This window comes from Jaculus jaculus, chromosome 2 (genome assembly GCF_020740685.1).
Source record: "Jaculus jaculus isolate mJacJac1 chromosome 2, mJacJac1.mat.Y.cur, whole genome shotgun sequence".
NCBI lineage: Eukaryota > Metazoa > Chordata > Mammalia > Rodentia > Dipodidae > Jaculus > Jaculus jaculus.
In genome coordinates, this window is record NC_059103.1 from 104,802,249 (window position 1) to 104,946,427 (window position 144,179).

Below are 144,179 nucleotides of genomic sequence, written 5' to 3' on the forward strand. Positions count from 1 at the left end.
ATCTGGCTAACGTGGGACCTGGGGAACTGAGCCTCGAACCAGGGTTCTTAGGTTTCGCAGGCAAGCGCTTAACCACTAAGCCATCTCTCCAACCCTGGAGTTGATTTTTATAAAGGGGTAGAGGTAAGGGTCTAGATTCATTCTTATGTCCAGTTTTTACAATCATTTGTTAAAAATGCTGTCTTTCCAATGGAATACTCAGGAGCCACAGATTGCTACTAGAAAATTTTCAGTGCCAGGGATGGGATACCTTCCAGTGAGTTGTTGGCCAGGAAGGTCCCTGATGCCCGCAAAATATTATAGGCCATTGCCGAGGCCCTTGGTTTCCCACCAGGAATAGATGGTAAGACCCTATTGCAGAAGACTCCACATACTTGGGCAGTAAGCCCACTGAAAAATCCTGCTGGAACTGAGCTGATAACCTCCTCCATGTAGACCAGCTGACAGAAAGCTGGAAGAATCCATTCTGCATGCAGTTCAATGGGACAGAGAAAAATCACCAGTGAACATACTCAACAGTGGACACTCAAGCCTTATATTTGGTCAGTGAGGCCAAATGAGCCAACAGGTGCAATAGTGGCAGGTTTGTCATGGTTGAAACCAACTGCCCTCTAATTGGACTGGAGGCCTGCTCCATGGGAGGGAATACCCCTGATATTGAAAACTTAAAACAGGGGTAGTCATGAGCCCTAGGGGTGTAATGTCTGCTGATGTCTGGCTAAATCTATATACTATGCTCATCAAACTGCCCAGTATGCCTCGAACTCAGAGAGCCTCCTACCTCTCCCTCCCAAGTGCTGGGATTACAGCATGCACCACCACATCTAGGTTTTAATTCTTTGTATTGTTCTTTTAATCTCTATTTCATTAATTTCTGTAGAGACATTTACTATTTCTTGCTACCTGCTTTTGGCTTGGTTTGTCTTGTTTCCTAAGAAGTTGAAAGCACAACATTAGGTCACTTACTTGAAATGTTCTGATTTTTCTATGTAAGAAATTATAGCTATACATATAGCTTAGAATTGCCTTTACTATATCCAGCAGGATCTGGTAAATTGTGGCTTTGTTTCTATTAATTCTAGGAATTTCTTCACTGGTCATTCAAGAGTATATTGTTCAGTCTTTAAGAATTTGTGTCATCTCTTTAGCTTTTCTTGCTATGTTAATTTCTAGTTTTATTCTAGTATGATTTGATAAGATACAAGAAATTATTTAGAGCCTTTTATATGTATGAAGATTTGTTTTGTGGCCTAGAATATAGTCTACTTTAGAGGAAGCTTCATGGGCTACTGATAAGTATGTGTATTAAATATCTCTAACCAAGAAAGTGAAAGACCTAAGCAACGAAACCATAAAAACTATTGAAGAAATAGAGGAAGATATGAGAAAATGGAGTGACCTCCCATGCTCATGCATTGGAAGAATTAATGGCCACCCCTCCAAAGGCAATCTACAGATTTAATGAAATTCCAATAAAAATTCCAGCATTCTTCTCAGTCATAAATAATAATCTCAAAATGCATATGGAAGCACAAAAGACCTCAGATAGCCAAAAATATCACCAAAAAAAGGAATAGCTCTGGTGGTATCACCATACCTGATTTCAAGATTTAGTATAAAGCCATGGTAATAAAAGCAGCACAGTACTGGCACAAAAGCAGATACATAGACCAATGGAGTAGAATATATGATCCCAGTAAAAGTCCTAATAACTACCACTACCTGATCTTTGATGAAAGGGCCAAAGATGCAAGCTGGAGTAAAGACATCTTCAACAAATGGTGCTGAGAAACTAGATAGCCACATGTAGAAAAGTAAAGTTGGACCCTTTTTTTTTTACCCTATACAACAATCAACTCCATACTAAGCTACATTACACAAGCTCAGAAAGACTAACATATGTTTTCCCTTATGCAGTTCTAACTTGGAACAGCTTATGTTGCTTATAAGTGGTAAGCATCAGGAATATTAACATGAAAGTAGAATGAAGGTGGGAGAAAGTGGAAATAGAAAGGGAAGAGATGAGGGGATATTGATAGGCAAGTAGAGGGACAGAACACAAGGGATAGAAGGGTCTTGGGGAGCTAGGGAGAAAGAAAAGTGTGGAGGAATACATAAAACTAATGACAGCATGAACAAGTACCGTAGAAACCTTCCTTCTGGTTAGCAAAATAAAATATATAACCCTTAATAAAAGAGAGGTTGAGATCACCTGGGCAGGAGGGCCCTGAAGAGGGTAGAGAAAGCTTAATCCTAAAATCATGGGCATTGGCTGGTAGTGCCAGAAGGTTACACCCCACAGTGAGCTGTTGGTCAGAGAGACCTATATGGTCTTTTCAGGACATTGCTAAAGCACTTGGTTACCTTCCAGAGCTAAATGGTAAGTGCTATTCTCAACTGCTAGCCTGCCAACCAGCTCCAGGGAGATGGCAATAGACACTGAAGACACTCAAAACTCATTAAAGCATAAATCCAAAGACTGTAGAGAGTTTAACACTAAAGGAGACTTATGATATTCCTTCCAAGGCTCAGGGATCATTGTGGAGAAGGGCAGAAAGAAGCCACAGGGTGAGAAAGAATATTTTGAGGCATTGTTACCTCCCACCACAGAGACTGACTGATGCATTCATGACCCCATGGTGAATACCAGTAACCCCTTTGAGAAGGGACCTCAGTGGAAGGGGGTGGGGGAGAGGAAATATGAGTATAACCCAGTAGGAATATGACAAGCACAATTTGTTCATACAGTAAAGTTCATAATTTTAGAAATGAATACATATTCCATTTCTGTTGAATGAAAAAATATATATGTATATACATATATATATGTGTGTATGCATATACATATATATACATACATATATGTATATATATTCTGTTAGGTACATTTGATCTATGGTGTAGTTTAAAGTCTTTTGATGACTTTCAGTTTGGATGACCTATCTAAAGATAAAAGTTGGATATTAAAATCACCCACTATTATTACATCATGGATTATCTGACTTGTTATAGCTGTGTTTGTTTTATTAAATTGGAGCACCAACATTTTGGTGTACATATATGTACAATTGTTATGTCTTCTTAATTGTTCCCTTTCTCAATGTAGAGTGGCTTTCTGCATGTCTCCTGACTAGTTTTGGTTGTCTGCTTTGTGAGGTATCAGAATAGCTATGACACTTTGCCCTGACTTCCACTTTCTTGACACATCAACTTCTATCCTTTGATTCTCCATCTGTGGATTTCTTTGGCAGTGAGGTATGTTACATGTGACAACAGATACTGGGATCTTGTTTTCTTTATTTCTTTTTTTCTTTTTGGTTTTTCAAAGTAGGGTTTCACTCTAGTCCAGGCTGATCTGGAATTAACTCTGTCATCTCAGGGTGGCCTTGAACTCATGGCGATTCTCCTACCTCTGCCTCCCAAGTTCTGGGATTAAAGGCTTGTGCCACCACGCCCGGCTCTTTTTCTTTTGTTTTAATCCCATCACCAACTTTTCATCTTCTAAATGGTGAATTAAGGCCATTTTCATTTTAGGTTATTACTTAAAGTAATTAAAGGGCACATATCTTTTGGGAATGATGGAAATGTTCTAAAATTGATTATAATTATGGTTATACAACATTGTGAATATGCTAAATAATGAATTCCATGGAAGAGAGTCAATTATAGTTCTTTAAGAGCCTTTGTTGAAAATTTAATTTCTTTTTAAATATTTATTTATTTTAACTTTATTAACAATTTTCATACATGTAACAATATATTTTGAACATAATCTTGTCTCATCTTCTTTGTAACTCCTCCAGTCCCTTTTCACCTAACTCTTCTTTCTAACTAGTCTCTCTTCTATAAAAAGCACATTTGTTATTGTAAATTCAAACTTGCCCAAAGCATTCTTTAAAGAGGAAGAGAAAAATAAATAGGCCTAGTCAGATGGCTTAGCAGTGAAGGTGCTTGCTTGCAAAGCCTAAGGACCCAGGTTCAATTCTCTAGTACCTATGTAAGCCAGATGCAGAAGGTGTCACATGTGTCTGGGGTTCATTTACAGTGGCTAGTGGCCCTGATGTGCCCATTTTCTCTCTGTCTGTTTGTCTCTCTCTCTTAAATAAATAAATAAGAAAATAAATATTTCTTAGAACAAATAGAGCAGGAAAGGGCTTCTGATAAAGTGACAGAGAGAGACTTGGGAGTGACAGAGAGAGGGAAATGACACTCAGAGCTTAGTGATATAAAGCATTGCAGCTGCTGTCCCGTTTGTGTTTTCATAACCCAAGACCTGCATTCTTTTAGCAGCCTGTTTTGGAAGCTGAAAGGGTCTAGCAAATATAGATGGAGGTGACAGAGAACAGCTTAGGGAGAGATTATTTATATTTGAAACCTAGTTCTATCATTTTCTAGATAAGATTTATTTTTCTGCAGGGCAAGTTTAAAGTGCCCTCTGTATTTCAGCTTCTCCATTCATAATTTATCTGTTCAGTACAATAGGCCACTAGAGCACTTGATATGTGTCAGTCTAAATGGAGAAGTGCTGTATGTTTAAAGGACATGCTATATTTTAAAGAACCAGCCTTTCCTTCAAAGCAGAATATTCCATCAATAACTTTATATTAACTTACATATTTACATGAAAATACTTCTGATACACTGGGTTAAATTAAATACACTATTAAAATTAATTTCACTTGCTTTTGTTTACTTTTTAATGCAGCTATTATAAATTTAAAATTGTTTATTTGGCTCACATGTTTTTCTTGAACAATGCTGACCCATAATGTGGGAATAAAGCTACTTGCCACATGTGTTGTTGTGAGGGTTTGATGACCTAATATGTACAAAATTCTTGATATATACTTGACACCTAAGAAGTATTAAACCAGTGTGGGTCTTAACACTTATTTGAAGTGGTCAGGTTCAGAGAAATGGGGAGCAACTTGTCATGGACAGCTCTGCAACATAAGACAACATATCATGGAAAAGGGAAAACCAGATTCAATTCTGAAGCCTTGCAGGCAACAGCTGGCTCGCCAGAATATGGAGACCAACCTCAGAGGACTGAGATTTCCAAACATCTGCACAAAACATAAGGACTCTCTTAAGTTTTCAGCAGTGTGACGGCTTCTAACGGTTGTCACCTTGACAGGACCTGGAATCACCTAGTAAAGTGGCCTCTGGGCATACCTATGAGGGTTTAGGTTAACCTAGATTAGCCAACTTGTTTGTAAGGGACTATCTTGATGTGGACAACTGAAGTAAGAAGAGCCACCTTAGCTGTGGGTAACGCCATTCCATAGGCTGGAGTCCTGAGCAGTATGAAATGGAAAGAACTGGCTGAGCACCAGCATGAATCACTCTCTGCTTCCTCACATAGCCGAATGTGGCCAGGGCTCATGTTCCCCATGCCTTTCCTGCTGTGACAGACGCTATCCCCCTGAGTGGTAAGCTAAAACAAATCCTTCCTTAAGCTGCTTCTTGTCAAATATTTTGTCCTAGCAATGAGAAAGTAACCGATACAAACAATGAAGTGACCAGAGCTCAAGAACTGCAGGTGCGAATGAAAAGTTATTTTTCTGGCTCTAACATCTCATTTCCAACTGCCAAATACAGTTCATCTTTCTTCAATTGCTACCTTGTTTATCTAAAAAGAAATTATTATTTGCCCTAGGCTCCTAGGGTTTTTTCTTTGACACATGTTATACTTAGAGTGCTGCCTGTTCTCTGATGGGTGGGCTGACCCTATGAACAAGGCCCTCATGGTCAGGGTACCACACTCATCCTGCTAGGGAAGACGTTCCTTGGCTGAGATTGCTCAGCTACCACACCTTCAGCTTCCCTCATCAACTTGTGTTCCCTGCAGCATCAGTATGTTCACAGAATAGCTCCCTCTGAGTTCCATGGTGTTCCATGCCCTTCGATGCTCTCACCCACCCTCAGCCTTTGACTAATTTCTCCCTTTTCAATCTCATATCTACAGTGCTGTCCAAAACAGGTTCAATGCTGTTTTCAAGCTCTTTGGTCCTGGAGAAGTTGGATGAGTTGAGATTTTTCCAAGAGAGTTCTGAATGCCCGTTTACAGACCTGGCCATTGTATTTCACTGCAAAGACAGCTGGATGTGTCTCAGGCTCAAGAAAAAGGCAGGATCAGAGAAACAGTCATGAATGATAAAAAGGAACTCAGTAAATTGTCACTTTTGTTTCAAGCCCATATTTTTTTTTTCACTTTGAGCTAAATATTCATTTCATGTGTGTGCTTAGTGAATAAATGAGCACCTGACATTTTGGGAGTTTATCACAATAAACACATTTATTTTATTAATAAATATTTTAAAATGTTTGACACGGCCTTCAGTTCATACAAGTAATCTATTTTATTTCATAGTTTTGAAATTCAAATCCATCAGTTTTTTGAAGCAATATTCTCTCAGTCATTATGGCTATTGTACAAATTGTAGTCAGACAAACTAAAGCTTCTGCCCCCAAACAAGTGAGGGAGCGACAAAGTGTTGACTACATCAGGATGTCTTTCACAAAGAAGAGTGTACTGCACTACAGTTTCAAAGAGACACAGCTTAAGAAAAATCAAATAGACTTCCTGAAATTTACTTTCTTTACTCCTATGTACTAATTTTGAATTATTTTTAGGACTGGAGGTACAGGTTGGAATGCTTTCCAAGCAGTCTCATTACTGGGCAAGCAGAAAGATAAAACAGCATGTTTTAATTCTATGCACCTCCTCCCTTAGTACGTAATAAAACTAGCAATAACAAAACATAAATATTACTTCTTGAGGTTAACTCACAAAAATCTTTTAAAAGTCTTATCTCTGCTCTTTCCCTGAACCTTCCCCATATACCAAAATCAAAACAAAATGGGGAGGGGGAGGAAGACAAGAAATAAGGAGGAAAAGGAAAAAGTAGCTTCTTTGTCATCCTGCATCCCCTGATTAGGGGACACAGTGTAGAGAAAGCAAGCTGCAGGTTCCACCAAGGGCTTCATATGCACTGACTGGAAATTGTTGCACCAGAATTGGATTTGCTTGAGCACCTATAGTTTTATGTTTTTGTCTTTGTTTTTAACAGACACTCATTTCTTTTCAGGGAAGAACTAGTCTCCTTGTTCTGGGGGGGGGGGGGGGATTTTGTGAACTATAAGAGAAAGTAAGAATGGTGTTACAAGTGTCACGTGATTATTCACTATGACACTGCTGGCCGTGTTCCTGAATAGGCTCAACTTTAATTGATGGAAACTTTTCATCACTTTTTACAAAAATCTTAAATACAGGTAAATATGTAAACACTGTGCTCTCAGAGAGAAAGTACTTAGGCATGTCAAATTCTATCCCTCTTGGGAAATGAATCCAAATGAACTGTTTTTCTGGTCAGTTTCAAAACCATCCACCTGAATTAGTCTCCGATGGAGGGGCGAAGACCACATTGCACATCTCCGAGTTCTCTTGATGGAGCGGGAGTTCACATCCTGCTATTAGGCTTTCTTTTCTTTTCTGAGAGACATAGCCTTTGCCTGTAGACAGCCTCTCGTACTTTGTCTCAAATTGCCTGCAGAACAGCAGCAACAAAATTACACATACCATGTCACCCACACCTGTCCCAGCCACATTTCTTGAGTGCACTAGCTTTGTCCTACAGCAATTTGAGACTGGGATTGAGTGTCAGCAACTCTCTGGCAGCTCTGTGCCCATGATTTTCTCCTTCTCATTTCTTTTTATACCAGTAGACACACTCCAAACGCCTAGAATGTGGGATTACTGCCACATATTTTTCTGGAATGAAAAACTGAATTCTTCTCATTTCTTTGGGGATGCTGTTAAGCCTTACTATGTGTCTCTTACCCTTCATTCCAAGAGCCCCACCTTAGGGGCACTCCCTTTTAGAGCACCAAGTCCAGTTGGATTTAAGCTGAGAATGTTGACAGGGAAATATTTCCAAGGCTCTGGCTCAAGTGAATTGGACCAAACTAGTTAATGATGTGGCTGAGTTGATGGTCATTTTGACCATAAGAAGGACAGTTTTGAAAAATACTCCCATTGGAGATTATCCTAAACATAAATTCATGCTAGTAATGACTTAATATTCTAAGTATAAGCCAACATAATTTATTCCATGAAAATAGAACTTAACTCATATTTGTATTTAAGTCATTGATTCACTCATATGGATCATGAAATATCAGTAAAATAAGGTATGGTTACCATCTCAGCAGGTGATGTAAGTTGTGACCTGCTATTTTGGGCATACAAACTACCTTGTAGGTATATCATATGTGGAAGAGACCTTTATAACTATTGTGGAAGAATTGGTGTCCTAGCCTCAAAGCATTCTAGTTCCCTGGGATAGAACTGCAATAGGGAATGTCTACTAGACTCACAGATACAGTATTAATGAGAGTTAGGATCTAGAATGGAACAATGTTGTGAAGCACATGAATAACTGTATATTAGTAGGCTTTTGCATGTGTGTGTACATGTATGAGCAAGTATGCATGCGTGTGTTGTGAGGCCAGAGAGCAATCATAGGTGTTAACTTCAGGACATGAATCCACCTCTTTGAGAGATAGGTTTGCCCCCAAGTTTGGATTTTACCAACTAGGTTATACTAGCTTACCAGTAAACTCCAGGGATCCTCTTATCCCAGCTCCCCAGTACTGGGACTACAGGCATACACTGCTGTGCCTAGCATTTTTATGTGGATACTGGGCATCAGATACAGGTCCTCATGCTTATGAAGTAAATATTTTGCTAACTGAGCCATCTTGACAGCCACAATACCTCAGCTTTAATGGAAGAAGAATGTACATTTGGTATTTTTGTTGAAACTATGTGGCAATGCCTACAATAAATCAAATCCCTTGTTTCCTTAAAAAGTTATTTCTGGATTAAATGTGATTTGAACTCATGTCAAATAAACTGGTCCTTAGAGTTGTTTTGTATCCTAGGAACTAGATTTTCCTCATTTTATCAATTATCATTGCATTTCTTTAAAGAAAAATCTTTTTTTTAAACTTTGGTTTCTACTGTTTTCTTATAATTTTGAAATTGAATGTTAAAAACCTGAATGCAAGATTTTGGTGAACTTGGGATGGCTCTGGAACATTCCACAAATACTCATCTTACCTGAAAGGAGCTTCAGCCCTGTCCATCTGCATGCAGACTAAGAATGGATACTGAGAAAACTGCACTGTAGAGATGAACTCCAGGCCTGCTTCTGATTCTGCTCTGGTTTCCAGACCAGCTTTCACAAAAGAGGAGTCCACTGTAATGTCACTGGTTATCACCACAGCCACCCTAAAATTGAGAAAAATGCCTCTTACTATTACATTTACCCAAATCAGACTAGCAGAATTGTACCAAGTCAGAACTCATGGCAGTTATGACTGGGAAGAAATTACCCTAAATGTGCTCAAAGCCTTATTCGAATCAGGGTCTGTTGTTGTTAGAGATTGGTTATGGAAGACTCACTCTCACCCTGATCCTCTCTTGCCTCAAATTCTAGACATGACAGCTAAGTGTATATTACATATGACACTATTTGGTATAGGCATACCATGCATCAGTACAAAATAAGCTTGGAACCCAGTCCTCACCTAGTTCCAGAAATACCTGAGTTATCTTAAAATTTATAAATACACCAAAATTACAGTTGGCATTTATAAAAATTTTAACTGTTTCTGTTGGCTCCAAGTTAGCTATTTCAGTTCCATTTTATTATTTCCCCTAAAGGATCTCTAGAAGCATGTCTGTTGTTGCCAAGTTAACTGAAAGAATGCTACTGAACCATATCTACAGTAGGGCTAATATGGTGGGTGCCCCAGAAGGGACAATAGGATGGATCCAACATGGTCAGCTAGAGAACCAGACAGATTGGAAGGCCTGCAGGATGTGGACTGTATAACAATGAAGACAATAAAAAAAATAATCTCAGTAAGTTTGGGTTTCTCTAGGCAGTTGTAGACTTTAAACCAAGTGGTAGAAAATTACTTCCATAATTAAATCAGATTCATATGTCCATATTTTAATAAAAGAGATATTAATTATTGTTACAGAATTAAAAGTCCTGCTACTGCTGTTGTTTTCAACATAACATAGGCCAGAGGGTGGCTTTAAGCCTAGAATTTACTACTGTTTTATATCTAACCACAGGTTTAAATTTTTAAATTTTAAAGAAAAATCCTAAGTACTTAATAGGTTGGTATTGTATATATGTAAGTACAATGATTGAGATGCGGAGGTAATATGATGAAGAATAGAATTTCAAAGGGGAAAGTGCAGGGGCGGGGAGGTATTACCATGGGATATTTTTTAGAATTATGGAAAATGTTAATAAAAATTGTGAAAATTAAAAATAAATAAATAAATAAAAAGTAAACAGAAAACAAACCAAATGAACACCAGGAAAAAAAAAAAAGAAAAATCCTAATTTCATGGAAGGGGGAAGTGAACATGGTGAATATATATGAGTACTTCAAAGACACTGTCTTTATAAAATCCAACACTATGCACAATGCCTACACAAAAATAGAAGAAAAAACTAAAAACAAAAGTAAAAGTGCAGATTTTTGCTGCTGCTGTTAATTTGTCTCAGCAAAGAAATCAACTCAGTTTAATTTGGAGAAATTTCTGTGTAGAAAATACTTTGAAATGAGAAGAGAGACATCTGTTTCAGTGGAAAGCATCAAATTATCTTGCTGGACTCTGGTGGGCAATTCTACTTCTCATTTAGTCACTATGTGTTACTTTTTATACTACATATGCCATCCTTGATTATTTTCAGCTGCTTCTTCCATAGTTCAAAATGAATAAAAAATTTTGGGGCTAGAGAGATGGCTTGGTGGTTAAGGGCTTGCCTGTCAAGTCTAAGGACCCCAGTTCAAGGCTCAATTCCCCAGGACCCACGTTAGCCAGATGCACAAGGGCACACATGTCTGGAGTTCCTTTGCAGTGGCTAGAGGTCCTGGCATGCCCATTCTCTTCTATCTATCTGCCTCTTTCTCTCTCTGTCTGTCGCTCTCAAATAAATAAGTAAAAAACAAAAAATTTTTAAAAAATTGTTACACTTATCTTACTTCTGTGCCACTGTATTTTTACTTTATTTATTTATTTATTTATTTATTTATTTATTTATTTATTTATTTATGACACAGAGAGACAGGGGGAAGGGGTGTGCCAGGGCTTCTAGTCACTGTAAACAAACTCCAGATGCATGTGCTACCTTGTGCATCTGGCTTACATGGGTACTGGGGAATTGAACCTGGGTCCTTAGGCCTCACAGGTAAGCTCATTAACTGCTAAGCCATTTCTCCAGCAACCCCTCCCCCCGCCAGCTGTATTTTTACATATCCCAAATAGTAAAAGTAAATTCCATTTCTATTTCCTTTTCCTCACTTTGGTGGCTGACAGAAGAATAATTATTTTGGTTATCACTGACGTAGAAACATTATTTCATTTTCAAAGTAGATTAGGAAAACTAAAGAAGCTGAGAAAATGGAACATTGGAGAACAATGACTATTGAAGACTTGATTCTGCACAGAAGAGGTCCCAGTTTCATGACCCACCAAAGACAGCAAAGGAGGACAGTTTTTAAATCCCAACATAAGGGATAAACTTAAAACATTTGCCCAACATAAAATTTCCTGATATTATTGTTAGAAGAGGAGGCCCCATTGTCTACTACGGCATGCTAGAAGATTCCCAGTTGAGTTTTACTGGCCTTCTTGTAAAGCAGCTTTGCCCAGAATGACTTCCCACAATCACATCCAATTCTATGATTGGATGGTTTCAAATAGAAAGCATCAACTTGAAAGTCCTGAAGACTAAACGATTCTGGCATTTCCTTGTACAGAGTATTAAGCATATTAAGCTTACCGGTTTTTCACTCGAGTTTTAGACTCACGATACCACAGACTAAACTCCATTGCACCTGAAATATCAATAGCTAGCCCACCCTGAACCTTCATGTTGGCCTTTAGTCCAGATTGCAACTGAAGCTCCTAGAAACAAAGAAATGCAGTTGTAAGTACACTTCAGTTAACCCTTTTAACTCAGGCACATTTCACTTCCTCTGCAGGGGAACCCAGTTAGCCTGTGCTGCTAACATCAATGCTCTTTTGTTTGTTTATTTCAGTGCTGGAGATCAAGTCCAGAGACTCTCCCCAAACTAAGCAAAGCCTCTCCCACAGAGCTCCACCCCTAGTGGTGGAATGTTTCTGTAGGCTTGGAAACATGCTATGCTAATCCTGATCACCAAAAGGAGACTCTGCTGATTTGGCAAAGTAATTAGTCAATTAAAATACTAGGGTAGTGAAGTGCCAATAGAGAAGGATGTTTTCCTCTTATCACTGCCTCACTTTGGGAAGGGTAAACCATTCTCAATGTATTGGCCATCCATGCCACCTGGGAATGGGTTTAAAATGCAGATTATCAGCCACTGAACACCAACTGAACTAAACACCAAAACTGGGACCCAGAAATTTATTTCAATAAGCCTTTGTACAATTCTGACACAACAAATGTGAGGACCACTGTATTAAGTCACTTCTATCAGAAACTAAGCTGTGGCTATTTGAAAACATGGATTTTGGACAATATGAACTCTTTGGGTCCCTAGTTTAGCAATTCGTGTTGAGCTAAACACAGGAAATTGCATCTTTTTTGACAAATAAAAATCAGGACAAAAATTCCCTGTGTGAGGATAATGAGAGATAATGCTGGAACTTAGAAGGAAGTTAGCTCCCTGCTGGCTAACTCTCATAGTGCTGAAAAGTGCTATGCAAGCTCCTGGCCACAAATAGCATGAACAAGCAGGGGACCCTGCAAACTACAAAATCAACCAGCTGGGGCAAGATGTATAAACCTGTGCAATGGTGGCATATAGGGTAATCAACTTCTCTTTGATAAGATATGAGGCCCACTCAGTGGGAGAGAACTTAAACCTAGCACTGAGAACCATGTCAGAGTCCTATATAGGAAGTCCATATACTCTAGAGATAAGTTCCTACTATTCTTTGGCTAAGATGACAGGGTATGCCCACCAAAAAGTCTTTGAAAGTACTGTATTTATCCCTATTTTTTGATCCATGTTACTTTCACTTTTGTTTGTAGAATCAGCTTTTTACAGATGACAGTGCATACTGGGTAGAACCAAAATCCATCAGCATGACAAGAAAAGATAGCTGCCTAGCATGACATGAGTCATTTCTATCATTATCAGCCAGGTCCCAGGAGACACTACAGAGGAAGGGGTGATTTAAACATGAGTGCTGCTCTCACTGCTAGCCTGACAACCTTGTCCAGGGAGATGGTATTAGACACTGAAAAGATGTAAAATTCACCAAATCAGGAATTCATAGGAGAAAGCTCAACACTAAAGGAGACTTATAATATACCCATCAAGGCTCAGGGAAAATTAAGGAAGAGTAGACAGAACGATTGTAAGAGCTACCAGGTGGGAAGGTATATCCCAAGGCATTGTTCCTCCCCGGCACTGACACTGACTAGTGTATTCATGACCCCACAGGGAATACCAATGACCCCACTGAGAAGGACCCTCAGTGGAATGGGAGCAGGGGAGAGGAGATAGGAGTATAGCCAATGGGAATATGACCAGTATGCAGTATGTTCATACGGTGAAGTTCATAATATGAAAAATAATTTTCAAAAAATTCCTAGTGTAGTATTAAAGTTCTAGGAACTATCTAGGTCAAGCTAGGAAATAAAGGGAAGGTAATTTAACTAAGCCTTAATACCCTGGTGCTTGACATTTGGAATAATATTTCAGTGATGGTCAAATCCAATATGAACTCAATAAGCATTTTTCAAAGACGCAGTAACCATTTGCAAACAGTCTATCCTGAAAATTATATGTTAGCTAAAATCCACTGTTTTGTGTTGCATTTGCTGTAGCTAGACTTTAAGTTGCACATTTTCCTTTCATGTTATGTGGGATGATTTTAGCTGAAAATGTTTTCTGCTGGATTGAAATCAGATGGACTGAAGTCAGTGTTGAAAGTGGTAATAATTCTGGGAATGGTGCTCAGTCTCTTTAACATTGATATTCCTCCAAAGATGGTGAGCATTCCTGGCAATCAGCAGCATGGCCAACTTCTTTGTGGAATTGCCCTACTCAGTCCAGAAAGGCCAATCACAAAGGCTGCAATTTCAGTGCAGCCCAGAATCTAAAGTGCTGGGTTACAACTTAGTATATTGAACAAAGGATGGAGATGCTTTGAGTTTGAAGGACACGCCTTGCTCAGGACACGTTAGGAGACATCCTTAAGGATACTTCAAGCTACATTTAGTCTCGAATAAAAATGTGGTTGTCATAGGATACAGAGACCATGGCATGCATCACAGCTAACATGAAAGAACACAATCTCTCCTGAGAAAATTCACCACAGTCATGTCCAAGCCTTTATCTAGGCCTAGGAGTTACAGGTTAGACATCAGAGGTCTTAGTGTGCACTGTAAGTAGAACTGTGCCAAGCAGCCCTACTGTATGCCTTGCTTCACTGGCACTCCTTTTTTTGCATCTTCTCCTCTCTTCCCAATCTGAAAACTGTATTCTTCTTAATCCATGCAGCCCAGCAGGGCCCTATGCTGTGGACCTTGAACTTCCCTCTGATCATACATGTGGCAGATATGAAAATGCATTCAGGCTGTGGAAAGGGGCATGTCACAGCTATCAGAAAAAATGCCTCGAGTGAGAAGAAAGCATTTTCACTGCAAGGTGGTTTTGAGAGAAACATCTTAGATTTGTAGAAAGACTTCTTTTCTCCCATGCAAAGGAAACATGTAATTACAAAGAACTATGTTGGACCTCCTTATGAGGAATGACATTTGATCTCCCAGAAAGACAAGCCACTCTTTCCTCTATGAAAGAGGCTCAACCACATAATGCAGTGATTCTAACACTGGAAAAAGTAGAACTACAAGATTTTTGAGCAACTACTGTGTGTTCAAAGCTTTGCATGTGATAACGTGTAACCCTCAGTCTAATCTTCCATGGAGGCATTATGTTTCCAGATTGATAGGAAAAATCTGTCTCAGAGCCAGAGTAACTAACTGGACTTTCTAGATGGGACGCTTTTCTACTACTATACGTTGTTGACACATTCTCATAACTCTTCTCCTAGTGTATATGAAAGGGTCTTCTAAGAATTTTTTTTTTAATTATAGAGAAGAATTCTAAGTCCTTAACTTGCCCAGAGCAAACATTTATTTAATTCTTTGCCTATGAACTATAAGAAGAATGTACTATTAGTTTGTGTTTTTACTTTGATCCCAAAGATGTTCCTTTTAAAATTATTTTATTATTTATTTGAGAGAGAGAATGGGCACAACGAGGCGTCTAGCCACTGCAAATGAACTCAACACATTTGCCACCTTGTACATCTGTCTGGCTTACATGAATACTGGGGAATCAAACATGAGTCTTTTGGCTTCATAGGCAAGTGCCTTAACTGCTAAGCCATCTCTGCAGCTCCTCCAAGGTGTTTCTTACAGATCACTGACATTTTGACAATCCAACCCATGGCTTCCACTTAAGAAAATAGGTTCTTCCTTCACTAAAGAGAACCCCTTATTAAATAGACTTTATCAGATATCCCTCTCTGAATAGTAATGGGGGGGGGGCGGGACAAGTATTCTGAGTAACTCTGTTTGCCCTGGTGGCTGCAACTGACCTCCCACTGCCAATATTTTCTTCAATGTCAGCACTTGATCTAACATGCCATGTGCTTCTGCAACTAGGATGGCTTCACTGGAGTGCTTTACAGAGCCAGGAGCCTCAGACAGCTGATTTTATAATAACCTCGGAGCTGCCAAATACCTCTGCCTGACATACACAGACATTGCTTTTGTTTAATAGTTAGAGGATAATCTTTCTCATAGACTACACCTGGTTGAAGTGCCCCAGCTTAATGAATAGAAAAACTATATAATTTAAATCAGAGTTTGATGAACTATGGTTGGCAGGCAAGTTACCCTACTGGCTGGTTTTGTAAATAAAATTGCACTGGAACACAGTCAGTCTTGCTCATTTGTTCACACATCACTGATGGCTATCTTCACTCCACAATGACAGGTGCCCAAATACTGTTTGGTCCTCAAAGCCTATAGCATTCACTTTCGGCCCTTTAGAGAACAAGTTTGCACACAGTGTCTCTTCTGTGTGGTTTGAAGATTAAAACACATGAGACGTACTGCCAGCTTTCTTCCTTATTTTCATTCATATGAAATGAAACACAGTTTGACCCAAAGTGTGCCCACACTCACTGCCAAACAATAATCCCTGCTTTCTTTGCTGCTAGAGGCAGCTGTGTGACAGAGTTTTGGTCAATTCTAGCTGGGTGTCCAAAGAAGTTCTTCTTGGGGAGCTAGACTCTTCACCTTCCCTCTCTGCCTTCCTGCAAGGAGGGGGTAGTGCTGAAATGGAGTTGCCATTTGGTAATTACAGGTGACAAGTGTGAGACTAAAAGCCACAAGTAAGGATGACTGTGTTTAAGCGAAAGAGCTGGGATTCTGATGCCTGTGGTTTCCTTGTCAACCATGGGAAAACCTACTCTCAAGTATCTATTACATGATAAAAGCTGAACATACAAATTGTTTTGGTTATGCATGGCTATCCTGGATTTATGTAAGGGATTATTTATAAAGATAGAAAATTGGTAATGTTTAATTCCATCTAGTGATGATTTGGAGTTTTAGTAAAACTTTCTAGCTCTTAAAATCTATAATATCATAACCAAAATCTTAAAAGTTAGAATCTTCACATTATCCTGCAAAGAACAGCAAAGCTGATAAAAACCTTTAGATCATCTTTTCCAAATGCCATACTTTGTTAAATACTGACTCCTCATAAGATCTTTATTTAGAAGATATTTCATTTTAATGCTTACTAAGACAGAAAATAGGTCAAAACATTGAAGAAGAATTTGAACATCAAACATGAAACCTCAAGGGCTATTCAGATTAGCCCTCCTTGTTTCTCAGAAAATACAACTCGGCAGACAATGTCCTTCCCATATTATCTTGGTGTGGTAGTTTGAATGGATGCCCCAAATAAATTCAGGAGTATTATTCAAGCCTAACTTGGCTGGAGGAGGTGTCACTGTGGACAGATCCTAGAGTCCAGCCCTAAGTGTTTGGGGACAGATCTGAGCTCCAGCCTAAGGTATGTAGAGAGCAGTCTGAGTGCTGCCTGGGTTCCCTGCTGTTTGGCTGTCAGGTTTTGCTCTTAGTTTTGGTGGTAGGTTTTCTCTCTTTTTTTCTTTTTTTGCCATTATGGAACTTTTCCCCTGGTTCTGTAAGTCTAAAATAAATTCTGTTCCTCCTATAAACTGTGTCTGGTTTGGAGGTCCATCCCAACAATGTGATGCTGACTACAACACTTGGTCACTTGAATCTTTTCTGCATAAAAATAGTATTGTCACATGTTGCTATAAGACTTGGGATCAAGGAAAACTATTAAAAAACTATAAAAATCTTGATGAATGAAGTCCAGGTGAATAAACATACTTGCATTCTCCATGGAAGAGCAAGCCTCTGTAAGATTTTATGAACCTGAGAACTTTGGATGATCTCCATGAAACATGTGGCTGATGTCAGTGGATGTTTAGGAGTCTTGTGGCATCGAATGATGCACTATATGGATTTTATAGTCATCTATATTATATGTGTCATTAGTAACTTATGAAGCTGTGTCATTTAGCTCCTGCACTCAGGATAAATATCACCCAAGCCCTTGTGTCTGGGGAAACCAAGTAGGTCATATCATCTTTTTTCTGTTTAATTCTAGGCATCCTCCATGATATCTGTTTCTGTTCATTGGCATCCATATTTGTATTTGTCTCAAAGTAAGGCAAGTCCCCAAAGCAGCTGATTACTCAAACAGTACTGCTTGTGCATAGCAAAGAAGAAATAGGACCTTGGAGGTGAACTCCCAGAAGGGCAGAACTTTACCTTGTAGACCCTAGTCACAGAGTGCATCATAAACATTTCTGACAATGTGAGGGATTTAATAAATATTCACAGACTGAGTATGTTACCTGAGAATGGTCTATTAGTAGAATAAGTCCTTTCACCACACTGATAGGATCTCCAGATGCTGACAACATTTTGGACATCAAATCACTGTATCCACTGAAAAAGGTTACAGGTCTGAGCTGAACATCAAAGAGGATGGCAGACATGCCAGCGTAGGAGTCAAGGTTTTCCTCCCCCTCATCAGGAGTGGCTGCAATTAAACCCTCCAGCCCTTGGGCTTCAAGGACCACCTAGAGAAAAATGGGTACAAAATTCATGATGCAAGCTCCAATCTGCTCTGTAAGTAACAAGGAGGGCTCTGAGATCTAGGGGCCCAGACCTCAAATGTACACAACAACTAGGTTAAATAAAGCAAACCTAAAATCAAGCAGAACCTCTATGCCTAAAGATAAGGGAAATTAGTTTTTTCCATGTGATCTTCATAACCATCCTTTACTCATCTGGTTAAGGAGGTGAAAAAAAAAACACTCAAGTTTACTCAGCTAGTATATGGCAGGATTTGAACCCCTGCTGCCCACAAGCTTTCATTTCAAGATGTCATCCTAGACTCTGTCTCCCCAAGGCTGTCACATATGGGTCAGCCGTTGTCTAGGACCTCTGAAAGGAGGTGGGGAGGCACTGGCATAGTTGCCCAAAGGGTGCTGTGATGAGAGGACATGAACTCTCCAGGACAGACTCAAAACCTCTTCCTGTCAAACATGTATCCCTCACCATGAAACTGTAGATGACACTATGAGAAAGCTCACACCCAGATTTCTAACACATACAGGAATTTTCTATATTTTCCATCCTGCATTCCCAGCCCTGTAAGCACCATGTGTTTGGCATCACAGAACAGATGGTGATGCCTTGGGACTGAGAGCACTGAATTCTGACCTAGCCACTATCAAGGGGTGTGGTACTTTCCCACTGGGGTAGGCTCAAGTTTCTGTAGGTTCTCTAGGTTATCTTTGAAGTATCAACAACTCAACTAGAAGATTACGATCTGACATTTATAAAAACTAAAATGATGGTATGGTTCCTAATTAGGAAGACTTTATAGATCACCTGATTTCAGATGAAACTAAGAGACTACAAATCAGCCAGCTGCTGTCCAATGCCTACATTTGATTCCTGTCTCTTCCAGTATTGAAGAAATGTAGAGTAAATCTTTTGAGAACTGTTTTCTATTACAGTTTCTCTTAGGAGGGATCAGTCTCTGGAGAGACATTCGAAATGGCAAATGTAGAATAGACTTAAATACTTAGGGGAGGTCTTCAGGAATATATTTATGACCGAAAATAGAATATTTTTTAAAGTTTAAGTAAGAATATTGTCACAATATCAATTTTGTAAGAATATGTGTTTGAAAAGACGAATAGGTATTTGACAAGTTAAGCAGATCAAATTGCTTGGGCTCCAATTTCATATTTGAGGTTTTATGATATAAGTTTCCATTAACTTACAAACATATTCTACAATGCTGCTCTCAGTATATTTTATTTTACCCCAAACCAATTTCTTCCATACACTTCTCACGGGAAATGAGGTACCTGGCTGCCATGAAGCTCTGCTTTCCCAATGTGCTGGAAGATGTTCAGGTTACTTCTCCTCAGAATGCCAGAACCAGAGTAAAGGATGTCAAGACTATATGTAGACGCGGCTCGGGGACTACCTAAAGACAAAAGCAACCACACAACTTAATAATGGTTCCAGAAATGCCAAGTGGGGAGAGGTGGGGAGGAAACCCCCTCAGGGGTTACATACGTTCTATGTAGCCAGTATAGGCAGAAGAGGACCCACTCTTGGCGAACCGGTCATAATTATGAGCAACCATTTCCTTGAGAACACGTCGGACCATTTTGCTGCAACATATAAAAAAGAAGGCTGCACATTCATTGTAACAGACATTTTTCAAATCAATCCAGGAACGACACCAAATCCTCAGTGACAAAAACAGAGGGCCAAATTTTCCTCATGCCACCCCAAGGCTGACAGAAATGCCAGCTGGACATCTGGGTCAAAATTAGGGTTTCCCCATTCATTCCTCAGGTTTTTCATATTTACATCAAAAGGACAGCCAGGCAAGAATGACCAACTATGAGATGGCTTCAGCTGACTGAAGGACACACTTTGAGAGCAGAATGCACACGTTCTTTGCATCATCACAGTTCTGGTTTTTTGTTTGTTTGCTTGTTTTTCTTTTTCTTTTCTTTTCTTTTTTTTGTTAATTTAAGAGAAAGAAAGAGGCAGAGAGAAAGAGAATGGTCATGTCTAGCCACTGCAAATGAACTCCAGATACATGTGCTATCTTGTGCATCTGCCTTTACATGAGTACTGGAGAATCAAATCTGGGTCCTTAGAAAGGCAAGCACCTTAACTACTGAGCCATCTCTCCAGCCCCACAATTCTATTTTTAAGGAAAGCACCAAATTTCTTCTTTTATGTACCATTTTATATCATCATTTGATAATACATAGCAATTAACTTTCAGGATTTCTTCTGTGCTCATGTAATTTTTAATAACGGAAGCATTTCAATAAAACCGACAAAGGAAGCATTGTCTCCTATAAAGTTTCAAACCTTACCTTATGTCTCTGCTGACAATGTAATTAATGTTATGACCTTTCCATTTCTTTTTTGTTTGTTTGTTTGCTTGCTCGCTTGTTTTGTTTTTTGAGGTAGGGTTTCACTCTAGCTCAGGCTGTCCTGGAATTCACTATGTAGCCTCAGGGTGACCTTGAACTCATGGTGATCCTCCTACCTCTGCCTACCAAGTGCTGGGATTAAAGGCATGTGCCCCATGCCCTGCTTCCATTTCTTATTATTCAATACCAATCATATCAGTAAAAGTAAAATTATAACAACATACCAAAACCTCAAAAGAATAAACCTAAGGAATCTGGACTTGGGTCTGAGGTAGAAAATTTTTGAAAGAAAGGGATGGCAACTTCATCAATAGGTTAGGTGGTTTCAGTCTCTAAGAAAAAAGATAAAAAGAAGGTCATGACAAATGTTCAAAGGGTATTCATGTGGGTGGACATGGGATGTGCTTTCCTCTGCTCCTGAGATAAAGCCAGGGCCAATGTGGCTATATCAGTGTGATGAATACCTGATGATGAGGTCTCTGAATGGAATAAATTTGGTAAGAGGTGGCAAGCTTCCTGCCACCAGAGTCTTGCTAGGAAATAAGGCTCCTACACTGGAAAGAGATAGCAAGCAAGATGGGTTTAATGCTCCTTCCAGATCTGAGGATTTTGGCTCTGAGAATCTGACCTACACTGTTTGCAATAGCTTCCTTCCATTTCCTAGGCTGCTTTCTGCCCACTTTCTTCTCTTTCTATTCCTCACATTTCTAGGCTCGCAAGACAGAGGCAGAAAATATACCTGTTGCTTCTTCCAAAGAGTCTTGCATAAGTAACAAACAACTAGAAGGAGAATCAAATCCCTTCTCCTATACAAGGCTGGGGATAGCCTGGCTTCCTTCCTGCCTTTCTATCCTCTCACCTGCTTCCTCCTGACTTTGTCCTGCTCTTCCTTCAGTTCTTACTATTTCTCATTCCGTCCAGCTTCTTGGTTCTTATTTCTTCCTTTTTTCAAGGTAAGGTCTCACTCTAGCCTAAGCTGGCCTAAAATTTACTATGTAGTTTCAGGATGGCCTTGAACTCATGGTGATCCTTCCACCTCTGCCCCTGAGTGCTAGGGTTAAAGGTGTGCATTACCATGCCTGACCTTAGCTCTTATTTCTTCCATCTTTTACTTTTCTGTCTTTTGTTGTTTTCTTTTTCATATCCATCTGCCCCCATTCCTGTTTTCTTTTGCTGCGAGGAATGCTCCCACCGATCTTTCCTGGTGGTACTGTTCGGCACGTACCTTCAGGAAGATGACAATTCCTTCTCTGGTCTCTTATTCTAGTAAGGGGACACTTTAAGGGAGACACCCTGAGGAGTATCATGGTGCATTTGGAAGGAGAGATTTAGGAAATGGAACAAAAGAGTCTGACAGGATTAACTGAAAGCAACCAAGCCTGCTGATAACGTTCTTCAGACCATGGGCTATCTTAAAATGTGAGCTATGCCTAAGGTTTTCCATCTAAATGAAAAATTCAGTGGAGCTATGAAAAATAAGCCTTCAAAGATTCCTAACATTTGAAAACTTATGACCATTGGTGAGAACTTAAATCATTTCATTGTGCAATATATTTATAAAAAACAACCCTGTTGAAAATACAATTCGATTTTAACATTTGGCAATATATATTTACCAAACTAAACAGATATCTAGAGGACTTAAAATACTGAGTTCCAATTTTATCTGACTCACTAAAGAGCTCTATATGAGGAAATCTAACACCCTTTAGGTAAACATTACCCTGCATAATTACCAGGTAATTATTATTAGACAAATGTATACTATATCATTATACACATATGACTAAGTAAGCAGGAAGACATATGCAGTTCATCATACCTGGCAGGCATCTCAAAACGCAGGATATCTTGGATAATGGTTAGCATATATTTGTTCATTTCTTTGGGAAGTTCCCCAATAGAGAGCAGGATATTTTTCACATCCATGTAGGATGGATTGTTCTTTAAAAGGACGGCAGCTGCCGTAGTGCGCACAGTCTTTTCATGAACTTTCCGATTCTGGTGGTATATCCTGTTCAAGGTCTTTTTCACCTGGTCAGAAGATATTTAAACTTACTGTACATAACTAGATTTTTTTAAAAAAACCAATATTGTAGTAAGAGTAGTGGTTCTTAAGATATGTGTGTGTTACTACATTTTCTAGATTCTTTTGCGATTTGATTGGAGCCATATGGCTAGTTCCAGTAAATAAGCCATGAGCAGAACCAGTGTGAATGACTGGCTCTTAAATGGGGCAGGTAAGAACTAGCATATTTTCTATATCTCCCTTCCATGACTACAGTGAACTTATGGCCACATAGTTTCTACCCTACTCAAATGTAGCATGAGAAGTAAACTGATAAATAGCTAAGATGTTGAGGATTTCTTGTTATGGAAGCATAGCTTAATGCTATATATTTAAAGACACTACTGTGCCAGTGAGGATCTAGCAAAAGATGGCTCTATGAACTGACATTTCCTCCCAAAGCAGTACTTCAGATTTTTTTCTTTTTAAGAAAAGTTAATGTACCTTAGTTCTTACAGCAGTTTTAGGTTCATAACAAAGTTGAGCAAAAAGAAAATGCCATTTCTAAATATCCCCAACCCCTCTACTAGCAAGTCTCCCCTATCTCAACATCCTGACCTGTTTCTATGGTTTAGATATGATTTGAGCATATCTCCCAAAGGTTTATGTGTGGGAAGCTTGGTCCCCAGTAAAGGTGACAGAACCCTTAAGAAGTATGGCCTAGGGAGAGGTAATTAGGTCAGGGAAGCATTGCTCTTAGAAGGAATTAGTGCAGGTTCCACAGGACTACATGAGTTCCTACCAGAACTGGATGCTGTATGGGAGCATGGCACCTCCCTTGATTCTTTATTTCATATACACCACTGGCCATATCCTTCCTCCTTGACTTTTCTTATCAACCTCAAGCTTTGTCTTGCTATCATATATGTAAGGGTTAAATAATCCACCCAAGACAAAATACCTAGGAAAGGACAGGCCATAATTTATAGCTTTGTTTTTCCTGAAATCCTACACCTGAATACCATGCCTTACAACCAAGGACCTTTGATACAAAGTTGATAGGAGAGCTCTTAGCTACAGACTGAAAATACCACTGTGTGTTAAACACCCTTCCTAGAAAGTCTACATTCAAATGTTCTCTGCCTAACAAAGTGTTAATTTATATGGCTTCCTGAAAATGTCATAGGAACAAGTGAGGTCATACTTAAACCAGGACATATCTGTTGAAAAATTTAACATTTATTTTTTAAAACAAGAGAATCAGCTTCAATACTTATGTTCCAGGGTTTAGGACCTTACTCAAAATAGGAGGCTAACTTTTAAATTCAATTTAAGAGTTATTTCTAAGCAAAAGAGAGAGCCCATTTTGAGAAAAAGCCAGACTGACTTGAGAAGGACTAGCATTTGATGTGCGTCAAATTCTGTTGATATCAAAGATAGTTTTCATATTTTACCTCATCTGTTATGAATGAGACGTCATATCTCTGGAGAGTGGTGATGGCCAGGTGGCTGACAGGCCCCTCTCCTGCCTCGGCATACTTCAGAAGCAGTGGGATGCCTTCTGGAAGCAGGGCATTCTTCAGAGCCAGCAGGTACATTGTAATGTCCTCTTTCTTCTCAGGTTTCTCAAGTCCTCCAAGGATTAGCTTCTTGGCTTCAACCACTGCCTAAAACATCATGCACCTCAGAAACATGCCTGGCCACTCATAAAACAAAACTTAGGCAAGAAAGGAACTAAACTTTCAAGAAGGTTTCCTTTGGCTGCCTGACTGAGACACACAGTGAGAGCAAACAAGTAAAACCTAATAAAGGCGTTGCGCCTTTGAAAAATATATGTTCTGGGGGCTGGATAGATGGGTCTGCAGATAGGAGCACTTGCTACACAAGCAGGTGGAAGTATAAAACAGCACACGTTAGATGAAAAACATTTGCCCAAAGACAATAAAATTCCATTTTGACCTGGCAGCACTAGCCCTGAAATGACATGTCCAACAATAAGAAGAAAGGATCCGGGCTGGAGAGATGGCTTAGCGATTAAGCGCTTGCCTGTGAAGCCTAAGGACCCCGGTTCGAGGCTCGGTTCCCCAGGTCCCACGTTAGCCAGATGCACAAGAGGGTGCACGCGTCTGGAGTTTGTTTGCAGAGGCTGGAAACCCTGGTGCACCCATTCTCTCTCTCTCCCTCTATCTGTCTTTCTCTCTGTGTCTGTCGCTCTCAAATAAATAAATTTAAAAAAAAAAAGACCAAAAAAAAAAAAAAAGAGCTTGTTATTTAAAAAAAAAAAAAGAGAGAGAGAAGAAAGGATCCTAAGATTATTAATTCTACCCTTATCTGTAATGGCAAAATAGTGAAGGCCATCAACATGACCACACATAGGAAATACTGGACACACTGTAGTCCACTGACACAGTGCACTAGTAGGCAGTTGTAAAAAGAACATGGAAAATCTGTCTACCAGTAGAAGATGATTTTTATGGTATGGTTATGTAGATAGTAATGTAAAAGTGAGGTAATGCAAAGATGTCAATATGTGAAGAATTCACAGGCTGTCAGGGTGAAGCGTGGACAGATGTTTGAGGCATTTTACAAGTCTTACAACTTTGCATAGGTTTGCATTTTTTTCAAATATGAATTAGGAGAAGAAAGAAATTAGGATTCAAGAAGGTCAAAATATAAGCAAAACACAGATAAAGGCTACATGGGACTTGATCCTAGCTGTGGATTTGTGGGCCATCCATATGTCACAGGACAGGAGTTCAGTATGGTATGACAACTATATGCATAGCATTTATACTATAATAAAAATCATGGGGCTGGGAAGATTATTTAGCAGTTAAGGGCACTGACTTGCAAAGTTACTGCAAAATATTTCCAGTTAGATCTCACTAACTACTCTGGCCAGTTCTCAGTCTGGCCATGACCTCTTGCTTCTTTCTCAATAAAAGAATCTGAGCACACCTCTCCCCTGCCTGAAAATCTCACAGCCCTCTTCCCTGCCATAGAAAAAAGGCCAGACGCCTCTTCTTTCTCCTGTGTTTTCACCCCCAGCTGCGAATGTACAAACTTGGTGTTCCAGCCCTACATAAGTTCTCACTGGTCCGAAGCACAGCAGGCCCCCTTAGGGTCTTTCATGCAATGTTATTTATATTCCTCCCCGAATGTTCTTCATTCCATGTTCTGATCTCTTCCCCTAGCTCTTCCAGAGTATGCTCAACTGTTACTGCTCCTCAGAGCCCTCAAATAAAAAGGCTGCTGGGGTGCTGAGGTGTTGGCTCAGGGGTTAACATACTTTCCCACAAAGCCTAATGACTAGGGATCAATTGCCCAGTATCCATGTAAAACCAGATGCACAAAGTGGCACGTGCATCTGGAGTTTGTTTGCAGTGGCTGGAGATCCTGGAGCACCCATTCTTGCTCACTGCCTGTCTCTCTTCTCTGATTTTCTCTGCTTGCAAATAAATAAATGAAGTAAAAAAAAAAAAAAAAAATATATATATATATATATATATATATATATATATACACACACACACACACACATACATACATACATACATACATATACACACACACACACACACACAAACACATATATATATGTGTATATATGTAGCGGGGGCAGGGGGAGGCTGCTGGGGTTTCCGTCTGCTTGGACTACTTTGTTAGGTTGCAGTCTGACAGTGCCCCTGGGGACTGGCTCCAGAACCCAACTCCTGCTGACACAAAACTTCACTGGTGCTTGAGGTCCTCATGGAAAATGATACAGTGTTTGCATATAGCCTATATGCAACCTCTTGTATACTTAAATCATGTCTAAATCACTTGTACTTTTTAAGTTTTAATGTGTGTGTGTGTGTGTGTGTGTGTGCGCACACGCATGTGCTCACATGCACACATGCATGCATGCAGGCTAGGGTCTCTTGTCACTACAAATGAATGCCAGATGCTTGTGCCACTTTGTGCAACATCCAGCTTATGTGGGTGACACATACATACATAAGCAAATGTTTTATATATATCAGAGCCATAGTCATTAAAAACAGCATGATTTGGCTTAAACACAGAAACATCAAGAAGTGGAATAGGACCAAGAGTCCACAAATAAACCCACATACCTATGGTCAATTAATTTTCCATGAAGATTTAATGGGGAGACAGTCTTATCAACAATGATATGTTTTGGAAACTATACATTCACATGTGGAAGAATACAAATGGACTCTTTACTCTCTTCTTATGCAAGAACTAGTTGAAAATAGATTAAGGGCTTAAATATAAAATCTGAAACTGCAAAATATCTGGAAGAAACCATAGGGAGGGGCCAAGAATGTAGCATTTGGGAGGCAAAGCTGGAAGACTGTGAGTTGGAGACCAGATTAGGCTACATAGAGAATTCAAGGTCAGCCTAGGCTACATAGTGAAACCGTGTTTCAAAACACTAGAGGCTACTGATGATACTTAATGCCATTTCCAACTATGTACAAGGCCATGGGCTTGATCTCTGGCACCACAAACACATAATAATTAATAATAATAATAAAAACAATAAATAATGATGATGTGGGAAAAACTCCATGGCATTAATGTGAAAAGATTCTTCAGCTGTGCTCAACAAAAGCAGTCAACAAAAGCAAAAGGACTAATGAAATTCCATCAAACCAAAAGGACATAATTATTATAATAAATAGGTATCCAAGAGACTAAAAGGAATTATTTGCAAACCATACATCAGATAAAGGGCTAAGGCCTAAAATATACAAGGTACCAAATTACTCAATAACAAGAAAGTAAAGAAACATATTAGTAATGGGAAAGAGAGGTTGGGGAAATAGCTCAATGGTTAATGGTATTTGTTTGATTCAATTTCCCAGTCCTCACTTAAAGCCAGATGCACAAAGTGGCACATGCATCTAGAATTCATTTGCACCAGAAAGAGGACCTGGCACTCCCCTTTTCCCTCTGTCAAATAAATAAATAGAACTATTTATTTTTAATGGGAAAAGAAACTACCTGAATAGACATTTCTCCAAAGAAGACACACAACACCCACATATAAGTAAAATGTATTCAATCATCAGAAAGACATGAATTAAAATACACAATGAGGTATTGCCACACAATCATTAGATTGGGTATTATAAAAAATTTATGGGTGATGCAGAGATAGCTCATTCAGTCAAGTGACTGCCACACAAGTTCAAGGACCTAACTTCAAATCTCTGCACCCAAGAGGCAATATTATGCAGCTTTTATTTTATTTTATTTTATTTATTTGTTTATTTGATAAAGTTTTAGACAGAGAGAAAGCACTGGAAACAGAGATAGAATTGGTTAGCCAGGACCTCATGCAATTGCAAACCAACTCTAGACACATGTTCTACTTTGTGCCTCTGGCATTATGTGGGTGCTGGGGCATCACACCCAGGTTATCAGATTTTTGTAAGCAAGTACATTTAGCCCTTAAACCATTTCTCCAGCCCCTTTACAACCTTTAACAAAAGGAGATTCTATCATTTGTTAAATGGATATATCTGGAAGCTATTATGCTAAGTGAAATAAGGCAGACACAGAGCCATAACCACTACATAATCTCACTTGGGCTTCGGAGGTAAAAATCCAAACATAGTCATATATAGAAAGTAGAACAACAAGCTTGGAGGAGGTTGGCAGAAGATTATGGACCAGGAAAGGAGAGATATAGTCAAATGGCACAGATGCTTTCCATTAGACACAAGGCACAAGTGCTGATGACCACACAGCAGGGTGGTTATAGTTCATAATATATATTTCAAATTCCAGAAGAATAACTAGTAAGCACAATGAATAATTGGACTGTAAAGTATGAGATGCCAATAATTGCTTTGCAAAAACCAAAGCAGAGTAGGAGGTGAGGAGTGCGGTGTAAAGGGGGTAATCTGGAATGGCAGCTGACAGATGGGATCACACTCACTTTGAGTTTGCAGCCGTCAGTCTGACACAGCTTCTTGACAAGAGCTCCCATGATGATCATGACACTTTCTCGGATGTCATTGCTCCCAAAGGAACCTTTGAACTTACTCTGTTAGCCAAAGAAGGATAAAAATCAGTAACCAAGACATTTCAACATTTTCAAGGGACACTTACAATGAGGGAATAGATAACAAGTAGTCAACACCTGGATAAAATGGATTTGAGTTCCTGAATGGCAAACCTGCAGCTTTATTTTGAAACTCTTAGACATTCACTGTCTCCTTTTGACCAATCAGTTAATAGAATGCCCTTATTTCAGGTATTCTCATTCACAGTCCATGAACTCCTTAAGTACCTGTAGATTGGATTATTTGGGTTAGTCAATGAACCCCCAAAAAAGTGCTTAAAATGTTACACATGAATGAGGAGGGGCATCATTGCTTACATTTCCTAAACAAGACCTTCACAATAGGAGAACAAGATGATGACATCAAGATATAAGAGAGACTAATTGAAAGGAGGAGGGGATTTGATGGAGGGTGGATATGAGAGGGGGAGGATGTGGGTAGGGGAGGGAATTATCATGGATTATTGTCTATAATTATGGAAGCTGTCAGTCAAAAGTTTTTTTTTAAAAATCCCTTGGACTCACGAGAAACCTAGCTTTTGTTTATTATATAATTGAGTATCAGGAAGAATGTATCTCTTAAGTGATATGTATAAATACCATGAAGAATCTGAAATCAAAGAAGTTTTTATTGCTTATTGAAGCATGACTTGGGCTTCTGTCTGTCATTTTGTCCTTTGACACATGACAGAACAGGTAAACTTATTTTTAAATTTTCATAAAGAATATGTTGTACTCATTACAGAGATTGTAACAACACTAAATGAAAAAGTTTAAAGTTAATGATTAATGGATAGAAAAATAAACCAATGAAATTTGAATGTGAAAACTCAGAAGACTCTGTATGGTAGCCTTCATTCTGATCTGAACCACTTATAGTTATTGCTTATATTTTTACGAGGTTATAGCTTTGCTTTTAGCATCTGAGGTCTTTCTTTTCCCAGTGTCCACATGACTTACAATGAGGGTTCTTAGGAGTTCTTCATCAGGGTGGGAGGCGAACCCACAAGCATAGAGAAACCTCTCCTGGAGGAGAACGCTGCTGTCACTTTTGAAATCCAAGAAGTCCAAAATAGCATCTAATGAGTCCGGGGTCTGAGCAGAGGTGACTGCATCCACCAGCTGTGGGCTGTGAAACAGACATTGTCATGGACATCCAAGTTTAGAGTGCCTAGAAAACCATTACATTTCTGTCCTTCACAGACTTTTCATTGGCTTGAATGTCCTAAAGGAGTGAATTTTTTATTTGAATAGAAAATTATGTATGAGATGTTCTCAAAAGACACCTCCATTGTATTTAAGCCTCTCCTTTATCTCCCTCTCTTTCCTCAGAATACATAAACTGATTGGATTAATACCCTAAACCAAATATAAATTGAAAACTTTTAAGTTAAAGTTGCATAAATAAAATTATAAATTAGGCTCAAATTATTTCCTATATGAGAAATACATAACCCAAAGGTACTTTTCCTCTAAGTAACCTTGAAAATATATATTTCTCAAATGCCTAATTTAATTAAAGCACAATTATTTATGGTAAGTATAAAATTCTTTTAACTTCATAAATGAGAAGTTTTCACTCTACTTTGTAAATAAGACATATCATGGAATGTGGTTTTATGTTTAATAAAAGTAATATTAGTGACCATATTCCCACAGGAAAATTCTAGTTAAATACTCTAGACATTAAAAGAAAACACTTTGGTTGGCTGAATCTGGGGATAAGAATATTTCTGAAACTAGTTTCACATTATTTATATATATATATATATATATATATATATATATATATATATATATATTCATACACATACACACACAAATACTGCATATATATTGAGCAAGGCATGGTGGCTCGTGTCACGATCCCAGTACTCAGGAGAATAGATAAGAAGAGTTACAGGCTAACCTGAGCTGTAGTGTGAGATGTGTCTTTAATTCTGTTAACTGATACTGTGATACCATAGGCAGTAAGGAAAGCTAGTAATGCTTTCTCTAGTTTCATGTTGGCTTATTTTAATAGGTTGGTAGAACATTTGTTGTAAGATGTAACCTATTTGTTGTCTGAAGTGTTTAACTATATAAGCTGAATTCCACAGGAGACCAAATCTTTTGTTACTCAAATGCCCTGAAATATATACTTTGATATTGAAAGGAGAACAAAAAACCACAACAAAAATACTACATACTACCTCCATATAAACGTATCAGATATGTGCTTCATACTTGAGACTTGTAAAAATTTCACATGTGCACTATGTCATTTTGATCCTAACAGAAACCTTGTAAATAAATCAGATATTAAGAAGCAAAATACTTATGGCATATCTATTATTAAAACATTACCTTAAGACTAGAGAGATGGATTAGAGGTTACAGTGCTTACCTAAATACTATCTTAGAAATTAATGGTATGCAAGTTATTTTTAACTTCTTCATCTTTAAAATGGTACTTAAATAGTATTAAATTAATTAATTTAATTAATAGCATTAAATAGTATTGTTGGAAGGATTAAATCACAGAACCAATACAAAAACACTTACATGATTTCTTGGAGACTAATAAAATATTAATAAATATTGTTAATAACGTTAGGACCTCATTTAATTCAAAAGATTTGGGGGGAAATTAGTAATTATTGCCCTCTTACATGCAAGGAAACAAACTCAGAACTTGCAGATCACTTGTTCAAGGTCACATGACTAGTAAATGGTATAGCTGGTATTGCAAACCAAGGTTTCCTGACTAGGTGTTTACCAGAGTGTTTTCCATGAAATGCTAGGGATCTTTAAACTCGTGTGAGTTTAAAAGATGTTCAAACCAACATAAGGAATTAGCAGATTAAAGACACTGAAAATGTCTGCAACAGCGAGAACTTTGTCACCAGTGCTTTCCTCCCCCAGCTGCTCACAGGATCTCCTCTTCTTGGCGTTCCTGTTAGCACCTACATTTCTGCACCTGCCTGCCACTATCCTATAATGAACGAGGTCATTATTGTCCGTACTTTATATATACTGTCAGTGAGATTCCGAGATGCTAAAAGTGAATGAATTCCTCACAGGTACAGCTACTGGAGACTAGAATTTAAAATTAGGTCCTTCTAATTTCAGGTCATCCTCATCTTCTCTGTATTACACCATGCTACATGTATGTAACATACTATATGGCACAACAATGATCAAATAATGTGATGTAGAAAATATACCATGCAGCTGTCCAACTTATTGTCACCTTAAGATTTTTAGGATACAGGGATAATAAGGTGCAGTGTAATCCCTATTCTACATTAATACCTCATTGCTACACTTTCCTTCTCAGAATTTTTTGATATTAAGGCATGTTTCTCTACCAAGATATTTTAAATATATTAGAAACAGAGCTTGAGAATTTATGATTCTAACTTATTTTTCAACTTTTGATTTAAATATTTTTGAAAACTCTATTTGTGTTTAGTCATGGAATTTCTATCCCTTTTAATATATCTTTTACAGGATAAATAACAGAGACAATAAAAAAAAATCACAGCTAAATTCTATTCTCTCTCTCTCTCTCTCTCTCTGTGTGTGTGTGTGTGTGTATGCAACTTGTTCAATTCTTTTGATTATATTAATGGCTAGCTAGTTTCACTGCCTAAAAAATTAAACAATCATTTTTCTATATCCTTAACTAGGATATATTGCATTATGTAGCTGAGTATGTATTGACAGATAAATTCTGTATTACATGCCAAAAAAACAATGAACTTACAAAAATGAATTTGAGAATTGAGCCAATGCTCTTCACTACATATTAAAATGAACCAAATATTAAATATATGGATTTCTTTTCTGTAGACTATTTTTGACTCAGTTATCAAATTGACTCTATCTAACATCAATTTCTACTTAAAACATGACTTCAATTTTATCTTTAATGAAATCACATCTTCTACTGACAAACATCTTCTTGTTTAAGTCAGCTCTGAAATTTTTTCAATAAAAATGAATAGCTTCCTGGACATGGTGGCTCAGCACTTTGTGAGTGAGGAAGGCAGAACACTATGGATTTGAAGGCAGCCTAGGCTATACAACAAATTAAACACCAGCACGGGCCACAAAAGGAGACCTTCTGTCAAAAAAAATTAGTAGCTGAGAACACAATTGTCAAATAGAATCAGCCAATGTGCCAGGGAGTGATGAAGAAGTCTTGGCCTTACTTCTCTGTATCCAAATATAGCACTAATTTAAACCCATAAATGCAAAAAAAAAAGAAAAAAAAAGATGCTATTGCAAATGACTGTGGAAAACTTGCTTATGCATGTCTGGCTAGTGATCATTAAGTTAGATCAAGGTGCCGAATGAAGGAATCATTGGTTTGGAGTTGGCTTAAGAATGATCTCTCAAGATTAATAAAATAAATAAATAAATAAATAACACAGAAATGTTTTCCTGACAGACAACATGCAAAGTTTGGAGAACTTACAGAACTTCTTTTTTCTCTGTCTTCAGGATCTGAAGGATGTCTTCTCTCTTTGCTGTTCTGAGGTGCTGAATGAAGGCCAGGAAGCTCCTCGCCGCCTCTGTGTTCGACAGGTTGTCAGGCTGCATGTGCTTCCTGATGGACTGCCAGTGCTCTGCCAACTGCAAGACACATCACGGGCACAGGCCCCTTGCTTCTGAGCACTCACAACTATCAAGACTGGTGCTCACCCCAGAGAGGAAACTGCCCTTGTATTTCTGTGCTTTTATATTTTACCTCATAGCACTTGCTCATATCTTACCCTGTGTGAAGCTAGTCAGATAGAAAGGCTTATCTTTTCCTGTGGGCTATTCCTCTGTAGGAGGATCGTTCTTGTGTAAGTGTTGAACTTGCAGGACCTTGGCCAATAATCAACTGTTATCTAGGCATATAGGTTATCCAGTGGCTATGTCAGAGTAATTACATCTGAGGCTAGGTTTTGACTAGTTTTGGCTTAATCTAGTGAAAATGTATAGAAACTTAAGATTTTTAAAGGGAAACAATATGGCTATTACCAGAATTGCATTGTTTCCAATTTACGTGAACTGCACTGAAAATTAGTTTTTATAATAGCTTGATCTCCCTATTTTCTTTGCATTGTGTTATTTGCCTGTAATTCAGTGCTTTCCTACTGTTGGTCCTGAAATGTTCCTAGCTTATATTTCTGTTTAATATAGTAGTATTGAGGAAAAGATCATTGTCTCACACATTACAAATATTACACTATGATTTTACAAATAGCAAATAAGTCTAATTAATGGAATGAATCTTACAGCTTTGAAACAAACTAAAGAACTTATTTTTCATACTTCACTACTTTTTACTTCACTATATAAAATGCTAAATGCTACCAGTGACCTTCAACTCTTGAGCTCTGCAAGTAGTCCCCAGGCCACCATCTTTTAAATGATTAATTACTTCTATTAAGCAATGGACACTTATTTTTCTCTTTTGCAATCGCTTTTAGCTTCCTTTTAAATCTTTATTTATTTATTTGAGAGAGAAGGAGGCAGGTGGGGGGAGGGAGAGAATGGGAGTGCCAGGGCCTCAAGCTGCTACAAACTCCAGATGCATGTGCCACCTTGTGCATGTGGCTTTACGTGGGTCATGGAGAATTAAACCTGCGTTCTCTGGCTTTGCAAGCAAGCACCTTAACAGCTAAGTCATCTCTCCATCCCTCTTTGATATTTCTAATCTTAAAAGGATTTTCAATCCACTGGTGTTTAGTTAAATATTTGCTTGGTTATTTCTGAGGGCAGAGAGCAAATCAATGGGAATTCAGATACTTATTTCTTTAAAAAGTTGCAGTAGTGACACAGTAAAGTTAGAACGACAAATTCCTCAATGACATGAACTCTTCTTGTGATACTTAAATAATTGTCAAAAAAATCCAAGTTGTCTCATAATGTTTAATAACTCATTATAATGGAGGAAGATATAGTTCATAGCACAAGAAAAAATGACTAGTCTCATTAGTCACTTTCCTAAATAACTTTAATACCATAAGACAAAAAAATTACATTGGATCATTAAATGATATGTACAGAAAAATAAAAAAGAAACAAAATTTAAAAATAAAAATTTGTATCTAAAACTATTCTGATTTTCTTTTAGTTCAATTTGGCAAATTTTAGAAAATAATAAGGAATTAGTATCATCTGCTTTAAGTACATTTTATCATCAGTTTCTGATGATCTACTTTTCTGAACACCAGTAATGCCTAAGGGAAGAGTACCTTCCAGCATTTCCAGAGCCTGGTACCCAGGGTTTGCTTTCCTGATGTCCTGATGTGTGGGTTAGTATTAGGAGATAGTGGACTCTAAGTTATTTTGTGATCATGCACTGCAGCTGTTTCATGCAGTCAAATGTATTTCTTTTCTGTGGCACTGTGCATATTGCAAGATGATCTACACTTCGACTTGGGGATGGGGTATCTTATTTCTGGCCATAGGTACAGAAATATTGATGTATGGAAAGAAAGTGTTCCCTAATTTAGGCAGAGAATGTGCAGTCCACTTTCAGACCTCGACTATAATAATTCAGAATACTAAGGCCAACCAAGTACCTTACCCATAGTGACATCTCTACTAGGTGGCAGAAGTTCCTTGTCCACTATTGACACTGTATATATTTCCTCCAATTTCATTAGGCCCTTTATCCCCTCTAAAACACAGGTGTCTTTTATAGAAAGCTGCTCTTAAGTCATCAGCTATCTTTGAGTTGAAAGTATTTCTTTACTATTGCTGGACTATATATCTTCTTGGATGCATATTGTTAAACTACTATTATCTTAACTCTATGGTGTCTTGCAGTTCTGTAGAAAATAGAATCAGCTGATGTTTTCACTGGGGATAAAAAAGAAAACAATTGTAATACAGTGTTAGTCTCACATTTGTTCACACTTACAGAAGGGCATCCTTTACACACACTCTGGAAGACCTGCCCCACAATGGGAATGGCTGTGTACTTTGAGTCCATTGCTTTAACCACAGTTGCAACCTGCTTTCCAGGTATCATCCTTGGGCCTGCTTCAGTCGTCTTCAACTCCAATTTCTGCCTACACAACACCAAAGACAAATATCACATTATAAAAGTTCTTTTGAGTGAACAAGATTCCTTTTGTTTAGTGAACACAATACAAAATAAGTTATTCCATTTGTCTACATCCACACTTCAGCATCTTGCTGGACGTGGTGGCGCACACCTTTAATCCCAGCACTTGAGAGGCAGAGGTAGGAGGATCACCATGAGTTGGAGGCCACTCTGAGACTACATAGTTAATTCTAGGTCAGCTTGGACCAGAGTAAGACCCAACCTCAAAAAACAAAAAACAAACAAAAAAAAAAAAAAAAAACTTCAGCATCTCTAGTGGTACATGAAACCTTTAGAAAGTTAAAAATCTTTTGGATACAACAATTTTTTCAAAAATTATTTGCTTTCTGAACATGATATTCAATATGAGCACATGTCATATATTAATCAAGACAATTAAGAAAGTTTAGTTTTCAAAAATGGTCTCAACACTATTTTTCTCTGATATACTTCTCCAGAATTCTGTTTGGCATAAAAAGATAGGAGCCATATTCCTTGCCTTAAAAGTAGAGTCTGTGTATGACTGCCCCAACTAATGAAAGAGGAAGTGACACTGTGTGACTCCCAAGGCTACATTAAAGGAAATTCAGCTTTCATCTGGCTCACTCTCAGTAAATATGCCTTGAAGTCCTGAGCTGCTATGTTTGAAGTTTGCTTATCTGAAGCCACCAGAATAAGAGCCACATGGAGACAGAGATGTATGAAGGATAGGGATATTTGATTCTTCCTAGCCCAGGTACCAGACACATGAGAGAATAACCTCTAATTGTTTACAGCTCTAGCCATCTGCAGCTTCTTAGCATATGGTATGCAAGGCATGCCAAGACAAGCCCTAAATTACGACAGAATAACACAGTGATTGTTGTTGTTTATTTGGCTGAGTTTTAAGTGGATTACTGTTCAAAAAAAAATAAATTAAAAAATTGTTGACTTATTTGCAAGCAAAGAGAGAGAGAGAGAGAAGAGAGACAGACAGAATGGGCATACCAGGGCCTCTAGCCACTGCATGAGAACTTCAGATACATGGAGCCACTTTGTGCATATGGCTTCATGTGGGTACTAGGGAATTAAACCCAGGTCAATAAGCATTGTAGTCAAGTGTCTTAGCCACTGACCAATCTCCCCAGCCTCCAAAAAAGAAATTTGATAGATATAATGAGTAATTAATCATATTTACTTTATATGAGAATTTATTAAAAGAATATTATAGTAAGAAGTAGAATGCAAATTTCTACTTTAGAAGAGGCTTCTATACCATTTGAAGACTATCATCTACGGCACTTTTCCCATGACTTTGTATCCACTGGGGCAACTTCAAAGGAAGTTTTTGAGACATAATTACATAATCTATAACTAGTTTAATGCTGAAATTGTCCTTTTTGAATTAAAATCTGAAAATAAAATGTTCTCTTAGGTTTGAAATTCCTATTGTTAATGTTATCAGAATTACTCTGATCAGGGAAATATTTGAGATTGATGCAACAGGCTTACACACTAAATTTTTACAACTCTGATCAAGAATTCTGTCAGGCAACTGGGGTGATAGTCCAGTAGTTAAAGACACTTGTTTGCAAAGCCTATAGACCTGGGTTCAATTCCCCAGTACCCATGTAAATCCCCATGAGTAGTTTTGGTAGCAAGAGATCCTGGAGAGCATCTTATTTTTTCTAATTTAATTTGTTCATAACTGATTTTTTAAGAAAGCTCTCTGAAAACTAATATTTTCTATATTTTACAGTGGAAGATGTGGAGTGGAAACAGATGAACAATGTTTTCAAGGAATTCCCCATTGAACAGAAACACGACACATGCATGCACACACATACACATATGTATTCAAATGCACACACATCTAAATATTTACAAGCAAGTACGTAGCAAACAAAAGTTTAAAAATTGTATAATCTTACTTGGATACTATTTTTCCTGAAATAGATTGTAAGAAATTTAGCACAAAAGCCCGTGTCTCTTCTGCTAGCACAGCTGTGACAAAGCTGTCTTCTATCTTGTAGTTTGTGACAGATGTGGCTTTCACAGTGACTCCCAGCACCTAAATAAGTAAATAAATAAATAAGTAGTTATCTTTGTAACAAGGAATACTTCCTTGAATTTTTGAATTGAGTCACTAGCAAACTTAATCACCATGAGAGTGCCTCCTTCCTACCACCCATCATCTACCCCTACAGCACATTTAGACACATCTCATGTGATGTGTGCGAAACTATAGCTTAAACTAAATGTGATGCTACTCGAATATATTGCTACCTTTCTTTTCTGTTATTATAATCTCTACAAAATGTAATTATTTGAATGCCTTAAAGAAAGCAAAGATCATACCTGACTTGCAGTTGTAAATCCAGGCCTTTCTATTTTGCACATATCCAAGGCCTTAATTTTGACCACTTTGTCTTGTTGAGCCTGGTAGGTCACTTTACAATCCCCAGAGATGTCTACCTAAAACAGAGACGAAGAACACAATATTTGGGATTCTTGGACCATTCAAATTCTAATAGGAAGAGGCTTAAAATTTGAGCTCCTAACATGGCATTGGGAGCTGCTTCATTTCCCCCAAGATGATAAAAACAAAAAGACGGAACTCCAGGTCTCCTTTAGGATGATTCTTTCTCATCTTTTGGTTGAATCTTCATGCATATTCTCAGTTGTCCCTGGTATAGAATGGGCCATCCTACCTCTCTCTGACTCCAAGAAGAATTAGACAAAGTGGTTTGGCCATAACTAAAACCTCTGGTAACTGGGTAATTATTTGGCAAGGAAAGGCAATTTTAAAAAATTTTTTGTTTATTTTTATTTATTGTGACAGTGACAGAGAGAAAGAGGCAGAGAGAGAAAGAATGGGCACACCAGGGCCTCCAGCCACTGAAAACAAACTCCAGACACGTGCCCCCCCACTTGTGCATCTGGCTAACGTGGGTCCTGGGGAATTGAGCCTCGAACTGGGGTCCTTAGGCTTCACAGGCAAGTGCTTAACCACTAAGCCATCTCTCCAGCCCTGGAAAGGCAATGTTTTAAGGTTTCTAAGGCTATGTCATGATTGTGTGTGGCGGAGGGGTGGGTGTGTTTATATGTTCAGTAATTCTTGAAATCCTATGGAATTAACTCAACTCATTGTTAGTCAAAGCAAAAATTTGAGTGTAGGCAGAGTCACCTCAATATAAACCTTGTTTAGTTCCTTTAAGTTTCCCCCAGAGTCCTGCCAGCACCATACCTGCCTCTGCTCTAGAGAGCTACTCACATTCCCTTGGCCCAGCCCTGCAATCACATTTTCTCATTCACTCATGATCTGACTGAATTAAGACTAGGAAAACAGGGCTCCAGCCCTGACTCGAAGAATGAATGTATAGGATCTACTTAACTTCTCTAATAAACTTCAGTTTCTTCACAAAATTAGGGGCATTGGAATAGACTAGTGATTCCCTCATATTGATGATGCATCTCATATATTTGAAATTATTAAAATATAGATTTCAAAATTTCTGGGGTAAATCCAGGAAAAGTATATTTTTTAACAAGCTCTTCATAAAAGAGTAGAGCAGAAAGATGCCTGTGAACCACTGTATGATGCCCCCAAATTTCAGCATATCTATTACTCTGAGTCCCCTTAATATAACTTATTCTACTTCCCTTTACTCTGTGCTTGAGTAATAAACTGTTTCATACATAAATAAAATTTTACCACTTAACTCCCCTTCTCTGAAAATGATTTTGATAATCCCATTAATGAGTAAGATTTTATTTATTTATTTTGCTGTATTGGGGGTTCAACCAAAGGTCCTGTAGAGACAAGGCAAGAATTTGACCACTGATCTTTATCCCCAGCCTTGTGTTTTATTTATTTATTTTTATTTTGAGAAAATTACTAAATTACCCAGGCTGGCTCTGAACTCACTATATAAACCAGACGGTATTAAACTTGTCCATGGGCAACATGGTCCTTGGGCTTAAACTTGCAATTCAGCCTTAGCCTCCTAGGTAGTTGACATTATAGGTCTACACATGCCCTCCCTAAGATGCTTAATGTTAACATTGTTAGTTTGTACCTCATTGGTGGTTCCAGAGCTTAACTGCATCTGAAACAGGCTAGCCAAGCCTCTCTTGAGATTTTCTATAGCCACTGGTTCATTTTCATATGAGTAGAACTCCTTGACCTAAGGGGAAAAAGGAAGAAATAAAAAATGAAGCAAAAGTATGTTGTTTATCAAATTTGGTTATGTTAGTGGCTAGAAAGGTCAGATTCTCACACCTACTAATTCTGGGAGACAGTGATCTGTTAGTACAAAGCTATGGCATATTTCTCATGGAAAGAAGCTATTTAAAGTCTTAAAGGAACTGGAATATCAGGATGTGAAATTTAGGGACCTGAAAAATGAAGATATTGAATAAGATAATCATTATATACAGGAGTACTGATATAGACAGGAATTTCTATGAAAACAGGAATTGTCCAAAGAGGAAAAATTAGAAGCATTGTATTTAAAAATGCTACCATGTTCTTTTACCCATACCTTTGCTTGAAACAAAAACTGACCAGGTCTTAAAAGAACAACAAATAACATTCTTAGAAGGTAATGACAGTTACCACAAATGAGAATCCTGAAATGACACATTTTGTAGCCTATGACAAAGGCCCAACAAGAGCCCAAGGACCATATTGTCCATGGACAAAATCCGCAGGTGCAACATTTTTCCAGAACATTCATGGTGGTCTCCGGTAAAAGAAGATGCAGAAGGTTGGAAGAGCAGAGGTTGACATTTCTACTACCACACCACACCCCATGCAGTATCTTAAATTTGGCAGCAATAGGAACTGATTTGTCTTTCTTTCATTATTGAAATTTATAGACACAGTGTCTCCTTTTAATAAGTTAGTTCATGTATAAAAATAGGAGAAAAATACAAAGAGAATTGTCTATAAATACAATAAGGCAGACTGTTGTTTTTACCTTGTATTGACTCCAAATACATCTCACAGTTTGGACATAAAGCATAGATATACCTTCCCTACAGAAATTCCCAAGGTAATTCTAAGTGTGCATTTCTATTAAAAATATCCTAAATATCTCCCTACATCTCTTTGAAAACAACCATGGCTTCTCAAAGTTCAGTAATAATGAATTTAATTAATGCCAATCTAAATAATTCAACCTACATAAATTTCTCATGCCTTAGACGAGAATATTTTGTCTGAACTCACCACACAAGTTGACTCAAGTCTCTATTTTTACTTCCTAGATATACTCTGCCCAGTGACAGATTAACTAGATACTTTATCTGGAAATCAATTTTAGTTATTGCACTGGACAATCCTATAAATGTTGGAATACTGTTGTTTGCCCTGGTTAAAAAAGAACTGATAATGACCTCAGTGTCTGAAAATCCATGGTGTCATATTCTCAAACAAATCACTGTTCATTTCTCAGACCCAAGCTGAGTTTCTGATGTTTATATTATAATCTAGGTGTTCATTCCTTTAATAGTAAGAGTATAATTTCTCCAGATATTATTAGGTTAATAACTGGATTTCTTGAGCCTAGCAAAGACAGAGTGCTCAGGTGGTGACAGAGTGTGTGTTGGGGTGGGGGGTGACTTTGTAGTCAGTCTTAAATACTTTAGGAAGTCCCTAAGTGGGGAAAATTACTGTACTCTCTATATCTGCTTCAATTTCCTCCCAACCTATAAGTGTGCAATGATTCATGAAGTTCTACCTAAAATTTCAGGAAGCCCAATTCTTGGATTCAGTCTTTGTATTATGCAGCTGGCCAGGTGCTTTTTATTATTAATGTACTTCTGGAAATCAAAGTTTGATCCTGATACCTAGATACTTATGAAAATGATATTACAGTTTTATTGTTTTCCTGACAGACTGAAAAACAAGGTAAGAGACATACTCAAAAAGGTTTTAAATGCTTTCTATTCATTTCTGGGGTGGGGGTTAATGTGGTGTGTGTGTCTGTGTGTATATGTGTGGTTTATGCATGTGTTTGTGCATTGGGGCTCCTTGTGATCAAGAGATGCCAGCTTGCAGTTCCTGAGGAGAAAATAGTGTGTCCCACTCCACTGCTCTTCCCTTTCTTACTTAAGCCACAGTGTCTTACTGATCTGAGACCCCTGGTACTTCTCCAGTCTCTGCTCCCCTATGGGACTGGGTTACAGACATGTGGCCTCCCAGCTGTTTATGTGGGTCCTGACAATCATAAGTCTCTCCCACCTGGGCCTCCTCAGCTCCTCTTGCTTTCACAGGAAGAGCTCTTAACAACTGAGCCTTCTCTCCAGCCCTTTCTATTAGTTCTTATTGTTTCCTTCCAACTAGAAAAATGGACATCTTCTCCCTCCCCCATACCTTTTGTTTGACTGCTACTTAGGTCCTACATTTATTTTGTTTTGTTTTTATCTTGTTTGTTTGTTTTTTAGAGCAGACCAGTAGGATACAAAATGAAGACAGTGTTCATATCCATATAAGTGTCAAAATTATTTAACAATAACGCTAATCAATCAGAGCTGTGAAGTTCAATCCATGTGGCTGTCACAGCAATAATCTCTAATTCATTATTTCACAACAGGAACTGAGTGAATTTTATGGTATTCAAGCCATAAAGCTGATTACTTCATTTAGTTCTGAAATGAGTTCTGAACATCAGAGCACAAAGCTCTTATCTAAATTCACAGTCCCTGGAGTTTGCAGAGAGCAACAGCTAAGCTTTTAACCCATGGAAACCGAAGCTGGAGAGACTGGGCCCCCCGCCAGGAAGCAAATGCAGTTCCTCTTCTGGTCAAATCTGGGGGAGGGGTCCTTGGAATTGGTAGGCATCACTCAGTTTTTCTTAAGAAGGAGAAGGCTCTATATACATTCTCTTAATACATGGATACTTTAAGAATAACAGAAAGCAAATTTACATTCATGTCTAGACATCAAACTACTTTGAAATGATCTCAGCAAGCAGGGAATAGTCATTTTCTCCTTGATACTTATCTAAGACAGAGTATGGTGAAGAGAACAGCGCATAAGGAAAGAAATGTGAAGAAATAGTGAAGAACAGTGAAGGTGATTATAATGAACTCAGTTCCTTTGGAGAGCTAATGCTGCGCAGTCAGATTCAGACAGAAAATCAATGCCTAGAAATGATGCAAAATAAGAGGCAGGGGCTGGGGAGATGGCTCAGTTGTTAAAGGTGCTTACATGCAAAGCCTGCCAGTCTTGGGTTTGATTCCCTAGCACCCACATAAAGCCAGGTGCACAAAGTGGCATATGCATCTGGAGTTTCTTTTCAGCAGCAAGTGGCCCTGACATGCCCATTCTCGCCCTGTCTCTCGCTGTCTTTGTCTTTGTGCTTGCAAATAAATAAAATAAACCAATTGTGTGTGTGTGTGTGTGTGTGTGTGTGTGTGTGTGTGTGTGTGTGTGTGTATTTGTTTTTTTTTTGTTTGGTTGGTTTTTTTTGAGTAGGCTTTCACTCTAGCTCAGGCTGACCTGGAATTCATTAAGTAGTCTCAGTGTCTCCTACCTCTGCCTCCTGAGTGCTGGGATTAAAGACATGTGCCACCACACCCAGCTAAAAACTATTTTTTTATTTATTTACTTATTTACTTGAGAGAGAGAGAGACAGAATGGGTGCTCCAGAGCCTACAGACACTGCAAACACTTATGTGCCACCTTATGCATCTGATTTATGTATGTCCTGGGGAACTGATCCTGAGTCTTTGGCTTTGCAGGCAACTGCCTTAACCTCTAAGCCATCTCTCCAGCCCCAAAACACATTTAAAAAAAAATTAAAAAAACAAAAGCAAACTAAGCTGGGCATGATGGTGCATGCCTTTAATCCCAGCACTCAGGAGGCAGAGATAAGAGGATCACCATGAGTTCAAAGCCACCCTGAGACTCCAAAGAGAATTCCAGGTCAGCCTGGACTAGACTGAAACCCTCCCTTGAAAAAACAAAACAAAACAAACAAACAACAACAACAAAAAAAAAAAGTAAACTCAGCAGCCACATGGCTAATTTAATGAATACTAACAACCAATGCCACAAATGGAAATCTGGACATTATCTAGTTGAGTGGATTAGCATTTCAGGCCAACAAAGAATGTTATGCTATAACTAGAGGCACCTTTTGCTTGTCAGTGTAAATGACCTTAACCAGACAACTGTCACTTTTCAACTTGGTTTATGAGTTGTAGACAAAACTAGTCATGCCCAAGCATGCATATATAGAAGACGAGTGGACTCAGGGAGAAACTGTGGAATGAATGTGCATCTAAGTACTTTGACAGATTGTTTTATAATAGAAGCTTATATGGAGAGAGGAGAGAGACCTTTACAATTACAAAGAATTTCTCAGGACTTTTGAGTAGAATTTAATTTCAGCTGAGGATATAAAATAAAAGGGACTCCACAAAAATTGCCCAGTAGCAATTTAGCCTGCATTTGCAAAGTCTGTCTCATAATAAGCTGAGCTGACAATGAGTATTCTGACAGTGATGGGGTCTAATGTCTATTGGTTTCTTTGTCACTAGGGTCAAGTTTTTCCAAGCACTTTATTGTGCAGGTGAAAGATATGATGTTGTACTTTAACCTGTGACTGCAGTAAATCATTATGAATCAACTTGAGGAGTCAAGCTGGCACAGTGGTGTCACTGAAATAATGATGTGGCAGCCCCATCCTAGCCTTTGAACAGTGAGGACACCAAGTTCTTGTGTGTGTAACACAAGACTTTGTACTCAACTGCTAGTGAAGGAGCTTTAAAATGATTGATTGTTGCTAAGATTATAAATACCATTAATATTTTATAAACATGACTGGCTTGCCACATTGGAGACCCAGAGAAGAAAATAATAGTATTCTATGTTAAGAAAGTTGAGCCATACACAGATCAAGTAAGTAAATACATATGGTGAAGAACGAAATAAGGTATGCTGTAAGTCAGCCAAGGAGGCTGACATTTTTCTGCTTTCCAAGAAAAAGACAGCAGAACATGGAAGTTTGGGCACAGACTCTGCTTCAAATTGCAGCTCTGTGGCTGCCAGTGGGGTGGCCATTTGCAAGTTTCTTAACTTCTCTGAACTTCAGTTCTACATCTGTCACAAGAGGGTGATAATGCAGCAGCAGCTTCATAGGATTGTCCCCAGCATGAGACAATGTGCGTCATGTCTCCAGTCATAGCCTGCAGTATTCATTTACCTGCACCTTTCATGTATCATTAAGTAAATAACAAGCAAGATCTTTTTCAAACTCTGAGTTTGTTTCACTTCACATAGTCTTATTTGCTCATACCTTGATTTTTTAAAAAATATTTTATTTATTTGAGAGAGAAAGAGAGAGGGGCAGAGAGAGAATTGGTGCATCAGGGCCTCTAGCCACTGCAAGTGAACTCCAGACACATGCACCACCTGTGCATCTGGCTTTATGTGGGTACTGGGAAACTGAACCTGGGTCCTTTGGTTTTGCAGGCAAGTGTCTTAACTCCAAAGCCATCTCTCCAGCCCATCCCTTGATTTTATAAACAGTGATTGAGAACCCATTATAAGCAAGGTGCTAGACATACTGAGGTAAAGATATAATTGCTCTAGGTGTGGACAACAGGCAGATAATGTATTTAAAATTTTTTATTTGTATGCACATGTGAGTAGGTAGGGTATGTGCTGACAAAGGCTCTTGCTGCTGCAAACAAATGCCCTTCCAGCTTTAAGTGGGTGGCTGAAAATTGAACCTGGCTGTCAGGCTTTGCAAGCAAGTGCCTTTAACTATTGAGCTATCTCCCCGGCCCCACATCAGGGATCATATCCAATAAATGCTTCCATAGAACCAAGTTCAAAAGGGGGGGGGAGGCACAAGGAATGGAGAGGGAGGAGGAAAAGAAGAGGGGAGGAAAACAAAAAAATTTGTTTGAAATACAATATAATAAAACCCAATTCTTCATATGTTAACAAAAATAAATATTTTTGACAAAATAAGCTCAAGAGTCTATGGGCTTGAAAGGATGTGAGGAGAACTTTGTAAATACATCATTGAGGGCAAGGCATGGGTATTTTGGAAAGGGAGGAGCAGAAAGATTTGAAGAGGAGGAGGAAGGCTGGAATATTAAAAGGAATGAGGCTTTTCTCTGCTGAAGCCACAATCTAGCAATGAACATAAATGGCCAAAAGAAAAGTGGGAAGGTCCATGATTGGGCTCCAGAATGCCAAGAGAGCTAGAGTAGAATGATTATTTCCAGCTGACTGAAAGGGTGTGAACTTAACAAAAGAAAGGAAGGCCTGTCAGGGAAGTCTGACACATGTTAAAGATTTTGATTGGAGGAAAGAAAGAGAAAGTAGTCCGGAAGACAGGATTTGTGTTTGGATGTAGGAGAGGTGGTCTTAAAATACACCTTCTTTTGAGTCCCTTTTAGTACAAACAAAAGTCTGCAGGCTGATTTGTAATATAGGTGCCAGAATTTCCTTTAAGTACTTGTTTGCGTCACTATTTTGAGTCTAGAAAGGTTAATTAAAAAGATCTGCAAAGTTATAACTGTCACATCTCCTTTTTGCTTTTCTATTTTGTGACTTGAGTTCTTATCTTCACTGACACTTTTTAAATGTTAATAAAATATTTATTTGTAGATTTCATAAATCCACATGTGTAATGTCTTAAGAATTTGCTTCTCAATTCAAAATATATTAAGACCATTTTAAATAGGCTAGATTTAAACTATAAATAACGCACATTTACAGAATTTCATTAGTGGATTTCTTTCTTTCTTTTGTGGTTTTTTTTTTTTTTTTTTTTTTGAGGTAGGGTCTCACTCTAGCTCAGGCTGACCTGGAATTCACTAAGTAGTCTCAGGGTGGCCTTGAACCAATGGCAAAACTCCTACCTCTGCCTCCCAAGTGCTGGGAATAAAGGCGTGTGCCACCATGCCCAGATCATTAGTGGATTTCTTGATGGATAACATAGTGCTCATTCATTATTTTGAAATAGTAAAAAGCTTTTCTGAGTCACAGTTTATAATCAATGTCTAACATTTTAAAGCAGCTGTACCTTAGACAAAATCTCCAACTTTGTGTTTCACCTAGATGTTAGTACCCTCATCAATAGATATGACCTTTATCACGAGATAAATTAATATCATTTATCTAAGTTATATGCTTTCATTATAATTCTTGTATTTTCCTAAATTTATCCAATTATGTGAAAATCTGCTATATTATACTATCTTTGAAAACCTAATTTAATAAAGACCATACCTTTGAAATCATATCTTTCTTCAATAACTAAAACTTGATTCTACTATAAAGATTTTTCTTCACAAAAAATGGGAAACAAATTGGCTAGAATATACAATTCAGGGCATTACTTTACTCTGGAAACATTTAATTTACAACTTCTGTTTATTAGTTCTTGAAACAATTCCATGTAAAATGAAAGTAGTGACAACATGATTATGTCAAAACAATATCCACTGAAGGAAAGAAAGCTAGGAAGTTGAAAAAACAATGTGGTTTCCCCCAGATTCCTTTACCTTCCCACGGATGAGATGGAGGAGCATAGGCCTCTGCATAGCTTCCAAGTTTTCTTTGCCTATGATTTTAGGTGTATTTTTTCCTTTGAAGATGCTCTTCTCTCCTCTTTGTTGATTTACATTTTCAACATTTACATCTGTTATCTAGAGTCATGTAGAGAAATTTATTAGGGAAATTTCCATGCCTGGCTCCATCATAGTCTCTCTTATAAAATAAAATGATGAAGGAATGGAATGATTAAGGTTGCCGTTTTTCAAACCATAATTCACAGGACCTTGTCACTTTAAAAGAATAGAGAAGGTATTTAAAATTAGATATTTCAAATTAGTAAAAAAAAAAAAAAAACAGTCTTTAAAGATCTCTCTCTAATTTAATAGTTACTGTGGCTCTTTTAGGTTATAGTCCCTACCTTTGCTTGATTCAAAAAGTTGTTGTCTGCTTGATCACGTCACTGTCTTCAATATTTGTCTACAAGGACCACTGCCCCACTCTACCATCTTTGAACTTACAAGGCAAAAGGTAAACACCATCATTATAGAACACAGATGCTTGTGATGGGATCTGAAGAAAAGCTGGCTGACCTGCTGACAAATGGCTCAGGGGAGTTGATGGTGATGTTTTGATCCAACTTGGAAAATACAACAACCACTAGACAGTGATCACTTGGTAAATGTGTTGCAATGAACTTCAAAGGGTATTGAAACTGCTTTTTCTAAGCTCTCAGTCCTCTGTACCTAGCTAATACTGGATGCAAAAGAATAACTAACTTTAAAAGGAATCTATTGCCTTTGGGTTTTTGAAAAGCAAATATGGAATCACCAAATATTAAAACTAGAAAAGGTCCTATAAGCCACCTACCTTCACCTCCATTCTAAGTATGTAACTTTAAACTATCATAATTGGCCAAGTATTGTCAAATGGGGAAGTACTTGATTCCTTCCTCAGGAAAAATGAAGACAAAGTTATTTCCCTAATTTGGTAATTCCATTTATTAAATCAGTGAACCCAGGAACCTCCTAATTTATCTCTTTCAGTTAGAGTGGTCTCATTTTTTTTTCTCATGACACTGGTTGCGTATCCCTGGACATTCTGAATGGATGCTATTGTAATGACCCTATTAATATGATATTTAGAACTAGGTACATAGTGAATTCCAGGTCAGCCTGAGCTACCGTAAGAACCCTACCTCCAAAAATCAAAAAAAAAAAAAAAAAAAAAGAAAAAGAAATAAAAAATAATTAGGTGCCAGAGTACAGTTACTACCAGATGCATTTCTAATTGCCTGCTTCAACATTTTGGACAATACAGATCATTTTTTGGCCATCAAAACATCAAAACTATAGATCCAATACTTATTTTAGTGAAAGATAGCAAACAAAATGATTACATAACCAAAAGTGCAAAGTAAATGGTGTTACATGGTATGTTTCTCAAAGGCATTGCTGCCATTGAATCTTGGTGTGTTTTTCTTTTTGTTTGTTCCAGTTACTATAAAATGCTCACTGTGATTTGGATCAGCTGGTCATCGTCTCCATCAGGATTCCTCCATAGTAGGACAACATCTACATTGGATGAAATTCGGTAGCCCACACTGTCCTGCAGCTGGCCCTTGCCTCTATCAAGAAAGACTTCAGTGGAATATGTGAGCTTATAGAGCCGGTCATTGTTTAATGAGAGACCAGTAGTGTGACCTGCAGAAAAGAAGGAACACAGATCAAGTTTTAATAATAGAGCACATGTTAGTCCTGAGAGTATATTGTCTTATTCCTGGTAGATTCTTCTAGCTCACTGGGAGTGCAGTAAACACCTGCTGAATCAAAAATTGTCTGCTTCTCCTGCTTAAACTAGTGGCTTGAAAAGCAAAACCAAATAAACTGACTAACAAAAAGTTTCTATTTCAGAAAACCTTAGTTTGTAGCTCTAATTAATTATCAGGACATGTAAGTCCTCCCTAGTTGAATAGTAGGACTGTTTTAAAGCAATACCACTCACTGTATTGCTTTTGTTTATATGAATGTAACTTCAACTAGAGGTCTTGAAAGGATTGTTTTATAAATTCAATAACACTTATTTGAAATCAACATATTGTTAATGCCAAGAATGGAATGCTAAAGTAGCTCGAGTGGTCAGAAGGACAGTTCTAGCATTTGCGCACTTGTTATATTTAAAGATGATCTTTTCTATGTACTTTTATGTGCTAATTCAATTAGCAAACTTTTATTTCAAAGGTTAATTTCTATGATCGGTATGTTGGTACATGCCTGTAATCCTAGGACTTGGAAGGCTGAGGCAAGAGGATTGTTAAAAAAAAAAAAAAAAAAAAAAAAACCTGGAGACATTCACACAGTTACTAGTGAAATTCAACCTATCCTCAAGAAGTATAAAGAAATAGAATCAAGTTCTTCTGAGAGATGAATGGAAATTTATATCTGTTTTCTAAGTGTAGCTCACAAGAGAAAATCAAGAAAGATTCAGTATGTATGTTTTCACTTGGGGCTAGTAGGGTTGCATTGCCTAGTTAAGTTTGATAATCATAACTTTTTTCTCCAAAACTATGCACACAAAGAGTGTGGTGCAAAAGCTCAGGAAGATGTAATGCAAGACTAGCAAAGAAGCCAAAGCCACTGGAAGTAAGGTAAAAATTACCTTAAAAAACCCAAAATTTAAAAACCTTCTGAAAAGGCTTTACCATCTGCATAGTAGGAAATTTCCCCAGTATCTCCACCACCTGCTACAACACCTAGTTGCCCACCTACCCCGTGTATCCCATGTGTGATTGCTAGGAGTAATGGTCACAATATGTGGCCCCTAGATTCTGTGCATGGACACTCACAGAAATATGAGGTTAGCATTGTTTTGTTGTTTTCTGTTTGTTTTGAGACAGTCTTGCTATATAGCCCAGGCTGGCCTGAAACTATTCTTCTGCCTCAGGTTCTTAACTGTCTGGTTTATAGTCATGCACCACTACCCAGGCTTGAGGTAGGCACTGTTATTATTCATTTTATATGGACACAGAGATTACACAATTTATCCAGGGTCACACAGGTAATTAATGGTGGGGATCTGATACAAACCACAGCTCTAGGGGCCACACTCTTACATACTGTGTACCTCAAAAACTTTAGGTTGAATTCTTTCATTCCTAGAGAATGAACCACAGGTTCATTCATTCAATAAGGTGTTCTGAGTACCTCCTAGGAGATGGACAAGTTTTTTAGTCTGAGGAGGTTGTATTAATAGTCTGAAACAAAATTTCAGCCCTCATGTAGTTAACATTTAAGTGAGGGGACATAGACAATAAACAATAAGTGTTTAAGTAAATATCATAGCATGGTAGAAACTCTAACTCAGAAAACTGAAACAGGACAGGAAATGGGGACAGACACTAAGGAAAAACCTCTGTAAGGCCTGAAGGCTGGTCCCATGGGTCTCTCTGGGAGAAAGCATCACCACACTCCACTCCTCCACTCCTTAGTCTCCTCAAGACAGAGTGGAAATTGAAAAAGCCCTGGGATTCATGAAGAAGTAATACAGAACCAGCAGGGAATCCAAGGCCACCGGAATTAAAGAAAGATGATGAGGTCAAGTAGGTGCCTATGGGTGTCAGGGAGACTTAGGAGACTTTTGCATAGACTTGGAGTTTGACTCAAGTGATATGGGGAAATGCTAGGGAGTTTTACATAATGACCTAGTTTTAGGTTACCTGATCCAACAAAGGGTCAACAAAAGATGACAGGGATTTCAGTGGGAACCAAGAAGAAGCAAGTATAGGAAGTATGGGAGCATATCTGAGCATGTATATACCAAAGCAGCGTTTAACCACCAAGTCAGTGTGGGATGCAGAAGCCAGGTGGAGTACGGATGAACCTTAAAGGAGATGAAGCCTGTCCCTCCGTCAGCCTCTCCTGTCTCTACCTCTTTCATTCTTACTGGGTCTTCTGCAGCAGGTTGAAACATGACTTATGGCCATGAAAGACAGTTTTACCCAGGAAGCCTTTTTTATGACATCTATCAAATACCACACAGGGCCCAGAAGTAATACATGCTGTCTTATCTAATCCTCACAGCAGTTCTGAAAGGTAAGCAGTATATGAGAGCTGACAGAAGCCGACTCTAAGTTCAACCCAAAAAAGCAGCTATGCCGCAGACTTTGATAGTCATATTTTCTGAAATCTAAGTTTATAAACTACACGAAGGTGTTTTTTTGATTAAAATAGCTGTGAAAACTTTATAAGGAGGTAGTTTTTCATAAAGTTTCAAGCCTTCAAAACTGTGGCGTTCATAACTTTTTTTTTCTTGCTTTTACTTTACTGGTCAAAAGAATATGAAAAGGAAAATAGACTAGACTAGAACAGGTCCTACTTATGATAAAACCCAGAGAACAATGAAGAGCCTTGTTTTCTGAATGATTTTTCTTAACTCCCTCCATGGGCCTATTCTTAATCTCTTGCTAAATGCTTAAAAAGCCTAAAATGGTTCAAACACATAGACTATGCTAGAGAGCTGTCCCTGCTATCCCTCCCTCTTTGGTATTTCTCTGTTTCCAATTGGATATTTGGCCACACTGGGCATCCAGAGCTTCTGCCATTCGTGTTGTTGACCTAAAGCTCTGCTCTAGGGTACTGCTCTTCACAGTATGCGTGGCAGAATCTTTGGTTTAGAGCTGGTGTTTGATGAAACCAAAATTTTAGTCAAAACAGAGTTACTACTGCTCCAATTTCCCCTTTCAAGTGTGTTCAGAATGTGCAAGTGACTGAAAAGCAACAGGATTCTTAGTTTTGAATGCTTTAAGAAACGCACAAGCACTGTGTTCTTTTACAAAACTTTAGGCGACTACAATAGGACTGCTTCCTGGCTTCAGCAAGAAGACCAAGCAGAGGTGCAGAGGTCATCTAATGTGAGCCTGGAAAGAGGTGCAGTGGAGGTTAGGGTGGAGGAAATAGAGTCTAAGTACCTGACAGTAAACTATAAGCTAGAGATAAGAGAGGGTGCAGAGAAAGGAAGGAAGATAATTAAGGCAAATAGGAAATCCAGAGAGTAAGTCTGGAAATGAAGGAACTTTGCAGGTTTCGAGGTGTCAAAACACAGAGAAAGTAAAAACACTTCATGAAGAAAAATAAAATTTGGCACTGAGAACAAATCTATCTCCAGGTGTAACCAATGCTAAAATGGGGAAATGTGAGACTACAAAAGTTCACACTCAGCAAATCATATAGAATCTCCCCATTCTCACCTTGATCCTAATCCAAAATTTAGAATAGCCTGATTTTAAGGTAGTCACTTCACATGCTGTTGGTTGGTTGAAAGTCAATCATTACGAGGGAAAAGAATCTATAAGAAGTCATGGAAGTGAAATAGTAGTGGCCACTCCATCTGGATAGAGAGCACTAGATCATGTTCTGTTTACTTTTGAAACTTGGCATAAGCAACCAATAATATGAAGTTAAAGAAGCTTGAGCCTTAGGCCCCCTCATTTGCCCAGGCTCCTTGTAAGATTTTAGGAGATGAACCTAGCAGTGTGTACACATATGTTATCTTTTCCCAGGAACCTTTGTAAATGTAAGATCTTTTTGTAATGTTTTCTAAAAGCCAGCCTTTAAATTGCACAAGCTTCAGGGTCTACAAATCTGGATTTGCCACTGAGCTCGTACACACCAAACTGTCATGTTCCAAATATTGTTTTCCCTATGTGTAGTTTTCATTTGGCATGTGTGTGCATGGCATGTATGGATATACTTAAGTCCTCTACAACTGCATTTGCCAATTTATAGTGTACAGCACGGGGAGAAAAGAGAATCCTATGGTGGCTATCATTTCTTGAGTATATTCCTCAAAGCAATCATGGTATTCAATATTACTCCTTTTATGTCACTCATGTTTCAAATACTCAACAGTTTATTACACAAATAATGAAATGATATGCTGTCTATATAAGAATTATGAATCAGATATGATTTCTGTTTCTTTTGTTCATTTTTTTTTTTACAACCAAGTAAAGACTGCATCTTGAAATACTAACAACCTTAGAAACCGTTAAAAAATATTACTATCACCTTTAGGTTAAGCCTAACATATGATTTCCTCAGGTGAAGTAATTTAAATTTAGCCCTCTAATACTTAAGTACCAAAGTTTGTTCTTTTTGACTTATATGGAAATTTTCCACACAAAAGTTTTGAGACAGTCCATTTTGTGATCAAGAGTTACATGTATCCCAAATTTTTAAAGTTTATATGTGAATAGTTTCATTACAACTATTTAGAGTACATAGTTTTAGAAATTGAACCCTATCATGACACTTTGAAAATAATAACTTCACATAGGTCAATAATCAAAATCCCAGTGAGTTAATAATCTAACTGATTTGAAATAATATTTTATTAATATATTTTATACATTACGAGGAATGAAGTCATTCCTCATAAAATATTGCTGTCTCCCTTTTGTGAGGTTATCAACTCATATATTTTTAAAAATAAGTTTATCTTAAAATAGAAAGCATGGGGGCTGGAGAGATGGCTTAGCAGTTAAGCTACTTGCCTGTGAAGCCTGAGGACCCAGGTTCGATTTTCCAGATACAGTGTAAGCCATATGAACATGATGGCACATGCATCTGGAGTTTGCAGTGGCTAAAGGCCCTGGCTTGCCCATTCTCTCTCTCTCTCTTTCTCTCTCCCCCTCTCTCTGTCTCTAATAAATAAATAAAAATAAAATATTTTAAAAGTAGAAAGCATAACTAGCAACACTTTTTAAAAAGATGTCTTATTTCTTAAATCCATATCATGTAGTTTTATTTTCTTTAATTCACTATGACTATTCTACTATTTTTGAATGCTACTAGAATTAAATATGTGCTTTACCTTTCATTCATTATTCCTTGGCAAATCAAATGCCTTTTCCATTGGACCTAATTCTTCTTAAGGTCACATTGCTAAGCAACTAGAAGGAAATTTAAGAACTGGGTTTCTGTTAAATCCTCTTTTACAATTCAAATGAAGGAGTTGCATTCTGTGTGACCAAGAGCAGAAGGTAACAATAGCTGACATCTTTCTCCCCTTTTAAAAAAAAAATAGGCCACGAATAAGAAATTGAAGCTAGAGACAAACTGGTCTGAGGGGCTGAAATGAAAAGTGATGTCTAATTTTGTAAAATAGTGGTAGAAATTTAAATTTAGTCTTCATTTCCACTTAGTCATGCTTTTACAAACTTACATGGTTTCCAAAGATGGTATAGTTAGGAAGTTATTACACATGCGCGCGCGCACACACACACACACACACACACACACACACACACATACACAGTAACACAGAGACAGACTTCTCCTGAAAAGATTGAAATTAATGTTTAGGAGCTGACAACATAAACTTACCTTTAACTGAAGCGGAATATGAAGAAAAGAAGCAGAGGAAAAACACAGCAAGAAGAATCATGCTGACTGGCTACCCTCTACTGCATCCAGTCTGGCTAGGAGTCACTGAGCAGTGGACCCTTCTGGTGGCAGCCAGCAAGGAAGTGACCCTCCTCAGAATCTGCGACAACAGTGTTTATCTATAGGGGAAAGGTCAGACTCCAAACTCCAAAATCAGGACCTAAGTTCACTGAAGGGCTCATTATTAATGATTAAACGTAGTTTTCAGTCTCTCACTTTAAAAAAGTTTATTTCATTCAAGGAGGAAGATTGAGAAGGTTTTCAGTTTTGAGAGATGTACCTCATCCTATAAATGCTGAAGTCCTGAGAAACTTTCCAAGAGACCTGCTGGTACTTTCCTGCTCAGAACACAATCATCACGGTTGCCTATCATATTACCTTCCTGTCAGAATAGTGCACTTTTATGTGGGAGGTGGTGGGGATCGTCACACTCTGCTAAGTAAAATTGAATTCTTTCTTTTATAGTCAGGGTTTTTTTTTTTTTGCATGTGCATATGCATGGGTTATATGTACATGTGAGTTCACGTGTTTATGGGAACACACGTTTGTATGTGTGTAGGAAGACCAAAGGTCAACACTGATTGTCTTCTTCAGCTGCTTTTCCACCTTTTTTTGCTTATGTGTATGTGTGTGATGTACGTATGTGTGTGTATGTAGGTAGGTGCACATGACCATGTATGTGCATGAAGAGGCCAGAAGTTGACAGTGTCTGTCTTCCTCAATGCCGCTCTTTATTTACTAAGGCAGGATCTCTCGCTTGAGCTCAGAGCTTGTTGATTCAGCTCGTCTTGCTAGCCAGCTTGCCCTGGGCATCTCATCTGTCTCCCTACCACCAGAATCAAAGATGGGCTGCCATGCCCACCTGACATTTACATGGATGCTGGGGATCTGAACTGCAGTCTTCATATTTGTGAGGCAAGCACCTTACCCACTTAAAACTCCTCCCCAGTCCTCCACCTTATTTTTTGAAACAGGCTCTCAGTGAACCTGAGACTCAAAAACGACCAAGCTAGCCAGTGAGTCCAGGGGATCCTCATGTCTCCTCTTTCCCAGTGCTGGGATTACAAGTGCAGGCCATCTCCCCAGGCCCCATTTTGAATTTTGATAGTACTTGTATAAAATCACCCTGACCCTGGCCAGGCATGATGGTGCATGCCTTCAATCCCAGCACTCAGGAGGCAAAGGTAGGTGATCACTGTAACATTTGTCTGGGTCCCCAGACTGGTTGGCTGGAGTCCTGTGCTTTCTGAATTCCATTTACAGGAAGAAATTCAGAGGGTGAGTCTCAGTGCTCACCACCCTTTTAACAGAATATTAATTGGGAAACTTAACTAGGATGAAAGGGAGTGTTTAGTGTGGCTAAGGTCATGCCAACTGGACTAACCCTTGTCAAATGGAAACTCCCACAAGAATCCTGATAGGAACATGACCTACTAAGATGAAGTGGCATAGGGTATATGTGGGGGTTAGGGGAAGTCCTGATGAAGGGTTACTTGAATATACTAGAAAACCTCATGGTCCTACTTCAGTATGAAATGAATTAAACTTACCCTAATTCCTCTCAAAAAAAGATCCATAACCTTGAGATCAAATCACTTAGACACCTTAAATAACAGGCAGCAAATAATAGAGCTGCAAAATGAAATATAAAATTGAACAATCTCCAAATTTAAGAATATATCCTCTTGAGGTATATTTGTATATGAAGAAATGAAAGATGAAAATTACTTTTATCTTCTATTGAGAGAAATTCATTTGCTATCACCAGCTTTCCCAGAATCAAGCAGAAAAGCCATTCTTACAAAACAAAATAGCTTTGTTAAAATAATGTATATTTATCAATACTAGGGTCATACATACAGGGTAAGGTGAAAGTGCTCATCCCTTCCTTTTTTGTGTTTTTTTTTTATATAGTTTTGTGGTTCATTTGTTTGTTCATTCCCATAGTATTTTGTTTTATTTATTCATTCAAATATTTTTAATTATTTACTTGCTAGGGAAGAGAGAGAGACATAAGACATAGGCATGCCAGGGACTCTTGCCACTGCAAATGAACTCCAGATGCCTGTGCTTCTTCATGTATCTGACTTTACACTTGCTTGCAAAGCCAGCATGCCCAGGTTTGATTCCCCAGCACCCACATAAACCCATATGCAAAGAATGAAGTTTGCATCTAGAGCTGTTTGCAGAAGCAAGAGGCCTTGGTGCACCCATTCTCTCTTGGCTAACAAATAAAAAATACTATGAGAAAAACAGAGTAAGTTTTCATCTTACTGATTTTCACAGAAATGTCTTTTGTATTTTCATTTGAGATCCACAGTTACATAGACTTAAAGTTTGTGGTTAGATTATGTAGTGTGTGATACGTGTCTCTTTGGGTAAAGTTCTATTCATTGTCAGGTGTTTACCAGAGTCCAGCCAATAAAAGGCATATCTATTGCCTAATAAAGAAGTGCTGTTTTATTTGAGCATTTGACTTCCAGTAGAAAGCTCCCATGAGTCACTGTATTCAGCCAGTCTTCATTTTACAAATAAGGCTGCTTCTGTTATTTAAAATAATATCATCCTTCCCTACTTTGCTTTTATATCTTTTTTGTACAAAGAAATTTGAGGAAAGCCTTGTGATTATTTCACTGAGATGAAATAAAAAGTGAAACTCTTACCACATTCAGAGGCCTCTGTGTGCAAATGAGGCATTCTCCTTTGCTGACCATGCAGGGCAAACACTGCACAGTACTCTGGGAAATATCTCCTCAAACTCACCAGCTATTTTGCATGGCAAATGAAGCCGTGCAGGAGGATGGCACAGTATGAAAGTAACAAGACCTGCCATTAATGGAACAATTACTATTTATAGCACACTATGTTAAACCTTTTACAGTTTATCATCCCAACAGTCATTTTGTTTAGGCTCAAGTTAATTTAATAAAATGTTTTAAAGAATATAGTTGAATAAATCTCAAAAGCCTAAATTTAATACCCTTACTTAAAAACTTTAACAGTAGTGTTGAAAAATGATTTCATAATCATGGCAAGAAATTGTTAATAACTGGGATTGTGTTTGAGTAAGCCCATCACAATTTCTTATGAAAGATAACCAAGTTCTTGATTTTTGTGGTATACATTTGAGGCAGACAGCACAGAGGCAAACTGGTAGGTACAAGTGAGCACAAAATCATGGAACACATGTTCAACAATGTCATTGCCCTTTGCTAATACCTAGCACTGGAATTGCTGTGGTACAATCGTCTTGCCTTGATAAATGAAGCAACTGAAATAAAGATGGATAACTAATTCCAAAGTACAGCTGTGCTTCTATTGAGTATCACAGGTTGTTAAGAGTTAACTTATTTTCTTAGATTAGAAGATAAATGAACTTTAGCCCATTAGAGGTTGAAAGGAAATGAATTACCCTACTAGATATAGACATAGTAACTCAAGATGTGTGATAGCTCTGTGAAGAAAAAAGTTCATACTATCAGAACATTTTGCTCTGTTCTTAGAAGTATGTCATTGTTCAAAAAGTTTTAGGAGATGTCAAATTACCCCTATCAATTAATAATAGTTTAAAGTCTAATGGCATTTTCACTTTAATAAGGGACTTGGCATTTTGAGGGAATCCTAAAAATCATTTTTTATCATGATCATTTTTATAGTTTGGTGACCTCTTTTATACCAAGGCAAAATCAGGGTAGACTATATACATTATTTTACTCAACAAACGTATTAACTTAATATAGTATATCAATTCATCATGAAATCATTTAAAATACTACTACATAAGTATGCTTATACACATTTATTGACTATTAAGAACAGACTACTATAGCAGATACAGTTTGAAATAATTTCTTGTACATACATATATGTATGAAATTTATTTGTGAAAGCACAAAAAGAGGATTAAAAGAATGGCCAATGAAAATATTAGTAGTTATCTGTGAGATGGAAGTACGCTTTATTTGTATTTTCTTTTTGACCTTTATTCTATTATCTTACATTCGACATATTATGCACATTACTTTGAAAATAGATTTTATTTAGATTTGCAGAAAATTTGCTGAAATAATACAAAGATTTCTCATGTAACCTGTATCCTGTTACCACTATTACTAGTATTTTAATGTGGTAAAATTAACATTATATAAATAATATTTATGCATTATTAACTAAAAACCATGTTTTATTTTTAACTAATACCTTCTCCCCTTGTTCCAAGATCACATCCAGGATACATTACACCTGTCATGTCCTTTAGGCTCCTTTTGGCTGTGTGACAGTTTTTAAGAATCCTGTTTGAGAGTTTCTAAGATGACCTCCTATGTGAAACTTTAAAATACTTTTCTTCAAATCTTATTGGAGTTGTGTGTGGAGGAAGACCACATAGGTGAAGTGCCATTTTCATCACACCACTTGATATGGTACATGTTATCAGCATGATTTATCCCTCTGTGCATGACTTGACTTAGGTCCCCGGGCTGAGCAGTATTGTCAGATTTCTCCACTGACATTACTTTCTGGACATCCTCATTCTCTGCACTGTGCTGTGTTCAGCCCACATTCAAGGAATATGGAATTGTTTCTCTTTAAGAATGAAGTAGCAGCACAAATTATTATGAATTCTTCTGTAAGGGAGTTGTCTTCTTTTTCTGTTTAATCACTTACATTATTACGAACTCATGGATATTTATTTTATATTTGGGCCATAACCCAACACTACTTCACTTAATCTCAATATAATTGTTTGATTTTTATTCATTGAGAGTTCTCTCAGGTTGGCTCCTGTATTCCTTTGACATATCCCCCAGTATCTCCAAGAAACTCTGATTCCCTCTATTCATGAATAATAGAAACTAAGACCTTGGCTCTAAGTATATTGTGGCTGTAACTCTGCACTCTCTACATTGACTTTAAATCCATGAGTACATCTCTCTTAACTTATTTGGATCTTATTTGATTTTCATCAGTCTTTCAGATTTTCTCACATAAAGCCTTTGCAAATTTTGTTGGACTTGTATCTGCTTTATTTGGGAGGGGTAATACTGCTTTTTAATTTCAAGATCTAATTGTGCATTGGTGGTACATAGGAAATCAAATGTATTTTGAATGCTACTTTTTTATCTTGTAACTTCACTGTGATTGCTCATTAGTTTAATGGGGTTTTGTTTTTTGTTTTTCTTTTTAACATAGACAATCATGTCATTTGCAGGTTTTTTTATTCTTTTCCTTTAATCTCCTTTTTTTCTGAATTGCTAGACCTTCCAATATAATGTTAAATATACATGTGTGCTTTTTAATACTAAAATTAAAAACTTTAAAAAATTACATAATACACTCCCACTCCCCTTCTTTTCTCACCCCTCCTAAACCTCCTACTGAGCCCCTCTTCTTTCCTACTATTCCATCTTCTATATTGATGTCTTTTTTCCCCTCCTCCATCATCCATAACTACCTGCTGGTGGGTCCTAGATTATGTGGGTCTTATGCAGGTAATGACAGCTGCTGTAGGTCATGAATATAATGACCACTTTGTGTGTAGAAGCCAGTACCCAACAGCGCTCTTCTCCATCTGTTGGCTCTTACATTTATTTTCTGCCACCTCTTCCACTGTAGTCCCAGAGCCATTGGAGGGTGTGATAGAGATGTCTTGTTTAGTGCTGAACACTCAAGTATCACTTCTTCTCAGCACTCTGTTGAGTTTTGAGTATCTCCAGCCCTCAGTGCCATCTGAAAAGAGGAACCTCACTAACCAAAAGTGAGAGCAGCACTAATATATGAGCATACACATAAGTACATAGAGGGCAATTTGGTTGGCATAATAGACCCATTTTGCCAAATAAGAGTAGTAACTTCTCCCCTAAGGTTTATGACTTCCCAACCACAGGCTTTTGACTAAGTTTCTGTGTCAGGAATGAATTCCCTGCTCCAATCCAACTAGACAGTGGTTGGTTACCCAATAACAGATAAGCTACTACTGCTTTAGCGGGCACATCTTGCCTAGGTGACGATTTGTGTGCCTTTGTAGGGTTCACTGCTTATTAAGAAGGCTGATGACTTTTTTTCCCTAGCATAACATTAGTTAGCAAAGAGAATGCTTCCTGGTCAATCCTAACTTGATTTCTCAGTATCCTGCAACCATAGAGTGTGGTTCATTAATAGAGCTTTACCATGTTGTTCTGGTGGACAACCAAGCCCCAACCATGGGTTGTTTTGTTTTGGCGGTCTCACTGACCAACAACTCACTGGGAGGTATCCCAACCTTAACACTAAATAGTTTCTGTAACAACATATGGCTTCTGCATTTGCACCCCAATAGTGTACTTCTACCCAAACCCTCTTTTTTTAAAAACAACAAAATAGAGGCTTTGTGATATCTACCACTGACCCACTCCAGCACACATACATATCTAAAAATAAGAACTAGGATATGAAAGAGAACATGCAGTGTTTGACTTTCTGAGCATGGGTTAACTCACTTGCTATTAACTTTTCCAGATTCATCCATTTTCCTGCAAATTTCATAATTTTGTCTTTACAGTTGAATAAAATTCTATTGTATATATATATTACATTCTTATTATTTATTTTTTTGTTGCTGGACATCTAAACTGATGTAATTTTCATAGCAGCAATAACACTGATGAACAAGTATCTTTGTAGTAAAGTGTAGTGTTTTTAGGGTATATGGCCAGGAGTGGTATAGTTGGGTCATATGGTAGGTCTAGTTTTAGCTGTCTCAGAAACTTCACCACTGATTTACATAATGGCTCTATTATTTAACATTCCCACCAACAATGGATAAGGGCTTCTCTTTCTTCACACCCTTGCCAGAATTTCTTATTTGATTCACTGATGATTGCCATTCTGACTAGATTGAGGTAGAATCTCAAAGTAGTTTTAATTTGCATTTCCCTGATAGCTAAAGATGTTGAACATTTGAAAAAATATTTATTGGCCATTTGTATTTCTTCTGAATAGAGAACTCTCTATTCAGTTCTATAACCCATGTTTTGATTGGGATGTTTGATGTTTCATTGTATAGATTTTAAAGAAATATTTTTGATTTTCATTTATATATTTGAAAGGAGGGGGAAGAGAAAGGTGTGCACCAGGGCCTTCAGTCACTGCAAATGAACTCCAAATGACATGGGTCCTGGAGAATCCAACTTAGGTCCTTTGGCTTTTCAGGCAGATGACTTAACCACTAAGCCCTCATTGTATGGCTTTTTTTTTCATTGTATAGCTTTTTGAGTTCATTGTATATTCCTAGATTGTAGTACTCTGTCAGATGTACAGTTGGTAAATATTTTCTCCCGTTCTATATTCTGCCTCTTTGCTCCATTAATAATGTCTACACAAAAGCTTTTAAATTTCATTATATTGCATCGGTTGATTAGTGACCTTATTTCCTGAGTGACTGAACTTCTATTCAAAAAGTCCCAGCCTATACCTGTATGTTGAAATGTTTCCCTTACTTTTCCCTCTAGTAGTTTCAGTCTCAGGTCTGATGCTAAGGTCATTGTGCACTTGGAGTCAATTCTTATGCATGGAGAGAGACAAAGATCTACTTTCATTCTTCTACATATAAATATCCAGTTTTCCTAGTAGCATTTACTACAGAGTCTGTCTTTTCTCCAGTGAAATTTTCTTTTTCTTTTTCTTTTTCTTTTTTTTTTTTTGAGGTAAGGTCTCACTCTGGTCCAGGCTGACCTGGAATTAACTATGTAGTCTTAGGGTGGCCTCAAACTCATAGTGATCCTCCTGCCTCTGACTCCCAAGTGCTGGGATTAAAGGCATGTGCCACCACGCCCAGCTCCAGTGAATATTTTTGGTGTTGTTTTTGTCAACAAACAGATGGCTGTAGCTGCCTAGGTTTATATTTGGATCCTTTGCTCTGTCCTACTGATCTACATGTCTGTTTTTGCACAAACACTATACTGTTTTTGTTATTATGACTCTGTAATATACCTTGAAATCAGGTATGGTGATGCCACCATATGTTTCTTCCATTCCCAGTTTCTTTAGGATTTGTATCATGAAGCAATGTTGTATTCAGCCAAATGTCTTTTTTGTGTCTATTGATATGACCATGTGATTTTTGTCCTTGAGTCTATTCATATGGTGTATTAAATTTATTGATTTGCATATGTTGAACCATCCCTCCATCTCTGTAATCAAACCCACTTGATCAGGATGAATAATTATTTTGATGCGTTCCTGTATCCTGTTTGCCAGTAGTTTGTAGAGAATTTGCATCAATGTTCATGAGGGCAATTGGTTTGTAATTTTCATTTTTAATTGTGTGGTAGAATTAACCAGTGAATCCATCTAATCCTAAACTTTGTGTACTTGGGAGATTTTTCCCAACTGCATTGATTTCATTATTTGTTATATGTTTTTATCTAATTTTGGTTTTTTTTTAAAAAAACATTTTGTTTATTATTTATTTGGAAGGAGGGAAAGGAGGGGGAGAGAGGGAGAGAATGGGTGCACCAGTGCCCTCTTTCCACTGCAAATGAACTCCCAAAGCATGCACCACTTTGTGCATCTGGCTTTACATGGGTGCTGGGGAATCAAAGCTAGGCCATCAGGTTTTAAAAGCAAGCACCTTTAGCCACTGAGCCACTTCTCCAGCCTACCATTTTGGTTTAATTTTGGCTCATCAAATACATCTAGAAATTCATCCATTTGTTTTAGACTTTTCAATTTTTTAATATAAATTTATTTTTGTTTATTTAGTTGAGAGCGACAGAGAGAGAAAGAGGCAGAGAGCAAGAATGGGTGTGCCAGGGCCTCCAGCCACTGCAAACAAACTCCAGACACATGCATCCCCTTGCGCATCTGGCTAACATAGGTCCTGGGGAATTGATCCTCCAACCGGGGTCCTTAGGCTTCACAGGCAAGTGCTTAATGGCTAAGCCATCTCCCCAGCCCTAGACTTTCCAATTGAATGGCGTGTTGCAGTCAGGCTCACATTGCTGGTAGAAATCACCCAAACAAGAGCAGCTTGTGGGCAAAAGTGGTTTATTTTGGCTTACAGGCTCGAGGGGAAGCTCCACGATGGCAGGGGAAACAATGGCATGAGTAGAGGGTGTACATCATCCCCTGGCCAACATCAGCTGGACAATAGCAACAGGAGAGTGTGCCAAACACTGGCAAGGGGAAACTGGCTATAACACCCATAAGCCTGCTCCCAATAATACACTGTCTCCAGGAGACATTAATTCCCAAATCTCCATCACCTGGGAACCTAGCATTCAGAACACCTAAATTTATGTGGGACATCTGAATCAAACCACCACATGGAGTATATATTTTTAAAATCTTTTTGTTTATTTTTTGGTGGGGAGGGGTAGGCATGCCAGGGCCTCCAGCCACTGCAAATGACTCCAGATGCATGCACCACTTTGTGCATCTGGCTTTACATAGCATAGGTACTACGGAATTGAACTCTGGCCCTTAGGCTTTGAAGGCAAGTGCTTTAACTGCTGAGCCATCTCTACAGCATGAGTATATGTTTTTAAGATAGGTCCCTATGATTATCTGAATTTCATTGGTATTTGTTGTAATGTTGCCCTTTTCATCTATAATTTTATTAATTTTATCTGTTGTAATATTACCCTTTTCACATCTAATTTTATTAATTTGGGTCTTCTCTTTCTTTCGGTTTATTTTGCTGTGAGTTTATCCATCTTCTTTATCTTTTCAAAGAACCAACTGTTTGTTTCATTGATTCTTTGTATTGTTATTTTGGGTTTTAAAAAACATCTTCATTAAAATTGTTAATACATAAGCATATTGTAATTTGATCAATTTTCATGCTATTCTCCTTTTTTGCTCTCCTTCCCACTCTGATCCCATTGGGCACCCTCCTCTTTTCAAGCATCCCTCCATTTTGATGTTCCATTCCTTTTGTCCTCCTCCAGCCTCTATGTTTCTATTAATTTTTGCCCACTGGTTCATTCAGGACCAAGTAAGGAAAAGCTTCCAGGCCCAATCTTAGATCCTTGCTGATTGTCAGAACATCTCTCCCACTACTACAGGGGTCTAACCTGGCTTAGTAAGTTTCCTAGGGATGTTGACCTTGCAGTAAAAGGGCCAAAAAAAGTATGGTGTGTGTTATCTTGACTCTTTTCTACCTAGTGTTCTTTCGTGAGGTTCCTATCCGGCCATATTAACCAGAAATCACATTTGTAGTTTTTATATTTATTTTCTGAGTTGCTACTTCATTAAAAAATTTTACCCTTCTTACATCATTTTTGTAATGTTTTTTCTCATATCTTTATTATTTAAAAAAATCTCCAAATTTATTTTGAAATGTTGGATTATAGTTTTCATCTATTTTTTAAATTCATTGTACTTTTTTCATTCTTCATATTATTAACAACAAAAAATATATTTCCTGTGGATACATCATGTGTTTGTACCCTTGTTTCCCTTGTCCCTGACCCCAATCCGCTGGGGACCTCTTCAGTGGGGTTGCAAATATTTCCTATGGGGTTATGCACTGTGGGAGCAGCACACAATTATTTTTTTGTAGGGGGGGTTAGGCTTCTGGGCATGATGTCTCAACCTGTGCTCTTACAATCTTCCAACTCCACAAAATTCCCTGAGCTGTGGTGGGTGAGTTTTAAGTCTACTTCAGTGATGAGCAATTAGTAGCCTCTGGATCTCTGCTTTTGTATTCATTGTGCCTTTTTTTATTGCAACAATTTTAAATGGAATTTAATCATAATTCATTTTGTAGGATATTTCTTAACTAATCAAATTACCTGTACTTTCAGTGAGTGGACAAAATAGCTTTTCTAGTCTTATGGTTCTTTAGATTCCAGTTGAATGATATTTTCATACATACAATTCATACAATTCCATACATATATCTCTGGATTTTATGAACTGACCTCTATCTCCTCACCTCTTTTTCACTTTTATCTGGATCTACTTTTTCCCCTGCCTATGTTGTCTTAATCCTATTCAATTTGGATTCTAACAGTTTCTCCTTAGTACTGGGCTTGGTCCCAGAATGACACTCCAGTATATTGCTTCTATAAATTTCTAAAGCTCACATGACTGTGGCAACTTCATTCCTTTAAGTCCTACACTTAGAGGAGGTGCTGGAGCACCTGACAATTTTCCTGCTGATGTCATGCTGTTCTCTCTTGCTTTTCAGAAAATGCTTGGTAGTTTTTGGACCCTCCAATTCTCAGGCCTTCACATGTTCTGTGATATTCTCACCAGTTCTTTGAACTTGAATGCTTACTTTATGTTTGTTTCCATGTGCTCATACTTTGAAGATTTTAAGGATTCCTTTTTACCTCCTTATGTTAATAATGCCATTTGTAATTGTTGTTAGTTTGGCTCACCCATTTTTGTAAGGGTATTTAGGAGGTTCAGACTACATTTTCTCCTACTCATCTTTCTAGAGTTCTCAATATTTATGAATCACTAGGGAATAAAGTTCTATAAGGTGTATTTTAATTTCTTGCTCTATTTTTGAACTTACCCATAGTGCAGCTTGAAATTAATATAGTTGAGAAGTTTATTCTTCATTTTTTAAATACATTTCAAGTCAATTTTTAAAATGATTCTGTTGGGTCTTCTCAGCCTGAAACTACTCACAAGTGTTACTCTGTTCCCTACTACCCAATGTGTTAAAGAGTACTCTCAGACTTAAAATTAGAACTAGGTGACTTCTGGTTAAGATGACAGAATAGGAACCACGCCAAAGCAGCTTAGGGGAGAAAAAGCCAAAGGGTGAAAAAAGACCTGCAAAATACACTCTTCTACTAAAAAGTGAGGGGTATAAGAAATTACCAATGTTAGCAGAGAAGTAGGAGAGATCCAGAGCATCCAGAGCCCACATAGGCAGGCATAAAGGGCTCTAGCAGCAACAGCACCAGGTGTGGGGCCACAGCTGCAAGGCCTGGCTTGAGCCACAGGAAAACCCAGGTGAGGGGATTTTACACTCATACTAGTGTTCCTCACAAACTCAAGAAAGGTGAAGGTAGGACTGCAGTGACCAATGTTGGACCAGATCACTAGGTAGAGGATCACATGGACCAGCAGGAGAACTAGAACCACCATCCACAGCCACCCCTCCCACACCACCAGCACAAGCACCAACAAGCCAGAGACCAGGGGAAGGGAAATCACAACAACCAGCACTGGCGACCACAGCAGTGATGGAGCAACCCAGTCAGCCTACTTGAACCCACAGTGCACCAAAGAGGGACCCAAGCAGGAGTGCAGCATAACTGAGACCAAAATCATCCCAAAATGTAACTGGGTTTACACATGTCAGTACCCACTAAATAAGCCTGGTATATAGACTTGAACTGGAAGTGCTAATTACACTTTCCATATCAGGATAAATTATATGTTAAACCTGATGGATGATTGGATTTGCCATTCATAAACAAGCTATATTTTGTTCTTGTTATTTGTTGCTTCCTTCTTTATAGTGGCTTTGTTTCCTCTTCTGTTGTTCATTAGGGAAGGGTCTCACCTGGTCACAAGCTGACTTGGAACCCTCAACAGAACAGAAATTTTAACCTTCTAGGTAACATGATTAAGGGTGTGGGGCAACACACACACTAAGGGATTGAGACTTTATTAGAGGATCTGGTTGTCATAATACCTACTCTTGCATAAATATTCTGTGCTGTGTTTCATTGAGTGTGTACATTGTTTAGTTAAATTTTAGAATCTGCCTGTATTTTGTTTTACTCAGGCTACTCAAATACTCTCATAGCAGGCAAACCCAACCTCTATGGTCGCTTTTGTATATGCTCTTAAGAGTCTCAAAAGCCACACATAGCACATTATGCTCCCACCCTGAAGATATATAAGATCAGATTGATTGATAGATCTAATAATACTACAGCTAACTAGAAAATCCAAGCATTAAGTTAATCCAAGATGCCAAAACATGTACATTATAACACAAGAAACACGAAAAATCAAGACAAGATAAATCCACCAAAAAGTATTAATGCATCAGAAATGACCTCCAGTGAGAACGGGTTAGAGGAAATGCCTGAGAAAGATTTCAAAAGAATGATTACAAATATGATCAAAGAAATCAAAGAGGAAATCAAAGGAATCAAAGAAGACACAATAATACAATTTAATGAAATAAGAAGGTCAATAAAAGACATAAATAAGGAAATAGAAATAATAAAGAAAAAACAGTCAGAATTACTAGCAATGAAGAACACAGTCAATGAAATAAAAAAAAAAACTGTAGAAAATCTCACCAGTAGAATGGATGAAGGAGAGGATAGAATATCTAAAGTAGAAGACCAGGTGGCAGATCTAATACAGTCCAACTAAGAGAAAGACAAACTAATTGGAAAGTATGAATGGGAATTTCAAGATATTCGGGGCACTATGAAAAGATCAAACATAAGAATTCCAGGTATAGTACAAGGAGAAGAATTTCACTCCAAAGGCATAGTAGGCATTTTCAAAAATCATGGAAGAAAAATTCTCCCAAATTGGGAAACAGGTACCAATGCAGATACAGGAATCCTTTAGAACACCAAATGAACAAAACCTGGAAGGAACCCTCACCATATTATAATTAAACTACCAAACATACAAACCAAAGAAAAAATATTGAAGGCAATTAGAGAGAAAGATCAATTTACATACAAAGGCACACCCATCAGGATCACAGCAGATTACTCAACACAAACTTTAAGTGCCAGAAAGGCTTGGAGTAATGTATTCCAAGTTCTGAAAGATAACAACTGTCAACCTGCAAAGTTATCCATTCAAATAGACAGAGAATAAGGATATTCCACAACAAAAGCAGGCTAAAGGAATATTTGAAGACAAAACCAGCTCTACAGAAAATGCTTGAACGAATCTTCCAGGCTGAAGAGAAAGAAAAGAACACATATGATGAACCTGGAAAAAAAAAAATCCAAATACTAATGAATACAAGAAACCAAAGGTAAAACTGGAAGAACTACAAAAAAAATGACAAAAATAAATACACACTTTTCAATAATATCTCTTACAGCCTCAACGGCCCAACCAAAAGACATAGGTTTGAAGACTGGGTTAAAAGGCAGAATCCTTCCATTTCTTGCCTCCAAGAAACTCACCTTTCTACAAAAGATAGACGCTACCTTAGGGTGAAAGGTGTTTCAAGAAAATGGACCTAAAAACAACCAGGGTTGCTATCCTAATATCTGACAAGGTAGACTTCAGTCCAACATTACTTAGGAAAGATAAGGAAGGTTACTTTATATTGATTAAAAGCACACTCCAACAGGAGGACATTACAATCCTAAACATATGTGCACCTAACATGGGGGCTCACAACTTCATCACACAAATGCTATTAGAACTAAAGTCACAGATAACACCAAACACAGTGGAAGTGGGTACCTTCAACACCTCACTCTTAGCAATTGACAGGTCATCCCGGCAAAATATAAACAGAGAGGCATCTGGATAAAAGGAGGTCATATAAGAAATGGACCTAACAGATATATACAGGACATTTCATCCAAATGCTACAGAATATACAGTCCTTTCAGCAGCACATGGAACATTCTCTAAAATAGACCATATATTAGGACACAAAGCAAATATTAACAAATACAGGAAAATTGAAATAATTCCTTACATTCTGTCTGACAACAATGGAATCAAACTACAAATCAATAGCAAGAAAATCTATAAAGCACATATAAAATCATAGAAAGTAAACAATACACTACTAAATAATGAATGGGTCAATGAAGAAATCAAGAGGGAAATCAAAAAATTCATAGAGTCAAATAATAACGAGAACACAACATACTAAAACTTTGGGACACAATGAAGACAGTCCCAAGAGGGAAATTTGTAGCTTTAAATGCCTATATTAAGAAATTAGAAAGGTCTCAAGTAAATGACCTAATGCTTCACCTTAAAGACTTGGAAAAAAAAAGAACAAGGCAAACCAAAAATCAGTAGACAGGAAGAAATAATAAATATTAGGGCAGAAATTAATGAAATAGAAACCAAAAAAACAATCCAAAGAATCAATGAAATAAAGAGTTGGTTCTTTGAAAGGATGAACAAGATTGATAAACCCTTACAAATCTGACCAAAAGGAAGAGAAAAGACACACAAATTAATAAAATTAGGGATGAAAAAGGTAGCATCACAACAGATACCAAAGAAAGTCAAAAAATCATAGGGATATACTACAAAAACATATACTCCACTAAGTATGAAAATCTGAAAGAAATGGATGATTTCCTTGATTTATATGACCTATACAAATTAAATCAGGATGATATGAATCACTTAAATAGACCTATAATATTATGGAGATCCAAGCAGTTATAAAAAATTTCCCAACTAAAAAAGGTCCAGTCACAGATGGATTCACTGGTGAATTTTAACAGACCTTCAGGGAAGAACTAACACCATTGCTTCTTAAACTTACCAAGCCAGCATCGCCCTGATACCAAAACCAGGCAAAGATAGAACAAAAAAAGAAAATTACAGATCAATCTCCCTTATGAACATAGATGCAAAAATTCTCAACAAATTATTGGCAAACAGAATACAAGAATATGTCAGAAATATCACCCTGACCAAGTAGGCTTTATGCCAGAGATGCAGGGATGGATCAACATATGCAAATCAATAAATGTAATACATTATATAAATGGACTGAAGGACAAAAATCACATGATCATCCCACTAGATGGAGAGAAAGCATTTGACAAATTCCAACATCCCTTCATGATAAAAGTCCTACAGAGACTGGGAATACAAGGAGCATATCTCAACATAATAAAGGCCATTTATGACAAGGCAACATATTACTAAATGGGGAAAAACTGGAAGCTTTTCCACTAAAATCAGGTACAAGACAAGGGTGTCCACTGTCCCCACTTTTATTTAACACAGCACTGGAATTCTCAGCCATAGCAATAAGGCAAGAGACACACATAAAAGGGATACAACTTGGAAAGGGAGAGATCAAGTTATCATTATTTGCAGATGACATGATTCTATACATAAAGGACCCTAAAGATTCTACCAGCAAACTGTCAAGAGCTGATAAACACCTATAGCCATGTAGCAGGATACAAACTAAGCACACAGAAATATAGCCTTCCTATATGTTAACAACAAACACACAGAGGATGAAATCAGAGAATCATTTCCATTCACAATTGCATCAAAAAAAAGTACCTTGGAATAAACCTAACAAAGGAAGTGAAGGATCTCTATAATGCAATCTTTAAAACACTCAAGAGAGATATTGCAGAAGACACTAGGAAATGGAAAAATATACCGTATTCTTGGATTAGAAGAATCAATAATGTGAAAATGGCAATCTTACCAAAAGCAATCTACACATTTAACACAATCCCCATCAAAATTCCAAGGGTATTCTTCATGGAAATAGAAAAAAAATACAAAAATTTATTTGGAATCACAAAAATAAGCTGGTGGTATCACCGTACCTGATTTTAACCTATACTACAGAGCCATAGTAACAAAAACAGCATGGTACTGGCACAAAAGCAGACATGTAGATCAATGGAACAGAATAAAGGACACAGATGTAAGTCTGGGTAGCTATAGCCACCTGATATCTGACAAAAATGCCAAAAATACTCATTGGAGAAAAGAGAGCCCCTTCAGCAAATTTCATTGGGAAAACTGGATATGTATCTGTAGAAGGATGAAATTAGATCCTTCTCTCTCTCTCTCCATGCACAAGAATTAAGTCCAAATGGATTAAACACCCTAATATCAGAACTGAAACTCTGAAACTCATAGAGGAAAAATTAGGGGAAAGCATTCAACATATTAGTCTGGGCAGACTTTCTGAATATAACCCCAATTGCTCAGGCAGTAAAACCAAAGATTCACTGCTGGGACCTCATAAAATTACAAAGATTTTGTACTGCAAAGAACACTGTGAATAAATAAAAGGGGAACCTACAGAATGGGGAAAAAAATCTTTGCCAGCTATATATCTGATAGAGGATTAATATCTATGATATACAAGGAACTCAAAAAAAAAATAAGAACAAATCAAAACAACCTGATTAAAAAATGGGCTATGAAAAAAAATGGGCTATGGAACTAAATCGAGAGTTCTCAAAAGAAGAAATACAGATGGCATATAAGCATCTACAAAAATGTTCTACATCCCTAGTCATCAGGGAAATGCAGATTAAAACTGTGTTGAGATTCCACTCACTCCTGTCAGATTGGCTACCATCATGAAAACAAATGACCATAAATGATGGCAAGGATGTGGAAAATGAGGAACCCTTCTACACTCTTGGTGGGAATACAATTTGGTCAAGTCATTGTGGAAATCAGTGTGGAGGTTCCTGAGGCAGCTAAAAACCTATCTAACATATGACCCAGCTATGTCACTCCTAGGCATATAGCCTAAGGACTCATCTCATTACCTTAGAGATACCTGCTCAACCATGTTTACTGCCGCTCAATTCACATTACCTGGGAAATGGAATCAGCCTAAGATGTCCCTCAAATGATGAGTGAACAATGAAGATATGGCACATTTATACAATGAAATTCTACTCAGTGGTTAAAAAAAAATGAAGTTATGAAATTTGCAGGAAAATGGATGGATCTGGAAAGGATTATTCTAAGTGATGTAACCCAGGCCCAGAAAACCAAGCATTGCATGTTCTCTCTCATATGTGGATCCTAACTACAGATGATTGGACTTTTGTGTGAGTAAAAAGAAAACTCAGTAGCAAAGGCCAGTAAGCTAGAAAAGAGATATAAAGTGAAGAGAAAGGGAGGGAGTACTTAATAGGATGGTGTGTGTGTGTGTGTGTGTGTGTGTGTGTGTGTGTGTATATGTACGAAGAATAGATTATTGGGGGTGAAAAGACCCAAGTGAGGTCAGGGGAAGAGATTGAGTAAAGCAATGGCGGAGGGAGGGCTAATCAAAATCTAAGAGGATATTAATAAATCAAATGGAAACCTACTTTTTTTGGACAGTAGAACACTCAGGAGCCACAGATTGTTACTAGAAAAATTTCAGTGCCAGGGTTAGGATACTTCCAGTAAGTTGTTGGCCAGGAAGGTCTCTGATGCCCCCAAAACTTTACAGGCCATTGCCAAGGCCCTTGGTTTCCACCCGGAATAGATGGTAAGACCCTATTGCTAAAGACTCCACATACTTGGGCAGCAGGCCACTGAGAAATCCTGCTGGAACTGAGCTGATAACCTCCTCCATGTACACCAGCTAACAGAAAGCTGAAAGAAGCCATTCTGCATGCAATTCAATGGGAGAGAGAGAAATCACCAGTGAATATACTCCACAGTGGACACTGCAAGCCTTATATTTGCCAGCCAGGCCAAATGAGCCAATGGGTGCAATAGTGGCATGTCTGTCATAGTGGAAACCAACTGCCCTCGAAATGGAGTGGAGGCCCGCTCCATGGGAGGGAATACATCCCTGATGCTGAAAACTTAAAACATGAGCCCTAGGGGTGCAACGTCTGCTGCTCTCTGGCTAAATGTATATACTATGCTCATCAAACTGCCCAGTAAGCACTTCTCTTAATGTTCATACCTATATATTAATGCTACTCTCACTTTTAAGAACCTTTTCTTTTCAGAGGCCAGTGACCTTGGGATGACTCAGAAGGCATCATGGTGCTAGAAGTAACAGGATTGCTCAGCCCTGCAATATCTCTATCAAACCTTCCAAGGCTCAGGGTCCATTGCAGAAGAGGTAGTGGAAAGAATGTAAGAACCAAAGGAAGGGTAGAACTCCTTACACAAAATGGCCTGGATATTCATGACCTCACAGTGCCTGACACTATCTACACAAGACCATCATAAAAGGAGGAAAAGATGATGACATCAAAATAAAGGAGACACTGAGAGAAGGAGGGGATATGATGGAGAATAGCATTTCAAAGGGGAAAGTGGGGTGAGGGAAGACAATACCATGGGATATTATTTGTAATCATGTATGTTGCTAATTAAAAAAAAATTAGAACTAGGCTTATAATAATGTCATTTTGGGGGGAGTTCTAGGTAGGGACTCACTCTAGCTCAGGCTGAGCTGGAACTCACTATGTAGTCTTAGGGTGGCCTCAAACTCATGGTGACCCTCCTACTTCTGCCTTCTGAGTGCTGGGATTAAAGGCGTGCACCATCACGTACAGCTAATGATAGCATTTTTTTAAAAAAAAATGTATATTTTATTTATTTATTTGGTTGGTTTTTCGAGGTATGGTCTCACTCTAGCCCAGATGACTGCCTAATGTAAGCAAACATATGAAGGAGCTCATAATTTTATTACCATGCTTTCTGTCCTAAAATTCTGTTTCTATCTGTGACCTGCTTCTCACTCTGCAATGTGCAGTCCAACAACAGACTGGCTGTCAACTTTCTGAAAGTGGTCCACAGTTTTTTTTTAATTTATTTATTTAGTATTTACTCATTTGTGATCAACTGATAAAGACCATTTCTTTTTTCATCTTTTACATAAATTTTATTATATATATTCCAAGTATACAACATGTTATAGGCTACATACAGAGAGTAATAGAGTTGCTACAATGAAGTAAATTAACATATTCATCATTTCACAGACCAATTTTTGTTGCCACTTTTGTGGCCAAAGCAGTTAAAAATCTCCATTAGCATAAGAATCATATGCAGGGCAACTTTGTCACTTATGGACTTCAGGTTGTACATTAACTCTCTAGACTTGTTCATCTTATATATCTATACTTTGTATCCTCTGACACCTACATCTTGTCATCCCCTTCTTGATTACCACTGTCAGGCACTTGTTTCATATCTTCGTGTGAATACTACAATGACTTGGGAGAATAAATGATCTGAGGTGGTGATTTCACTTCTTCTGGATAAATGTCCAAAGGTATATATGTATTGATGTATATATGGTACTTCTATTTTTAATTTTAATTTAATTTCATTTTATTTTATGAGAGAAAAAGAACTGGCACGCCAGGGCCTCAGCCACTACAACTGAATTCAAAACCTTGAAAAACTATTTTAAATTTTCTTTTAATTTTTATCGTATTTTTTTTATAATGGATGCCCAATGTCGTAAGAACGTAGTTGGGCTGGAGAGATGGCTTAGCAGTTAAGCGCTTGCCTGTGAAGCTTAAGGATCCCAGTTCGAGGCTCAATTCCCCAGGACCCACGTTAGCCAGATGCACAAGGGGTCGCAAGAGTTCGTTTGTAGTGGCTGGAGACCCTGGCGCACCCATTCTCTCTCCCCCCCTCTCTCTCTGCCTCTTTCTCTCTCTGTGTGTCGCTTTCAAATAAATAAATAAAAGTAAACAAAAAAAATTTTAAAAAAAGAAGTAGTTGTCAATACCTACAACCAGATTTCACATACAAATTCAGATTTCTGGTTTCTCTTACAAAACTTGAGGTCTGATGTTATTACGGCCACATTCTCACTTGGAACTTATACTCTGATTAAAGAGGAAATATACTCTCAGGCTTCCTTCCAGATAAGTATTCTTATTTCTTATCTTTTTGACCCATAGATATACAAACCTCTTATATTGGCTCAAAGTACAAATATGTCCTGTTAATTTTCAGTCTGTTTCTATTTAGATGCCTACATATCCCTCAGATTCAATATTCAAAACCCACTTACTATTTTTTCAAAAAGCTAATTTTATCACTGTTCCCTAAATGACTCAGTTAGTGAAACTGTATTCCTATAATTTTCTAAATCAGAAAAGTCCTTAGGGTTATTCTTTCTTCTGTCTTTTTTATTCTACCCACAGCTTTTCAGTCAGGTCAGGTGCCAAACCATGACACACATTCATCTTTGCCTTCCTTGTTCACAGTATTTTAATCTCTCTTACCTTCCTGACATTTGGAAATCTGTTTATCTAAGATGGAAAAAAAATTAATCTATGAAGCTATATCCTATGCCTCCTTACCATCTATAGGTATCTTAAGTACATTATTGCATTGTATGCTATTTATTTACTTCTGGATCTCCTACTAGAGATTCTTTAAGGACATAAGTAATCCATTAGTCATCTTTGTATAAAGTCCTAAAACATAAACATAGAACTGCTAAGTGTATCAAACAAACATACATTTTCTAATCAATGACTAGTTTATATCACATCACCCCACTTAAAACATTTTGTATGTTTCAACCTTTGGATAAAGTGAACTTGCTTTGTTGGCATTTTTGTTGTTGTTTGCATACTTTGGATTCTATAATCATTACATTTTGATCATATAACTACAAAGTTAAACTACTAAGTTAAAAGAAAATTAACTCTTCCATTATCAAAATGAGGATTAACTTAAAAATTGTTTTAAATATCTAAGGATGCTAACTATTACCTCTAAATATGTATAATTATTTATAAACAGAGCCCATAGGGGCAACTGAACAGCTGCTGAAAGATTTGGCATATTGCTCTGCCAGCCTGAATTTAATGACCTACATGTGAAGGGCTCTAGATCCAATTACTAATCCTCCCTCAGCTACTCTTTGCCCTGATATGGAGACGACTGAAAAAAGATGCCCTACCAACAGATCAGAAATGGATTCAGACTTCTCTGCCAATGCTCAGTTAACAAAAAAATCTTTTAGGTTTGAAATGAGAAAGAAACACAACAGTGACAGCTCTCAGTTTTTCAAATAAGATTGGAGAATTTAAAGCAAGAGGGAATAGTTTTGCGACTATATTCAGAGAAATTTTAATTTTAGACTCTCAAATTGTTTATTTAATTTTCTTTCTGTTTTTGTTGGTGTTTTTTTGTTTTTGTTTTTGTTTTTCAAGGTAGGGTCTCACTTTAGTCCAAGCTGACCTGGAATTCACTATGTAGTCTCAGGGTGGCCTCGAACTCATGGCCTCTCGGGTGCTGGAATTAAAGATGTGCACCACCAAGCCCGGCACGAATGTAAACACATTCAAATGCCAAGCAGCAAGAAAAAAGTACTTCTGAGTTCTTTCATACTGAGAAGGCAGACTTCTATTCAAAGATTCAAACCTAATTTTATCTTCAATTTACAATAATCACCTAGAAGTAGGGCCAAATAAAAACAGAAATAGAAGATGACAATCTACATGATTGTTTCATATCCTCCGCAGTTGATCTGGGCTATATTTAGCAAAAAGATTATATAAGGTCAAGTAGTAAAAACAATGAAGTTTCACCTGCTGTTTTGCAAAATGGCATAAGAATAGTCCAAAGCATGGAGTGTAAGGCGTATGCTTTAATTAAGAACATAAAGAAAACCTTAAAACGTCTCAGTTTAAATGCATTTTCATTGAGCATTTCACTCACTTCTTGAATTTCCCACTTGTTACATAAACTCATGTGATAATGAGAATTTTTTCTATATATATTAAAAACAGCTTCGCCCGTTTCGTATTTTTAATTTTTAGGAGTCGGGATATTTCATATCCCCGCCCCCCAAACCGAAGGAGCGTACAGCCTACTGACAAGATTTACCTCAAGAGGAAAACCACGCCTCGTCGTAACACTCTTCGCCCCCGCCCCCAGGCCCTGCTCCGTGCAAACCCCTCCTCCTCTCACAGTAGAGTCGGGCTGGCGCAGTCTGATGACGCAGTACGCACGGGCCGTCTTATCCGACGAGCAACTACAGCCGCTGCCTCTGGGAGTTGAAGTTTCCGTAGGAGGACCGGGCGAGCAGTAGCGAGACCACTCCACAAAGGCTTTCTGAACGCGTTCTCACGCTCCCCGTCAGCTCCTCGGCTTGGTAAATCTGATGCTGCGACTGGCAATCGCCTGCTTTTTCGTATCCTTTCGGATGCAAAAGGAGCGAGTTCCATGCCGCCTGCCCTGACACGGAAGGCTTCCGGGGGAGAGAAGCCGGCCTATGGCGTAGCGGCAGCCATCGTGCCCGGGGAAGTGACGTCAGGCGGCGCGCGCTCGCGGCCCGCCTCACGGCTGTTTGATTGGCGGGCTGCCGACGCGGCCCGGGGTTGTGGCGCATGGCGTGAGGGAGTGGGCGTGGCTGGGCCTCGCCGCCGGCGCCCTAGGTTTTCGTGCGCCGCGTGTGGCGCGGTGGCGAGCGGCTGACGGCGGGGCCGCTTTGAGGCCGGGGCGGCGGGCCGGCCGTCGCTCCGCGTGCCGTCCATCGCGGTGGCGGCCGCGCCCTCGGAAGCCCCCGGCAGGTCGCTGCCGGAGCCTCGTGGGGCTCCCCTGAGGGCGGTTCTCAGTCACTCTATGTACTTGGCTTAAATTTGGCTGTTTTTCCAGAGTTGTAAAGAGCGTAGCAGCCGGTTACGTGCTTGGTTTACAAAGCCAGCTCCCGGTCGCTTTCCTGGCCGTCCTCCCCCGAGGGTGCGAACGAAACAAAGGCTTCGGCGGCGCCGGGACGGTCCTGAACTCGCTCCTCCCCCGCCCCGAGTCCTGCCCGCGGCTGCTGCAGCATTTCTTTGGCTGTTTCTGGGCTGGAGACTAAAAAGCGCCAGGCCCGTTCCACTTTAGCCCGCTTGATAACACGTAGGCAAACTTTCGTTTTCTGCGTCCCTGATTTATGATGTCCATCTTCCCTGCCCTAGACGCCCTTCGTTACTCATCGGTACCCAGTCCCTAGTTTTGTAAGTCGACTCGGTCACGTATCGGAATAAACCACCCAGTTCTTTTTTTTTTTTTTAATCTTTTCGCACTGGAGTAAAATTTCACACTAGTGTCTCTATAACCACTGGACAATTACTTCTTGAACTTACTTGAGTGAATGAAAATTACACTATTGCTTGCCAGAGAGGAACCAAAACTCCCTCGCGGAGATTTTTGTATATTAGGACCCCAAGATGAAACACTTAGAAAAGAAGTGTACTCAAAAAGTGTCATGTTTTGCGTAACATGTTAGTGTAACAAGATGGTACATAATGAAGTATTTATTTTATAGTACAGCCAGTCTGAACGGGCTGGAAAATATACCCAAAAGAAGATATTAAGCTACTAATTTGGCTGCATTCCACTTACTCCTGTTTCACTGTGCCTTAGTTTCATTTAAACCTCGGAAAATTAACCTAGTGCATTGTTTTAATTGAGAGTAACTAAAACAGTAATGCTTGTGGTAGCTATTCATGACCTTTCCTTGTATATGATAGACTGTTTGAAAATATTAATATACTGTTATTACAGCACGTTAAATTTAAACTTGCGATTTCTTGGATATGAAAGGCAAATGCTCCCCCTGGTGTATGAGAGTTGTAAAAACATTGCATTACATTGTTTTTATAATTCTAGTAATATAGAGCTAATCAAAAAGAACTGGTCAGAAATAATTGCCATGATAAACAGAAATATGCTCTCTTGAAAAATTACTTCATGGTGTTAACTATGACTTTGAATTGTACCCTGAAGTTTGTTTAGTTTAACAGGCCTTGTTTTCTCCATCTTTTGCTCATTTTTATTTATTTAACTTAATTTTATTTAATGTACTGTATACGGAAAGAAAGTAAAATAAAAGTGATTATAGGGATCACTATGTTTATTTTTAAGTTGTTTTCAGAATTACTGAATTTCCTTTGCTTTTAGTTTCTAAAATTGAATGCTAACCTTGGTTTCCAGCTTTTTTTAAAGTCGATACTTTGTACTAACAGATCATGTGTTGGTACTTTCATTTCCCTCCTTCCTGCCCCCATTCCATTGAGAGCCCGCCTCAGTGGGATTGCTGTTATTTACCATGAGCCCCTTGATGAGTTATGAGTTGTGAGAGCAACAGTCAGTTTTTGTGAGGAGAGTGGGCAATGCCACTGGATAGTCCCTTCCACTCTATGGCTCTTACAATCTTTCCACCTCCTCTTCCATAAAATTGCCTGAGCCATGGTGTGTATGTTTTAAGTCTACTTTACTGTTGAGCTCTCAGCAGTTTCTGGATTTGGTGTGTTTTGTGTTTCCTCAGTGCCTGCTCCATCACCCTTGCGCAGGTTGTCAGGCTTGCCATGAAAGTAGCACTCTTGCTTATCTGGCTAATTCTTGTTTTCACTGGCTGATGTGCCACGGATGGTTTATCTCCTCAGTTCTTGGTGCCTTCCGAAAAAGAAAAACATTCTTCAACAGAAAATGAGGTCAGCATAGGGATAGTTGAGTGACATAGGAACAGGTCTTTAATGACTGAGCCATCTCTCCAGTCTGCAGAGGAACAGTTTTAGAGCCCTCTGTTATGAGAACTGAAGCAACACAGTTATTTTGTATTCTTTAAATCCCTTCACCTTCTAAATAAGGCTTTGGGGTACTAGGGAATGTTAAAATTAGATCCGAGTTTGAATCTAACCCGATCACTCCATTTATTTATTCAACCAAATATTTTGAGTTACATTTGTCTGATGATGATGTATTATTTAGGAATCATTTTGTAGCTTTGAAATTCTGGACAGGTTATGAAGTCTCACTCAGTTTTTTTTGTTTGTTTGTTTGTTTTTTGTTTTTTGAGGTAGGGTCTCACTGTAGCCCAGGCTGACCTGGAATTCACTATGGAGTCTCAGGGTGGCCTCAAACTCATGGTAATCCTCCTACCTCTACCTCCTGAGTGCTGGGATTAAAGGCGTGCACCACCACACCCAGCTTTTACTCACTTCTTTTTTATTTATTTATTTTTAACTTTTTTTTTGTTATTTTTATTTATTTATTTGAGAGCTACAGATAGACAGAGAAAGAGGCAGATAGAGAGAGGGAGAAAGAATGGGCATGCCAGGGCCTCCAGCCACTGCAAACAAATTCCAGACGTGTGTGCCCCCTTGTGCATCTGGCTAACTTGGGTCCTGGGGAGTCAAGCCTCAAACCAGGGTCCTTAGGCTTCACAGGCAAGCGCTTCACCACTAAGCGATCTCTCCAGCCCTACTCCTTTTTAAAGTAGACTTGATACATCAACCTTATGAGGTTGTTTTAAAGATTACATTAGACAGTACTAAGCACAATAAAAATTAGGAAATGTTTGTTATTACTGTCTTTATTACTTTAAAAAACCCTTTGTAAAACACACTCACTTATTTATACTCCCAGTATGTAATAGAATCAACTAAATCCCAATCATGGTGACATTACAGTTTTAAAGAAAGCAAGAATTATATAATAAAATCAGTGCTTAAATTATGTTCTGCAAAAAACTGTTATGTTCTCTTGATTTTTCCTGTTTATAGCTTTTCTGTGCAGACTTATTAGCTAGCTCTATAAAAAGGAAGAATCATGGAAGTTTCCTAGTAGTCAGTAGAATATTTGGTAGCATCATGTTTAGTTGTTAGTTGGGAAAAATAAGAAAATATTCTTAAGCATTCTTGTTAATAAGATATTAGAAAAAAATTTCATTGTTTCCAACCTTTCCCTAATCTGAAGACAAGTTCAGTTCTAGTCAGTATGGGCAAATATGTGTGTACTTAGATTGAAATGAAGATTTATGTGAGATGACCATGAGTTCCATAAAGCCAGAGTGATAACAATTAGTTTTCGTGTTTTGTGTAACAGCCGTGACCAAAATGGAATATTTATAAATTTACAATGAAAGATATTAAAGGAATCAGCCAGACCTGTGTATATTTTCCAAGGTTAAAAAAACGTAGAAAACTGTGGACAAAAATTAAAGGTATATTAGTGTTTTGGTTTTTATTCAAAATATAACCGTTTCCTCTTGTCAATAAATCTTTTTGGAAAACCATTTTTGCTGGCTGCTTGGTATAACAGACCTATGTTGTAGAGGAACCATAATTTATTTACTCCCTTTTTGCTAACATTTAAGTAGTTTCTAACTTCTCACTAGTAAGCATAGCACTATAGTGTATATGCTATGGGCAGCACCCTTTTTCTTCAGACCTTTACCAGCACTGCAATGAGTGATATTTAATTGATATTAAGTGATAGTTAAGTGGTTTCTGCCACTAAATGGTATCTAATTATTTAAATTTACATTTTTTATTATAGTTGTAGTTGAACACTGATCACATTTTGGTCATTTGGATTGTTTTACTTTGTGTGTTTCTAAATAATCTACATATGTAAAAACAATGCGGTTATTCAATTTTTCAGAGACAACAAATATGTCTTCTGAAATGTTGCCAGCTTGTATTGAAACTTCTAATGTGGAAGAAAAACAAGACTTAAGTGAAACTCAAGAGGAGGGACAGAAACCAAGATTAGATGAAGGGCTTGAGCCATTATCTAAACGACAAATGAAGAAGCTAATAAAACAGAAACAGTGGGAAGAGCAACGAGAGCTCCGCAAGTACGTGCTGCAGAATGTATGTGCTCTGCCCTTTTTAGAAATATGGAATGTTTCATCCTACAGAGCCCTTTGGCTTTGTCAAAGTAATTGTGTTGAGTAAAATTGGCGTTACACATATTAACTAGCAGTGTGGATTCATTGTTTATATATGCTTTGAATTCTTCTTTTTTAGTGTTAGCAATGAACAGCATCTCAAAATTTTTTTCACCCTAAGCCTGTTGTGAATAGCAGCATGTCTTCTGAAACAACCAACTTAGATAAGAGATACAGTTATGATCCATTTCATAGATATGGAATTAAAAATAACCAACTCAGAAAGATCCTGCTTGGGCCTGAAATGTAATTTGCTAGAACAGGTTTGCATAAAAGCAATTATGCTATGGCTATTATTCTTTATGCCAAAATTCATAAGAGAAAATAAACTGTAATTAGTACAGATTAAAGAAAAAATGGGCCTTTTAGTTTTGCTCTTTTAGCATATTTAGTAACTTTTTAAATATACCTTATATGTATTGCTTGAAGAGCACGTAGAAGATGAATGATAAAAGTAAAATTCACCATAACTCCAATTTAGTCCTTCTAAGGTATCTTAGGGATAGTATGATACTAATAATGAAACTATCTAATGGAGTAGTTATGACTTGAAAGCTTTAGATGTTTTTGAAAAGTGAGTTTCTTACTATGTAAAGCTATTAGATAGATTGAATAAAGTTGTTAATGCTTCAGCATCTTTTACCCACAGAAAGGACAAATTTTGTATGGTTCAGCCTGATGATTTTTTAAAAACAGGATTTTTTTGTCTAATTAGAAGAGTCTTGTGAATATCTAAATATACAAATAACAAAAAGCTATTTCAATTACTAATTTTAGACAAAAGCGAAAAGAAAAACGCAAGAGAAAGAAATTAGAGCGGCAATGTCAACTGGAATCAAACTCAGATGGAAATGACAGAAAACGTATTCGAAGACATGGTGTTCATAGCACACTCCGTCTTATCATTGACTGTAGCTTTGATGATTTGATGGTATTAAAGGTATCATGCAGTTCCTATATGTGAATTAGGCCCAGTCATTCATATTTTAATATGTAATACTACTGATACAACTTCCTGTGTTAATGTAAATCTTATTTTATAAAACTTCTGATCTTTCAATTAAATGTCAATTGCTTGGATAAGTATATGTATATTTATGTATATGTTTATATATGTATAGACAGAGACATTTGCCCCATAATTAGATAGTAAAACTCAGTAAGTACACATTAGTCATAATGACATGGGTTACTTGTGTGTTTGAACATGTCTGATCTTAGCACTCAGGAGGTTGAGATAGGGAGAACACTGAAAATTTGAAGCTAGCTTGGGCTACATAGTGAGTTTGAGGTAAACCTGGACTACTTAGTGAAACTTTGTCTCAGGAAAACAAAATCTGTGAGGTTTTGCCAATGCCATTGGTAAAGGTGTTAAAATAATAATAATATGGCTGTAAAAGAGGCTTTTTTGTTATTGTCTCTTAAGATTATCAGCTAGTGTTTTAAGTAGATATAAACCATGAAGGATGAGTCAGTTGCAGAGCATTACCTTCACTTGTAAATTTATTAGTATGTAAGGAAATCAAATTGAAATTACCAGAATGGATTTGTATTTAAGAAGAAAAAATTTTCCTTTTCTTGCCATTCTTCTGCTTATTTTGTTCCTGTAAAATCATAGCATGCTCATAGGTTTTGATAACTCTGTTTTAAAAATTGTACTCTATTAATAGGACATTAAGAAACTTCATAAGCAGATTCAACGGTGTTATGCAGAAAATAGACGAGCACTGCATCCTGTGCAGGTTTGTATGAAGGATTAAAAACAGACTTTAGGGCTAGAGAGAAGGCTCAGAGGTTATAGTGCTTGCCTGCAATGCCTAACAACCAGGGTTTGATTCCCCAATACCTATATAAAACCAGATGTACAAAGTGGTACATGCATCTGGAGTTCATTTGCAGTGGCTAGAGGCGACACCCATTCATATTCTCTCTCTTCTTACAACTAGATAAGAGATTAAAAAAAGAAGAAGAAGAAGAAGAGACTTTAGTACTGGGCAGACAGCACAGCAGTTAAAGGTGCTTGCTTGCAAAGCCCAGGTTCAATTCCCCAGTACCCACGTAAAGCCAGGTGTACTAAGTGGCACATGCATCTGGAGTTCATTTGCAGTAGCAAGAGGCTCTGGTGTGCCATTCTGTCTCTCTCACATACACACAAATAAAAATTTAAAAAAGAAAAACAAAAAACTTTAGGGCACTTTTATATTTCCCATGACAAAAGATAAATTACTCCAGCTTTTACATGAGCATCTTAGTGGTATCTTGTTTAATGTTTGTTAATGTGCTTTTTGTAAATTTTTGTGTGTATATGTGTGTGTGCATATTCATATGTGTAGGTACAAATGCATGTACCCATATGTGCTTGTGCATGTGGATGTCAGAGATTGACATTGGGTGCCTTCCTCACTCACCTCTTTATTTATTTTTTAATTTTAATTTTTTGTTGTTTTGATATAGGGTCTCACTCTATCCCAGGCTGACCTGGAATTCATTATGTACTCTCAGGCTGGCCTCAAACTCACAGTGATCCTCCTATTTTGGGCTCCTAAGTGCTGGGATTAAAGGCATATGCTACTGTTCCCAGCCGCCTCTTCATTTTTTTAAGACAAGGATCCTTACTGAACCTGGAGCTCACTGATTAGGCTAGACTAGCCAGCCTGCATGTCCCAGGGATCCTGCTTTCTCTGCCTTCTAGCATTAGGATTGCAGTTGCACACCACCATGAATAGCATTTTACATTGGTGCTAGAGATCCAACTCATGATTTCATGACCCATCTTCCCAGTCCCAACTACAAGAATATTTTTAACATCTCTTACATCCCATTCTCAGACACACTTCTTCCAGTTATCATCAAGCATGTACATATTTCATTGTCCACTGCTGTGTACTTAAGTGTCGTCATTATTGGACATAAACATGTTTTCATTACAAGTCGTTAGCTTTCAGTTCTTTACAATCTAGGACTTAAAGTTTGGTTTTTAGTCACTTTGAAAAGTATTATTTTTACAGATATTCTTTTTATTTTCAAGAAACAATTCAGAATAATTTCACAGGAGGGAGACTATTAAAAAGAAAATAGTTCTTTTTTAACGTTAACAATTTAAGAAAAAAAATCAATCCTTAAAAAAAAACCCATTAGCTTCCTAAAAATAACAGAAACCCATTAGCTTCCTAGAAATAACAGTATCTGAAACTTGACTAAGGGATATTATAATAGATGAAATGGAAATAAAGATGTGTAAGAGTAGGAGACACTTGCATTTGTCCCAACCAATGAGATTTCTTTTTGGGAAAAAAAAACAGAATTGTAAAAGCTAAGAAACTTAAAAGGTTTTGTTTTATTGTGTTTTGACATCCAGCACATAAAACTTTTATTATAAACCATGCGTGGTAGCACACGCCTTTAATCCTAGCACTTGGAAGGCAGAAGTACAAGAATAGCCATGAGTTCAAGGCCACCCTGTGATTACAGAGTGAATTCCAGGTCAGCATGAGCTAGAGTGAGACCCTACCTCGAAAAGCAAAAACAAAAACAAAATAAAACAAAACAAAACAAAAAACCTTTTATTATGTCCTAATTCCTACTTCCAAAAACCTGAATAGTATTTCTTAAACAGGGGAGTGATTTATAGACAAGTTGGTTCTTATGAGTAGAATTTTTTTGAGTAGTAGGTAATCTTTAAGACTGGCTCACTGGTGTTAAGAATCAAGAACTTCTCAAATATTTTTAGTTAAATGGATTTTTTTTTTAACCAAGTCATAGTAGGCTTTTGTTTTTATATTGTTGTATAATTTTATGTCATAGTTCTGTGGTGATCTGTAATCTTCATTTTTGTCCTAATCAGAACTATATCATCCTTGATTCAGATTTAAGGTAGGTGTCAGGGTCTGGAATCAGAACTGTGAAGACTTGGGAGTGGTACAAAATCAATAAATGGCAGTGATGGCAACAACTCCCTCAGAAAGGTAGATGAGAATGTGACAAGGGAGCAGGAAGTTGTAGATATGTGGTCATTAGTGTCAGACACTTGTAACTATTGAAAAAGAAGTGTGATGAAAATGTAGATGGACTACTGGAGCTGGTGGCTTATGAGATACCACCTAAACACACATCATTTATTGTTTCTAGATCATTGAGAATATATTTTGTGTTTTACCGGTGATTACATGAGTGGATGAGGGAAATAAAAAAATGGACTTGAATGATCTTTTTTCCCCCTTTTTTCTTTGCCTACCACTTCTTAATCAGTTTTACTTGACAAGCCATGGAGGCCAACTGAAAAAGAATATGGATGAAAATGACAAAGGATGGGTCAACTGGAAGGTAAGTAAAATAGCCCAACTCACATCATCCTAGTATTTTTTAAAAATATTTATTTATTTATTTATTGAGAGATAGGAAGAGGCAAAAGGAGAGAAAAAAAGAGAGGAGAGGAAAAATAATGGGCATGCAAGGGCCTCTAGCCAATGCAAATGATCTCCAAACACATGCACCACCTTATGCTTTATGTGAGTACTGAGGAATCGAACCTCCTGGCTCCTTCAGTTTTGCAGGCAAGTATCTAAACCACTCAGCCATCTCTCCAGCCCCAATTCTTAGTATTTTTATGCTCCTAAAATACCTACATTTTTAATCAAAATTCTAGATAATGATGCACCCAAATGCTATATATCATTGAAACCATATCACATGTCATAAATGGGAACGAGAAGAGAATGATAAAAGTGTTAACTTATATTTACTCTTAGTAAATCTAACCTATTTTACTGCCAACCCTAAAACATGTTTTTAAAAGGAAATATTTTAAAACCTTTGTATAATTTTTCCCTAGCAAACTATCTGTACATCATCTGGGAGAGTAAATTCACTCTAAAATTTGGAAGTGTGTCTGCATTTTGTTTCATTTAAATCTATGCTGTTCACTTTGTGGCCACTAGCCACATGTGGCTATGGACTAAAATGTGATAGTCTGAATAGAGATACACCATAAATATGAAATACACACCTAATTTCTAAGACTTAGAGAATATATATTATTTACGACATATGTTGTCATTGTAACATGAGTATATTAATAAAATATATTACAATTTATTTACCTAGTATTTTGGCTTTTTTAATGTGGCTACTAGAAGTTAAAATTTCATTTATGGTTTACATTTTTTCTGAGTGGCAAGGAGATTGGCTGTATACCAATCCCTGATGCACTCTTCTATCCAGAGAAGTTCTGGGTTATTTCTATACATTTTAGTTTGTTTTTTGGTATTCACAGTGTTAAGCCTTCCTTTTTGCATTTTTTTCCCCAATTTTCATTAACATTTTCCATGATTATAAAAAACATCCCATGGGAAGCTGAGCATGGTGGCGCACGCCTTTAATCCCAGCACTTGCAAGGCAGAGGTAGGAGGATTGCCATGAGTTCAAGGCCACCCTGAGATAACAGAATTAATTCCAGGTCAGCCTGGACCAGAATGAGACCCTACCTCGAAAAAAAAAAAAAAATCCCATGGTAATACCGTCCCCCCAACTTTCCCCTTTGAAATTCCATTCTCCATCATATCCCCTCCCCATCTCAATCATTCTACTTACATATATACAATACCAACCTATTAAGTACCCTCCTCCCTTCCTTTCTCTTCCCTTTATATCTCTGTTAACCTACTGGCCTCTGCTACTGAGTTTTTCCTTCTCACGCAGAAGCCCAATCATCTGTAGCTAGGATCCACATATGAGGGAGAACATGTGGCGCTTGGCTTTCTGGGCCTGGGTTACCTCACTTCGTATAATCCTTTCAGATCCATCCATTTTTCTGCAAATTTCATAACTTCATTTTTCCTTACTGCCGAGTAGAACTCCATTGTATAAATGTGCCACATCTTCATTATCCACTCATCAGTTGAGGGACATCTAGGCTGGTTCCATTTCCCAGCTATTATAAATTGAGCAGCAATAAACATGGTTGAGCACGTATGTCTAAGGTAATGAGATGAGTACTTAGGATATATGCCTAGGAGTGCTATAGCTGGGTCATATGGTAGATCAATCTTCAGCTGTTTTAGGAACCTCCACAGTGATTTCCACTATGGCTGGACCAGATTGCATTCCCACCCAACAGTGTAGAAGGGTTCCTCTTTTTCCACATCCCTGCCAACATTTATGATCATTTGTTTTCATGATGGTGGCCAATCTGACAGGAGTGAAATGGAATCTCAATGTAGTTTTAATCTGCATTTCCCTGATGACTAGTGACGTAGAACATTTTTTAGATGCTTATATGCCATTCGTATTTCTTCCTTTGAGAACTCTCTATTTAGCTCCATAGCCCATTTTTTGATTGGTTTGTTTGATTTCTTATTATTTAACTTTGAGTTCTTTGTATATCCTAGATATTAATCCTCTATCAGATATATAGCTGGTGAAGATTTTTTCCCATTCTGTAGGTTGCCTCTTTGCTTTATTCACAGTGTCCTTTGCAGTGCAAAATCTTTGTAATTTCATGAGGTCCCAGTCGTTAATCTGTGGTTTTATTGCCTGAGCAATTGGGGTTGTGTTCAGAAAGTCTTTGCCAAGTACAATATGTTGAAGGGTTTCCCCTAATTTTTCCTCTAGCAATTTCAGTTTCCGGTCTGATGTTAAGGTCTTTAATCCATTTGGACTTAATTCTTGTGCAAGGAGAGAGAAGAATCTATTTCCATCCTTCTACAGATATATATCCAGTTTTCCTAACACCATTTGCTGAAGAGGCTGTCTTTTCTCCAATGAGAATTTTTGGTATTTTTATCGAATATCAGGTGGCTATAGCTACCTGGACTTCCATCTGGGTCCTGTATTCTGTTTCATTGATCTACATGTCTGCTTTTATGCCAGTACCACACTGTTTTTGTTACTATGGCTCTGTAGTATAGGTTAAAATCAGGTATGGTGATACCACCAGCCTTATTTTTGTTGCTCAGTATTATTTTAGATATTCAAGTTTTTTGTGATTCCAAATGAATTTTTGGATTGTTTTTTCTATTTCCATGAAGAATGCCATTGGAATTTTGATAGAGATTGCATTAAATGTATAGATTGCTTTTGGTAAGATTGCCATTTTCACAATATTGATTCTTCCAATCCGGTAACAAGGGATGTTTTTCTACTTCCTAGTGTCTTCTGCAATTTCTCGCTTGAGTATTTTAAAGTTCTCATTGTAGAGATTCTTTACTTCCTTGGTTAGGTTTATTCCAAGGTACTTTATTTTTTTCGATGCAATTGTGAATGGGAGTGATTCTTTGATTTCATCCTCTGTGTTTGTTGTTAGCATATATGAGGGCTACTGATTTCTGTGTATTTATTTTCTATCCTGCTGCATGGCTGTAGGTTTTTATCAGCTCTAACAGTTTGCTAGTAGAGTCTTTAGGGTCCTTTATGTATAGAATCATGTCATCTGCATAGCTTGATCTCTTCCTTTCCAATTTGTATCCCTTTTATGTGTGTCTCTTGCCTTATTGCTATGGCTAAGACTTCCAGCCCCCTCGTTTTTCCCTTTTTGCACATGCATCACATGTAAGTGTGTGTGTAGAGTAAGTATGGTGTGTATGATGTGATATTGTGTGACATATGTGTATGTGCAGATGCATGCACCCATGCATGTGTACCCATGTAGAGGCCTGAGGAGAACATTGGGTGTCCTGCATTACTCAAAATTGGCGTGTTTCCTTGAGACAGTTTCTCTATACAGTGCCGCTGACTTTTAGTGTGTGACCCCAGAGTCTCTGGTCTTCTGCACCATGGACTGGAGTTAGACATGCATGGCCATTCCCAGCTTTTTTATATGTGTGCTGGGGGAATCAAACTTGGGCAGTCTTACATTTGTCTTAAGATTTATTTACATAGCCACACTCTGCCCCACTGAGCCATCTCCTTAGCTCTCCCCTTTTGTTTTTAAAGGATATCAACATCAAAGCAGAACACTATAGTGAACTCATAAAGAAAGAAGACCTGGTTTATCTTACATCAGATTCACCGAATATACTGAAGGAATTAGATGAATCAAAGGCCTATGTGATTGGAGGGTTGGTAGATCACAACCATCACAAGGTACTAGTAAGGCTTATTTTTGGTTTTGCTCTTACCTAGAATCCATGTCCAGATCCTGAAAGTGACAAAATACTAAGGATAGCTGAGCCTTCTTGAGCACCTACTGTGTAGTGGTCACCTTTACAGCCAAGCAAAGAATTGTCAGTGTTAGCTTACTTACCCTCACCACACTGTAACCCAGCTAGGTCAGTGCAGTTATTTTCTCCGTTTAGATCTGAGGCACAGAGAAATTAAGCCTCATGACAACAGTAGTAGCAAAGCACATAGTTTCAAATGAGCCAGTTTGGTCCAGAGTCCACATGTGTAAGCACCATGCTGCATTGAAAGGAGGGACTGCTGCTTATGATTTGCTGAGCTATTGAAACTTATACCAGTTTTTAGATATATGATTTTTCTCAAGATATTTTTTCTCTTATATTTGTACTTTGTTTTTGTCTTAACTTACACTTTTATTGATATGAAAAGTTACAGAACTGCACTACCTAAAGAAAACATATTGTACTTTGTGGCATACCAGCTTTCTGAGGAAGTCTTTTTTACTAAGTCTCTTATCAGCTGAATAAAGGAACCCTTATTCTTCAGTAGCCATACTGACACAGAACTTTCTGCAATGTCTGTATCTGCCTGCTGTGAAGGTTGTGTGTCTATAGAACATTTAAAGTGTGTCTAGTAAATGCAACTGAGGAACTAAATTCAGATAAGTTTTAATAGTCAGACATGGGCTACCAGTTGAACCGTGTGACTGCAGAGCATTGGAGGGAATTTATCAGAAAGATCTTTACCTTTTCTATATTTTTATTTAGTGAAAAAATTATATTTTGTTGTTATCAAATTTTCTGCTATATTGTATATTTCATGCTTGATCAATTTTGTTTCCCCCAAATTTTTTTCCTCCCCCCAAATGTGTAAACGGATGACTGAGAAATAGAACCCATATGCTTCCTGTATTCTGCCTTTTGACTTTCACTCATCATAGTCTGGGACATAGACTTTAAGCATTTTAATTTTGATGAGCTATGAAATTTGTATCTAAATCTTTTTAGTAAACAGAATGAAAAATAAAATTTAATGACTGTTAAAATTTTTTTCATTCTATTTTCATTTTATTTGTCTTTGCCATTTTTGTGATTCTGTGCTATATAATTGAAACTTAGTTTATGCTATGTTCTGTCATATATTTCACACCCAAAAAAAGTGTGATGGTGTTTCTCTCAAAATTCAGTTTGAATATTGTAAATGGAGAGAAAAGACAATAGGGAATGTGTCAGAAAGCAAATCAGCCTTATTTTCCTTATGGTTCTCGTACTGTGGGGCTTTACAACAATGATGGGAATATAGTTCCTTTGGTCTCCTCTTTTGTAAATTGAGGGGGTTAAAACAAATTCTTACCAATTGTCAATGGAGTGTTTCCAAATTAGCAGCTAAATGTACACACATCCAACCCTCTGTATTTAACGTTCTCTAAACTAAAGTTTTTTCTAAAACTGGTTTTACTGTCGCAGAGTTTAGAGAAATTAGAGTCCTCATCTAAGTCAGTGTCTTGGTTTTAGGGGTTCACGTATAAACAAGCATCAGATTATGGAATTGAGCATGCACAGCTCCCCCTTGGAAATTTTGTGAAGATGAATAGTCGAAAAGTTTTGGCAGTTAATCATGGTAAGTTATGATGGGCTAGATTGAAAATATACCTAAGTGAATACTTCAAATTATTTATAAGTTAATGAAATGTAAATGCAAATTTTAGAAATTATTTGAAAATGTACAGAAGTGTGAAAACTATTAGCTTTAATCTGCTACTCACACATATTTGGTATTAACCCTTTGGTGTGTTTCTTTCTAGATTTTTCCCTGTGAATATATAATATTTGTCACATAATTGGATTCTTAATAATCATCCTTCTATTTTTTTGTCTTCCATGAATGACTTGTGACATACTCTCTTAGACATAATTCCTTCCATGGAATATACTTACTTAAATTTAATATTTCAAGGGTAATTTTACTTAATATACAGCAACTTGTATTGTCCTAAATACTTGTATATAGAAGGCTTTAGGTGGCTATAGGAAAGAAATCATTTATTCAAGGAATGAACTTCTAAAACCTTTAGTATATAATAGAAATTACTTTTTTACAAAATAATCCAAATAGCCTTCAGTAAAATGTTGGACTTGAAATAATATTGATATTTTTATACTAAAAAGCAAGAAATAGGCCCAAATTCCTCCTAGTGTGTTTTTCTAGGAAGTTAGAAGACATGAAGTAATGTTATCCATTTGTTTTCTAGTTGCATACTAGTACACAAAAGATAAATAAATAAATAAATAGGAGGAAACAGAAATAATTAAATAGGAAGGAAACAGAAAATGTCTTGTCTGTTAATTGTCTTTGGCAAGGGTTACTGGTAAATTTCTGTGGTGTAAGAACTGAATTAAGGAAGAGTAGAAAGGTCATAACTGGCTTGAGATCCTTAGAGCAAATTGTTCCTGAAAACCAAAAAAAGAAAGAGTGGTAAGGACTGAGCTGTTAATAGAACAAATTAGCATTCTCAGCACCAAGGCAATGTTAGAAAAACATGTGTTACATTGTAATGAACTTGACTAAGAAGTGTGATAATTGTTGTTACTGCAGTATTTGAAATCATTCTGGAGTACTTGGAGACAAGAGACTGGCAAGAGGCATTTTTCACTATCTTACCCCAGAGGAAAGGAGCTATTCCTGCAGATAGTGCCTGTGAAAGCTCTTCCCGGGACAAACAGTCTCCAGCCCAAGGTGGAATGGACAGTGACTCCAGTGAGGGAGAGCACAACAGAAATGAACCAGAAGCACCACAGAACGAAGAAACACAGAATAAGGAAAACAGCAGCAAGCCTGCAGTGAGCCCTCTTCCATAGTAACAGTACCTGGTCCTCTTTTAGTTTATACCTTAAGGAGAAATTAGGAGCAAGTGAGGTGCTTCATAGAATAAAATTCAGATTGGAAGAAAATTTTCTCTTATTTCTTTTGTGAAATTTTAAACCCTTTTTTTTAGACCTAAATGGTAATGAAAATTTTTTATTCTGTAAGAAAGTTTTGTTTCTATGTGAGATTTAAAGGTATCATTTAAAAAATTGTTTCCTAAGCCTCAAGAGTCACAGAGAATGTTGTTTTCTTAGTGTATTCATTCTCCTTCATTTACTGGAGTCTACTCTTCAGACTGTGCCTTCTGAACTTTGTTTTGTTATATGATTTTCATGTCAATGTCTTTTTGGTTTATTGCCTATTTGCTGGGGGGCAGATATTGATATATGTTCTCTAAGTCTACTAGAATGTTTAATAGTGGAGAGTTACCTCTATTTGTAGCTTTTATATTTGGTTTCATTTCTTCACAGAAGTGCATTAATTCTGGGAAGAAATCCCAGCTTGTCTTTTCTTTGTGATGCCTTTTCATGGTTCTTAGATCATCGTGACAGAGTTGGGAGTCAACTTCTTACATCCTTTTTGGTAATTAGTTAGTTCAGTTACAAAACTAATTTTTTCTGGCTAGATTATTTGGTAATTTTGGGTTTTTGTTTTTTTTAGAAGGATCAATTTTTTTTTTTCTTTACCTAAGTTTAAAACAAAAGAACTCTTTAACAGCTATCTTTCCTTCCATGTATTTTTTGTTCTTCATGGTTGGGTCTCACTCTAGCCCAGGCTGACCTGGAATTCACTATGTAGTCTCAGGCTGGCCTCAAACTCACAGCAATCCTCCTACCTCAGCCTCCCGAGTGCTGGCCATGAATTAAAAAACAAAAATGTTGGATTTTAATGTGAATTATTATGCATCTGCCTCCTAATACTCTAACTAATATAAATGTATGTTTCTGTAAGTAATGTGCATGTATGAAAATGTAACTGATTGCCCACATCATGTGCGGTACTCAGTTACTAAGCAGTGAGTCAGGACTGATGTGTATTATTTGTGTGAGTGGTTGTGTTGAACAAACTTACGAGTTATTCTGAATTGCATTGAATGTCAAAATCCAGGAGTAGTTTGAAAAGCAGCAAGGGAGAACAGAGGGGCGGGAGCTGCGGTAATATCTACAGTAATTGTAAAATGTTGCTGTTTTCACCATAAGTGGTTGTTCTCCTTCAGAAACTTGCAGTAGATTTTAACAAAATGTGCTTCTGTTCTTTCCTGTTTTCTTACTAAATATTTGAAAGGTATATTTAAACAGTTGAATAACATGTATGTTATACTAAACTTATATGTGGTAAAAAGTTTGTTGGATGTAATATTAATGTTCTCCATCTCTTTTTGTTGTTTTGTTCTTAGTAACATATCTTAGTTACCCATTCTGAAGTCTCTAAACAAATACTGTAAATAAGATCCTACAATTCTAATTGAGCAAAACCGATGTTGTAAGTTGCATTTTTTTTTCTGCTTTGCTTTATTTTAATGCTATGTACAGGAGTTACAAATTACAATTAAAATGGAATCAGTTAGGTTAATTCCACAGAACTTGAAATCATGCAGTACTGCATGGTAAAAACAACAGCTTGGTTCATATACAAAAAAAGTATTACTCTGAGACTTATGACAGTATCTTCAGTTTTTTTACATAAGCTTTTTGCAAAGAGTATTTTATAAACAATTAAAGACCTGATTAGTCAATGTGTTATTAAGAAATATAATAAACATCTTTAGTAAAGTGAGGTTGCAAGCAATTTTAAAGTTGCACCAGGAATATATAGACAGGGCTGAGTGTCATCTTATGAAACAAATATTTGGTTAAGAAAATAGTTTTGAGAAGTTCTCATACTGAAGCCATGTGTTAACTTTGTTGAATCAGGTTATATAATCAACAGTTAAGTTTCTTCAGTTAAAGAAAATATGCCAATCCTTTGTTATAAATAGTACTTACATGTACTCTTTATATACAAGTGAAGAAACATGCAATGTAAAAAAATATACTGCCAATCCACTTACTAATGCCAAAACTGTTCATCTACACATTAATTGCATTTACGAAAATGTTCCAACTTAAATCACATTCAATTAGCATAAATATTTAAGCTGAGAATTGTTGTAAACAATGGAAAAATTTATTGTTTTTTGAATTTTATCACTGGGTAGCAATGTACTTCTTTGTGCAGAATTCTACATAAAGGCTCAACATTTAATCAGATCCAAAGCCCACTAAAGAGTAAACAATGTTTTTCAAAGTACATAATTTCCAATGCATCTGTTTGTAATATTTATACAATTCCAGTTCATTAGCACAAGATAAAATGAACTTGGCTATAAAAACACTAAGGAATGCTATTGAAAAGGAAAGGCTATTTGGTAGAAGTAACTACAAAAATAGTTAGTTTAGGGCTGGAGAGATGGCTTAGCAGTTAAGCGCTTGCCTGTGAAGCCTAGGGACCCCGGTTCAAGGCTCAATTCCCCAGAACCCATACTCCACTCTCTTAAAGCCTCTTTTTTTCCCCCTATTTCATGGACTCCTTTCTAGTTTCCTGGCCTCTATACACACTTATTCCCACATATTTGAGAGCGACAGACACAGAGAGAAAGACAGATAGAGGGAGAGAGAAAGAATGGGCACGCCAGGGCTTCCAGCCTCTGCAAACGAACTCCAGACACGTGCGCCCCCTTGTGCATCTGGCTAACGTGGGACCTGGGGAACCGAGCCCCGAACTGGGGTCCTTAGGCTTCACAGGCAAGCGCTTAACCGCTAAACCATCTCTCCAGCCCTGTGCTTGCTTTCTTAATGAATGGTAAGACCCCTTCTAAATATGGTCTGCTTCATATTATCAACATTTAAAATTCTTCCTTCAGAATCAGTGTTCTTAATCAATTCTTACAGTAACATGGACTCTTTCCTTTGAACAACAGGTCGTTTTTCCAAATCAATTCATGTGATGACTTCAAATCGAGGTTCTTCCTGCTGATATATCTTTAGGCTTGGGATAGCATCACTAAGAACAGAACACCCACACCAGAAGATAAAAGAATACTTCTTGTCAATTTTCATTATAAAAGCCTTTTACAGTCTTTTGAAAATCTTCTTGATGAATCAACATATGGCTTAATACAAAAATTAAAAGGATATATGTCTCATGAAATAATAGGATTAGGATTTCCTTTCTTTTCATGTCATCCATAACTTCTAATCTTCATTAAATACACTCATTCTTAAAGGGAAAGAAGATTCTTTATTCTGATTCCTCAGAAATCAGTGTTTAGAGACCTTGTAGCTTTTGAAAATGCTCAGAATGGACCAAAGAGGTGGGGGAGACATTTCTCCTGAAGAAATGCTTTGTTGGAGGTGAATGAAGAAACCCACCAATGACTAGCAATTAAAGTAGAGATGGAAAGGGTCACTTTAATGATCAGATAAAAGGCAATAATTGTCTGTGGAGCACTGGGAACATGCACAGACAATAGGAATAAAGTGAAATAAGAAAAGAAAAAAGGAGAAAAAAAGAAAGTAGAGATTATTAGAATACCAGCAAGACCTGGAGTGGTCAAACATTATCTCATTAGCATAGAGATAATTTGTTTCTTCCTAACTCATTGCTATACATATAGGCTGAATATATGTGAAGAGAATAATTAATAACAGAATCAAGAGCTGATACAGGGGTGGAGAGATAGCTTGGTAGTTAAGGCACTTGCCTGCAAAGCCAAAGGACACAGGTTCAGTTTCCCAGAACCTATGTAAAGCCAGATGCACAAGGTGGTACATGTGGCTGGAGTTTGTTTGCAGTGGCTAGAGGGCATGGCATGCCCATTCTCTCTCTCTCAATTTTTTTTTTTTTAAGAGCTAGTATAGTTGATGAAAAGATGGGTAATTAGAGTAGGCTTAAACCTTGGTATGCTACCTGTTAGTAAAACTGGGCAAGTTATTGAATCTTTGTAAGTCTCAGTGTCCTCATTTATAAGATGTGTTATCCTGTTCACCCTGTCTGTTTTTTCCAAATAAAAATTATTTATTTGCAAGCAGAGAGAAGACAAGACAGACAGAGAGAATGGGCGTGCCAGAGCGTCTACTGCAATGAACTCCAGATTCATGCACCACTTTGTGCATCTGGCTTTATGTGGGTACTGGAAAATCAAACCCAGGTCATTAGGCTTTGCAAGCAGGTGCCTTAATCTCTAAGCCATCTCTCCAGCCCCTCTGTTAGGCCTTGGACAAACTATTGTGTTTGAAAATACGTGTGACTAACTTAGAAATGTTATCTTATAGTGACTTTCTTCATTTATTCCTTCATTTTGTTTTTCACATCTCTAACATTGTCTATTCTAAAATGGTGGTGATATTAAGCTTTTGTTTCAGACTGTTTTTAGTAAAGCCCGGGTTTTAGCAAATTTTAGAAAAAAAAAATGAGCATTCTAATCACTGCGTAGTTTGAGTAGATGGCCCCCGATATATTTAGTTCTTTATTCTTTGTAGTTTGCATCTGCTGGCTACCTGGCTGGAGGCAATGTCACTGGGTGGATCTTTAGGTGTGGTGGTGGGTTTCAGATTTCAATCTAAAGATATGCAAAGTGTGCCTAGCTGGAGTTCCTGAAGTGTGCTGTGGCTCTTGACCTTGTGCTTCTCTCTCTCTGCTCGGTCCTGTGAAGGCAGGCCAGCTTCTTCTGCCATTTATGGAACTTCCCCTGGATCTGTAAGCTTCAGTAAATATCCCTTCCTCCATAACTGTACCTGGTCTGGAAGTTTATCTCAGCGAACCTGAATCTGTCTGCTACACTCACTGAACAACAAAAACTTATGGAGAAACAATAAATTCAGTGCTAACATAAAACATAATCACACATGACCAAATCCTCATGTCCTATCAACAAATATAAATGATCTCAAATCACTCATATTAGATGAAAAAAAGTTGATACATAATTTTAATATTAATGCTGAAATTTAAAAAAAAATAAGGCATACCAGGCCAACTAAAGAAAAAGAAAAGAGAAATTACAATGTTAACATTCAATAAAGCTCACCAGTTTAAAAATAAATGTGGAAAAGAAGGGATGAAGGCAGCTCTTATCAAAAATCTTTAGACAGGAAAATGCAGTACAATATTTAAATTAATTTAGAGAAAACTTTGAGTTTGAGCATTAGATGAAGGACAAACATCAGTATACCTCTGCCTCCTGAGTGCTGGGATTAAAGGTGTGTGCCACCACACTGGCTATAAATTTTTTTTTTTTTTTTTTTTACTATATGCTTCCTGACTAGTGGTAGCTCAATAGACTAAAGATAAATAAATGGACAACAGAAATGGTATTTTACTAATAGATTAAATTGACATATATATCAGGTATGTAGGTTGAAAGCAAAAACAAAAATGAAATGTGTTTTTCATTGCCTATAGAATATTACTACAGAAGCTATGTTTGACTACAAATGGAAATAGATTTCCAAAACTAGAAATTCTATAAGATGCTTCCCTGATAACTACATCAAGGTGGAATGTAAAACATGGTGGGACTCAGGGCTGAGGCACAACTTAGTGGACAAACTGCTTGACACACAAGCATGAGACCTGACTTCATAGCTCTAGCAGTCATGTAAAATCCAGGCATTGTGGTATGCACCTGCAACCCCTATCAGTAGGGATGCAGAGAAGGGATCCCCAGGATTTGCTGGTTGTCTAGGCTAGCCATGGTGAGCCCTATTTTCAGTGAGAGATACTGTCTCAAAAATAATAATAATAATGTAGAAGAGCAATTGAAGAAGATAAGTGTCAACTTCTTGCCTCCACACAAGTGCACACATACACATACTTGTCCACACATACCATCATGCGTACACACACACATATGCACACAAACAAAACCCAACTAAACCTCTCCCTTGGGGGAAAAAAAATAAACACCTGGTTGGGCTAGGGTAAAAGTCTTACCACCTGGAACTTTATTTTCCACGGGGCTAGGACAATAGCACAGTGGATAAATGCTTACCTCACAAGCATGAGGGCATGTGATCAATTCCCAGAACCATATGAAAGCTGGTGGTTCTTGGACAAGGTGACCACAAGAAGGACCCCTGGACTCGATGGCCAGCCAGCTTGGATGAAAAAGGTGGCTGGTGTTCCTGAGGATGGCACCTGGGGTTGTCTTCTGACCTTTATGCATACACACTGACACACATGCACCTGCACACACACACAATTTTTCCAAGCTATTTGTGGATGAAAGAAGAAATCAAATCAAATTGTAGAATATTTCTGAAACAAAAAACATGACTAACAAAAAAAAATCATCCTAAAACATGCTAATAAAAGTGACAATATAAATAAATTTAAAAGAATCAACTCAAAGTAATAAAAATGAACCTGAGGGCTGGAGAGATGGTGTAGCAGTTAAGCGCTTGCCTGTGAAGCCTAAGGACCCCAGTTTGAGGCTCGATTCCCCAGGACCCACGTTAGCCAGATGCACGGGGGGGGGGGGGGGGTGCATGCATCTGGAATTCGTTTGCAGTGGCTGGAAGCCCTGGCACGCCCATTCTCTCTTGTTCTATCTGCCTCTTTCTCTCTCTGGCTATCACTCAAATAAGTAAATAAAAGTAAACCAAAAAGAATTTTTTTAAAAAGAATCTGAAAATTTAAAAGACTGGGGAGGAGCCATAAGAGCAAACTGGGAACAAACTTGGGAATGAACTACATAAAAGAATTGGGAATATTTCTTATGGACCTTACAAATAACTTTTGTGATATTGCTGTGAAATACTAAATTCCTTACTTATAACTTGCTCTAAAGTTAATCTTACAGCTGTGTAATCCACCTGCTTAAAGAAATGTTATTTGGTCTTCTGTCTTAGTGAACCTTGGGCCTGAACAGCACAGATGACCAATATTGACAAGCAATGTTTGGAGATGCTGACTGATAGATGTGCTGTATGTTCTCCTCGGAGGCCTGGTGGGACTCTTGACTCAGAACAAACATACATGCATAAGAAGTGCTGATTATAGCACTGAAGATGAGGTCAGTCACTATAGGCCCACAAATCTGTTGCAGACAGCAGGTGAGCTTAGTGTGATTGCTCTTGTGATCAGTGTATATGTGTTCTAGATCAGCAGAGTCCAGCAGGTCATACCCCTAAATCCCTTCCTTTAACAAATGTTTAAGGATTATCCGTGGTTGAAAGTTCCTTACCCATTGCTCACGCAATGCACACCTTGTCCATGTATCACTGGTTTTTCACTGTTTAGTAAAAGTACCAGTGAGTCCTGTGTGCAGAAGGGAGGAGAGCACAGCTGCAGTAACATCGAAGCAGCAGTGGCAGATTTGCTAATGGCTTAGACAACACTTCTCTTCAGTTTTCTTTCATCCTCAGGCTGCTGCTAGAGGCAGCTAGCCGACTTTTGGGGTGGGGTATCAGGAATTAGCTCTCCCACTTCTCAGGCTCTACTCCTAGAAACAGTTTGCCAACTTATACACAAGAAAATTCCAGAGGTCAATGTTCACCAAATTCAGGACTGTGCACCCTCAGCCCCCGAAAAAATAAGGCAGAAATGAAAGTAAGAAAGATATGAAACAGAAATACAAGGTCCAGTCTTTTTGAAACTGATAGCAAAATGTAAAAAGTTATGAGGCTAACTGAATCAAGAAAAACTGTCACTACATAACATAAGATTTCAGAATAAACTTAAGGAGGTATTAGAATCATTATGACACATATCTGTCTCAACTATGAGGAAATAAATTTGGAAACTTGGATGGATTGACAATTGGGAAAATACAAACTGCAAAACTTACCCCCTTCCTGAAATACAGAAAATATAAAATGACCAGTGAACATAGAAGAAACAAAAATGTCAAAAAGCTATCACCCCACCAGCTAAAAGAAAAAAGGAAACAATAATCCTACAATCCCACACAGTTTACTAGGTAAATTTTACCAAATTTAGAAGGAAATGGAATCCAGGATGTGATGGTAGTCTGTCTATAACATCAAAGAGAGAGACTATGTCTATGATAATTATACAAATGGGACATGATATTGGTATGCATTTGTAGCACCTAGTGGTGAGGCACATGGATTGCAGCAACACTGCACCAAACCTGTGTCTGAGGCAGTTAACTGCCTATAAAATTCCAGTTTTGGCAGCCAGGTATGGTGGTGCATACCTTTAATCTCAGCACTTGGAAGGGAGGCAGAGGTAAGATCACTGTAAGTTCAAGGCCACCCTGAGACTACATAGTAAATTCCACATCAGCCTGAGCTATAGTGAGACCCTACCTCAAAAGAACAAACAAAAACAAAATCCAGTTTTACTTCCCATAAAATGTAATTGTACTCAAGATTTCTCATCGGCTTCCCTTTTAGTTTGACTAGCCCTGGACCACAGAACTTCACTAGAAGTAGCAAGTACCATTTCAAGGCTAAGAGGTGAAGTAGATATACCCTCCATGTGGAAGGCAGAGTAATGTTTACCCAAAGACCAAATCTTGGAACTTGTGACCATCTTGTTAAATGATAATGAGGAATTTAAAGTTGTAGCTGGATTCAAATTATTAATCTGCTGACTTTAAGGAGACAGTCTGTATTAACCTGGATAACAGGAAAGCCCAGTGTAATCATAAGAGTTCTTAAAGTGGCAGAAACAGAGTGATTATGAAAACAACTAGACTGGCCATTTCTGGCTTTAAAGACAGAGCTCTGGACTAAGGAGTGGTGGATTACCTATAGAATATGAAGAATAGATTCTCCCTAGAGCCTCCAAAAGGAATATGACCCTGTGTTGTGGTTTGTGTATAGAATGCCCCCAAAGGTTCAAGTGTTTGAAACCTTGGTCTCCAGCTGATAATGCTGTTTGTTAAGGGTGTAGAGCCATTAGGCAGTATAGCTTTGCTGAAGAAAGTGGGTCACGGGTGTGGACATTGAAGTTTGATAGCCCAGCCCCACTCACTGTCTCCTGCTACCTGATTGAGGATACAATGTAACTTGGCTTTGTGTTCACACTTGCAACCATGGTTTGCATGAGTCTGTGGCATGGCTTTTTTGGATTGTCCTTATTCAGATCTACAATAAGAAAGAAAATGCATTGAAAATGTTTGAAAAATGTAAAGTTTGACAAGGAAAGAAATGTGAACTGTATAAAATTCCAGGCAAGGACACTAGAACCTACCTGGCTATAATTGTTAAAGAGAATAACACCATTAAAGAACAGCTTATTAATCTACACTGGGACAATAGGAAAGATACTCTGAGGGCAAAAACCCCACCCATGTAAACCTCTAGTTTATAAGAATGGAAAATCTTTGAAAAGGAGGAGGTCTAAAGGAAGAATGTTGAAGGATTTCCCTGCTCCCCACAGTCAGCATACAAAGGCTGTTACAGCTATGGTCCAAGGCCAGGATTCATCCTAAGCTGACAGCTGGTCTTGGCAACATCATCCATATGGTATATGTACATAAAAGATGAAAGATTGAAGAGGAGTGGAGTATCTTGCTCCATTGTTTGAGAAAGCCTCCAAAAGAAAGAAATGTGAGGTAGGGTCAGATTTCCTGCAAGAAGGCCATGAGAGGCCACTGCGTAGAGTAAAGATGAAGCCTAAGTTGTGATGGAGACCACAGGATGCTGGAGCTGCCAGGACCATGTCCACCAAGCAAAGCTATATGTGCAAAATGGAGACAGCTCAAGAAAAAGGCTGTGTGTACTACAGATAGCAGAGCTGGAGGGATAGAGCTACCCAAACCTTTTGTAGCCCAGATGGTCATGAGTCCAAGATACTGGACATATTGCTGCAGGATTTTGTCTTTGTCCTGCTGGATTTTAGTCTTGCTGTGGTCCAGTCTTGTCTTGTCAAGTCCCCATTCAATTTTGGAATGGAAATATCTATTCTATGCCATTATATGTTGGCAGCATGTGAATTACATTTTGACTTTACAGGGTTCATAGTTAAGAGATTGGTGTCTTAGAAGAGACTTTGGACTTTTCAACATTATTGGGATTGCTAAAGATTAGGGGGACTTTGGAAGTTGGACTGAATGCATTTTGCATCAGGTGATGGCCATGAAGCCTATGGGGGTCAGGGTCGGAATGTTGTGGCTCATTGAACAATTGGTCCTAGCTGGTGCTTGGGAAGGTTGTAGAAGCTGTAGAAGGAATAGTTTTGCTTGAGGTCACTAGGGGTGGGCCTTGAAGTTTCAGTGGCTGTGCCTTCCCCACCATGAAACTTCCCCTTCTCCTTCCTTAAGTTGCTTTTGGTTATACATTTGTTCAGAGCAACCAGAAAGTAACTAATAAGCCCTGCCCTCATATGATCTCACTTCACACCTCTGCCTCCAGAATGTGAAAGAATAAATTTGTGTAGTATTAAGCCACTAACTTTGAGTCAATTTGTTATGGCAATAGAAGGACATATAATCCTCTGTTCTCATTTTCTTCTTTCTTTCTTTCATTTTGCAAGCTGGATGCATTTGGCAATGATATCATAGATGACTATTGAGCCACAAGGTGACCTCTCAGTCACCAAGCAAAGTGAAACCCTAACTATGAACATAGGTTTTGAACTCATGTATGAGAAATAAAGGTTGTTATATTTGAATGATGACATTTGTTATAACCCTATACTGAAATAATCATAGCTATGGCTCAAGAGGCATTAATTTAAAGATACAGAATTTCAGTACTAGGAAATCCGTTTTTATCCACCACTAGCCCTGACCTCCTTTCTGGCTCATGAATTAAGCAAAAGCTTTAAGGTCTATTTCCTTTTTTTGAGGTGAGGTAAGAATAATTACATAATAATTCAACTGTAGTGATACATTGCAAAAGTTGTCTCAATTGTTAAAATTGTCAGGCTGTTCCCCCCCCCCCCACTCCGGACAAAGATTGGCCAAGGTGTGGGGCATAATTATGTAATTCAGATTCTGAAGATGTTCTACTATTAGGGTCCTATGCTTAGGTATGAATAGTGTAAGACTGGAAATAGTATTTAAATAAGCACACTTCTTTTATGTGAAGCATTAGAATTAACTACAAACAGAAATATTGTCTTCACTAATATTTATTTATAGCATTTTGTACAGGTGTTTTGAGAACTATAGTATCACTATAAAGAAGACTATTAAGATTCTTTAAAAATCTGATTTGATACTGCAACAGTATGAAGATCATATTTGTGAAGGAGTTCACCTCCATTTCTACCTCTGGTATGTTAAAGGATAAAATGCTCTTTGAGGACTAAGATTGTATCCCTGTGCACTCCTTGCTGACACAGGTCTTGCTGCTCTGCTGTCCTGAGTACTGGACCTGAAAGGAGACTTGGGTTTGCTGAAATAATCCATAACAGGTATTTTCAGCTTGCTTCTTCTTATAAACAATGGGGACTTGTGCTCAGCACCTGAAATAAAACAAGAAAATCTAAATAAGACAATAATTGAGACACTAAATATAGCTTCTACCTTGTTTCAGTAGCAAATAATTTAGGATTTAAAAAAATCAAGAAAAAAAAAGGAAGAGGAGGAAGATAAAGAGAAGAAAGAAGGGGAAGAGGAGGAGGAAGGGGAGAGAAATTAAACACAAATTAAGGTTAGGTAAATCAGAAATACCTAAACTGTTCTGATCTTTCTTACCATCTGTTCACCATTAATGAGTTGTTTGTTCAAGTACATGTACAGTGCATTCTTACACTCTTAGAAGCAAACACAATTTTCATAGGAATGACTTGGGGATAGGTCAGTGGAATAGGCAAGAACTGAGTAAGAGAAATATCTATGGGCCTTACACATAAAACAAGAATAGAAAAGCGATTTAAAACAGATATTCTGGGCTGGAGAGATGGCTTAGCGGTTAAGCGCTTGTGTGTGAAGCCTAAGGACCCTGATTCAAGTCTCGGTTCCCCAGGTCCCACGTTAGCCAGATGTACAAGGGGGCACACACGTCTGGAGTTCATTTGCAGTGGCTGGAAGCCCTGGCAAGCCCATTCTCTCTCTCTCCCTCTATCTGTCTTTCTCCCTGTGTCTGTCGCTCTCAAATAAATAAATTAAAAAAAAAATGAACAAAAGAAATATTTAAAAACAGATATTCTTGTAAGACCTTTCCAAAGCTTACATGGTTACACCCAAATAGGACAAGGTTTGGGGAAGATACTGAATACCACAATAGATGGATACAAAGGAGTATAGTTTGGAATTTTTATACAAAATTTTTTTTTCAGGGCTGGGGAAATTGCATAGTGGTTAAGGTGCTTGCCTGTGAAGCCTAAGGACTCAGGTTCAATTCCCCAGTACCCATGTAACCCAGATGCACAAGGTGGCACATGCATCTGGAGTTCATTTGGAGTGGCTGGAGGACTTGATGCACTCTTTCCATCTCTATCTGCCTCTTTCTTTCTTACACTCTTAAATAAATAAATAAAATACTAAAAAAAATTTTTTCTAGATATCTAGGCAGGGTGAAATATACTGAAATATACAAAAAGGCTATAATGAAGACATAAACTGACTAGAAGCCATAACTATAATAATTGTATAGTCATAGGGGTGATAGGAGAAGCCAGATACAATAGACTACCAGTGGAGTGAGAGAAAGGCTAGACTTTCAAATTTCTGAACTATATTTACTATTGCTTGTTAGCACATAGAGCTGTTTTGTGTTGTTAAGCCCCAATGGAAATTGATGGGGTCTAGAGTGACCCTCCCCACAGGGAACCCTACTTGATTACCATCTCATTCCTGGTGTGAGGGAAACTTGAAGAGATAAGATAGGTTTTTATTTGAGGTTTGTAGGTATACCTGATAGCTGATCTACAGTCATCATTTTTATGCTTGGTTTAATGGTAAAAATGGCCAAACCTACAGGATTCTTCAGTTGGGTTATTCAGGAACTATGTAGGATTTTCAACAATTATGTCCAAATTGTAGGCTGATGCTGTACTTCCAATGTTCCTATTTCAGCTGTATCCTATGATAATGGTTTGTGGGATTACAATTTTATTTATTACTCTGGTTGGTTTCATTGACAGTGAAATAACTTAACTCCACAACAGCTAAGCTACAAAGATCTGAGTCTTTTTGTAGGCCAATGCAAGATTTCCTTCTCCATGAACTGGTGTCACCACACTTAAGAGATCTTAATGTACTACTATTTTGCTTTTCCAAGAGTGATTTGCCTCTAATGACACTCTGCATTTTGAAACAAGGACATATTTATGTCAGACTTATCTTTGTAAAATTCAGCAGATGCTGTCCTTGAAAAGTGGTGGTGGAAATCACTTGAATTTTATGGATTTTCCTTTAAAAGCACAGATACTTAAAGTTTTTGTCCCCTGAATCATTGTTAGTACTTACTGGTTTCCTATACCGACTCAGTAATTATCACAAACTGTACTTAACCTTGCGATACTGCCTTATTTCCATCGGATTCTTGACTTGACGTTCTAAATCAGTTGGAGAAAGAAAAAAAATATGAACATGAAAGACTATACATCAACAAGCTCACGTAGTATCTGTCTTAAATATGGTACCTCAGTGCTTTGTTCAACTTTACTTAGCAATGAAAACTTCTTTCTTTGGGCAAATACATAATGTGTGTATCATACACTAGTCACTAAAGAAAGGATGACCTTTTTTTTTTTTTTTTTGGAAATCACATAAAGGTTTAATGTCAGCCTCTAGCAACAAGTGTGTGAAAGGAAACAATAAGAAAGTGCAGGAGAATTCATTTTAACAAGTAGCTGACCCCCAAAAATCAGATCCTATTCCAAGACATCCAGGCTTGCTGCAAACCAGTCTGAAGGGAATCCTTTAATTTGGAACAAAACCACATTATCATTACCTTGTAATTGGTCATTACCCACAATCTAATGAGCCTCCCACAGAGTGCACATCATACTGACCACCCGGTACTCCCAAGGCAACTGGCTGGAGGACCCCAGGATCCTTTTCTGAACAAGCCCCTACTCCTTCGCTTCTCTCTTTCTTTCTTTTTTTATTTTTATTTTTATTTTTTAAATTTTTATTTATTTATTTGAGAGCGACAGACACAGAGAGAAAGACAGATAGAGGGAGAGAGAGAATGGGCGCGCCAGGGCTTCCAGCCTCTGCAAAGGAACTCCAGATGCGTGCGCCCCCTTGTGCATCTGGCTAACGTGGGACCTGGGGAACGGAGCCTCGAACCGGGGTCCTTAGGCTTCACAGGCAAGCGCTTAACCGCTAAGCCATCTCTCCAGCCCGCTTCTCTCTTTCTTGCTCTTAGATGAGCTGTTCTCCTTCTCCTTCCTGGAGCCTGCGGCATTGCGGGAGGCCTTAGCCGCCTTTTCTGAGCCCTTGGGAGGAAGGGCAGCAACCAGGCCCCGTGCATTGGCACCATCTCCTGAGCGACCCTGCACCTCTTTCTTGCTTGCTGCCCCCTCGCTCGGAGTGAACAAGGAAGTCCCTGGAGTGGGTTTGCTAGTGTCTTTGCCACTCTTATTCCTTTTGGATTTGCCTTCCTTCCCTTGAGGACCTGGCACTGGGGTCACCAAACTTGATGTTGTCTGGTAGTGTGGCCACAGCATTGGGAGCTGGTATCCCCACCTCCTTTGAGCCTGACATTTCCAGTTTCTGCTGGTCCTTTTCCAGATCGGCGTCCAGGTCAATGATGAGATTCCCTACTCCAATGTCCCATTCATCCCCACTGTCGTATGTCTCAACCGGGTTTGCATCCACTCCTTTCCCTCCGGAGGCTCCACTGCTCAAGGACATCTTAGAGTCAACCGCCCACCACAAGATTCAAGGCTCTTCCTTGCCCCCAGCTTTCCTATTTTCAGCTTCAGCTATGTCCTCAGACCTGCCACCTTGGTCAGTACATGTCCACAGGACAACATCATTGCTCCTGGATATATGATAATACTTCATTTTCTTATGGAATTGTATTGACAAACACCAGGGCTTCACACCATATGGAATAGAGATTGGCCGCGCGGCCGGTTCCCTGGGAGCCGCCTCCGGCCGCAGGGGTGGGGGGGAGCCCCCAAGGATGACCTTTAATATCACCTAATTTTATGGAAACTTTATGGTAGAAGCAAATTCTAATATAAACTAGTCTGTATCATAATTCTTCTTAATGTGACATATTCTGTTTTTGCAATATTCACTTTCTGTGACCTTGAGTTTAACCCAGCTTTTAATTTTAAAACAGCAAGATTTTTCTCTCCAAGTTTAGGTCACATTCTTTTGACATAATGTTACACGCACACAAAAATATGGGTTTGTTTTGTGTTGTGTTTGGAACAGGATCTTCTTAAGTTGCCTATGTTAATCTTAAAGCTGTAAAGCTCTTGCCTCTGCCTCGAGTGCTAAGTGCTGTGTGCTAGCATATCTGTGTTTGCTCTACTACTGAAATTGCTTGGTTTAAGAAATTTTTCTTCTGAGAAAAATATCCAACTATCTTAGGTGTTATTTTTCTCTCTATAACCTCCCAGGAATGTGGCAGAGAAAATTAGGTCAAGCAATTTACTTTTATCTTCATTGTTTTGTGCAAAAACAAGTCCTAACCATATCAGTTAAGTTTCCATTATGGCTTGCACTTTTAGTTAAACTTTTTAAATGCTCTGTATTTTCTAGGTGTTTATTTTTACTAGCCTTTAGGAGACAGAGAATTTTCCTCAAAATAAAAGTTATTGGATTAAGAAGACAGCTTCTGCCAAAAAATTCTCGCCGGGCGTGGTGGCGCAAGCCGGGTGTGGTGGCGCACACCTTTAATCCCAACACTCAGGAGGCAGAGGTAGGAGGATCGCCATGAGTTCGAGGCCACCCTGAGACTACATAGTGAATTCCAGGTCAGCCTGGACCAGAGTGAGACCCTACCTCGAAAAAAACAAAACAACAACAAAATATTCTCAATAGTCAAGTTGAGAACAATTTTCATATTATGTTTGTGCAATTGGAAGAAAACAAAAATAAATTGCAGTCATTTGCTGCATAGAGGCCTATACCCTCAACATGCACAGCAGTTTGAAAGATAAAACAAGATGATTCAAAGTCTCAGGACACTGCGTACCCCCCAGGTTATAACCTCTTTAATTACCTGGGTGGTTGGTATCCTTCTCTAGCTTCGGACAGCACCTTTGGTTTTGCAAGTGATTTTGGCAGTGACTTGCCTTTGGTGGGTGATGTAACTGCAGGTGACTTTGTAGTCACTACTGCTGATTCTGCTGAGGCGTTTCTTCTTTGGTGAGTCAGCAGGTTAATCTCAGCCAGCTCCGAATGAACCATAGCCGATACCCACTCTTTTTCTAATGAGAAAGGTAATTGGGGAACATGAAGGTTGTTGTTTTCAGATTGGCTGGAAATCCAGGGTTGATTCCTTTTCATGTTTTTATATTTAAGGTAGTGCACAAAGTAATGGATTTCATTATGACATTGTTGTGCATATAACACAGTTTGTCCTTATTCATCCTCTCCCACTTCATTCTCCCATTTCCCATGCTCCCCTCTTGCTGGTTTCCACCTCTTCCCAAAGAGTACCCCCTTCTGCTATCATACCACGTGTATATGGTTCTTTTATCTAGCATCCCAGCATGAAAGATTGGCAACCTGCTTTCTTGATAGATACCTTTGTGTGAGTAAGCATTTCTGCAGAAAAGTTGGTGCACATCAACCTAATGTTTATTAACTTATGAAAGTATGGAATGCCCAGGGTCATCCCTTGAGTACAAAAGCAGCCTTACAGACTACAGCTAAAATTATGAGAATACTTATGCAACATACCTATACAAAATTAGTACAATGGTATTCCATTAAAATACAAGTTGATAGTTAAATAATAAAGAGTTATAAGCATGACTCAAAAGATATATATCAATGTGCTGAAATTATACCTGTTGTAATTTTATTGATTCTTCGTGTTCTTTCTTATCTCCCTTGCCCCCTGGTTTATCTGTGTTTTTTTCTCTCCCAACAAATAAGCATTTATTATTTGTATAATTAAATTTTACATTCTTTAATAAAGAAAGGAGAGAGAGAGAGATTTTCTCCTCCAAGTAGTTCTAAATTTCCTGAAAAATAGTCTTGAGTTCCTGGAGTAAGGCACTACTTCCAGAATTCTCCCCATGTAAAACATTATCCTATCCCTAGCATGCCGGTACCTGCACAAAGTAGTGCAATGATTCCTGAAGGTGCTCCTCAGACTAGCATCACCTGGGAACTTGTTGGAAATACAGGTTCTCAGGACCTACTAGGAGGGGTTCCCTCAATTGGATGATCAGCTCGGTTTGAGAATAGCTGCTGTGTACCACGTATTGCTGCCCTGCTTGGAAATGGCAAGTATTGTCGTGAGATAGGCCAGGGAGAACCCCAAAGGAGGCTAAGAGATGATGAATTCAATGGCTTGGGTTAAAACTGGCAGAGTCTGAAATTTGAAAAGCTGTGCTACTGACATCCTTACAAAAGTCTCTTTGTTTGCAGTTCATAGTGGGCCAGAGGACAGTTCAGGAGAGCCCTGAATAGTGTGGAACTTGAAGGAGATGCAGAAACCAGATCTAACTGAGAACTATTTCATTATCACCCCAGTGTTTAATTTTAGGAACTATCTTTGGATTCACTGAATGACCAACATGCATGTGTGTGGGTATTGATTCTAGTATGAAAACACTGGGAAAATAATATCTCAATGTTAGCTTTGTAAATCCATACAGGATTTGTATATTACCAGTCTTTGGCAATAACCTGAGCTCAGTGTCTACAAATGCTTATCTCACTCTCACCTTTTGTTCTTGCATTAAGCAGCCATTGTAGAACTTCTGCCAGAGAATCAGTATGTAAAATGCCACAGAGCTTTTCTAGGATCTGACAGAGAACATTAGAGTTACATACTGAGGAAATAAATGGTACAAGGTTTACAATTTCTCCTTTTCTTTAGAATCTCATCTTCCTAAACATCATTCTCTATGAATTATGCCCAGGTCAATTGGGATTGAGTTTGGGAGCTGAATTTGTATGTGATTGTGTGTGTACATACGTCTGTATGCAAGCACGTGCACGTGGGTAGGATGGGTAGTGTGATATGTCTGCCTGTGTATGTGCTAAAGCAGCACCATGTGAGGCACCTGTAGGGATTGGAAGAGAATGTCAGTTGTCCCCCCTCTGTCACTTACCTACCTGTTTTTTTCCTTGAAACGATTTCTTACTGGTTCTGAGCTTGCTGTTTTGTGACCCCCCCAACGATTCTCCTCTTTCTGTGCCCCACAGTACTGGAGCTGTATTGGAGCTATCTGTTTGCATCGCTGCTGGGGAATTGAACTTAGGTGACCTCAGGACCCTCGCAAGCCCTCATGCTTGTGCAGGAAGTGCGATTAACTCTGAGCCATCTTTCCAGCCCCCAGGAGCCACATGGTGACACCAAGTGTCACCAGTCCAAATAATTGTTATGGTCTGTTCAGTTTCAACATCTTACTAAAATTCACTTGTTTTGTACCATTGATCGTTTACCACTGCACCATGGGGCTCTAGTGGAAATCAGCTAGTCATAGCACTGGCCCACCTATACTGCTTCTCTCCATACCTTGGGTGAAACGAATGCACCATGAGGTTCTAGTGGGGATCTGCAGGTCACAGGATGGGCCATATACACAGCACCGCTCCATAGTGTGGGTGAGAGCGATGTAAGCTGAGCTCCTGGACTGCACCTCAGTTCTTTGAGTACAGTGATGGGCCCAGGAAGACAGGAATACAAATCCTTTTAGTCAGTGAGAATCTTTCCTTGAGGTTGTATGTTTTCTTTCTTTCTTAACTTGAAACTACCAGGTTCCTGCCTCTCACATCATCCTTCACTTATGCAGGATAGAACTCTAAACAGGCATCCTTTTGTCCTTTAAACACTTTAAAAATGTCATTGCATTGTCAGTCTTCCTGCTGCAGTCATATTGATCACTATGTGTCGTGTGCTTTCTTTCTCTTTCTGCTTTCAAGATACTTGCTTTGGTTTTCAGCAACTGCTTTATGATATGCTTATGATTCCCTTTGTGTTTACACTTTTGTGAGCATTAGTTTCTATCAAATTTGGGAAAATATTAGCAATTAGTTCAACTATTTTTTAAATTTATTTTTCTTTTTGAAAAGCGGTATGGCCTAACTTGAGCCCAGGCTGACCTGGCACTCACTCTCTAATCCCAGCCTGGCCTCAAACTCACAGCAGTCTTCCTATCTTCCTACCTCTGCCTCCCAAGTGCTGAGATTAAAGGTGTGCACCACCACACATGCCTTAAATGATTTTTTAAATTTTTTATTAATTTATTTAAGAGTCAGAGAGAGAGAAAGAGAGAGAATTGGGTGCATTAGGGCCTCCAGCCACTGCAAACGAACTCCAAATGCATGCACCACCTTGTGCATCTGGCTTACATGGGTCCTGGGAAATCAAACTCCGGTCCTTAGGCTTTACAGGCAAGTGCCTTAACCAGTAAGCCATTTCTCCAACCCCTCTATTTTTGTGTTTTAATCTTTCCTCTTTTGGGGAACTCCAATTACACATGTTGTAAAATTGTCCATATATTCTCAGGTCAATTTAGGTTTTGTTAATATTTTCATACTTAATTTGGTTACTTTTCATTGCTCTGTTTTCAAGGTTATTTATGTTTTGTTGTGCAGTGTCAAAGGTATTATTCAGCACGAATACTTTGGTTTCAAATAGTATATTTCTCAATTATGAAAAATCCTTTTGGTCTTTCCTATGATTATTTTTATCCATTTCCCTTTGATAACTCATTGAGTTCATCTTTTTTTCCTATAAATCCTTTAAAATATTTTAAACAAGTCTTTTAGCACCCTCCCTGTTAATTGCTACATCTGTATTATTTCTATGTGTCTTTTTTGTCTCTTCTGGTTTGGGTTATAAAATACCATTCCTTGCAAGTCAAATAACTCTTTGTTGTAGATGTACTTTGTATTTGCCCACTGGGGTGAGCATGTTTTCCTTTTAAAAGATACTGAGTTCTGTTCTAGAAGATAGTTAGTGTACTGCTAAGTCAGTTTTATCTGTTGACTACAGTGTTAACAAACCCTGCTCTGTGATTTTCTGGGTCTCATGCAAATTCCTGGTATAGTAAACAACAATTTTTAAGCTCTTTTTCCTCCCATCCACTTTTTTCTACCAGTTGTCTGCATCTTACCTTGTGTATGTAAAGCTTAATTTTGGACCAAACACTCAATAGGATAAATAGATTTCTGCAGTTCATTCCTTACATCGATCACTCTCCTACAGCATCTTACTTTGCAAATCCCAGCCACCTCCACATTCTCTCATGCTAACCCCTGTCTTCTCTGCTTGGAGAAGTCACTACTACTTGGGTTTTACTTCTCTGTACCACAATTAGCAATGTGCCTCAGACAGAAGACTGGGTTGAATGTTGAACCTCCAATTTTCTCTTCTCTATATGGTCATAAGCCTGTATTGTTTGTATCTAAGTATCTAAAAACAGTTGATTTAAACCTTCTTCCCATTTTTTTTTAACTTTTTATTTTTTTAGTACAAGACTATCTGAGCCTGACCTATTGTTTTAAAGTCACAGTCCCTTGCCCACATTTTTACTGCTTCCACCCCCCCCCCCAAAACTCACGGCTAGTGACTTTTTTTGGTGTGTTCATGCCATTTCCATTTATTTCCATTGTATTTAATAAACCTGCCTCTTACTTTTATTTCCTGATCCAGATAGTTTGGTATGCGTACGGTCTTCTCTTTGACATCAGTCTTGGTGTTCATCACCTCCGAGGAGCAGGAGCCAGCAGTAGAGTATGCCTGTGGAGGTGATAGTGGCTTTTTGGCTTCAATTTCTTCCTAAATAAAAGGTATAATATACTTAGTATTTATTTTCTTTCTTTCTTTCTTTTCTTTTTTTTTTTTTTTTTTTTTGAGGTAGGGTTTCATTCTAGTTCAGGCTGACCTGGAATTCACTATGTAGTCTCAGGGTGGCCTTGAGCTCACAGTGATCCTCCTACCTCTGCCTCCCGAGTGCTGGAATTAAAGGCATGTGCCACCACGCCAGGCTATACTTAGTATTTCTTTTTCCACCTTAGCTTTAAACTTAAATATAAAATATTTACGTTAATTTTAAGGGTCCTTTGAACTCTATAAAACATTTATATTTAGAGACAAAACAGTAGCAACATACTATTAACTTTTGGTAAAATAAATTAAAGCCCTTAATGAAGTATTAAGATAATTCTAAATATTTAGTGTGTAACCTTTATTCATATTGTAGTTCCAGAAAACAACCAACTCCTGCCACATGAGATTTGTGTTGAGTTGGAAAGATTTCTCTTTTGTGACCAGGAAAAGGCAGCTGACAGGTTTAATATTTTGTCTATGAAGTAATTTCATTATGTAAACTGTGGCTTCATTGCTCTGCTAAATGGCAGCTAAGAACTGAAGACTTAGGAATACAATCCAATTTTGTTCATTTGATTAGCTAAAAGAGGAAATAGGAAAGTCATGAGGCAATTGGCAGCTGGTAGACATGCACATTTTCTTGACTTGGGTGCTAGTTTCCCAGTTGTGCCTATGTAGTTATCAAAGTTCATCAAACTGCACATTTTGGGTAAGATACACAATATTACAAAACATGGTGACATTAAGAAAGACTTGAAGCCGGGCGTGGTGGCACATGCCTTTAATCCCAGCACTCGGGAGGCAGAGGTAGGAGGATTGCCATGAGTTCAAGGCCACCCTGAGATGACAGAGTTAATTCCAGCTTAGCCTGGACCAGAGTGAGAACCTACCTCGAAAAACCAAAAAAAAAAAAAAAAAAAAAAAAGAAAGACTTGAAAGATGGAGTAAGTAATAGAAGTCAAACTAAATAGCTGTACATAGCTGTTCTTTACCTTTTTAATTACTAAGGGATTGTCTGTGGAAGTTTTGAAGCACTCGTTGGCTTTTCTACATGGCTCTGAAACAAAATTCCAGAAAATATATTTAAATTAAACCAAAAGAGAATTTCTGTTACATACTATATGTGTTAATTTCCAATATAGACGAGAGTCTATCTGAATTTGAACTCAGAGATGTGAGTACATATTAGGAAGCTTGAAAATGGATTGGCTTAAACATAAGTACATTTATGTTCAAAATTAATTGTGACCTGGAGAGATGGCTCAGTTGTTAAGGCACTTGCCTCCAAAGTCTAATAACCTAGGATCAATTTTCTAGTATCTACATAAAGCCAGATGCATAAAGTAGCACATACTTCTGGAGTTTATTTGCAGCAGCTAAAGACCCTGGTGCAACCTTCTCCCCTCTTTCTCCTTGCAAATAATAAATAAAAATATTTTTAAAAGAATTCTACCCTCAGAAGGATGGGGGTGGTGGAAAGGGAGCATAAATAGTACAACCCTCTTGAAATATGACCAACATACAATAGGTTTATACAGTAAAGTTCACAATTAATAGAAACAATAAAAATACATGGTGGCGCATGTCTTTAATCCCAGCACTTGGGAGGCAGAGGTAGGAGAATTGCCTAGTGTTTGAGGCCACTCTAAGACTACATAGTGAATTCCAGTTCAGCCTGGGCTAGAGTGAGACTCTACCTTGAAAAACCAAAAATAAATGAATAAATAAAGCAAAAAATGAATTTTAATCCCAACACATGATAATGTGAAGCATTAAGGCACACATGCTAGACAAGTCTGTACCATCAGGCTATAGTCCCAAATCTGTTTTCACTTTTAATTTTTTTTTTTAATTTTACCTTTAGAAAGAGTAAGCAAGAGAGAGGGAGATAGAGTGAGAGAGAATATTGGTGTACCAGGGCCTCAGCCTCTGCAATTGAACTCCACATGCTTGTGCCACCTAGTGGGCATGTGTAACCTTTCACTTGTCTCACCTTTGTGAGTCTGGCTTACATGGGATCTGGAGAGTAGAACATGGGTCCTTCGGCTTTGCAGGCAAGTGCCTTAACTGCTAAGCCATCTCTCCAACCCCTCACTTTTTATTTTGAGACAGGTTCTCACTAAATTTTCCAGGCTGGCCTTGAACTTGTGATTTCCAGTCTCAGCTTCCCAAGTAGCTTGGATTGCAGCTATGTACTGGTAGGCCTGGCTACTGAAAGCTTTCTTGATCTGGCTAAACTGATTGAAAAAGTGTGTATCTCATTATAAGATGTTTTTCTCTGTTTCATATCCATATAACTTTCATTTTCTCTGATTAACAGAAAATTTGTTTCATTTGAGCTGAAGACAGAAGGAGATTTGTATTTAGATATAATCACATTCTTTATTTTCTTGTTTTTTCTGCTTTTCAACCCTACTCTTCATTAGACATTTAACTAAACCCCTCTCAGTTACCCTTATACCATCCAAAACTTTGCTTGATATGAACTTCTTTTTGTATTAACTTAAGGGTATTTTCCATGTAAATGATACTATCTCTTTTGCCAAAGCCATAGTTACCACAACAATTTTTTTTAATTTTTTTTGTTCATTTTTATTTATTTATTTGAGAGCAACAGACAGAGAGAAAGAGAAACAGGCAGATAGAGACAGTACCACAACAATTTTTAAGTGAAAAGTTTTGTCCATAATCCTAATAGAGACTGAGTTCATTTGTTCTAGACAAAGAAAGATAGTTTAAAGTTATTTTCTAACACAATGTTACAGCAGTTGAATATTACATTAGTCTTTACTGTTGGACATAATAAGCAAAATTAAATAATATAGGGATTAAGAATATATCATTGTGTTTAGATGTACTGGAGCTGTGAGCTCTGGTCCTGATTCCATTGTCACTCTGATAACAATACATGGGACATGACCATCCATTGGAGACGTAGCCTTTAATACAAACAGAAGTAGAGTTGGGAGAACACTTCCACTCATTTACTATTACCACATTCTTGAGGCTAAAGATTAGGCATTGGGCTGCTGCCACAATCAGAAAACCAAGCTAGCTTCTGACTTTGCCTGTTGACACCTGTAAATCCAGATTCTGAATGCCAGACATTGTGGAAGGAAAACCCCATCATATGGGATAACAGATGAAAATGTGCCCTGAAACCCACAACCACACACAAATGTTTCTAGGTTGTAACAACCAACTTCCATGAAGAAGCTCTATTTTGCAAATGTAGCTTTCAAGTTTCTATCTACATAAGAAAAGACACCAGAAATAAGGTGGACTACCTAGGTTCCTTCATTCCCATAAGTGAGGGAGGAAGGACTCTTGAACAAATAAAATGGCATATGTGAAGACCTGAGAGTGGTATGTGGTTGGCACATAGTAAGCCTTCTACACAGGACTACTCTGCCTCTGTTTAAAAATATATGAATTTTACTGCATTATACCAAAATAATTTTATATGCTATGAAAGTTTTAGTAATAGCACATAATTCATATGAATTTAATTTTTATCATACAAAATTCTTCTGTTTACCCCTTGGATTTTGGCACAATTTACCTTTAATAAAGTTAATCAGCCTCCATATTCATTAATAGATTGATTTATTTACTAACCATATTCTTGTGCATGGAAAACAAGATGTCAAAACCACTGAAAGCAGTGTCACACGGAGACATGAGTCATGTAGGGAAGAAGTATACATGCATTTCCATCCCTGTTTTGTTTACTGGACCCAGTTTTTTTCTGTCATAGTTTCCTGTCAGTGTGGGCTAGCCATTCACATCCAGTATCTAAATTAGCTACTAAGTAAACTACTAAATAAGCTTTTTTTGATGCTTTGGCCAATTGCTTAAAAGAAGCATCTTAAAGGAGGGAAGAGTGATTTTGGCTCACAGTTTGGGAGGATACAGTCCCTCACGATGGGAAAGAAACGGTGGTAGGAGTGAGGCAGCTGCTGCCGTCGGGAAGCACAGACAGATGAATGCTGGTGCACAACTGTCTCCACATTTTCTCTTTTTTATTCAGTCTTGGATCCAAACCCATAGAACGGTGCTGCCAGCTTTTGAGGTGAGTCTTCCCTCTTCACCTAAACCCCTCTGGAAACACCCTCGCAGACACACATTGTCACCCAGGTGATTCCAATTCCATCCAAGCTGACAATAACAGTAATAATATTTAATAGCATGACTGTCCTACTAAATTTGGATTATAAAACTAAATTTTCTATAATGAGTAACCTATTTCTTTTCTTTAAAATATTTTATTAATTTTTAAGTAGAGAGAGACAGACACAGAGAAGGATAGAGAGAGGGAGAGAGAATAGGCATGCCAGGGCCTACAAATGCTACAAATAAATTCCAGATGCATGTGCCACTTTGTGCATCTGGCTTTATGCGGGTACTGGGGAATTGAACTTGGGTCTTTAAGCTTTACAGTCAAGCTGCTTAACTGCTGAGCCATCTCTCCAGCCCCAAATTACCTATTTCATAGTGAGAAAATGTTTTGCTTTTGTTTAAAACTCACTGCAATTATTTTAACACCGAGTTCATGTGTGTAAGAGGCCTACGGAAATATTCCATTACTTTACTGGAACAGGCTCACCAGACTGAGGCCTTGGAGGTGTTTTGACACTGATTAAAGCTGGTGACAGTCCTCGGGCAGGACTCTCCGGGGCTGCAGTGCTGGATGGGTTACAGCATTTGGCAGGTGGTGTCTCATTCTTCTCTGCATGGTTAAACACACCAGTGCCACACAATGTTCTCAGCGGGATCTCATCATCATTCACAGTACAGATTGGAATGTTGTTTAAACCTGGGAGAATAGGATTAAAAAAGAAAAACTAGATTAAGTTTTTATCAGATTTTCATTGAATCAATGACACTTTTCAAGCAGGTATCATTAAATGTCCTCAAAATTTCAGACTTCCTGCTTTATGAATTACTTTGTATCAGATACTTTCTCATTGCTGGAACAAAATACCCAACCAGCAATAGCTTATAGAAGAAATAGGGTTTGATTTGGTTAAGGGTTTCAAGGGGAAGTTTTATCATGAGGGGAAGGTATGACAGGCCAGAGCAGGAAGCCCATGTTACATCTCCTCTGAGACAGGAAACAGAGAATGAAAAATTAGTTGGCAGGACCAAATTAAAAAAAAAAAAAAAACAAAACTCAAGGCCTGTCCCCAATGAGAATTTGCCCAGAAAGTCTCCAGTTCCTAAAGGTTCCACAACCTTCCAGAACAGTGCAACTAGCTGAGAATCAAGTTTTCAAACACATGAGCCTACAGGGGACATTTTACATTTAAACCACCACATTCTACCTTTGAGCTCCATAGGATTCATGGCCATCTCATGATGCAAAAACATTCAGTCCAACTTTAATTCAGTCCCCATAATCTTCAAAAATCTCAACATTCTAAAAATCCAGACACATCTAACTCAAAGCAGTCTCTTAACTGTGAGCCTTTTAAAATTAAAACACAAGTTACATACTTATACAATAGCACAAAATAAACACTGCTGTTTAAAAAGGGAGGAATTAAGGCATGGCCAGGACAGATTGGATCAAAGCAAGACTGAAACCAGCAAGACAAACACCAAATCCTGCAGCTGCAGGTCCAGTATCTGGACTATAAAAGGCTTGGCTAGCTCCACACCCCCTTAGTTGTGCTGCCTGTGGCCTCTCTTGTGGGCCAGCTCTACTTCAAGCCCACAGCTCTGGAGGGTGTCCTATGGTCCTGGCACCTCCAACAGCCTGGGGTCTCTATTGCAACTTAAGATTCACCTTTATAGCTTTACTCTGGGGCTTCCCAGTGCTTCCATTCAGGGCCTCCAATTCTGCCACACATTACTTGGCCTTAGCTGCAATCTGGGACCTTGGTGTAATACTCTAACTACTCCATGACCCTTTACAGCATGTCCTTTCACGTCTCCAAGACCAGTACCATATAGACCATGCTGTTATGTTCTACTGTGAACTTTGGTGCCCATGGGGCTCAGGTGAAGCAGCGTCTGTATGCTGACCTTGTCAGCCTCTGGTGCTGACAGGGAACTCACACATTTTCACTACAGGTCTTTTCCTTTTAAAGCAAATTCTGTTTTCACTAGCTACAGCCTATTATCCCAGTCCAGAGCAGTAGGCATCTTTTTAATAGTAGCAATCTCTATAACAGTAACAGCCAAAGCAGCTGCAGTTTCCTTACCTGGGACTTTGAACTTGCTCACATTTCCTTCTGTGTCAACCTCACATTTTCCATCTTTCTTTTGGATTTATAATTTTTTATTCTGTCTTGCATTTTTCTACAGTTCTTATAATTCCATCCTTGTCTAAATATTCATGAATATTTTTCATATTGAATTATAACCTTTCTTACTTTCCATACTTTAAAATATGCTTCCAGTTGTGTTTACATATCACAGTACATAATTTATATGAAATTGAAAATGTGAATATGTTTAAGAATTATATTGCCTCCCCTTAGATAGGGAATTATTCCTGTTCATAATTCTTTGAAAGACATCTTTCTTTGTTGTTGTTGTTGTTGTTTTTGAGGTAGCATCTCACTGTAGTTCAGGTGGACCTGGAATTCACTATGTCATCTCAGTGTGGCCTTGAACTCTTGGCAATCCTCATACCTCTGCCCCCTGAGTGCTGGGATTAAAGGCATGTACCACCATGCCTGGATGCATCTTTCTTTTCTTTAAAATTTTTTTTGTTCATTTTTATTTATTTATTTGAGAGTGACAGAGAGAGAAAGAGGCAGGGAGAGAGAGAGAGAGAGAGAGAGAGAGGGAAAGAATGGGCATGCCAGGGCTTCCAGCCTCTGCAAATGAATCCAGATGTATGTGCCCCCTTGTGCATCTGGCTAACGTGGGTCCTGGGGAACTGAGCCTCGAACCGGGTTACTTAGACTTCACAGGCAAGTGCTTAACCGCTAAGCCATTTCTCCAGCCCCTTCCTTTTTTTTTATTATTAGTTTTGTACTCAATGAATACAGTCAAGTTGGTACCATTGTTAGCCTCCTCTCAGACTACCCCCCTCTGCAAGGACCCTCCATATTATGAAATATGGGTCATGCATTTTCGGTTAGCCATCACGGAGACATTTTCCATATCTTTTTGCTCTATAATTTGCTCTTTTACTGTAGATATGAAAAAGAGCAGCTAATGCCATGCCACAGATTCAATGTTTCTCAGCTTTAAAATTTACTCTGCCACCTATCTTAGTCCATTAATTTTAAATTCAGCCACACTCAAGTTCTCAGGATAGGGCCAGAATGAAGCCAGTTTCTTTGCCAAAATATCACATGCACTGCTGCTAGCCCAGTTCCTGATAGAGTCCTTATTCCCCTCTGAAATGTCATGAATCACTCTTCCATTATCTACATTTCTCTCAGCCTTATGCTCTTTTAAACTCCCATGAGAATGGCTCACTAACTTCTGCTTACCACATTGTGAAGCTTCTCTAATCCAAAGTTACCAATTATGCCATATTTCTCCTGCAGTTCCAAAAGCCTAGGAACCACATGGTCAGTTTTACTGTAGGAACAACCCCACTCTTAGTACTAATTTTCTATATCAGTGTTTTCTCATTGCTGGGACAAAATACCTGACAAGAAGCAGCTTATGGAAGGAAAGGAGTCTAATTTGGCCTACAGTTTCAAGGGGAAGTTCAAGCAGACTTTAAGACAACATGTCTCAAACAGAATAAACTTATTGATAATTTAATAAGTATTTATGAGAATAGAATTAGGTCTTTCATACTAAGCATTTGAGTATTTGCAACATGATTATAAAAGTTACCCTTGGGGGCTGGAGAGATGGCTTAGCGGTTAAGCGCTTGCCTGTGAAGCCTAAGGACCCCGGTTCGAGGCTTGGTTCCCCAGGTCCCATGTTAGCCAGATGCACAAGGGGGCGCACGAGTCTGGAGTTCGTTTGCAGAGGCTGGAAGCCCTGGCACGCCCATTCTCTCTCTCTCCCTCTATCTGTGTTTCTCTCTGTGTCTGTCACTCTCAAATTAAAAAAACAAAAAAAAAAGTTACCCTTGGGGCAAAATCATGAAATGAGTTGTAGCATCCTGATCCTAAATATAAGTTTAAAGCATGCATTGATTCTTACACAAGCACTCCTCTTTGAGCCTCCCTCTGTTCTCCCTATCAGACTTTCCCAGTTACCAGACCTTCCAGCATTGTCATGGGTATCCTCAAAAGATATCTATTCAAATGAGTGTGTATATTTGTATGTGAGCATATATTACTATGCTGGCAGGTCCTGTAGGGGACTTATAGACATAAAAAATCAGTCCATTCCTGCCAACAGTTTTTTTAAAAAAAATTTAAAATTTTTATTTATTCATTTGAGCGAGAAAGAGAAAAAGAAGGAAAGGAGGAGAATAGGCACACCAGAGCCTCCAGCTGCTGCAAATGAACTCCAGTTGCATGGAACAACTTGTGCATATTGCCTTACATGGGTCCTGGGGAACCCAGCCTGTGTCCTTTGGCTTTGCAGATAAGCACCTCAACCACTAAGCAGCCTCTCCAGCCCATGCCATGTGTTATAAAGTTATTCAAAACATAATGTTAAATAAAATACAGAAGAGGCATTTATCAAGCACTTTTAAGTAAAATCAGAAAAACAAAACCTATAAGCAGTTTAGAAATAGTTCTTCCTCATATGAAAAGTATTCAATGTGAGTTTTGAAGCTACCTTCCTCAGATTTGACCAAGCCAATACCATATGTTCCAAGGGAATTTAGGACTCCTTTATCATGACATCTGTATTTTCCTCCTTGGCCTGAATTTACCTAATCTCCTTGAGGAATCAGTTTTACTTATTTATTTATTTTGAGGCAAGTCCAACAGACTGCCCCCCCCCCCTTTTTTAATGAGAGAGTAATAGCAAGAGAGAGAGAGAATTGGCACACCAGGGCCTCCAAACACTGTACTAGAACTTCAAACATGTGTACCACCTTGTGCATATGTGTGACCTTGCACACTTGCATCACCTTGTGCTTCTGGCTTATGTGGGATCTGAACAGTCGAACATGGGTCCTTTGGCTTTACAGGGAAGTGTTTTACCACTAAGCCATCTCTCCAGCCTGAAGAATCAGTCTTTGACAGTCACCAAGGCATCCACTCTTAACTCATGCTTCCTGCTGCTAGGTCCCTCTGTGCTTCCCAAATCTCTACCCTAAGCTTCATCCTCTGCTCTCTGCCCATTCCCCATCTCCTTCCACTTGGATGATTGAAGTGATAATGTATCTGGAACTCTGTGGTGAAGCTCAACTTCCCTCTACTTTCCATAATATTGCTGGAATGTCATCAAAAAGATTTAAATTAGCTTACAAAATATGTTTCCTTATAACATTGAAAACCCATGTACTTTGCTCATATTCATCCCCTATTACCTTATTTTGTCACCCCTTCTTTCTGTCCCTTTCTTTTCAGCAAATAGTTCCCTTTCTACTTTCATGTTTTATATATATTTAACTCAAATTCCACATATGAAAGAAAACCTGTAATATATTTTTTCTAATCCTGTCTTATTTTGTGTAACATAAAAATCTCCAAATTTATCCATTTTCCTGTAAATAATTTAAAATTATTAATTTAACTAGTAATTAATTAAGTAAATTTAAAATAAAATTACACATAATTTTATTCTTATTTGTGGTTGAATAAAGCTCCATTGTACACATACACTACAGTTTCTTTATTCACTTATCAGTAACTGCCATCTTGGATACTTCCATAACTTGGGTGTTGTGAACAGTGACACAGTAAGCCTGTCTGTACAAGTATCTCTGTGAAATATGCACTTCCTGTAGTTCCTTCAAGCTTCTTCCCAGGAGTGGCATGGTTGGATCATGTTACTTCTGCTTTTAGTTTCTGAAGCTCTAAACTGATTTCCATAATGGCTACACTAATTTGCATTATCATTAGCAATGTATTAGGGTGTCCCCAACCCACATATTTCCTGTTGTCTATTTTCTTGATGACTTCTATTCTGACTAGGTGAAACAGAATCTCAGTGTAGATTTAATTTTCTCCTCTTAGTTAAGGATATTGAATATTTTTCATGCAGTTTTTGGCTACTTACATTTCTTTTGAGAACTATCTGTTCGATACATTTGCTCATTTATTGATTGGATGATTTGATGTTTAGATGTTTAATTTGTTGAATCTTTTATTTTAATCTTACATATTAATGTCCTGTCAGATGTATAGTTAAAAAAGATTTTCTCTCATTCTGTAAACTTTCTCCTGTTTATGTTCTTTCCTTTCCTATACAGGCATTTTTTGATGTGATGCAATCTCATGTTAATTCTTGTGATTATTGTCTGGTGTATTGGAGTACTTTTCAGAAAGTCTTTGCTTATGCCTGTATCTTGAAGTGTTTTTCCTATATTCCTCTATCACTTTTAATGATTTAGGTCTTATGTCAAAATCTTTGATCCACTTTGAATTAATGTTTTTCTTTTGCTTATTTTTATTTTCTTATTTGAAAGCGACAGAGAGAGAAAGAGGCAGAGAGAGAGAATGGGCATACCAGGGCCTCCAGCCAGTGCAAACAAACTCCAGATGCATGTACTGCCTTGTGCATCTGACTTACATGGGTCCTGGGGAATTGAGCCTCGAACCAGGGTCCTTAGGCCTCACAGGCAAGCACTTAACCGCTAAGCTATCTCTCCAGCCTACTTTGAATCAATGTTTTTACAGAATGAGAAATAAGAATCCAGTTTCATTCTACACATAAATATTCAGTTGTTCCAACACCATTTTTTTTTAAACAGGCTGACATTCCTCTAATGTAGGTTTTAGGCACCTTTATTGAAAATAACGTGGCTGCAGCCGTTTGAGGTTCTTTGTCCTCTGCTCTATTCCATTGGTTTGTGTGTCTGGTTTTGTGCCAATCCTGTGATGCGTTTGTCACATGGCTCCACAGCACAACTTGAAATCAGGCACTATGTCACCTCTAGCATCACTTTTTCTGCTTAGATTGCTTTGGCTATTTGAGATCATTTGTACTTCCGTATAAATTTTCAGGTTTTATTAGTTCTGTGAAAATGTCAGTGGAGTTTTGATAGTGATTAAATCTGTAGGTTGCTTTCAGCAACTGCTTTTAGTAACATAAACATTTTTCACAATATTAATTCTGTTGTTCTATGAGCATAAAAGGTCTTTCTACATTCTAATGTCTTCTTCAATTTTTTCAGTTTTTTTAAGTTTTCATTGTAGATATATTTCACTTCCTTGGTTAGAGTTATTCCTCTAACTAGGTATAGGTATTTAATTCATTTATTTGTTGAGGTAATTATGAAATAATTTTGTCCTGATTTCTTTCTCAGTATATTTGTAACTGATATGTACAAAAGTTACTGAGTTTCGCATGTTGATTTTGCACCCCACTTTGTTAAGTGTGTTTCTCAGATAAAGGAATGTTCTGATGGTGTCTAGGGTCTTTTTAAGTTTAAGACCATATTATCTACAGTTAGGGAATAATTTGACTTATTTTCTTATTTACATTAATTTATATTATCTCTTCCCTTATTTCCCTGAATAAACATTCAAGACTATACTGAATACACGTGGAGGAAGTGGACATCATGTGGGGTTCCTGATTTTAGAGGTAGGGCTTTCATGTTACCCATGTGGTATAGTGCAGGCTATAGGTTTGCCCTACACAGCTTTTACTATGTTGAGGCTTGTTCCTTGTATTCATAGACTCCTCACAGTGTCATAAAGATGTGTTGAATGTTGCCAAAGACCTTGTTTGCATTTATGAAGATTATTGGGTGATTTCTGCTCCTATGTCCATATATATAGTGTGGTGGTTTGACTCAGGTATCCCCCATAAACTTAAGTGCTCTGAATGCTAGGTTCCCAGCTGGTGGCCATTTTGGGAACTGGAGCCTCTTGGAGGGGATATTTTGTGGGGGCGTGGGCTTATGGGTATTATAGCTAGCTCCAGCTCCCCCTTGCCAGTGTTTGGCCCACTCTCCTGTTGCTGTTGTTGCCCTGATGTTGGCTAGGAGGTGATGTGCACCCTCTGCTTATGCCATGGTTTTCCCCTGCCATCAAGGTCCTTCTCCTGGAGTCTGTAAGCCAAAAGAAACCCTTCCTCCTACAGGCTGCTCTTGGCTGGGCGTTTTCTGCCAGCAACATGAAGCTGACTATAACATATGGTATACTCCATTTACTGATTTGGATATGTTGATCCATTTGAACCACCCTGTAGTTAAACCAATTTGATCATAGTATATGATCTTTTCCATGTAATATTGAATTCACTTTGCAGATACTTTATTAATAATTTTGTCATCTACACTCAGCACTGGAATTGGCCTATAGTTTTATTTCATGTTATGTTCTCATCTAGTTTTGGTATCCAAATAATGCTGGCTTCATAGAATGAGTTCTATAGTGTTCTTTTCTTTCCAGTGTATGGCATAATTTGAGGAGTATCAATGTTAGTTCTTCTTTAAAGTTCTGGTAGAATTTGGTAGTGAATCCATCTAGCTTTGGTCATCTCTTTTTTGGGAGACTGCTCCTGTTTTAATCTTAGTATTTATTATTAATTGATTTAAGTTGATTTAACTTTATTAGGCCATAGGACTTTAGGAGGTTTTTTTTTTTTTTTTTTAAGATTTACAGAATGCTTTTTTTTTAAATGAGCCTTCAAATTCTTCCCTAGTGAGCCTCTGTATTTCATTTATATTTTTATGATGTCACCTTTTAATGTCTAATTTTAATAATTTTTAAAAAATATTTTTATATTTTATTTATTTATTTGAGAGAGAGAAAGAATAGGTATTCCAGGGCTCCCAGCCACTGCAAACGAACTCCAGATACATGTGACCCCTTGGCCATCTGGCTTACATGGGTTCTGGGGAACTGAACCCGGGTCCTTTGGCTTTGCCATCTCTCCAGCCCCTAATTTTAATAATTTTGTATTTTCCTTCCACATTTTTTCAATGAAGCTTATGTTTTCAAAGAACCAACTCTATTTCATCAATTCTTTGTGTTGTTCTTTTCATCTATATTTCATTAATTTATACCCAATACTAATTTTATGTTTGGCTTGTTCTTACTTTTGTAAGACCTTAAAGTGCATCACTGAGTTGTTTATTAGAGTTCTGTCTGGGTTTTCAAATATGTACACTCATAGCCAGAAGCTTCCTTGTGGAATTGCCTTTGCTGTACCCCAAAGTTAAGTTGTGTTTCCATTTCTTTTCATTCCAGGATTTTTGTAGTTGCCTCCTTATATAATCATGTTTTAAAAATTTTTTGTTTACTTTTATTTATTTATTTGAAGGCAATGGACAGAGAGAGAGAGAGAGAGAGAGAGAGAGAGAGAGAGAGAAGGCGCACCAGGGCCTCCAGCCACTGCAAATGAATTCCAGACACATGAGCCCCCTTGTGTATCTGGCTAACAGGGGTCCTGGGGAATTGAACCTCCAACCGGGGTCCTTAGGCTTCACAGGCAAGCACTTAACCACTAAGCCATCTCTCCAGCCCTATAATCATGTTTTAAATAAAAGCACTTCCTCATGGACACACACCTACTGGGCAACTAGAGTAGAATTTAAGTCTCTGTTAAGACATGTTGATGGCTCTGACTTATCTGGGTATAATTAAAACCTTCTTTCCTTCTGTAACAATTTAGCACTTCCTACATGACCACCAGTCCAATAAACTGAGATAAGTTGTGAGAAAAGCAAATACACTTCCTGGGTTTCTGGAGCTCAGTTAAGTGCAGGATGTCTGATATTGAGAAAGAGCTGAGGAGAGGGTGGAATGAAAGAGAGAGGGATAGAAAGGAGGGAGAAGGGTGATAGAGAGAAGCAATAGTAATTGCCATAGTATACGTGATGGTGAATCTCCACCTACCTAGATCTTGCCTTCAGAACCAAGGTTCTCAGCTCTCTAGCTGATCAGCTAATATGGTTCATGCCAAGTCCTTGTTAGAGAATTGCTGTCAGCTGAAGGGAGCTTCAGTGGAAAACAGCTCTACCACCAAGTGGCCTGCTATAGGAAGTTACAGAGCCTGGAGTCTGCATGGAACTGAGACACATTTAAAGAGCCATTCCAGCCACACTGTTGTGTCTTCACATTCTCCTTCTGTGCTACTCTGCTTCCCTTTCTTCCCGTGTAGGTGCTCTTCTCAAAAGCACTCTCCAGTAGAGCGCCTTCACGCAAGTTTTCATCCCAGAATCTGGTCCAAGAAAAGTTCTCTAGTGGGAAATATGGGACACTGAAACAATGTCTTAGGGAAATCTAAGATTGAGGATATGAAGCTTGGAAAATCTCTTTGAAGTGGTGTTTAAGCCAATCTCTGAAATAGGAGAAATAGCAGTTCCTGGGGGAGCTTTATGGAAGAATGTAAAAACTCCAGACCTTGGAAAAGGCTTGTTACATGCTCAAGGAACTTGGACACGTGCAGAATGGTTTATGTGTATGTGGGAGGGGTATGTGAGATGCCACATTGTAGGGAACACTTTAGTTAATGTTAGAATAAACAGTGTTATCCTGAATACATAGAAAACCTCTGAATGAGTTTTAGTAAGGCATTTAAAAAGGTGAATTTACATTTTGCTGTGGTCTTTGCAGTGGCTCCATGGAGAATGTATTGGATAAGGACAATTGATTTGTTTTCCATTATTTCCATCCATGACCATCCTGATTATGTCTGTTGAATTTGTTAAAATACAGATAGTGGTAACATTAGCACAATTCATGTGGAATGTGCGACAGCCAGAATGCAGTAGGCTGAGTAGTAGCTGAGAGGTAAAGGAGTGAAAACCATGATATGGACACCTCTTTTGATTGTGATGGAATGTAATATATTCTCAACCTCCATTCCACTTATTTAGGTCCCTCCGCTCCACATGCTCCACACTAGGCATATCTATCTTTAGCTCAGTTTCCCCATTCTCTTTTCCCCCTTAACAGTGTTGCCTTAACTTCCCTGTTCATACAATAACCATACTGTAGGTATTACTGTTATTTTACAAAGCAGTCTTGGAAAGGCAGTCTTGTTCCTAAGGCCAGTCTCTTGCTTATATTTTCACTCCAAATAAGTGTGTTTTGAATAAATGGGTGGATGGGTAGATAGATGACTGAGTGAATAAACAGCTCATGAATATTCATAGTTTAAATCACTCATATGTTGGTGACTCCTGAATGTACATGACTTCCTATTTGAGCTCAGTCCCAGCTTGCCAATGGGTAGACCATTTGCATTTGATGCCCGGTGTTCTGCAAGGTAGCATGTATCCCACTGAACTCAACTTGTTGTCTGACTAGCATGTGAACTCCATGAGAAGGGACATTTGCTGTTACACATTCACTATTACATCTACTGCACCTAGAACTTCAGCTTCTCCCTCCTGGCACTCCTATTTTATTAAAAGCACATATTCTTCTCGTCATAATAAACTAGGGTGGGGAAAGGGAAAAAGGGCAGGTTTGTGCTTTTCCTCTTCACAATGTCCTATTCAGTTACCAGGGATTTACATAGCCTCATAGACTATTGTTGCTTAGCTACGAGAACACAACAAGGGTGCTTATCCACATGTGTTTGGACAAGTGTGGCAGCCTCTTAATTTTCTTCTTTATTTCTAGGCTCTGCCCTTTTCCAACAAAAGATAGATCACTTTTATTGTGGAAATTATTATTTTAAATTATTTATTTATTTGCAAGTAGAGAGAGACAAAGAATGACAGGGAGACAGTGAAAGAGAATGGGCCCATCAGCGTCTCCAGCTGCTACAAGCAAACTCCAGATGCATGCTCCACTTTGTACATCTAGCTTTACATGGATACTGAGGAACCAAACCTGGGTTATTAGGCTTTGCAGGCAAGTGCCCTAACCACTGAGAAATCTCTCCAGTCCCCAAAATTACTTTTTAATTGACATTTCTTTAAAAATATTTATTTATTTGAGAGAAAGAGAGAGAGAGAGAATGGGAGCACCAGGGCCTCTTGCCACTACAAACTCCAGATGTAGTCTCAACATTGTGCATATGGTACTAGGGAATTGAACCTGGGCCATAAGTGCATTTAGCAGCTGATCCATCTCCCCAGGCCTATCATGGAAATTATAATCTTATTTTTTCTGTCACCTTAGAAATATGGCATACTTCCATCTGTTAGGTGATCACTATAATATCAATTCTTATTTAGGAAGTGCTGTAGTCAGCTCCACGTTGCTGGAAAGAATACCTAACCAGACACTTTTTATGGGAGTAAGGGATTTATCTCAAACTTACAGATCCGGGGAAAGTTCCATCAGTGGTGGAAGAAGCTGCTTCCATACTTCTATACATCCAAGCAAAGGGGGAAAAACAAAAACAAACAAACAAACAAAAAAACCTACAGCAACCAATCACCAACAAGCAGCAAGCAGGAACCCAACATAGTTCAAAATGCTCTTTCCAGACCTTTGAGCTGTAATCGTATCTGCCCCCAGGGACATGTCCTCCAGCAGATTGCTGGAGACTTAAACTGGAAGTTTAACCATAATCCAAAACACCGGGGGCTATGGGGAACAGACGTTCATATTCAAACCACCACAGAGAATGCTGTGGCTCTCATAGCAATATGAATCTCAGAGTGAGACCTAAGGGTCTGTTGATTAAGCCCGGGAGAGCTGAGGTTGCTCCCATAGCTACTCTGCCAGGAGTGAAATGATTAGATCATTTTGTACAGTCCCAGTGACTGTCTCCTTTCCATGTACTTAATAACCTTGAGATCCCTACTCAAAATATCATTCCCCTCTAGAACTCAAAATACATTTAGAAAATCTATACATTTTTATTCTTTCCTACCAGCTAAGTTGAAAGAAAACACTACTAATGTTTAATTTTTCAAGAGGCCTGCTGCATTAAATTAAAGCAAAAACAAGGACGAGGGAAAGAAAGACAGGAAAGGCAGCAGAGAAATGGAAGGCAAAGTACAAGACGTGCTTTTTAAGCTAGGGATGTGGCTTAGTGGTTGAGTGATTGCCTAGCATGTGCAAGACCCTGAGCTCAATGCTCAAGATTCTCATCATGTACACACACACAAGATTTCTTTAGAGTTTACATTTAGCCCGCAGATGCTAGCATGGCTGAACACAGAGATACAATATTAAAATAATTTTAAGGCAACTGATCAATGCTGTTCTGAGTTCCCTGAGTTACCCCTATGGCTGCATTTTGGCCATTTCTCCAAGCCCTTGTCCTAATAATTAAGCAGTCTACAGGCTAATGTCTAGTAAGGAAAGTACCTGCATACCATCACAGGCTCTGGTGTCTGGCTCCATGCCTTATCAGTGGGTGAATATTGTAAAGAACCCACCAGAATCATCAAGTAGAGTATGTATGGAGGAGACAAGGTGTATGGAGAAGAAAAGTCCCATTACCTTTGATGTGGCACACTCTTCTGGGATGAGGGGTGTGCCTGACTAGAAAACAACTTCCATTTCCACCCATAATGTAGCTGCCTGTGCCCTCAAGCTGAAGAGCTGATGAGGGTCTGAGGTTTGGGATCATGGCCTGTTGTTCTCCCCTCTTCAATAATGTCACAAAAGTTCTTGGGGTCTACTTTGACCTCACTTCCAGATGTGCCGAGACTCTGAAATCATAGAATGACAGTCATTCTGAGAAGAGAATCTTGACATTTTCTTATAAATCAAACATTTTGTGGTTTTTTGAACCACCCACATATCAGTAAACTATTGGATTTTATTTAGAGTAAATGACACATATGCATATTCTTAGTCCAAAATAGCACATATGTAAAACATATACACACACAGAGAGAACACATCTAATTAAGGAAAAGCTGAAAGTTTTGATGAGCTCATCCAGGCATAAAGCTTATCATGCAGAGAATGAATAATGATGGTTTGCATTTGCAGAATTCCTAGTCTAGAATGCACCCCACTCAGACTTACCCAGAGCTGCCTTCCTCACTGTCATTTCTCTGCGCATCCACAAGGCATCCTAACCTTTCCCCTGAAGTAGTTTCTACTATCAACCCTACCTCCGTCACTTTCTAACCTTTTTCTCTGTGTAAGCTTTCTTCATAGCACGTAGAATTACTTGTTATTAAAAAATTACTTATGTCCTACTCCTGTCAGTAGGATGTAGCTATCAAGCAGGCTGGCTTTTCATCTTTGCATTTGTAGAACACAGCCTGCTACATGGCAGAAGCTCAGTGGTCCCTTGTTAAGTGGGCTAAATGTTTTCTGCAGAATCAATGTCTTTATTCTACAAACTTAGTGCACTTGTATTGGTATGATCTCCTCAAAAATAGATGACAAACTTTAAAAGATAATACCCCATTTCCTTAAATCAGACTTATTTGGCTTTCACATGTCTTAACAAAAGATGAATTTTAAGGGTCATAAGTAAAACATACCTTAAATGCTGCAAAATTATCCTAATTAATCCTAGACTTCTACCTGAGGATGGTTTTTAAAGTTGGTTGTTGGGCTCACAGGAACTTGGGTCTGTTGATGCCCTTCCAGCCTCATAAACTGGGACTTAAACTGAGAATTTTTGACTGGTAGAAACAGCTTAATGTCTAATGCCACCAAAAGAACACAGCTGTTTCTCCTTCCAGTTCTCCCACTCCCACTCCAAGGAGCTCTTTTGACTTCTGGGTTGTTAAGATACGCTTAGCAACACAGCTTGGTAACACAGTAACATTCTTTGGAAAAATCCAGGTTCCGGAGCCTTGTACCCACCTTCCTCTCAGGCTTCCATTTCCACAGCTTGACTAAACAGGAAGTGCAAATAAACTTTTCTATGATGTTGAAGTAGGACAGAGGTGCATCACATCCAAGAGAAGGAGAAAGAAAGAACAGAACAAATTGTATCAATAGCTCTCACAATTCTGTTGAAAGAAAACTTACTATGACTTAATCAAATCACTCAATATTCATATGAGATGGTGTGAATGAGTTTGAAGGCTTGCCAATGGTTGTGAATGAAATACACCATTTGGTAGACAGGGTGTCCATGCTGATGTCTAATTCAATAACCTGGAAAAACCTTGAAATGTTAACAGTGATGGAGTAACAGATATATGCATATCTGTTAAGATTATGTGTAATTCCAATATTTTGCCTTTCAGAATATATGGGATTTTCTGAGTTACAGTCTTTGAAAGTAACATAATTAAAACATTAGTCCATGGAATACTGCCCTAAATGAGCACTGTTGCCTTTGGAAAAGAAATCCCAATTCAATACAATATAAGGAGAGAACCTGACTTAATAATTAAATGCTCAGCTTATCCTCACAACTAGTTCAGGACTTAATACCTATTATTTTGCGGTATTTCATGAGGGAATTGAATTGATTTTATTAGATAATTTTGTCATTTAAGATTTTCATACTACATTTCATATCATAAAATTTGTTCACACAACTAATAACATAGACTAAAAATAGTACTTTCAGTAAAATATAGATGCATTTTTCCTTCACATCAAAGAGTGCCATAGTCCCAGCTGTCATGAAAGTCCAGGGTGTCATTATGACTTTTTCTTGTCATCTTCCATAATGTTTGGCTTCCAATTTTGAAGTTATCTGTTGTCCAAAATGGTTGCTAAAGTTCCTGTCACCAAAGATGACAACTGTATTTGCAGATATCAAATTCATTTTGTGGCAGGAAACAAGAGAAAGGAAGGGGTGTGGGCAGACAAAGTGCTTGCAGCCATCTGCTGCCTTCTAAAGAGCTATTTCGTGAATCCTGGACTTCCATCTAGGTTTTATTGAGCACCATACGAGGCAGGAAAGAAGATGGTGCTTCTGAACAGAGCACACAGCCATCCAATTCTAAAATAGAGATTTGGTTACTAACAAAAGATGGGGAAGTGCATGTAGGGTTGTAAAGAGCAGATCTTGACATTAGCCACCCCATTGTAAAGTAGAATGGCCAGCAATAAGAAAACAAATGACCACAAATGCTAGAGATGAGGAGAGATGTACCCTTCTTTATGGCTGGTGAGAGTGGAAACCAGTGCAGCCAACTGTGGAAATCTGTGGAGGTTTCTCAAAAACTAAAATAGAACTGCCATATGATCTAGCTAGAACATTTTTGGGTATATACCCAGAGGGCTCTAACTCCTATCATAGAGATACTTTAACAGCCATATTTTTTGCTGCACAATGGCTAAGAAATGGAATCGGCCTCAAGGAATAGATAATGAAAATTTAGTACATATATACAATGGAATTTTATGCAGCCATAAAGAACAATAAAATAATGTCATTTTCAGGCAAATGGATGGATTATTATCCCATACACAGAAAGATGAATACCATATCTTCTCTCATACACAGACTCTAGATTTTAGTTTATGTGAGGGGGGGTTTAGGTCATGAAACTAGAAAAGGGACTGTGGGGGGGGAGTGCTCTTGATGGAGAATTGGAAAGAAGAAAAAGGACTGTATAAGAGAATACATTAGACATGGAAGCAAATGGAATGAGAGGGAAAGGAAGGAGAACAGAAAGAGGGTGGGGTGGGGTGGGCAGAGGATCCACAAAACATGGCATATATGAAACTCATTACTCTGCATGCTAATTAAAAAAAACTAATAAGACAAATTATTGAAAAAAGAAAGTAGATGGAAAGGCTGGGCATGGTGGCTTGGGCCTATAATCCTAACACTTAGAAAGCTAAAACAAGAAGATTGCCTTAGTTCAGGCCATCCTTAAAAATAAAACAATAACAACAAAAATAAATGAGTAGGTTTCCTGGAATGTGTACACTAGTGGTGATTAATGATTTTAAAGCATTATCTGGAACAATGGTACAGAAATGCCATGGATAATTGAGATGTCATGGCCTGAGTTAAACCCCTCCATGATCATTCTAAAGCCCTAACTCCAGGGCCTTCAGGGAAGTGGTTAGGTGATGCAGTCATAAGATGGGATCCTAATCTCAGATCTGGTATCCCTTGGAGATGCATCAAGAGAAATGTTGTGAGAATAAGCAAGAAGCTGCCATGAAAAGCAGAAAGCCTTCCTCACCAGATCCCTCATGGGCCAGAGTCTTGGTCCTCAGCTCCCCAGCTTCCTGACCATGAGAGGATAAATCCGTCTCAGCAGACCACCACAAATGTTCCTCTCATGTTGAAGCAGGAGATCATCTCTCAGAGCTGTGAAGTGGTTAGGACTATTGATTTGGTCACTTAAAACTTCACTTTGAGGCCGAGCATTGTGGTTGCTGTCTTTAATCCCAGCACTCGGGAGGCAGAGTTAGGAGGATCACTGTGAGTTCAAGGACACCGTGAGACTACATAGTGAATTCCAGGTTGGCCTGGGCTAGTGAGACCCTACCTTGAAAAACAAACAAAAAGCTAATTAAAAAACAACCAAAAAACCCCTTACTTTGCATTTACTATAAAAACACTCCAGGTTTCTGATTGATATAGAAAAAGGTAATGTAAATATTTTCTTAAAAGCCAAAATGCTAATTTAACAGAATGAAAATTTCATCTGATGTCCTGCCCAGCCTATAGTCAGCTCTGATGATACTGTTTAAAGCATGTTATTCAGTCTTGAATTTGCAACAGTTATCTGCAGTCTCAGACAGCAGTATGCCTGACTCTGATCTCCAGAGCCCAACAACGGGATTGGTATGAGTATAGTAGTAGAAATAATCCAAAATCCTATCCTGCCCTAGGGCATACCATGTGCGACCCCTTTCCCTAAAGTTTGAACAGACTGAATATGATGCAAGGCACTTTTGTGATTCCATGCCAAAGATGAGTAAAAATTGCAGATAAAATTCATGTCTCTAAGCAGAAAACCTCTGCATTCAGAAAGGTTTGTCAGTCAAGAGGGGCTTCTTTGAGAGGAGCCCAATCTAGTCAGTAAGCCCTGCAGGAGAATATTTAGATTCTTCGTAAGGCTGAACTGCTGTCCTACTGCCTTTAAGGAAATGTATTCTAGAGCTGCAGGGACATGAGTCTGCTGACAACCATGAGAGTTTTGTAGACAGTTCTTAAATGAGAGCTAACCCTTGCAGATATCTGGACTGTTGCTTTATGAGACCCTATACAGAGCACCCAGATAAAGGCATGTCAGGCCCAGACACCTCACCATGGGATATTTGAGAAAGTGAATGACTACACATTGTTTCAAGTTGCTGAATGTGTAGTAATGCAGTAGACAATACATAAAATTTTAAAAAATTCGTTGACAACACTGAGGCATAAAAATACTATTTAGGACTAGGGAGATAGCTTAGTTGGTATGGTTGCCTGCCACTCAAGCATGAGGACTTGAGCTCAGAGCTGTAGCACCCACATAATGCTGAGCATGGACAACCATTCACACCTGTAATCCCCACCCCGGAGAGGTGGAGACAGGCTGATCCTCAGGACTAGTGACTAATTAGTTGAGCTAAATCAGTGGGATCTAGGTTCAATGAGACCCTATCTACAAAAAGAAGACATAGGGAGATTTTAGAAGACCTTGGGTGGCAACCTGTGGCCTCCACCTACACTTGTGCAATCACACACGCTACATACACATGCATGTGCAAAACTAAGTAAATATAGTATCTCCTGTATCAGATTATGAGACAGGTTGTGCAAATAGTATACAAGATTCAGTCAGAAAATGTGTACGTACATATCTATAAATTGAAAAAAAGAAGGGATTCAGTGGAGGAAACAATTAGGAGGGGGAAAAGGGAGGATAGTGGGAGGTGAATATGATCATGGTATACTGTTTATATTCATGGAAATTGCCAATAAAAAGTTTAATGTCCTTATGACCTCTCAGGGAAAAGTTAGCAGTTATGGGTGTGTGTCCTGAGGCTGGGAGCCAAGCACAGTTGAATCCAGCTGACAGGCCCTGAAATTCATGTACTGATAGTTTTCAGCTCTCTCCTTCCCACCTGGCTTGTATGCGTGCCATATTGACTATTATGTACATTTTAATGATTTAATGACTTAATAACATTGTCAATAAGATCTTTTTCGCAAATCTTAAAGGTATAAGAATTATGTAAAATGTAGAATATAGATGTCCCTAGTTGTGGGAGGGGGGAGAAAAACATGGGGAGAAGGAAGGACACATGAGTCCTCTAGAACAGTCAAAATTCATTTCTGTAATCTGGAATACTGAGAACAAGCCAACCAAAATGTACAGTCTATCAGCAGAAATGTTTTCTCGTGAATTTGCCACAGAACTATTTTTCTGGAAGTTCTTGTACCTGGAATATCCCATAGCATTTTTAATGATTTTTTTGTCAATACATAATTGAATATCCTTATATTCATTATATAATTTATATTTTTTTTGTCAATATATAATTGAATATCCTTATATACATTATGCTGATATGATATATTGTATGAAATAATCTCCTAAGGTAATTAACATGTCCATCACTTGAATTTTTTCTCTTTTGAGACAGGGTCTTGCTACCTAGCTCTGGCTGGCCTTAAACTTGCAGTGATTATCCTACTTCACCTTTCATGTGCTGGGATTACAAGGCTTACACCACCATGTCTGCTGAAAGTACAAGTACATTATTTTAAACACATGAAAACCAAAGCTAGATCTCTCCTTTGACTTCTCTTTCCCCCTTATAACCTTGTCATCTCCCTTGAGTTGAGCTTGCTAATTTTTTGAGGGGGGGCTGGTGGGCCGTCCTGGAAATCAAACCCAGTACCTTGCACATTTTAGGCAAGGACTCTACCACTGAGTTACCTCTCCAGCAAACAGGAAAAAAAAAAAACAAAAAAAACAAAAAAAAACTGAGGTACACTGAAGATTGAACCCAGTGCCTTTTGCATGCTCAGCAAAAGGTCTACTCCTTAAAATTTTAAAGTAAATATTTTAAAATTCAGGAGCAGCCTGGGTAAAGACTAGATACATAGGCATTTCTGATGGCACCTTAACAAATGAGTTCAAGGTAAACCAGTGGAAATGCATTTCTCACAGTGCTGGAGGCTGGAATTCTGAAAGGCACCCCAGGCCCATGCTTGCTCCAAAGGCTTTCTCTTCCTCCCTGTCCCTTCCCCTCCCCTCCTTCTCCCCCCTTTCCTCCCGCGCCTTCCTGGACGTGTTCCTTGGCTTGCCTCATTACTGCACAGCAGCCTCTACTAGTCTTAATTCTCCTCTAGTTTTTGAGCCTCTTTTTGTGTCCTATAAGGATACTTGTCATTGGATTTAGGGTTTGTTTAGATAAAATAGGATGATCTTATCACAAGATCCTTAATGTAGTTACAGCTGTAGAACCCATTTTCACCAATAAGATCCCATACAGAGGTTCCACAGGACCTGTGATTAGGTCATATCTGTTTTGAGAGCAACTCTTTGCCTCAGTACAGGGTGACTATAGGGTTCATTTCCCCAGGACACATAATCCAGGACACAAAAGTTGTGCATATGTCTGGAGTTTGATTGCAGCAGCAAAAAAAATCCCTGACATACTCTTACACCCCCTCGCCACACACAAACAGACAAATGTGAAAATGAGTTTTTAAGTGTGACCCAAGGACTGTGTGTATGAGTGTGTGTGTGTGTGTGTGTGTGTGTGTGTGTGTGTGTTTTACATACGTTTGCACTTGTGTGAACATGTGCATGAATACATGTGTGTGTAGAGAGAGAGAGTACCTGTTAAAAATCGCTGATTACACCATATCTAAAGTTGTCAAAAAGATATGTCAGAGTGATGCTGAGGAGTGGGGTGTGGAAGTGATGTTTAAGATTATTTTCAAACCTATGTTCCCTTCCCTCCTCCTGAGGGCACGTTGGTGATGTGTCATCTTCACCAGTAGGTGGCAGCAACATGCTACACAAGCCCAAGTCCTGCGGTGGCCTTTCAGTTCTCTAAAGCAGTGAGCCCTTGAGAAGGAAGACTTATGCAAAGGCCTTTCAATAAGTGACCCCTGATAAATGAGCGCTGCGACAGCGCCTCCACTACTGGGAGGGACACTGCATCACGAAGGGCTTTGGACTAGGATTTACCTCCCTGTCATTCAGTTTTCTCCTCTTTAAAATTGAGCTCCAGATACTTACACCCTACCCTGTGTCTCCACTTAAACAAGTGAACAATTAGTTGCTACAAAATGCCTCATGGACTCAAGAGTTATAGAGCAATATGGGTTACCATTGACTATTACCCCAGAACGACGTCCTTTAAAGAGCGATTCTTTTTTTCTTTCTTCTTTTTTTTTTTTTTCGAGGTAGGGTCTCACTCTAGTTCAGGCTGACCTAGAATTCACTATGTATGTATTCACTATGGCCTCGAACTCATGGCGATCCCCCTACCTCTGGAACTAAAGGTGTGCGCTCCCACGCCCGGCTAAAGAGAGATTCTTAATCTTGGTCCCCTAGGAACTTCTTTTCTTAAGGAAACCCTCCAGGTGGATGGGTGATTCACCCTCTGTAATAGCGCTACAGATGTTGACTGAGAGAGTGCATATACGAATGAATAAATAAATACACAAGATGAAGTGTAGTTGGTGAGATGACCTCCCTCTTCTGGCCAGCGACGGTCAGGAGCGCAGGACACTTGAGGGCAGTGGCGTACGAAGCTGTGGCAACCGAAAGAACTGGCGCTAACTGACCAAGAACAGAAATCAGCGATTTGAGCCCTTTTCCGGCAAATACCAAATTTAGTAATAATAACTGGTGCCAGGACTGACTGGTCCCAAATTGGAGGCTACTCGCACTTCTAAGCAAGGCTGGCATCCTTGCCTTGAGGCGAAGAACAGGCTCCTAACCCCAGCATTGTCTAAGTACTGCTTTCTGCGCCTGCTGGTAGGATTGCGCCGTCCCTGGCGATGCGGCAGAGAAGAGGGGGCGCAAGAGGTCCCTTTGCGCAGGATGCTTCCACTGCTTGGGCTAAGGAATAAAGGTTCCTACAAAGACTGTGTGTCAACAGCGCCCAGGGGGGGCTTCACGACACTTATGTGGAGCCTAAGGCAGAGTCTGCAGTTTGCATTTGTTTGTAAAGGCAGGCTAAGAGAAATACTGTACAGCCAGGCCTCGAGCAGAGCTCCCTCATCTGACCATGCCTCTGCACCCAGCCAGCCTGGGTGCTCCGGACTCCTGCTGGCTTCAGACAATGTCTGCCTTTTCAGTATCTCCACCAGGGCCCCTATGTTGCAGTACTACAAGCAGATTTGACGGCTCAGGTGGTCAGCTGGCATTCTTTTCCCTTCCTTGGCATAACAATATTAACTGCTGACATTAACTGAACAACTTCCATGTTCTATGTTATGCTGAATAGTTCATATGCATGTGTTCCATGTAACCTCCATAATCATCAGAGAGGGTAAGAACTACCACATCTTTATTTTATTGGTGAGAAAATTGAGGCTTTAAAGGAAGTTATGCACAGATCACAGAGCCTGGAAGTGGCAGAGTTATGACCAACACCCAGTTCTGTTTGAAAACCAAGCTTCTTTGTTGTCAGAGATCATCCAGAACACACACTCTGGTTAGTGATGGAGGCAGGCCCACAGAAGAATCTGACTGGCATTTCAATTTATAATATAGGGTTAGAACAAAATTTAATAAAGTGTAGAAGCAATGAGAGTAGAAAATGTAATGATTACTGCCATTTCGAATTGGAAATAAATAGTATCTTGAAATTGTTTTATTAAGAAGTTGGTAATTTTTTTCTTTTAAAAATTTATTTATTTATTTACGAGAGAGAGAGAGAGAGAGAGAATGGACATGCCAGGGCCTCAAGCTGCTGCAAATGAACTCCACATGCATGTGCCCCCTTGTGCATCTGGCTTACTTGGGTACTGGGGAATCAAACCTGGGTGCTTAGGATTTGAAGGCAAGTGCCTTAGCAGCTAAGCCATTTCTCCAGCCCCAAGAAATTGGTAATTATTAATGCAGCTCTAGGCAATATTTTATTCTAGTTTAAAATTTATTTTTATTTGTGCGTGTGTGTGTGTATGCACACCAGAACCTTTTGCTGCTACAAATGAAGGCTAGACAGGCCATGTTTTATGTCTGCCTTTATTTGGGTGCTAGGCAGTAGACCCTGAGCTGGTGGGATTTGCAAGAAGTGCCTTTAACCACTGAGCAATCTTGCCAGCCCCTATACACAAGATTTTAAAAATCAGTAAGACATGGCATAGAGCCAGAGCAGGGTGGAGAGGTGATCTTGAAAAGCAAGTGAGTAAAGTAAAATTTAGTTCATATTTTTAGATAAACCATTAACTTTTATATCATAACGCAAATATTAAAAAAGCATTTATACTATGAATTCTTCTCTTATTTTTCCTCTTTCATAAGAATGATCCTAAGCTATAGTGCACTAAGAAATGTTAATGGTCCACCTATTTTGAAGATTTATTTTTATTCATTTATTAGAGACACACACAGAAAGGGAGAGAGAGAAAAAAAGAGAGAGAGAATGGGTGCTCCAGAGCCTCTAGCCACTGCAAACAAACTCCAGATGCATGTGCCACCATGTGTATCTGGTTTATGTGGGACCTGGAGGATCGAACCTGGGTCCTTAGGCTTGGCAGGCATGTGCCTTAACCACTAAGCAATCTCTCCAGTCCCTCTTTTTCCCCCCACCTATCTTAATGAATCATTTTAGTGCTACCTAATTTGTTTTGTGGACTTTCACCCTCCACTACATGAATGGAGAGGAAGTCACAGGCTATGCGCTTACACTGGGCTGTGGATAGCAGGAATACAGGCTGGTCTTCTGAAGTGGGATCCTCAAGAGGAATGGAATAAGCAGAATATGATGGACCTGGAATGACACAGAATGCCTGAGGCTGACTCCACTTTTGAGCAGGAGAAACAATCTTGAGCCATAGTGTCTCTGGGCTCAGAAGATGATACCTCAAACTGTGGTGTTTGACATCTGAGCTAGAGTTGGAATTAAACTCACTAATACCCCCTAATCTGATGATGACAACTTGTTTCAGTGACACTGTTTTAACTGTCTTTTATGAATCACATTAAATAACAAAGATCAACAGCTGAAGAATGAATGCCTCCACACAGTCTGTCTTGGTCTCCTCCTCTGAGGGTAGTGGCTGCAAGATTCCTGGGAGACTTGATCTGCACAAAGACACTCTTCACCTTCTTATAACTTGTGAATACTTCTGTTTTCCTTCCCTTCTCCATCTCCACCATAATGAAAGCCACCTATAAATTTATTCATCCTTTTCATTTATGAAAGGGTTTTTTGAACTCAATTATTTAAGAGATGACAAGGAAGTTTGGTTTTCTATTATTAAGTTAGAAGATTAGGCCCTAGCAACATGTCATTGTGTAAAGAAGGGCTGCAGTACATGTTGGGGGGGGGGATATAATGCTCACTGTGTAGCTGGTAATCAATTTCCTATCATCACCCCCCTTTTTTTCAGTTATTCTACCTGTGGTCCATTCATTCCAGTGAGGTTTCTGGGAATAAACAGTGCCATTTAATCCATAAACTCAAATTAGTTTATTGGACGGGTTGGTGAGCCTCCTCCTCACCTAAAACAAAGCAAGAGCAGAAAGAAGGGAGAGGGACTCTGGTGGGGTGAGGGAATATAGTGAGAAACAGCCTGAAGAAAGAGGCAAGTCATGACTAAAGATGCATAATGTTACCTGGAGAAGCCATAAGTCAAAGCCATTCTATGGGCTCTGTTGTTTCAAAGACCACCTCAAATATCAATATTAATGCCATTTTGTTCTGAATTAACATAACACTCATTGTTTATTCCTCCTAAACTGTGTATGTGCCTGTATCATTTGTCTTCTGCCACACTGTCAACTTCTTCTATTTTGTATGTAATATGATGTTGAAAGATTAAATGAAGGAATGGTACAGTGGTTTGATTCAGGTGTCCTCCATAAACTTAGGTGTTCTGAATGCTAGATCCCCAGCTGACATAGACTTGGGAATTAACACCTCCTGGAGGCAGTGTATTGTTTGGGGTGGGCTTGTGGGTGTTATAGCAAATTTCTCCATTCCAGTGTTTGATATACTCACCTGTTGCTATGGCCCACCTTATGTTGGCCACAGGGTGATGTGCACCCTCTGGTCATATCATTATTTTCCTGTCATTGTGGAGCTTCAAGCCAAAAGAAACCATTTTTTTTCCCACAAGCTGCTCTTGGTTGGGTGATTTCTACCAGCAGTGCGAACCTGACTGCAACAGTAAAGTGGTACCAAGGAGTGGGATTGCTGCTGGACACTTCACTATGTGGCTTTGGCCTTTTGGAGCTGATTTTCAAGAGGAATGTGGGAGGAGTTGAAACCTTGACCTAAGAGATGCCTTGCAGTTCTATAAGTACAACTTGATGGACTATTCTGGTCAGAGTTGAAAAACCTGAATGCAGTAAGAGCTATGAACTGTGAGGTTTGGCTTATGATGGTGAGAAAGATCTTTGCCTGGACTGGACTAGCAGTTTGTGTGGGAAACTTGCTGTTACGCCCATGTCCTGAGAAGTTGTGCAGGGTTGCTTTGCATAGAAATGAACTGGTATGAGCAGAGGGATATGGCACAGAAAGAAAAATCTCTGGGTGAACTACTGCCTGTTCAGCTGCACTTGAGAGATGACAGCCTTTGATCTTGGGCAGCTGATCTGCAGTGGAGCAACAAGAATGCAGACTCTTTTGAAGGAGCCTGAGTGCTCAAGGAGTGTCCTGTTCTTCAAATTGCTTTATTTCCCCCCTGGATTAACAAACTGGTGCCCTACCTAGTATTGTGGAGTATAAGAATTGTAGGAAAGAGAGGGTCATTGAGTTTGCAACATGGTCTTGTGTTTTAGAAATGGCCATGGGCAGTGTGAAGCAGGTTTGCTGGATGCCCACATGGAGACCCCATGGGGCCAATGAGATTGAACTGTGGGTTGCAGTGGAGACCCAGTGGAGACACTGCGACCACAAGATGGATGCTAAGGAAAGCTGCCGGCCCTGATGAAGTTTTCCAGGACTGTGAGTAGCCTAGCTGGAGGGGCAAAATTGGAACTCCAGAGACTTGTTGCTATTTAGAATTATCTGACTTGGAGATTTGTCACTGGCTAGAGTTGTTGAATTTGAAGCTACAGAGTTTGATGTTTGCCCTGGTTGTTTTAAATCTTATATTGGCAGAGTATTTCTTTGCTATGCCCAATCTCATCTTTTGCAGTGTGAATGTTTCTTCAGTGCTATTATGGGTTTTGGGGGGATGTTTTGGTATTATTGCTCAGTTAAAATATCTTGGACTATGGCGA

At 38.4% G+C, this 144,179-nt stretch overlaps 3 protein-coding genes across 7 annotated transcripts; 1 reads left to right on the top strand and 2 right to left on the bottom strand.

Annotated features, from left to right (window-relative positions):
• Positions 1-6,270: 6,270 nt before the first annotated feature.
• LOC101617236 (microsomal triglyceride transfer protein) lies at positions 6,271-77,691 on the bottom strand. Of its 2 annotated transcripts, none has more exons than XM_045143386.1 (18): positions 77,282-77,691; positions 48,867-49,054; positions 47,363-47,506; positions 39,910-40,017; positions 38,189-38,305; positions 37,762-37,901; positions 35,666-35,816; positions 33,224-33,381; positions 29,722-29,890; positions 28,636-28,743; positions 24,140-24,352; positions 22,500-22,711; positions 19,797-19,894; positions 19,583-19,704; positions 18,053-18,280; positions 11,874-11,998; positions 9,125-9,295; positions 6,271-7,550 (listed from the first exon to the last, which is right to left on the bottom strand). In XM_045143386.1, the coding sequence occupies exons 3-18, from the start codon at positions 47,399-47,401 to the stop codon at positions 7,379-7,381; spliced, it is 2,331 nt and encodes a 776-aa protein (XP_044999321.1). In that variant the 5' UTR covers positions 47,402-47,506; positions 48,867-49,054; positions 77,282-77,691; the 3' UTR covers positions 6,271-7,378. The 2 variants fall into 2 exon arrangements, with proteins under 2 accessions (XP_044999321.1, XP_004661697.2); XM_004661640.2 differs by lacking the exon at positions 77,282-77,691 and adding an exon at positions 54,734-54,892.
• Positions 77,410-94,569, top strand: Trmt10a (tRNA methyltransferase 10A). 4 transcript variants are annotated; one of them, XM_045143387.1, is made up of 9 exons: positions 77,410-77,549; positions 81,269-81,386; positions 81,827-82,022; positions 82,893-83,055; positions 83,786-83,857; positions 86,364-86,438; positions 90,045-90,194; positions 91,745-91,850; positions 92,826-94,569. In XM_045143387.1, exons 2-9 carry the CDS (start codon positions 81,302-81,304, stop codon positions 93,086-93,088), a joined length of 1,110 nt encoding a protein of 369 aa, XP_044999322.1. In that variant the 5' UTR covers positions 77,410-77,549; positions 81,269-81,301; the 3' UTR covers positions 93,089-94,569. The 4 variants fall into 4 exon arrangements, with proteins under 4 accessions (XP_044999322.1, XP_004661696.1, XP_044999324.1 ...); XM_045143389.1 differs by lacking the exon at positions 81,269-81,386 and adding an exon at positions 78,053-78,396 and having other exon boundaries at positions 77,411-77,549; XM_045143388.1 differs by lacking the exon at positions 81,269-81,386 and adding an exon at positions 78,053-78,298 and having other exon boundaries at positions 77,411-77,549.
• A 9,747-nt stretch (positions 94,570-104,316) lies between these two features.
• On the bottom strand, positions 104,317-131,512 carry C2H4orf17 (chromosome 2 C4orf17 homolog). Its single transcript, XM_045143532.1, has 8 exons — positions 131,383-131,512; positions 118,584-118,793; positions 114,970-115,034; positions 113,783-113,926; positions 110,862-110,943; positions 109,184-109,391; positions 106,510-106,553; positions 104,317-104,516 (listed from the first exon to the last, which is right to left on the bottom strand). Exons 1-8 carry the CDS (start codon positions 131,510-131,512, stop codon positions 104,317-104,319), a joined length of 1,083 nt encoding a protein of 360 aa, XP_044999467.1.
• Positions 131,513-144,179: the final 12,667 nt, after the last annotated feature.

Coding starts and splice junctions, on each gene's coding strand:
- LOC101617236 (XM_004661640.2), bottom strand. CDS start 54,794: ATGATTCTTCTTGCTGTGTTTTTCCTCTGCTTCTTTTCTTCATATTCC. Junction 38,306..39,909: donor GCTCTGGAACCACCAATGAG/GTACAAACTAAC, acceptor TCTCTGTTTTAG/GTAGACATCTCTGGGGATTG. Junction 35,817..37,761: donor TCAGGAAAAATAGTATCCAA/GTAAGATTATAC, acceptor GGTGTTGTGTAG/GCAGAAATTGGAGTTGAAGA.
- Trmt10a (XM_045143387.1), top strand. CDS start 81,302: ATGAAAGATATTAAAGGAATCAGCCAGACCTGTGTATATTTTCCAAGG. Junction 83,056..83,785: donor ATGATTTGATGGTATTAAAG/GTATCATGCAGT, acceptor CTCTATTAATAG/GACATTAAGAAACTTCATAA. Junction 86,439..90,044: donor AAGGATGGGTCAACTGGAAG/GTAAGTAAAATA, acceptor TTGTTTTTAAAG/GATATCAACATCAAAGCAGA.
- C2H4orf17 (XM_045143532.1), bottom strand. CDS start 131,512: ATGATCCCAAACCTCAGACCCTCATCAGCTCTTCAGCTTGAGGGCACA. Junction 115,035..118,583: donor ACCTCCAAGGCCTCAGTCTG/GTGAGCCTGTTC, acceptor ATTTTGTTTCAG/AGCCATGTAGAAAAGCCAAC. Junction 104,517..106,509: donor AAATAAGGCAGTATCGCAAG/GTTAAGTACAGT, acceptor GTTTTATTTCAG/GTGCTGAGCACAAGTCCCCA.